Here is a 110944-nt window from a genome sequence, read left to right on the forward strand (position 1 = left end):
AAAAATACAATAAAAATACTGAATGTTCTTAAAGCATTTGTTACCTCCTGAGTGTTGCTGTAGTGCCTGTACTCACAGCCCTGCCGTTTCCTTGAAGTCTACATATATTTAACTTCGACTTTGGGTTTGTTGTTGTTTTTTTCATTTGTAATAGTACATTACAGTCAAATTAATTCAATAGCAAACCGTTTCAAATCATATTCTTAAGTAGCATCAGTTCTTTTATTCAGTTATTCTATAGTGAAGCAATAGTGTCAATAAAATAGACTTTGGTTTTCTTGCACTGAAGACAAAATCTAGTCACCTCTCAGCCATCTGCTCCTTCAGGATGTTCCTTGTGCATGCCCACCTTTTATTTCTGCAGAATAGTTAAATGGTACATAAAGAAGTTTCTCTGTTTGGTAACTTTCCCAGTTTTGATTTTGCATGGAAAAAGAAAGTTCTAGAGCAAGGCACTTTAGATTTTAAGCTGAGCCTTACATTTCACTCTAATCTGAATAGCAAGCAAATAAAAACATCATTAGTGGGTAATTGGCTTCTTGGGTCTTACTGTTTCCATAGCAAATCCCTCATTTGGAAAGTATAAAACTAAGTGCTTCATCAGTTTTCATGAAGGAAAATGCAGCCTTGATGAGAACTATCTTGCCAGCAAGCAGAACCAAGCTAGAGACGTGCTCCCTGGGACAGGGATAGTTTCTCCTGTGTTGTTAGTGGGAAGGGTTTGGGGTTTATTCCTTAGATAACTATCTGATTTTTTCTTTATTTGCTTCTGCTATTCTTTACTCTGAGTTGAGTACAATGTGGTTTCTTGGCAGTCTACAAAGCATCTACAGCTTATTGCCAAACTGTACAAGTTCAGCAGGCATTTTGACTTAGCACAAGCCTAGGTAATGCTTTTCTTCTCTTGCTATTTTATGATACGTGAAAGATTTAGTTCAAAGAAAAATAGGACAGTGCTAAGTGATCCATTACCATGCCTGGCACTGCTGCAGTAATTATGCTCGGGAAACAAAATGTCCTTGAAATCTCAGGTCATTATGGTTCTTTCACCATTAAGTCTTTTGCAGTTGGTACAAAGTACAAGTGGTACAGACAAAATTTACCTATATTAATCCCTTTTGTTCCAATGCTTATTCATGCTACATTTTCTTGCCAGTTAATAGACTATCCCACATAGATTAAAAAACTGACTTTCATTTAAGATAGCATCAATTAACAAATAAGCACTTGCTTACCTACTGTACAGAATTTGCAAATGCAGCTGCTTTGATTTGTCCAGAAAAACTGTATATTTATCAAATAAATAGTTCTGAATTGTTAGGAATTAAGAAGTAGCTTTGTGCAAGAAGGTTTGGTTTTGAAGGAGGTGGTTTCATCTTAAAGTACTTGTTCTCCAGCTCAAAATCTTCTCTTCTGAGATACAGTGGAACTAGAAATGACAGATACTTGAATCAAATACTGTTTAAATAATAAGCAGATAGGGAATCAACTCTTAAGCAGTCAGCTGCCAACTAAACAGAAATAAACTTACATAAAAATAGCATGCAAGTTTTAATACCTGGTTGGGTTATTTCAGTTTATTGCCAATATATTCCTTAAGAACTGATGACTGTAAGCACCCAGTTATAAATCTAGTAGCACATACATTCACATCCTCCTTCAAACAGCTGCCTTTACTTTGGCCACAACAGTTTTGCTAAGGTAAATGTCTCTCTCTCTAGGAATTTTATTGCTAATTTGCCATGAGTTGATGGTGCATGACACTGGTGAAACCCGACCTATGCCGTCATTCTTCCTTTTTGTATCCCAGATGTGTCAGTGATGGGTGGGACCTAGGGAAGAACCCACAAAGCCTATACTTCCTCTAGTCTGAGATTTTTCTGTATTTTATTGCCAATCACCACATACACGCAAATGTTTTAAATTAGGCTGTGAAGTGAAAGCGTTATAAGACTGCCTAGAGACTCCAACAAGATTTCTAGCCAACAGTGCTGAATAAAGCCCATTGCTGGAACCATTGCCAAGAAATTCTTTCACATAGGCCATGAAAAGACCACCCCAGTCTCTCAATTCAGCACTCTCTGGGGCACTAATCAGCTGGAGCTCGTTGTACTATTATGGATGCTTGACACGTGAATCATGTTGATCAGGCTTCTTTGTCTCCTGCCTAAACTGCAGCCAGTGAAATGTGGAGAGAAGGAGGTCAGATCCACTCTGACTCTATCAGCCTGCCTCATTCCATCCAGGAAGTCTAGTGCAGGGAAGGGTGGACACCACCTCTGCTTGGGTTTTGTTCTCTGGAGTGTTGTGTGGGCAGACATGAGGTGAATAGCAACAATCTACCATTCAGAGTTTTGAATCAAGGTTATGAATCCAGGGGATTCATACAGTGTGGAAGTTGCAGAGAGCTGTATGGCTACAGACTCCACAGAACAGAATTCCTCATGGAATGCTAATCCAGTGCAGCCCTGAGGTGAAATCAGCAAGGGCCAGGAACAAGGCACTCCCTGCTGTCCCAGTAAAGCAGAAATGCTAGGTCTGTTAATTCCGAACTCAGTACTAGGCCAGATCTACAGGTGCACTGCATTGCCTTCCCACTTTGAAAAAGATGGCAACTGAAGAAATCCCGGCTAGAGGGAAATTACCCGTGTGAGCTCCTGCCACCCCTGCCTGCTCCACCTGATCCACTGGTGCCTGGCAGCTCAGGGGAAAGGAGGGTGAGAGGAAAGCCGAACCAGAGAGAATAGCACTGGAGGAAATATCTGTCTGCCCTCTACTGATGCAAGTCTTAAGCAGTGCTACAAAATTACTGTAAATTGAAGCTGTACCCCTGCCTGAAGCTGTGTAAAGAAGAAAAAAGGACTTAACATTTTAATTTTTTGTTGTTTTGGGTAACATTTTCAACAGACCACACTAAACCTTTTGCAATAACATGCCACTAGCATCAGAGGTATTTTCCTTTACACAAGGCAAGAACTGGGGAGAAGTGAAATATCTTTTTTAGATCAGCTGGAATATGTCACCACTGGAACTAAAAACAGTGCCCCAGCTCTGGGAGCATGACCTTGAAAAGACTTCATGTGCCCAAAATCATCTTTATTTTTCCAGCCATATCAGCTGGTTAGTAAAAGGTATTGCATCTCCCAATAAATCTTGCTTTATTTATTGCCTTAGACTATTGTAACAACATTATCAAATTATCAGGTTAAACAAGCATAATCAGACTTTCCTGTACAGAAATAATCTTGGTTCTCAAAAGATTGTGAAAATGTACAGAGTAAACAGCATGAAGAAGTTTCTCTGTGTCTTACATTGCTGCACTTCCATTGCACTGCCCAGTGAGAGACCTGTGAAGCTGCTGGGGCAGCCTGAGTGCTGAGGCCCTGGTACGAGACAAGAATTTCAGTCATGGAGGGTAGCAGGGAGCTGATGTCACTGTCACTTTTTTCAGTCAACCAGAAACCAATTATCCCCGGCTGACAGGCCAAATTAAATCATTGGGTAGAAGGAGATGCTAGCTATCCTCCCCTAGATTAGGTAATTGGGGTTTTATTACACTCAGACCTGGTGCTGTTTGTTTGGCCACAGAATACACCTAAGAGCCATGCTGGTCTGTCTGTCTCTCTTTCCATCCTTTCCATAAGCATTCATATATTTTTAATCCCTGAGAAAATTGTCTGTGTTTTACATTAAAAATGCTAATCTTTTCATATATCTAATATTAATAGATCCTTCTATCTATCCAAGTTTATAGAGAACATGAATTTAGGAGTTCTGCCATGGAAGGCCTCAGGTGTCAGCTTTGTACTGATTTATACTTGAGATCTCAGGTTTTTATCTAGTATTCTTGCAAAGATATAGAAAGTTTTTAGCTTATACTTCTTTGGAACTTAAGATATGTTTGACATAGTATCAGGCTGAATTACTGGATTGTTTGGAGCAGAAGAAGTGAGGCACTAAGGTGTCAAAGTCCCCTCTAGTTCACATTAGCACCTGGTTGTGGCCCTCCAAGGTCTTCAGGAACACACTGCTTGCAGTGACACAAGGAAGTGGTACTGAACTAGCTCATTTAAATTACCAAGGTTAAATCTGCCCAGTAGAAAGCAGAATTTGGTACACAGGGTAAAATACAACTATACTGCATGTCAGAACCTGGATGTACAACGTGCTCAGTAGTTTTTATTGGAGAGGAAAAAAAAATACATTTGCTATTGAAGACTTTTCAGAAATAGAGTATAATGCATTGAAGCTTCTGAATGGGATAAAAAATTGGAAAGCTGATGGTGGTAATTCCTTGGAAGCTGACAAATTACCAGCAGCTATTAAGCCATTGTGCCTTCAGAAAGTATCTGGTGTGTAATTATAAGGACAGCTAGAAGCACTCAGGCCTATCAGCTCAGTGTTTATCAAGGCTTCCCAGAGCTCTTCTCCTTCCCTTTGTGATGAACCTTGACATGGTTACAGTTGTCAGGGAACCAAACTCCAGCTCTCTGCTAGAGAGGCAGGGTACTTCAAGGTGTAGCAGAGATTAAAATGCTGTTCTGCACCCTCCTGAATCACTAGCCATGTAATTTGTAGAAGCTACTTGTTTTGAATTATGAAGTCAGAAGTGTGTATAATCTACAACACATTTTCCCCAAGAGACACAATTGCAGAAACTCAAGGATTTTTCAGTGTTAAATGAGCTTTCCAACTGCCATTCTTAATTTGTCTGAATTTACATATTCCATGGTGTATTGCCCATTTACTCACAGTCAGGATAAAAGGCTGCAGTTATAAAGTCCTGTGTCACTCTGCCCACTGTTAGAAACAAACACTACATAATGAAAGCATTATATCTGTTTCTGGAGCAGCACTATAGTGTGAGAATTTCAGGACCCTATTTAATTTTAGGTGACATTCATTATCTGTTCTCTTAATTACATTTGAATAGTAATTACAATATTTTCCTAAGAAAGTATAATTAGATTCTGATATCAAGAGGCAGACTACAAGTACATTAATTAGGCTTTGAGACCACTATTAAAAACCTGGAGCAAGATAAAAGTGCTTCCAGTCAAAAAAGCAAGCACACAACACAGAGAAAAATGTTTTAACCAAAAAAATAAGGAAATACAGAATGAATTATGCATTGTTAGCAATCCAATGCACATCAACAGCCAGCTTGTACAACAAGCTTGTACAATAAATGGTTACAGGAAAGTTATTTTTAAGGAATGATACTAACCAATGTAAAAAAGCTAACAATTAAATGACAACTGAGCTAGTAAAGTGTCTGTATAAATAAATGCAGTGGCAAGAAAAGAACTTGTAGTCATTCCAAAGTAAGCATAACCCTATGAAATAATCCCATAACAATCCCCTTGTAACAGTGACCTTCCCAAATGAAAAAATGAGCCAAAGCCACTTGCTGCCTGGGGTGGCACTGGAGCCAAACCCCTTTCAGTGAATTTGGCACGTAATTGATTGTACATGACTCTTTGGTGTAGTTTGTTGCTATCCCAAAAGTAATGTTATTTGGAAAGAAGCATTAATTTCCAACAAAAACAGTGGAGGGGGAGACCCAGTTTGTAAATTAATTTCCTTTTATTAGGCAAACTTCATAGAGCACTGTAGCCTTCAAAAGGCCACTTGCTTTCCTTCTGGAGCAGTTATGGCTGCTCATTCTTTTCTGTGGCTGAATTTTATACCACCCATCCCTTTGCCAGCCTCAGCCACAACAACCATGGATGTTTTTAGTGCTGTTGGGTTCTGTGGCAAAAAGGCTGACAGGAACTTGGGTGCCTTTGCATGCTAAAGGTCTGATATTGCTTTTCTTCTGAGTGGTTTTTAAATTCTGTTTTCACTAGTGCATGTTACTTGAATCAAGAAATGGAGAAGAAACTTCAAAGTAAATCTGGGAGTGAGATTGCTTTCTTCTCCTTTGAAAATATTTTTATTTTTCTGAACTAAACCACAGATTGAAATCTTTGTTTATTACCTTGAAAATACGTGATATCAGAAGTGGCTTGGATTAGTTGAAAGGTTTGATTGGAGGAATCTTAATTTATGTTTCAAACTTTTCAAACAGTTTTATTTTACTTGTTCAAAGAAAAAAAAAATAAAGGCAAGAAGGTAATACCTTTTAAAATTGCCAAAAGTTCTTTTCCAGCAGTTTTAAAATAAAATATGCTTTAAAAACCTTACAACTACGCACACACACACACAACTCACAGAAAAATAAAGTACAGAAACCTCACCCACTTCCTTCTGAAAGGCTTCAAAAATTTCTGGCCAGCTTCACTTCAAAGACCTGGTGGTTTAGAGAGACCAGCATCTACCTTTGAATTTCTCCTCAGTGTTGTGAAAAGGGCTCTCACATGGCATACAATACAAAACAATTGTACTTAATTTTGCTCATGATAAATGTGAGTGGATAAATTCACCTATTATTGCTAGAGAATGTGTCAAATTGCATCAATTTGGCCAGACAGAAAATTTTTCTTTCCTGTCTTGAATTACAAATATGACACCTATTTTCAGAATCACTGTGGCTTGCGGCACAAAGAGGAATATGGTCCTAAAGAAATGCCAAACTGTTAGAGAGTCACACTAAGTGAGCACAAACCAAGCTGTCTGTTAGATTAATTATTTCCACAGCTTCTAATGGAGGGAAGAGCAAATACAGAACATCCTGTATGCGCAGCCTTCACAGAGTTCATTCCATTTCTGGAACACTCGTGATTGCCATGTCAGAATGGAATTTGGTATCATTCTTGTGGGCTATTGGTTTCCCAACTTATTTTAAGACTATTAGAGAAGGACATGTTACATTCATCTGCTTCACCAAATTAATATTGAAGTCTGACTTTGCTGCTGCAGGAGTCAAGGGGCTCAAGGTTAACATGGCTCACGTTTATCCATTCTTCAGTAGTCAGATGCTGCCAGAGACTGTTCCATTCACTCAATTAATCTTATTTTGGACAAGTGAGCTGTATGAGCTGTGTCTTTAGACCACAGTCTATTTAGCAACTTGCAGGGCTACATTTCTGAAAGAGCTCATCATTTGCCATTCTTCAGGCATGTGAGTGCCCATAGGTTTAGCTGGGGACTAGAAGTCTTCCAGAAGTGCTGTGGGGGTGTGGAGATTCTCATCACCCTGTCACACCAGTGGCAACATCCTCAATTCTGAGTGTAGTTGAAGCTAATAGGAAATCTTACCCTGCCAGCATGGGGAGCTCCTGCAGCACATATGGGCCATGCTACTGGGGGGATTTCTTGCTTGCTACTGTGAACACATCTTTTTTAAACAACTTGCTTATAGTCAAGCTACTGAGGATGAAGTTTGACAGCAAAATTATCAGTTTCCCTGATAATGGTAATTACATTGGAAGCACTGGCTTAGAAGTTCTTGTACCCCAGAAACTCAGAAATTCTCAGATTTAGAAGTCTCAGTCCCACAAAACTGCATTTGGTGAATGTTGGTGCTAAAGTCAAATCTGGGTGCTAAGACCAGAGGTCTCAGCACCTGCCCATGCACAACAAGCATATTCAGCCAGGCTTTTGGTGTATTGGAAGAACTTATTATTAAAATGCCACTAAAAAAAAAAAGGAGAAAAACCATGAAAAATATTTGATATAAGGAAAATGGAAAGCACTGCATGAAGTTCAACATATGCAAAGATCTCAGCTTGCCCACAGACAAAAATTAAGATGCAATTCAGCAACAAACCACCTGGTGATTTGAGGGGCTCTCTGGAAGAATGAAAGTCAACTACAGTAGGAATGTCTCCTCCTTCCCCCTCTCACATCCAACACGATGCTTAGAGGTCAAACTGTGCCCCCTCCATCCAGGGGTCTTTTCCTTTCACTGGCATTGGCACATGGTGACATCACATACATCACCATCACTGAGGGCAGCACCACCACCAGTGGCTGAAGTAGGTGTGAAATAATCAAAATCAGCACAAGTTTGGAAGCCAGAGTTATTTCATTTTACCTTGTGAACAATGTAATTCAAACTGACAAACTTTCAGGATTTAGTTCAGTACAAAACTGCAGCCTTTGAGAAAGGCATTGGCATTAAGATGAATGCTGTCTTACCCAATCTTAACAGAAACTTGAAATCCCTTTGGGGCACCTACTGCTGCTTATTGTTCCCATAATATTATCTAATACTTCAACACAGAGGCCAACATTTCCAAGAGGAATTTAGTGCTTGCCACGATCCACACCAAGACACTTCAGAGATGCCTACAGGGAAATTTTGCTTTGTGCTTTCTGGAAGTCACATCCTTTAGCTGAAAACCTGCAAATCCAGGAGATCCAGATCGTCAGATGCTTTTCAAAACCTTGTCACACTCAATACACAATGACTGAATACAGTAGAGGGGGGAAAAAAGGATATTAGAGATCATAAAAAATTAAGAATCTTCTGTATTTGCCTGTTACAAAAGTTACTTTTTGACTGTTAGGATGTTTTTGCATTGCATGTTTAACTACCTCAAAATAATTTATCACTGCTAGTACAGTGAAGAAAACCAGAGTAAGAATTAGTTTTGAGTCTCTCAGCCCAGTGCTTGGCCTGTGAAACTAACTCCCTTGTCACTTTACTCTATTTGCAAAGACCAAAATTCCTCCAAAGATCTCCTCCTTCCCCGCCTCTCCACTTGACTGTAGTCATCATCCTGCCCTGTCCCCAGGACAACTGCAGTGTTTACCAGAAGTAAAATGTTTATATGCAAAGTGTGTGTTAAAATCAAGCATACTTGGGTACTAATTCTGCCTTTCTGAGTCTTGCTCTTTCTCCTCCTCTACACTGTTGCCTGCTGGAATTGTTGGGTCTAAATTCCTTCTAAAACCACTTTGTATTGATCAGATGAAATCATGCTACAAACCTATGTAAATCTTTTCCAAATAGCTTTGAAACTGTGGCTGAACTATACAACTATATCCCCTGAAACAGATGGGATTTTTAATTTAATTCCAATGCTTTCATGTTTAGGTCTTTCTGGTTTGTAGTATGAGTTAACTCACTCTGAAGGAAATTAAAAAGGAGAATTAGAAGAGGATTTGTAAGACTGTTAACAAGTCTAGTCTGCTTAAGTGAAAAGCACAGAGGGAAAAATAAATGTACAACCCATTTGGAACTTAATATACCAGTGCTTTTGTAAAAACACAATTTGCCTCATTTTCTCAAGCACTCTATAACCTTGGCACTCACAGGAAGCTTATTGGTACAGACAGAAACTTCCTGATTAGATGTTTCATTAGCAGCAAGGTACAGAATACTAATTGCCAATTTTCATCTGCATTGACAAGGCCTGACCAAGCATTCATCTAATTGAAATTGCTTCCCTGGTGATGCCTCTTGCTTCCCTGCTTCCTGATCCTAGCTTCCCAGCCACACACAGTATGATAAAAACATTATTTCACAAAAATTCATCAAAGATAAGAATAAGTGAATCACACACTTTATTGACTGCAGGGGAACCCTGTCCTGCCTTGCACAGCCACTTTGTTTTGCCCGCCTATAGGTAAAATACTCAGGAGAGACTTCATATGAAAACCAAAACAGCTTTCCTTGCTCCCACTATTTCTATCACATCCACAATTAGATCTGTCTGAGCAAATCAGCTTGACACTGCTGTAATCTTTGGTTAAATTTGTATTTTAGGTTGGCACATAGAAATCCCTCATAACTCAGTAAGAAAGTGCCTACCATGGGAATCAAAAAAGAAGTCATAATTTCAAAAACTGTTTTACATTTAAGAAAGCAATATGCTTGGCAGGTCTTGCAAGACAATTTTCAGATAAAGCCCTTCAGTTTCATAAAAAACATGAGTAATCTGAAAATAGGCAGAACTGACAGGTCATGCTCTGGTGCTTTACTCTGGCTGGGAAAGACATAAAAGGAGCACAGCAGGAGTTCAGAACCCCAAATATTTGTACACCCTAATATAAAGGAAAAGAAAGGTCAAAAGAAGTATCATTTATAGACTAAGAAGTTAAATACAGTCATCAAATATTTGTTGCCTCTGGAAAAGTACAGACCAAAGAAAATTCCAGTTCCCTCTCGTCCAGTTCTTTTGTGGGTGGTTATCTTCACAAGCACTGCAGGAAATCAATGCAATCAGAGTTGTTCTTGTCGCAAAGAGGCTAATTAAAATGCAAATAGATCTACAGCGGTTTTTTTAATGAGGTAAACAACCTCCTCTTACAATACAACTCTATCTACAAGACCTTTCAGCCATCCCTTATTCACACTGGTTTATCCATTGTCTTGGTTTGTCCTCTCATAATTACCCAAAATGCAACAAGCTGAAGAAAAAAATTACCTATCAGTTGATCAATGAGGAGGTACATAAAGTAACATAAACAGGAGGATGATCTGGATGACTTGGTCAGGTCCACTGTTCTGGGAAACTCCATCATCCTCAGTTTTCAATAAATACTTCAGAATGTATTTTAATGCCCAAATCAGGATGTCACACCAGAGTGACCTCATGCTTGAATGCTCCATAGTTTTTTATAAAATAAGCTCTCCCATTGGTGAACTGGGAACACCAGTGAAATTTAGAATCCCAGTTTCATCCCTGATGAAATTCAGCAAGAACTGAAGAGAAGATGTACACAAGAAGCACCACTGAATATGAGTAAGAAAATGAAAGATCCTAGGGAAAATCAGGGACTATTTTAAAAATAGAGTCTTTCTGCATTAGCTATGCAGAACTGGGGACTGAGATAATACAGGCTGGAGCTTGTGCAGGCAATCTAATGCTATAAGAAATCTCTGTTTTAACAGAATCACAGGAATATATGGTGGGAAGGGATCACCTGCTCAAAGCACATCTCGTTTGAGCAGGTCACAGAGGGCACTATCCAGCTGAGTTCTGCATATCCAAAACCTCACCAGGGCAAATGTTATCTTCAGCTCAGTCACTCTTCCACCACCCCATGAAATCACCCACCTGTTCCTGACTGTTACCAGTGCCTTACTTGCCAGTGAACAAAGGGATTTTTAATAAAAGCTTCAGGTTAGTCAGCATTAGGCATTTTGTAAAATCACATCTTCCACTTGCAAGATAATTTTACACTTTACATGAATTACTTAACTCTTCTAGTTTCTGTTCATTTTGTAGTTTTCTTTAAAAGTACCAAAACATTGGAAAAGAAGTACCAATTACTTAGGAAAATCACCCATAAATATATTTGATCAAGAAGGCACAGGATGGCATCATAAAAATTGCACTTTAAATTGGAGCAACACTGAACAATCAGAAAACATGCCTAGCAGTGAGAAGCAGAAGATACACAATTAATTAGTACTGCTGTCATCTGAAAATTGAAAACACTGCAAGCAAAAGATGTTAGATAATGAAATTAGTTGGACAGAGTTGCATAAAATGTCTTGGAAGAGCTGACACTGACTAGTGTAGCCTGATGCCACATCACTCTGTCATTTTTGCATGGAAGCAATCAGAACAGAAAAGGCAGCAGTTAAGTGAAAGCAAATGACAACACAAGCCCCTTTTCCCTGAGAAAATGGCATAGCCTCTGACTTTTGTGACTGCAGAATCTCATCAAAGCTAAGCTGTACTGAGAAAGCATGGAAATTACATTTAGATGTTATGTTTCACTGTGTACAAATGATATGCATGCAGAAATTCAAGCCTCCTCCTGTAGGCAATTTCAAGAAATTAGGGCAGTGATAAGTTAATTTAGTCTATTCCCCATTAAATTCTGGGATATGAATAGCTCACGAAGAAGAAACATTTGAAAAAAGGCATTGGGAAATGCAGAGCTAAGTTTCAAACAGGTTTTAAAAAGCTCTTTTGGTCCTAAAAGTGACTACATTTTAATAACTTTAGAAAGACCTAGGAGGGGTTCATATACTTGCTGTATGTTTTGTAATTACCACAGAGCTACACAGTATTTAATTCCAATGTCAACATGTGTTAACACAATACATTTAAGTTCTCAGATTGGTGGCATATCCCCATGTCTGAGAGCTCCTAAGTTTCCTTGGAGTACAGATTTTCCAGGTACTTGTGTATTTTTCAGAAAAAAATATCCAGATTTAATAGATGTCACTTTTCTCTTATACTTATATATATATAAGTACTTAAGTACTTTTCTTATACTTTTATATATATAAATACTTAACATATATCCCTCAGAATTGAAAACTTTGTATTTGCTTAAATTTGGGGTCTTTCAGAATACTCACAAAATTTCTTTTTCAAATTGACAAGAATATGAATCCAGAAAATACTGTTGTTCTAAGTAAGTTATATGGTGACAAATTTAAATAATAATGCACTTAAAGCAGGCAATCAGCACTGAGCTAAACTGCATAATTTAACCTGACAAAAGAATTCCCTGATGACAGTGGTATTTTCATGCTCACGTTGTAATGGTTATATATCTTACTGCATAATTTCAAACAGAAACAAAGTAGACAGATGGCAAGGAGAAGAAAATATCCAAACAACTACAAATGTAAATATAAAAGAAAGGGGATTACAAAAAGTGAAAGAGCTGAGAACTACAATTAGCCATTTAATTATGTTTAACTTGATAGTTATCTAAGTACTTTGCACTAGGACCCCAATTCATCATAATGCTCATAGCCCATGACACTTGGCCAGGAAATCCAGCCTGGGCTGTCATCAGAGAGGTCAGGGCTGGAGAGTGGAGCAGGGGGGCTCAGGGGAGGGTGGAGGCTTCCTGGGGAGCAGATGATGGAGCTGCTTGGGCTGCTGGTGTCAGGACAAGGGAGAGAGGATCTGGAAAGGTTTGCCAGAGGGTCAGCAGTGGGTGAGTGCAGCTACACACAAATTAACGAGATGGGAAAGAAGGACGAGCTTTGCTGCAGGAGAAAATTTTAAATTAATCAGTTTACTGAGCTTAATGAGTGATGTGAAAGTACCTACCTATTAAAAACAGCTTTAGTGAATTCATGTTGGCATCACCAGTCTGCTCCATACACATCTAAGGCCTTCAGCATATACTTGACTTTCAGCTTGTATTTTGTTAAGTGTACCTGTAAATTTAAACTCAGTATCAAAGGCTTCCTGAACTGGGGATTACCATTCCACTGAAGTGGGGAGGACAAGCACAATACCAAATATATTGAGTGCTACCTGCTTGACAGTAACATAATGTAGCAATGAGCAAGCAGATTTTTCAGGCTTGGGAATGCGTGTATTTTCAGTGAGGCAAGGAGGGTAAGTGCCAAGAGCCAAAGGAGGATTGCTAGGGGAGAAGGTGGTGGAAAGAGGAGATTCACTGCCAAACAGGCAGCTCATCTCTGTCTTGGCCTCAGAGCCAGACTGGTGCTGTGGCACCCATTGCTGTGGACACCCAGACTGTGTGTGTGAGGTGCCAGAGTTTGTACTGGATCATGGTATGAGTACAGCCCCTGGGGCTGCTGCTGTGTGCCCTCACTTTCCCTTCTGCTAGAGCAGGACCAGGATTTCATCTGAGAACAAAGCCATGATCTATGGATGAGGCACTGCACAGGGAGTGCTGGGCACAAACAGACACTGCCTGTGCCATGAGGGGCAGCTTGGGAAGGCACTTAGTATCAGCTGTTTAATACCAGCCCTGGCTAAACCAAATGGAGCCCATGCCCTGCTGCCATCCCCTTCTCTTATCGATCCTGCGGTGACACCTCGTGGTTCTGTAAGTGACTGGTTCCTCCATGAGCAGTTCAAGATTGTAACACAAGCTGATGAAGCTCAGAGGTCCTGTGCCAGCTCCTAGGAGTGTGCTTTTTAGCCACTCCAGTGTAAACAATACCAACAAAACAAACAAAAAAAAATAATACTGAGGAAGAGAGCAGACTAACATCTCACTAAATGAAAAGACTGAGAATCTGGATGTTTCACCTTTTCACTTCACGTGCTAACGGTGTAACATAACAGAAAAAATGCAGAAAGCAGAAAGCGTTTGTGAGCTGACTGTGCAAGAAAACGTCAAGTGTTTGCACCGTGGATGAGGAGAGCCGTGTGGCGGGTTTGGTGCAGATAAGGAGCGCAGGGGTTCGGGCTCTCTGGACGGCGGTGCCGTGGCTGCGCTGCGGGGCAGGCAGAGCCCTGAAGAGCGGAGCGGGGCAGGCACAGCCCAGCACAGCGGAGCAGAGCGCACCATTCATTCCCCAGCACGGCCGGGGACAGACTCCAGTCCAGCTCCCACACAAATCTGCACCGGGTTTGAAAAACCACTCGGACCTGCCGAAGTAAGACCTTGACAAGCACAACACAAAACTGCCTTTTGAATCCGAGTGTGCAGGTTTGCAGGCTGAGGAGGGGCACGGGCGGGGATGGCTCGTTGGGGGCCGGGTGCCCCGGGTGTGCCCTTAGCTTCAGATACGAGGAGAAAGCAGTGAGCATCAGCACCAGCCCTTTGGACAACAGGCAACTCGGCAGAGGATGTCCTATCAAGATGAATATGGCTCATTCAAGAATTAACTCTCTACTCATCTTCTACCTCGGTTTTTTGCTGCTCATCCATTTAAAAAGTAAGATTTGCACTTTTTCTTATTGTTCTGACATGTCCTCTGGGGAGATGGTTAGACATGCACTTCTAGCAGAAATCTTGTGTTGTCAGAAGGCTTTAAAAAATTTGATGGAGATGCCAAAAAAATTTGGTCCATGAAACTAAGTTGTATGAACTCGTTGCTTGATAGCTTTCCTGATCTCCATGCTTTGACTTTTTTTATTTTTAATAAGGAATGAAAGCATTTTGTTGCTTCGCATATTCAAAGTACAGTAATAAGTTATTTTGTTAAAACTGTACCTATACTTTAAAGTTTGCCTTTTGATACCACTCATTCAGTAAATCTAAACCTTTCTGATTTAAATCTAAACTTATTTATCCTTTGCCTAAACTGTTCATGTTATGTTTTTCAGTAATATTGCTTTATTATATATACTTTCTAAACTACAGCATCTAGAGAAAGCAGTTATTAACTGTGTTGTATTTGGTGTTGTAAAATATGTCCATTATGAGGGAGCATGACAGTCCAACTACTTTTATAGAGAAAAAATGTTCCCGGCAAACTTCCACAAAGTGTGCAAAATAGAGGAAGTCACAATGGGTTTCCTTGATAATTGTGTCAGATGGCTGTGAGTAAATGCAAGCCAAGGAGGCTAAATGGCCTCAGCTGGTGAGGCTGCTGTGTGTGTGTGAAAAGCAGCAGCTCTTGAACATGTTTAAAATGAAGATCTGCAGGATGTGAGCCTGAGGAGGCTGTTTGATTTGTGTCTGTTGCATGTGAATAGCAATAACACAAAGCTTTGAGCAGCTGCCATTAAACAAGAAGACTTGGCATTAGCGTTCAGTGTTGTGTAATCTGGGTCACCTTCTGTTGCTGCATCACTCAAATTGTTACTTGGACAGTTTACAGCCCAACATAAATTAAAGACTAAAAAGCAAACAGATGCAGTTGAATTAACCAGCACTGAAAAAAAATCCCACACTTGAAAATATAAGAAAAATACAGAATGTCATAGAAACAACATTTTATGCTAGTAATTTTCTTTGAGGGGATGTACTGATGTGAATCAGGGAAACTAAAGTCCTTTTTTAAAATCAACTCACAACAGGACATATCCTAAAAAAAAACAAAAAAAAACAAAAACAAAAAAAAACCCAAAAAACCAAAACAACAAAAAACTAGACCTTTAACTTTCACAAAGTAATTTTCAAAGATCATCCTGTAGGATGAACAGCCAGAAAGTCTTTACGAAAGAGTCTGCTATCTAAGTAAAGGAACATAATAGTAGTTGTGTTAGTTAAGAAAATTCCTTTTTTCCACAAGGCAGGCAAATCAGAACAAAATATAAAAGCTTTGGGAAGGGGAACTAAAAATTAAGTTTTATAAATTAAGAAGATCACAATAAAAACATCATACACAAAGAAAACATTGTTAGAATGAAAACAAGAAACAAGCCCCCAGGAATCAGTTTAAAGAAAGAAGATAAATACCAGTTTTGGCTTTCACCTCGGGTGAGCTTTGCTCAGTGCAGGATGCCAAAGGCGAGGAAAGTAATTGTGTGTCATTTTATGCCTTTTCCTTAGCCCACTTAACTGGGATGACAGCTCGGATGTGCCATGGGTGTTCTCTGGGTTCTGGCCATATGGCCAGTCTCAAACAAGGGGCTTTTCAGTCTTGGAGAACTTTCTCAGGTAGAACTGTGGCTGTTGTCACACTGTGACACAAATTGATACTCCAGGATGGAGCAGTTGCATCAGGAACCAGAATCAGGCTCAGGACCATACCTCTACTTGTCAGTGCTGTATATTTAATGATCTTGGGAGGTGTTTTCTCTTTAGAAAGCTTGTATCCCCCTTGAAACTGCTAACAGTTTCTGTTAATAAAATCATAACTGTGAACAGATGAGACAAAAGTAGAAGAAGAACTGACTGCAATTACTTCCCTACTTAAAAATTAAAGCTGAGAAAGACCAAGACAGAAAAGCTGAGGATAAAATGGAACAGAGGTGATTGATGATATTATTTATAGAAGTTGTATCTGCCATTATGTTTTTAAAATCAGTTTACTGGATTTTTCTTCCCCCAGAGGATTGTAATTTTAAATCCTGCTTAAAGGCAGAATGTTCTTTATAACTACTTACTCTAAACAATTTGGAAAATAAATAGTGTTTAGGAGCCATGAACTCCGGATGCAAGCATTCAATACAAGTTGGGTTTATATGGCATTTTGCGAACATCATTTGTGTCTACAAATCATTCCAAATGAACCACTCACAGAAAATTAATCTGGGGGCATCCAGAGATGCCCACCTCTGTGTGAGGAGGGACCAAGAATCATACAGGGACAGGAAGTATGTCCCAAGTCCAGAACAACACTGATAACTCATTGCTGCTGTACTATTGTCTAACAGGAATCACAAGCATGAAACTGTGGGCAGGGAGTTGCTTATGAAATAGAGGAAGAGAAATTCTGATAAATACAGGTACATTTACACATCAGTTTTGGAAGTGATTCTATCTGAAGTCAAGTTCAAAATCTTTTCATTCAACATTTAAGTACTGATTTTTTAAACGAGTTTTACAATGGATTGTAAAAATTCAATCAATTCTAAAATTCAATCAAGTATTCTATCAATACTGCAGAATTGTCTTCATTTTGGGAAAAATATAGACAAAGAACATTTAGGGTCAAAATTATTGCCGATACATACTGTGGATGCCCTATCTCTGAAAGGGTTCAAGGCCTGGTCTAGTGGAAGTTGTTCCTGCCCACAGCAGGGGTGTTCAAACTAGATGATCTTTAAGGTCCTCTAACCCAAACCATTCTGTAATTCTGTTTTTCTCCATTTTAGTAACCTTCCAGCAGAGCTGAAAAAATGTATTATTTACTTAAAAATCAATGCTTCATAAATTGTTCAAATGTTCATAAATTAAGAATGGAAATTCATTTGGGATTGCTGTTAATGTGAGCAAAATATCTGAGCTTTACTTGCAGCCTTTTTCTACCCCTCTGAGATGCTGGCACTATGCAATTTTTCCCCATGGACAAGAACTCTTAATTTCACACAACTATTCCCATTACTCACAAAACTTCTAATTACTGCTTAATTACTGTGTTAGGAATAAAGCTCTGCTTATAAAGAGATTTGTGGTTTTGCTCACACTGCTCATCCCTCATGCACATCCAGCTGATGTAAGGAGCTTTCCAGCAAAGTCTTGTTAGTGTGGTTTGATGAGCTCACAGCCCATTCTGCAGCTCCTCATTAGCCCTCCGTGGAGCTGAGCCTGTCAGAGCTGCACTCAGCAGCCCTGCAGCCCTGCCTCCCTCCTGGCTGTCACACATGGCATCTGGAGCACAGCAAAAATGAAACATCCTTCAGATGTCTGCCATCATCTCCAGTAAGTTAAAAGCAACAGCTTCTAGACACAGTTGTGCTGGGTTGGGGTTTTTTTTCCTTTTCATGTATATATTTTATTATGGATAACATCTCCTTCTCTGGAATGAAACTAAATCTTAAGAGTGAAAACTAGTAGCCCTGTAACTTAAGAAAAAGGCAGTAACTACTGCAAGATAAATGTGTAAAAGTGACATTAAGAAAATCCCAGCCACAACTGTACTTGAGCCACTCAGTTCAAATTCTTACAAAGCATTCCAAGAGCAGAGAAGGATACCAGGTTACAGACCCCTCTCTGTCTGTGTGCTCTGTAACTTGGGAACTGTCATCACTGAGAACCTCTGGGGATTAAATATTTCTCCACATCCCATTTCGTCACTCAGAAATGACAGTGCAAGATATCAGCTTCTTCAAAAATTTACCTCTCAAATGACAGTGATTTTGGCAATACAGGACAAGGCACTGGATGACATATTCACAGTCAAAAAGGGAATTCTGCAGCAAGGACAGAGATCAGTCTCTGTAAGCAGGTTGTTTGTGACTAATGACCTATTAGGAAAGAGACTGAGGGGCAAGAAAGGAGGTTGTGTAAAAAGGTTTTTTATCATTCATGCTTAACCAGCAGCAGAGACCTCACACAGATCCTGAAACACTGGTGTATGTAACCCTGTATCCATGATAATGGACTGGAGAAGCTGAGGCTGGAAAGTTAATTTAATACAAGCAGAGGATATAAACCTAATGCTTTAGTATATACATAAACCTTTCAAAGGGGTCCCCACACAAAGTTTGTCTGTCTGTGTGTCTATCTATCTCCCTCTCTCTCTCCAGTTTTTTGTTCTCCCTGTTAGTTTGATAAACCTAAAGCACCTAGGGAATCTTTTCCTTGTGCAAATCTCTACACCTTTTCCTCTCTGTTAGAGGAAGCTCACAAAAAAACCCAGTGCTGTTTAGAGAGTGCTCAAATTTTGATGACCGAATTGGGCACTTCCCCTCTGAAAAGTTACAGGGAAAGGCAAATATTTTGCTGTTGTGTGTTGACAGAAAAATGACTTGTAAGACACAGGAGAGCAATCAAACCACTGTTCAGTACTGGCTGTATCCAGTTTTGAGTGCTGCTGTGAGCAAGAGAGAGGCAATTAGGAAAATGCTGGAAAGGGACAGCAAAAATAGACATTTAGAAAGATGTGCCCTCTGAGAAAGGGTCACAGGAAGGGAAGCCTGTGGGAAGACATGATCACAGTCTTACCTCCACAAAAGAGAATGGCAATCAAGGATGGTGATGAGATCAGTTGCTCCCTGTCACCTCTAGAAGGGCAGGCTCTGGAAAATAACAGATTCCATGCACATCAGGGAAGATTTGTGTGAACTTTCCCAACTGAAGGATAATTAAGACACTATACCAGAACTTTTTAATGAATGGGTTAGATAAATACCTGCCAGAGAGTGTCTAGGCTGCTGTCTCACAGCTGGTGTTACACAGACCCTGGGCAGTCAGCACCACCCTGGGGGATCTGTGAAGGTCTCAGGGGACAAAGCCCCAGAGAGGCCCGCCCAGGTGGGGACTTGGCCCAAGGGCTGTGGTGGCACTGAGGCTCCAGGGCAGCTCAGGAACAGCTCTGGAGCAGGCTGAGCAGATGGCTCTCTTCCCTTCTGCACAACTGGGGATTATGTGCTGTGCAAAACAAAGGCAGCCCTGAACTCAGCCCCCTGTGTTGCAGCAAAAACAGAATTGTTGTCTAAATTTCAATGTGAAAATAGTTTACTCTCATTCTTTGAGACATCAAGACCTCTTACTTTTTGGCTACTGAAGGCACTGATTACAATGAGAACAGAAAATACCCCCATGCTAGAGATTATGTAGTTTGATTTCTGGCTTTTGGAGTGAAATCACTTACATTTTTACTTGCATTTTGAGTACACTTGATATGTTGACAATATAATGCATAAAAATATAATTAATGCATGGATTATCAATATCAAAATTTTCATGGTCAGAAACCTGAAAAGGAATGGAAAACAGGGATTGCCTGCTGAACCTGCCAGCTTCTCACTTTTTAGAAAAAAGCAATGCAAGACTGGAACTTAATGCACAAAAACAAATAGCAGTAAATTCCTAGGAAACTGTTCCAACTGGCCATTCTGGATACAGTGCAACAAATTTACATTGGAGTAGGAGTTCTGCTTCATCTAAGAGAAGTTTAACGTTTTATTTTGATGGCAGCAAAAATTGCTCCTTTATTAAATATCAAGGTTAAAATATATATATATATATATAGCCAGCTACAAAGCAATAAATAAATATGTCTTAGTCCATGTCATTTAACTCTCTCTAATAAGTAAATCAGAGAAACAGCAGCCTAAGTGCCTTTGATCCTGCCTATAGGAGTTTGCAGCCAAAGACCTCCCAAGGATACTTCTACTTTTGGGTTTGTTTTTATAATTCACATTCCAACATTAAGAAAATCTTTTAGACAATGCCTCAATCTCTAGGTAAACTTGAGTATTCCCTTTACTCTTTGTGGTGGCCCAAAAATGGACAAAAGGCCCATTTTCTAAGGGAAGCCTTTAAATTGACTCATCTGGAGCAAGGAGATAAGTGATACATATATTGCTTTCCAGATTGATTTCACAGATTAATTTGTTGGTTTTAGGGACTGACATGTTTTGTCAGTTCTCACTGTACTTCTCTGTTTCCTCAGCCATTAACAGTGCTGTATTGTGTGGAAGCCCTCTCACACCAGCAAACAGCAAAAAAACCCAACAACCCAGATAAACCTTTTTTCAATGAGATACTTATCTTTACTTGATATTGATTATATCTTACTCACCCATAAAATGGGTCAGGAGGAAGCTGCTTCCATCTTTTGACAAAGACTGCAGCTGACAGGGCCTCTGGGCGGGCACCACGCAGCTGCCACTGCAGCTCTGCAGGGCTCCTCCAGGCCCAGCAAAACGTCCCTCTCCAGGCATCAACAAAGCAGGGCTGCTGCAACTTCAGGGTTAGGCAGCTTCTGCCTGCCTGGAATCTTATCAGCGGGGACAGAAATCAGAATATTTCAAGGGCTAAATATTTCTGTGGGTAGAAAAGGGACATGGGCTGCTAACCCGTCACTGTGTCCTCTCTCCAGCAGCCGAGGATCAGGGCACTTGCCTGGTGCATCCTTCTCTGCTGGGAAATGCTGTGCCTGAATAATTGTGGCCTGGGTGGATGCTGGCAGGCAGGGGGAGAAACTCCTTGCTTCTTTTTACTGCTCCTGCTTGCCTGCCCAAGGCTGAGCGTACTGGCAGCCTAGTGCCTTAAACTTTTCCTTGAATAATGAGACAGACAAAGCATCTTTATCTGCATTAGCCAGGGGCTTTGCAGACAGGACACATTCCTTCAAAGTGCACTCAATCACACTGATTGAGATCAAGCCTGTGAGTAAACAAACAAAACTTTGTACCCCTCCCTTAGAGCTCAGCCACGGACACAATGGCCTGACAGTTCCTTTGCTGGGCTTTCTGAGAGGTACAACTATGTTGTTGTATACTGTGGTGCTACCAAAGGCTGATTGTCCTCTGAAACAAAGGCCAAGGATGCTCTCATTCACATCCAGACTGCCAGGGAGGCTACAGGCAGCACGAGAGGCAGTGGACACTGGCCACACTCTTCACTTGACAGTTCCAGTCTCCCTTGCTGGTGTTTCCAACAGGATGATACAGAACACTTCATTAGCTCCTTCTTCCACAAGAAGGGCCCTAGCTCTGAATTTGACTGTGACACATTTCTTTCCTTCTTTGAACGTGAGCTAGAGGACTTTGAAAACAACACAATTTGACAGGAAGCCAAAGCAAGGACACAGAATGACAGACAGTCATCAGTCTGCAAGGATCCAAGCAACTGCAATTTAGGTAACCTGCACTGACAGATTACTCACAGCAGGGAACCCAAAACCCTCACTGTAATCATGCAGCCTTGAAAAGACATCTCTATACAGCAGTACTTCTGAGGTGTTTAGCCAAGCTTTGTGGCAATTTGTAGGTGCTTCCAAAGTAGCTGTGCTAGCACTCCTGCTATGGCAAACCATCCCTGAGTGTCCACACGGCTGGAAGAAGAGATCAGGCTCTGATATCTGCAGTGAACAGCCTGCAGTGTAACTCACCACCCTCCCAACAGCTGGAAAGAGAGCCCTGAGAGTGTGTCTGAACTAATACACATCACCTTGCTGCTCCTTGGGCATCAGATCCTTCCTGCTGCAGGAAGGGTGCAGCTGTGCTGGCTGTAAGGAAGGCAAAACACTACAGAAGTCTGACATGGTGTAAGGAAATAAAAACTCTGCCTGCTCTTCTCCAACAGCCCCTTAATTTCCTTTGATAACCCCATAAATAAAATACAGAGAGAGGAGGCACCAATCTTGTGAAATAAGCAATCAAAGGCTGCATAACAAAAGAAATGTGCAATGCCAGTGAGGAGAGGCCAAGGAATGACACTGATGTATCAGAGATTGCATCAGAGCTATTAAATGGGATGAAAATATGCAAGGCCCTTGTAAGCTCTTCTTTTCTCTGTTCAATCTTAAAAGAATTCTGAAAGCAAGCCTCCACTGATTCCTACCATAAAATGTGGGAAAATATGTGTTTGTGGAATGATAACCCAAGCCTTTTTGATCCCCATCTGTATATGTATTTGGAGCAAAATGCAAGTAGGTGCCTCTGCAATGCAGCTGCAAAAAGCAAATGTCTGCCCATCATTTCGTAGGACTCACCAACTCAGTTTTTCTAACTAAACCCATCCCTTCTCTCTTATTAAATACAGCTGACATTTGTAATTCAAGTTGTAATACTAATGGTACTGAGCATTTTGCAAGCCTCAACCCATGTAAAAATGCCCTCAGTTTGATATAACAAGAACTATCTGTTCTGTTTTCTCATGAGTATGTCTTAAATGTCTGATTCAATTTAAGTCTAACATCTTCCCATTTTGGAGCTCGTGAAAAAGTGCAAAAAGATTAAAGTTACTAAAATTAATTGCCATTTTCACATTCCAAAGGCTATTTACAAAGAATATTGTGTTTCCTAAAAAACAAGTGGGCAACTTGGGATTGCCACCATTTTCCAGAGTAGTGTAGTGACAAGACTGAGAGGTAATTGGAGCAAACCTCTAATGGAGCTAAACAGCAGAAGGCAGGATTGACACTGAACACCTTTGAAGGATCTGGATATAAAACACTTTCCAGCAAACAGTCTGACCTAACGATCTGACAAATCACAGAAAGGAATAAAAAAAGGGAGAAATGTAACTCTCTGCAGACAGCACAACAAAATCAGATCTATTTTTACAGTGCTTCTACTACAGCCTTAAAGCCATAAACACTCCATTCTTCATTTTGTTTGGGGAATTGCCTACAGAGTCATGCAGGCACTCTGTGTTCCCAGAGGTCTCTGTCAGTGTTCTCTCTGCCTAGGGACCAGGGAAAATACCCTAGAGTTGCCCTCTTGTATCCCCAGCCAGCACCTCTGAGCTGGCAATGGGTTGCTGCAGTCACACAGGCATCTGTTCCCTGGAATTCTGCTATTCCACAAGGAACCTTGAGCAGAGTTGATTTCAGGGTTTTTTTTTTTCTGGTTTAACTTCCTAAGTCCTTTCATTTTGTTATGTCCAGTGAGGACCAGCATGGCTTTGCTTATGAAACCAGAAGTCAGGCGTGGTAATCAAGAGTGGTTTCTTCTCAAGGAGATGGAGAATCATGTCTTTTGAGATGTTTGATTGACTGGCAATCAATTACTCTGCTAGTTATATTCCAGCTCTTAAACTAAACTTTGAGGGAACTGCATTCTTCAATACTATTAGAAGCAAATGGAGACTGTTATTGCACTTACTGAGATTTTTGTACAAGAGATAAACAGCATCACAAATGTGCTTGCATCTTTAATTGCACAATTTCTTCTTTGGACTAACATAAAAACATGTTCTAGAGGGCACTCAAACAACAACTGCCAATGCTATTTAATTGTGCTTCAGTTTCAGACAGATTGTGTCAACATTTCTACAGACACGGGAACCCTTTCCTTACTTTTATTAGCATAATTACAAACACCCAGAGAGCTGAGAGATGGATTTTCCTGTCTTTTAAACCTGCTCATCTTTTATGCAAGGGCTCTGAATCAGCCTGAAGAATTCTGGGTCTTCATGGGTGACTGCTTCTTTTCTCCAATCCCTGATGAGCACCAACACTTTCATTAACCACAGGCATGTGGTTACACATGCTTACAGTAAACCTGGCTTTTCAAAAATAAGAAATTTGTACTAAATCATTAGAGAAAGTTCCGAGAAGTAGTCACATCATAGGTAAAGGATGCTGAGCTTTCTGCTCTAGTTGATGCAATGCTTTGGACTAGATGATCACCATTAGTCCCTTCCAATGCTTTCTGTTCCATGTGAACCACTTGGGTTTTAGCTGAGCCCATTACTACAATGCTGGCAAAGCAATCACTTCAGGGAGTGTATCAGAAGTGCTGTCTCACCAATTCTGACACATTTTTTACCATTCAGTAATAAAAGGTCTTTAGAGTTTTCTGGATGCTGGTCAGTGACAGAAAAAAATTGCAAAGTGGAAAGTATGAGGGAAGAAACTACAACATATGTTTCACACTCCTTTGGGGGGAAAAAAACCCACAAACAAAAAATCTGTTTATAGAATCATTGGAAAAAAAATCAACAAAGAAGTCTCCACTGTGTTACCACTGTAGTGCAGACTCACCTACTAAGTGAGAACTTCGTCCTCACTTCAGGACTCCCTGCAAAGTAGTAGGAATGTGAATGTGGCCCTGAATAAGACCCCATGCTCAGAAATGTACCCAGATATTAAGGATGAAAACAGTCTTAACACAGAGGAAACTCCTATGTGCAGAGTTTGAATTCTATAATGAATGTTCAGCTACCACAGGGACATCTGTAAAACTTGCCACTTGCCTTTAAAAAAAGGTCTAGTGTTCTTAAAATCTTGACCTCAGTGAGAGGTCCAGTGATTCAGCCTTTCAAACTGCAGTCATGCCCTATTCCAGCTATTACATGCCTCATTTCTGTTAATCTTCTCTAATTAGTTCTGCTTCTCAAGTGAAGTCTTAGAATCTAACATTTTCCTGTGATAATACCAAGGGCTCTGCTTTCATGTTCAAGGTCAGTCCAGCATTTCACCTTGTAAAACTCATTTGTCCTCCCTGCACTTACACTTGTACTTTGAGTTTGAGTTTAGACATCAGTTTAGACTCTCTCAAAGACTTTAAAGTTGTCCTTAAAGCTGTGGTCATGCCCAGCAGTCATACAAGTGTAAAGGAACAGACTTCCTTCAGATTCTTTCTCTTCCCTGCAAATATGCAGAGAAAATTTCTCCCATTAAAATAATTTCAGCTTTTCCCTTGTGAGTTATTTTGCATGTTTTACAGCACATCAGCAGATTGGGCCTCAGAGCCTGCAAGGAGGGACCTGACAGTTGTGCAGGTGAGAATGCTGAGCTGAGAAGGGCAAGGTGAATACCTTGCTTGCAGTGAGAGTGCTGTGAACGTAATCCAAATGATCTCCCTGTTCAAATCACTAAATTTAGATCTTGTGTTTCTCCCTTCATATGCCATACACACACATTAATATAGATATGTATTAGCAGGAGGACACACATAGAGTTTTCCAGATTCTTCTTGTGCCTGAGAGATCTGTAATATGGCAAGCATTTCTTTTGTAATAATGGCATTATTGTTTACTCACTCTTATAAGAAATGGAGGCACTTTTCATATGTGCAATTTCCATTGCTGACTGTAAGAATTTACCTATCACTCCTCTCATTGATCACTCTTAGCTGCCCCTTTTGAAGGGCCCAGGTCACTCACCTGCCATCCCACAGCCCTTCCTGTGTGAGGGCTGCAGAGATCCAGCATTACTGGAGCCACGTGATGGCTGAGGTGTGAACACTAATGGGAGGAGGCATCTGAGCCCCAGGCAAGGATCACACTCTTCTCCAGCTGATGCTCAATCCAAAATGGCAGACTATTTTCAGGTTAAAAAACCTTAACTGGGCAAGGGGGAAAAGTCAGCCTTCAGTGATACATAACCTAGACTACAATCAGTTTAGGCAGCTTCCTTTGAGCATTGCTGCTGCAGCTGGGGAAAAAATTTGCCAGGTCACCCAGGCTTGATGCTTTTATACTTAATAAAAAAATGCTGTAATGAATTACAAATAAGCATAAACCAGCAATAGGATAACTGCAGAAAAGCAAGCATTTTTATGGTTCAGTTATTTCATATGCAACAAATAAAAAATTCTGTTAACTTTTCAATCTACCTCCTTAAAATAAATTATAATAAATACATAAATACAATATATGGAAAATACTTGGCCTTTTAAATTTTGAATAGTTAACAGTTCTTGTATCTGAAAATATAATCCCTGAAGTATTTGGTGGAGTTTATGGAACTGTTTATGATTTGACTTTTCTTAAACCTCTCGAGTGGGATTTATAATGTTATTAGAAATCATTGACAACAGGGTGTCTGTTTTTTCCAGAACTGCAATATATTGGCAAATATCCAACTAAACCCTCTTACATTCAATTATCCTGATGTCCAGGAAAAGGATAGAAATTGTAGAAAACCCTTTCATTCTCCCCATCTCTAAGGCAGAGGAGGAAGGAACAGCACACGCACAATGACCAAATTCACAGATTTTCTGCAAGACCAGCGCCTAATTTTAAAACCTGAAAACTGTTAAGCACTTCACACTTCACAAGCCTTCAGTAGAGATACACTGTAGTACAGGGCTTTGGTACCAGAATTCAGCCCCAGATGAGCTGCACTTCTGTACTTTGCCCATCCTTGTGACAATGCATCACATTTCCAAGGATATTTCAGAACAAAAATACACTGTGGAGGTAAATTGTGCTTAACCCTGAACTGATTTGGGAACAGGACACTCAGCACCTTTCAGTGCTGACTATCCACAAGCAGAGGTCTTGCCTCATGACACCTAGTAAAGTGTCTGGTAATCACATCAAGTGGGAAAACCCTTCACCTTCCCCTCAGTGGGCAAGGCCTACCTCCCCTCTTTCCTCCCTGAGGTACACAGCTTAGAAAAAGAAAAGAAGTGTTAGGGAGCATCATTGAGGAGGTGACATGGGACAAGAGTAATGGACAATAGACATCCTCACAAACTGCTCTCCTAAGTTGTTCTTTACCTCCAAGTTGTCATCCAGACATGTTCCTAGAGCAGTAACTTAATTACCTCCGCTTTATTCTCTCTTGCTCAGCGCATGGTGACAATGGTTTTATCGTGGAAATATTTTCTCTAGAGAGCACTCTGAGTACTGACAGCTCTTTCCTCTTTCCCTCCTTCACAATGTCACCCTGCTATATTTGCCTTGACACTGTCTTCACATTGTCTTGACATTGTTCTGACAGTTAAGAAAACTCAATCACTGCAGCAAACAGCCATGACAATGTGGAGAAGAAAGAGAAAAAGTGTTATGAAAATTGTTGAGGAACTGTGAAGGTTTACAGGGTAGTGAAAACAGGATTTTGCTTTTTCTAAACCCCATTCCTAGTGAGTTTTCAATAAAAAGCTGATTTAAGAAAGTTTTCAGCCAAGGCTGGCAAAAGTCATCTCAAAGGCAATTGGCAGTTATGGATTCTGTACCTGAAATTCAGATTTCCTAGATAACAATCCCTCTTACTGCCATCAGGTCAGGTAAATTGTGGGAGATACTTCAGCCCATCTCCTGGGGAGCAGGGATGCTGCATTACTGTGAAATGCTGCCTTGGGACCCTCCAGCTACACTTTCTCCCTAGTAGGCTGTTCAAACTGGGATCCCCTTTGGGGGCAACCAGAAAAGAAAGGGTGGCCACAGGAAAAAAAAAAAATCAGGGTAGCTGGAGCTTTAATTCCCTTTGCTAATAATAAAATCAAATTTTGTTCTCTTGGCTCACAAATTAGAAGAGGAGCCTAGAAAGGACTGCAATCAGTCTGACAAATGCCAAATGTTGTGGTAACAGGTAAAAAACCCAGCACAAGTAGCATAAGTTTAGTATCTATTTCTCTGCTTGAATTAAACTTCTGAGCAACTCCTTAACTGGGTATAGTATGGACATACTAAAGTGCTGTACTTGACAAGTTAAGCTTTGTGATTCAACAATTTGACAAAATCACTGTTGATTTGAATAGGAATTCTGATAATCAGGAACCATGTGGGGAAGGTTGATGGGTTTTATTTTGTGGTTTGTTCATTTGATTTAGAAAAGCATATATAGTTTTGATACTAGTTCAAATTCATAGTAGCTACAAGAACACCTAGGTAATAAAAAAATTACCTAAAAATTTACTTTATACTATCTTGGCATGCATACAATCCACGTCTTACCTGAAAAATGCAGTTAAAGCTCATCCCTTGCAAAGCAGAAGTTCATTAACACCGCTCTGTAGAGCACCTGCAGTGCTCCCTGCAGGTCACACAAGCTTCTCCAGGAGGAGCATTTTCTCCCCTCTCAGATTGCTGTCTTTTCCCTAAAGAAATTAGGGAGAGAAGTCATCTGAAGCTTATTCCCTTTTCCTCAGAGCCCTGGGGACAGCAGGGCTGGTGGCCAGGCACTGCCCCTCTCCTCACAGAGAGGCTCTTCTCCAACACCTCCCAAACTGCAGGGCCATCCTGGCATCCAAGAGCCAAATGAGGTGGCACAGGCTGTAGGGCTCCATGAGACCATGAGTCCCCCTCCAGGTCCCTGAGGAAGCAGCAGGGCCCTGAAGGTGCTGATTTGTAACCTGCTGACAGAGCTGCCCCTACCTCTGCACACCCACCCCAACAGGAATGGCACCCACATGGCTGGGGAGAGGAACCCTCTGCTTCCTGAGTGCAAGTCAGGAAATCCTGGATGTATCTCTGCCACACATTGCAGATTGCAGTGTGAGGCAAATGTTAGTGAAAGCTTCTTATGAGACCAGAATGTAGAGAAATAAACCTATCTCAGCCCATTAATACAACTTCTTGATTACAAGGATGAATCAACACATGCTAAGAGTAAAGTGAACAAGCACATATGCAGATTGATGCTCACCTGGTTAATTTTATGGCTAACTTCATATGTTTATTCATGATGACCAAAGCACAGGTAAGACAAAAGCAGAGCAGAGGCAAAATTAGCCTAAAGAGTCAAGGCAGAAACAATATGCTTCCATTTATCCAGAGAGAAAATTAAGCTCCAAATGCTTCTGCCTGAACTCACTTGATGAAGCATGGTCTTGATACAATTAAGAAAATAGCACAAAGGAAAGGTCTCCACATAAGTGCAGACACTTCTGAACCATATAAATAATATAATATTTATTCTCATATAGCATTTATTCTAAATCCTATATTGGGTGGTTATACTGCAACTGCTCTGGCAGGCTGAATGACAAACATTTTGGTGCTTCCTTCCTACACTTTTATGTCTACATGCTCCCTTTATTATTAATGGCATAATATTTGCTACAGTTGGTTATCATGGTCAAATCAATACCAAAGTGCCTTGAAAAAACACCAGAGCTAAGCCCCTAATTAAGTACAATATTTTGTTCCTTTTAAATGAGACACTGTTTGAGGAGTACAGTAAGAGTGCCTTGTTCTGTTCAAGGTATCTATAATTAATAACCCCAATGATCAAAGGAAGTGTGATCCTAAGAGGAAATGGCTTTTGAGGATCCCTAGGTATTAAGTACTGAGAACTACTTCCCAATCTGTTCTGCAGCCTCTCAGCACACTATGATGTGTGATGCCCTTTGGGATCATAAAACAAGCCCCATCATAGATCTCTCTGAAAAAAACTGCTCCCAGCAAGATAGTCACCAGATATTAATCACTTATTCATTATTGCCATGAAATCTTACTTAATTTTTTTCCTGCCCAGACCCTTACTGTCACACAGATCTCCTTTATTTATTTAGCATAATTTGATATAAAGCAAGGCAGGACACTGCCCTATAATGTACCCTGTAATGGCAGGTCTGGACTAGTATTGTGAGGAAGGCCTCTTCCCCCAAAATTGGGTATTCCTTTTGTTTTATCATTATTGTATGGCACCAAAGTTTATTGAGGTACAGTAAGCACCTGGATGTCAAGCTGTGGAGATTTTATTTCCCTTCTCCTGCTCGCTGATCTTATTTTCCACTCCCCAGCCACCACACCAACAGCCAGAGCTCTCCCTGCATCTTTAGAGCAGATTTGTGTGAATCAAAAAAAACCTGTCACTGCAGCAGGATGGCTGAATGTCATATCCAGGGGAATAGCAGGCCAGAGCAGCATCACTGTCCTCTGGATCATCCTGAGGAGTGTGAGCACTTCAGCAGAGCACAGAGGCATCAGTGCTGCCCTGTGGAGCCACTGCCGGCATCGTGTCTTGGGGCTACAATTACTGCAGGCTCACTCACCAGCCACACCAACTTACTGTAATCTCCCATCCCTGCCCTGGAAATACAAGTCTGCTTTGGATCAGGCCTCAGAGGAAGAATAGGAGAATGCATGGAAAAAAAAATATAAGACAGGAAGGGAGAACTGGGAAAGGAATGAGAGATGAGGAGTTAGATCTACCTCCTCCACACATTAAATAGACAGAGAAAACAAAGGAGACTATTAATGGGGAAATAGAAATTTAAAAAGCCTTCAAGAAATTACTCTACTGATTGCTAATGGTGAATAAACATTCATTCATTTATTCATAGTTTAAAATTTTTCATCATTTTCCTGGCAAAAATGGTAATGATCTAATTTTGATAAATACTTGCTGGACATCTCTTCACTTATAGCAGATATTTAATGCCCTGGTGGCAGGTGGTTTTATTCTAAAGCATGCCATCACATTAAGCTTTAGCAATTTGACTTTTAGTGATATTCTTCTAATATGGAAGGCTTATTTCTTAGCATATTCCCCAAGGAAGGCTCCTGGGAATACACTGATGCTGGTGAATATTTTGGTTTTGTTTTACTTCTACAGTGAAGCATCTTAAAAATGTTTAAGAGAAAGGTATCCCTAATTATACAGTGGGTTTTCAATACCTACTTTTCTTTTGGGTCAGTCACTCCTCCTCAGTGCTTCTGAGCCTGCTCTGGAACTAAAAAGTGGTAAAACCATGAAACAAATTAATTCTTGTTCTGTTGCAAGACAGTAGAGTTTTTAGGGTGCTACAATACAGTCTGCAGGCCAGGAAAGCTGCCACGGATTTTGTGTCAGAGCCATGACTGTATTCAGTTTCATGGGTCACTGGAACTAGTGTTCCAAAGGCCAGCCCTCTGCAGAAGTTCACATGATAATATCCTTCTGCTGGGCCTGGGACTGGTTTCTGTCTGTGTGAAGTTGGTGAGGGCAACTTGTGCAGCTCACAGTCACATCACAATGATGTGTATTGGCCTTGGCTCTGAGGGGTAGCTGCCCTCAGCAGAGGGGCTCAGCAGGAGAGCTGAGGAAATTCAGGCTGTGCCAGTTCCCCCTGACACTCCATCCTGTCCCAAAACACAGGAGCTGCAGCTTTCCCCAAGCAGTCTTGAAAACCCAGTTGGTAATTAGTTCATGCAGAGGTAATTGTAGGTGATTTCTATTGAAAATAATTTAGCACATAACAGAAAGGGCTGGAATGTGAACTCTTCTACAAAGTTCATGCTGGAAAAGCATGGCCTTGCTTTCTCTGTACTTACTGCCCATTGTAGCCACATTGAAGCTTTCTTTGGAGTCCTGTGACATTTAAAGCGCAGTGCACTGCATTTCCAGCCACATAATGCTGATCTGTCCCAGGGCTGATTATTTTTTTTAAGTCTGAGGAGACAGAAAAAGCAGCATCATGATTTTGATATGCTGCAGTTTGATGTCATCAGGAACATCTTGTCCTCATTTGCCTGCCTACTGCAGGCAATCTCAACATCTGCACACATCAGGACTTGGCTCTACACCCAGAGATTTAAAAAAAGTTGCCCTGTGTTACAGGCTGCTATGATACATTTCTAACAATCAGGGCTTTAAGCTTATCCAGTTATGACTCACAGAAAGGAATCATACCTGGGTCAGCATTACAGACATTTGAGGCTACATTTTAAAATCACAGCACCTTTATGTGCCACTGTACTAGCAGAATCACCGCTTCATGCTCTTTTCATATTAAAAAAAGGAAAGAGCAACGAATGGCAGAACCTCAACTAAAGAAGACTGAAGAGGATGTCTTATAACGCCTTTCAAATGCAAACAACACATAGACTCAGAATTTGGACATGAAATCAATTTTGTATTCAGTTTTCAGCCCCTCTACTGGAGGGACTCTTAGCAGCATTTGGCAGCATTTCTGAGTGCCTCTTCTCTGCTGTGTTAGTGGCTGAGCACAGAGGGAGCTCAGCTGCTAGCATGTTCCCACCTAAACCAAAGCTCAGCCCTGCAAGTCAGCAGTAGCTGGTCTGTTTGAGGGGCAGCATCCCCAGCTCAGCCAAGCCCTCAGCTCCTTCCCGAGGCTGAATTCAGGAGGAGCCAGAGGCTCAGTGGCAGCTGGAAGCCTCTGTCTTTAAAAAATGCCTTAAACTCTTTCCAGACTCCAGAGAAGCTGTGAGACCTTGTGTCTCTCAAGGTGAGATTTGGCCTTTTCAAGAGACAAACTGCTCCTTTGCTCTATTTTCCACTATTTGGAATTCATACAGAAGCAGGAGGAACTGGATTTCACCCAAACTCACAAACTAACAGTTTTATGCTGTGTTCCTGAAAATCCCCACCGTGATGCAGAGAAGGAGACCATGCTTTGGTCTTTCTGCAACCTTTTCTAGCTCTGGCACCATTTCCCTTGCTATTTTGCCAGGCATCCACTTCATCCTTCCTTCCTAGCACAGCTGCAAATACAGCTGGTGTCTTCCCAACTGCAAGCACTCTTTCATCATTCCTCTTCCCCAGCAGCACTTGCACCCTCCGTGTGTTCTGATACTGGGTTTACAAACAGCAGCTTGCACAAAGAGCAGAAGCATCTACATCGAGTTTTACAACACTTTGGCTTTAGGGACCAAGTCAGCAGCAACATGTTGCATAATGGCACCACAAATCCACCCATCCAAACAAGTTCATCTAGGCATGCCAAGAAACCTCAACACAGGCAATCCAGGATAAGATTTTAAAGTGTAAGGCATAATTCAATGCCTAACTAAACCACTAAGGTTTTCTCTCTTTATTTCTGGCAAGACCTTTCATCTCACAGGAGAGACCTTTACACCTGTGGCTCTGTATCCTGAGTTACATGCTGAGGATGTCCCCAGCTTTAATGAAGCCTTAAGAGAAGTTCAGGCAGGAAAGGTATTGATTGAATCCTTGGGACAAAGACATTTAATCCACAAAATCACCAATCTTTCCTATAAGAAATCAAGCTTATTACCTAAATAGAATTGCTTCAGATTTTGAGCAAAATTAATTTTCTATGTTCTTTACCTCTGAAGAGCTGAAAGAAAGGCAAGTTTGAAGCTGGGCCACTATCAAGTACTGCAGTTGCTGCTCACCTGTCTATTTATCTCCCACGTCACTGTGTGGATAAGTCCTCTTTGGTTCTATTAAGAATAAATTCTGCTGTGTGATCTCAACTTTAAAAAAAATAATTCAGCACTTCAAGAGGGACAAAGAATACCTCATTATACTCATGTTGCTTCTCTTCTGCAGACTTAGAAGATAAAAATGAGGACAAATATAATGAAACTCTTAAAGGGGAGAGTTACATTCAGAGAGAGTGTGTACAAGGATTGCACAGCAGAAATCAGTTCAGTTTCTACATCTGTGTTCACACCATTTACTGCAATGGATATCAGCTGCCTCCTGGCCTGATCAGCCACTGCTCTACACCTTACACAAACAAGAATATCTGTGCACAGTAAAAGCAGGATGATCACTGTACACTACCACCTTAAACTGCAGTGCTGTGTGCTAAACATAAAGGCAAAGAAGCAGAGCATCAAATCTTTCATTCTCATTAGAAACCAGTCTACTTGCACTGCTAGTAGCAATGTGCCTTGATGTCCAACTGAACCAAAAATCCTCCAAATTCAATGCATAGGAGCCCTGTTGAGCTCCTGGGCCTGATTCCCCTCCTGTTCCCAGCACAAACACTAGGTATGATCCCAAATGAAGTGAAAGCCAAAAATTATTTACACTTAGAAGTAAGGAAGGTATTTACCTCATTTTTGTTTGTTTATTTGGGACAGCTGGTGCCATTGCTGTGGTGCTCAGTGCAGGCATGGGGGCAGCTGTAAGGGCTGCTGCTGCTGCAGTGCTCATGGGGTAAGGGAGTCTGGGGTGGCACAAATGGTAAAAGGCAGTGAAGGACAATGACAGCCAGCAGTAACTGCCTTTATTCTCAGCGAGTCAGAGTGAACAGAAAAGTTTAGGGAAGAGTGAAATTAAGACATTGGTTTAATAACCAGTTCTGTAATTTCAATCACAAAGTGTTGCCTAAACAACATTTTAAAATTTTAATGCCATTCCACTGTTACTCTTACACTAATATGCCATACTTTTTATTCAGAAAATAAGTTAATTTACTTTCCTTGATTTTGCTGATACAAATGTACCTAAAACCAAATTTGGCTTTTTTGATAGCAATGGAATATTTGTGTAACCACCTTTTTTCTTTCCTGCCTGTGTGTGGTGTTGGTTACTATGGTAATAAACGTGACTCAAGATTTAAAGCCTGAAAGTGGTTTCTATAACAACATGCTAGGATGTTTTGGACACACAATTGAAATTAAAGATTCAGGATTAACTCTTTATGACCACAGTATTTGCAGACACAAGTGCTTGTTTGTTTGGCAAAAGTTTGGTCATCCCTTCCCAAAGCAGGATTTTCCATGGAGCAGATTGAGTAATAATGACTCCAGCTGTGGATAGAGCAGGTAGGGGCTGGTGATTTCCTCACAGGGGAAATATGCAAAGCACAAATGGCACCACAGTAACTACAAGCTGCCCATCATAGTGAATAATTAAGATGGTAATACAAATGTACTGGGAGATGGGAAGGGTTAAAATGGTATTAGTGCAATACTTAGAAAGTTTGAGACTGTGCAAAAAACAAAATTATTTGTTTATGTGGAAAAGCTATTTTGAGGGCTTAGATAGCCCCTTACCTGGCTCTGTTTTATCCAGAACATGGTTTCCTGTCATTTCCTTCCCCATCTGCCAAATACAGGCGTGACATCTCTGCCTTTCAGTCCATGGTAAAGGCACCTGCTTCCAATCTCTGTCCCTGCTGATTATGCAGCTGTGCTTATCTCTTCCCCAGTTCTTCATGATACATCAAGATTGAACATCTATCTGCACACCCACAACTTTCTAAGGCTGTCTTTGCAAGGAAGTTATTGTCAGAGTGATGAACTGTATTTTTTGTGTCATGGTGCACTGCAGATAAATGGAGAGAGGATTAGTTACACCAAAGCCACGGCTCCTCAATGCAGCAGAAAATGCCTTGGGCGATATTTTAATATTTCCAGTTAAATGATAATTATTTCAAGATCTCAGTACAGTAACAGAGCTTGATATTTCAGTGACACAGATTCACACTCTTGTTTTAAAATCCCAAGGACAGGTTTCAAACAAGTAATGAGCATGAGCATTGAAGGTTCGTGTTTCTGACTCCAGCCACTGGGCTATCTAAATCCTTGCTACCATCATGTTATCCTGTGACTTTTTCAGTGAGCTGGTTTGATCACAATGTAAGCCTTTAGCTGTGAACAAATGCTGTATGCTGGTTTTTATTCATCAGAACCCAGACTGAAGTAACAGCACTAAGAGAAGCAGTGGTTGCTTCATTTGTGATCTAATTTTCTTTCTAGTGACTGACCACCACCAACATGTCAATTATATATGCCATTCCAACAAATTTTAAAAAACAAAACCAAAACAAACAACCCTCCACCCCCCCCCCCCAAAAAAAAAAAACCAAACACAAAACCAAACTCACAGGTAACACATTTTCTGATGTTGAAGTTGGGGGTTTTTTCTAGAGCCAAACATGTCACTATTGCAATTCAATCCTTCTTTCCTAAAGAGTGTTTTTAAAATTTAATCTCTCAATCCATAGACCAGAGGTTTTTTGCTATCCATTTTTTTTCTCCAAAATGTATAGCTTAGTACATAGTCAGGTTTTGTTGTGAACTGCTTTATCTGCCCTGGCTGGTGTAGCTTCCTAGTTTTAATTTCAAATGTATAAAGTAATAAGTCTTTGTTTAAAAAAAGGAAAGGAAAAAAGTCCTCAAAGCACAGCAAAATCATCAGTGATGGTGAATATATGGGCATTAAGAAGTTCTCTATATTATAATGTATTTTTTCCCCTTAGAAAATAGACTGGCTCTGTTAAGAAGGTCAGAAAAATCTTGCAGCATATGTAAAAGATTCCGAAGCTGTTAGTGTTGAGAGCTTCTGTGAAGCTCAGAGTCCTCCTTCAGGGGCAGAAGGCACATCTGAAGAACAGCACTGCAAATTACAAGCAGCCTTCAGGCACGATGAGATGATTAGCAAAGTGCAGGCATGGCCACAGCCATGTGAACTCTGGTTCAGAACAGTGTGATTAGCACTGATTGAAATATGATTTTAAATGCTGCCACTGATTGTGATATTTCACCAGCTCGTACGAAGAGTTGGGTTCTGAAAGAACAAGTCTGTGCTGAAAGATATTTCTGACACAAAGAGCCCAAAACAGATTGCAAAAGATTTATCTGGGGGCTTTGAGTGGCTGAGATTGCTAATTGTGAGAACTTAGAAGAATATTTTGAAAAATGGACATGAACCCACTAAATCTCTGATTCAAACAGGATCTAGGAAAAAAACCCTCAAAATTGTCAGGGAAGATATGCAGATGAGCTTTTCAAAATTATCTGCTTTACTGAGGAACAATAATCAGATTATCTCTGCCAAAATGCTTTGGCCATTTCAAAATCCCTGCCCTGTTTATGACAGCTTTTCCCTAATTCAATTTTGGCCTTCTATCCTCATTTACATGCATTTCTAACATGATAAAAATTATTTTGTATCACTACAGTAGTTTCTGATAATTCAGAAGCCTTTACCAGCCAAAATCATGCATTTTTAGTGCTTATTAGCTCAATTATTCATACACTAACACGATCACTTCAATGAATTTAAATAATCTTGTCCAAGAGCAAAAAACCAAAGCTAAAACTGTCTTTTTCTTGGCATTTCTTATATTAAGTTAAGAGTGCCAGTTCCTGGAATAGCTGCAGGTATGGCCATGTTTCTGGTAGTATGGATGCTGTGCCAGTAGATGGCAAGCTTTACTGCAAAGAATTTCACTGCCAACCATCTCATCTGCATCTCAAGGATTTAACCATGGGGCAAAACGCTTGGCACTAAATCCTCTTGTAATTAAATTAAAGTACCACTGTTTATAAAGAGACTGATAATTACCTCAAGTGTCAGTCAATGTAAATCCAAAGCAATCAGCATTTTGTTTCCATTTTTCCTAAGTTACATACGAGTTTTAAGTCACTGCTGAAGTGACCTTAATTGCTTAGGAATGAAAAACAGCTCCTCTGCACATCTGAGGTAGAGCATGAGGCTTTTCCTGGTTATCCTTCTGCAACCTGGCCAAAACCCAAGTTCCACTGAAACATTTCTGTCCCTTTGCAGCTTTTTCTTTGAATGCAGAAGAGAATATTTTTAAAGCATCTGCTCAAACTGAGACAGTCTTCGCATCAATCATCACATTGCATCACAGGGCATGCAGGAGCTTCCACCTGCCATACTCTTCATCCTCCTTCCATGCAGCTCTGAGCTCAGGAGGTTCCCAAATCCCTCCTTCCACATCACTCCAGGGCAGCAGGGAAACTCAGTTTCCACAGGGCAGCAAGGGAGGTAGCGCAAATAACTTACCTGAAACAGGTGGGAAACGGTGTTAAAACTAGCAGTCCAGAATCCAAGGATTAGCTGAAGCACTCACATCCTTCAGGAACAGGACTTTTTAAAATAAAGACATCATGGATATGTCCAGGTGAACTGCCGACCACTTGATAACCCTCTGATGATCACCTTTCTGAGATGCAGTTTTGCTGCTGAGACAAACTGCTAAAGAGTATCCTTAAAATCTTGGTCTCTGCCTTTAAACTACAACCAAGCTAAAACTCAGCATGGTTACATGTCTGCTAAGAACTTCAGAATTCCTGAGTTCCTCAAAAACTACACAAATCATCAAAACCATGGCACAGTGCATTAGAATAAAGCCAGAACACCAAAAATGCTGCTCTTTCACTATCAACTTGTTGTACAAATAAGACAAGAGTATCCTCTAGGGAGTATTGGATTTAATGAATTGTCTGTTGGCAATTTCTGGCAATTCGAGATTAATTTTATAAATGCTACAAAATTTGAAATTAAAATACTGCTTAAAAAAATCCAGGAAAGGTTTTCTGTGTTTTTCCCATAGTGATGCCACCCTGCAGACAAACTGGCTGCCTTCACTCCATACAGACAGTGCTTTTAGGGCTGTCTTTCCCCTTCTCTCATTTTCCCTCCACTCTTACTGCCTCAGACAGTGATGAAGCTTTTTAACCAGTGCTCACTCTTGCCACCAAAACTGCAGACTGGCAAACACATCATGCACTCACACAGTCATTATAACAAACTCAGCCTCTTGCAGGCAAATTATCTCTGGAAAAGCAGTAATAATTAACTAAATTGCTTCTCATGTCACTGTGGTCCTGTGTAAGAAAGCACTCGAATGATTGACCTCACCTCTTGTAGCTTACACAGTACAACAGTCAGACAACATTATAACTTGATCATAATTAATTTATTCAAATTTGCTATGTTTCCCCAAACATACACTTTAATGAATTTTAAATAGGTACACAGACTGAAAAGAAAGCTCTCTAAAGTAGTGCAAAAAAAATGCAGGATGCAGAAGCTCCTAAGGACCACAGTTTTGCTCATTTTAACTGTAATTAATAGATTGCAGTAAGCTCTGTATAATCCAGGCTAAAGGAAAAAACCTAAATGCATGGGCAAAGCACAAAATTATGTAAACCAGGACATAAAAACGTACATGAGAGTATGCTGAGGAAGAGAAAGGTCTGAGTTACTGCTGACAGTGGTGCAGATCAGTACATGTGACCAATGTCTTGAATTTTTGCATTCAGTGAGAGCTCTGAGCTGGAGCAAGTGCAACCATCACTGCATAAGGATGAAATACCTGCTCCCAAAACTGATTATTAACAGGTTTGGGGAGGGTCATTTTAAAGGCAGGCTAATCCAAAAGTACTATTTTGTTCTATTTTCCTTCAGAGAACATGAGGTAACACTCCAGTTCTCCTGCTAATCAATGTTTCATTTGCTTTCTATGTAATCCTTAAGACCACTGTTGGTTTTAAATCACAGTGTCACTGCTGCTATCAATGTTACTACATAAACCTCTGTTCTCCTTGCTCAAACAAGTATTAATTACTTATCTGGCTCACTAAATGTACCTATTCATGAACATCAAGTTCATTCAGACTGGTGCTTCTATTCTCAGAGGCACTGCTGCTCCTGTGTACACCTCAAGTCAGAAAGCACAACAGTCATGTACAGATAATTTTTAAGCCTTTCCATTGATTATCTTAGTGTCAAACCTACACAAGCAGTCTTTCCTAAGTAGTTAAGCCTTCTGATACTTTCTTTCCCCACCTCCCCCTCCTAAGAGAAAAACAGAATAAATTGTATTATATACTAAAATGCACACTATGGAAACACACCATGACCAGTCAGTTTGTATTCTCTGACACTCCCCCATGGTTGGTTGGTATCCTCAGGGGACCAACCCTAGCCTCTCCCTTTTCCAGGGATCTGTCCCAGGCCTTTATTAGCAATGGTCTGACCCCAGTTATTGGAGTCCCCATCTCTGCTCACCTCTTCTCTTTCAATGCCCCATCTCCATCTCTACTGTGTCTGCTCTCCCGAATCTCAGTTCAGGAACTGGGAAGAAATTAGAGACTGATGGTAAAGGTGTCTGAATTCCTCTGAGAGGTTCAGCTCCTCCACAACACCCTGCTTGCAGAAACACACACTGTTCTGCTGCTGTAGAAGACACATACCCTTCATATATCCAAACTATACTCCAGAATAAAAGTATAAAACAAATAATAATAAAAAAGATGCTTAAAGTACTTACATTTAAATAATTTAATGCAACTTTTGTGCTCCAGCTCATGAGTCTTTCTCTCACAAATTGCCTTCTCTCCTAAAGAAACATTCAGCTTAATTTCAGAGTCTTGGCCCAGATACAGCTGCTTCAGTGTATCCCAGCGGTGGATTCTGAACAGTGCTGGTAACAGCTCACCCTCCTTGACTGGGAAGTGAGAAGTAGATCTTGCTATTGTTACTCCTTATAGCTGCAAGGCAACTCCAAGTGGCCTTTAATTACTGACAGAAGCTCAGTTCCCAGAGGGTAAGGAACATCTTTGCACCATGTTCATCACCGTGTCCTTCCAGCCTGGGAGGCTGGATGGCTCTCACAGGGCTGTTTTGCATCTCAGGTGTTTGGTAGATTCTTTGTGGTGGAGATGCTGTACACCTGTGAAATTACTACTTATAATCAGCAAATCAAAATCAAGGTGCCTGATGTTTTGAACTGTTTATTTGAGCTATAACTGCATCTGAGTAATATAGCTTGTGAAACCCAGTGCAAAAAATCATCCACTACAAAAGATTGGTACCACCACAGAAGTGATATTGAACTAAAAAAAGGTGGTTCATCTCCTTTCTCTAGTAACAAAAACAGAAACAAAAACCTTAAATATACCTGAATGTGTTCCATATTGTTGGATATCCATTGACAACAACTGGTATTGTCTCAACTATACTATTAATAAAGTGTTAAACAATCCTGACACTCCAGACCATGGCTGTTGAAAGAGGCAAGAACAGGAAATTACAACTTACTCAAGTTTTCATAATTGTTTTCATTTTACATTCATTAGTCTACTAAGGCATCACACAGTTGCCAGTCCCTTTTTCTTCTCAAGAGCCAGCAATTGGTGCTGTGGGTTTTGAAGCACAGTTGTATTAAGAACTACACTTCTTTCACTGTTGGTTAGTCCCAGTGCTGTGAATTCCTCAGGATTTTTTGTATTTCTTTCTTAGAATCACTCTGCATGAGGAATGATTCCAGGTGCCTGTCAAACTCTTGCCAAAAGAACTCTACATGTGTCGATGGTCATGAAGATGACCCTTGCCTTTGTGCAGACCCATCAGTGGACAGTGTGGAGGAACTCTGCAACAAAACGTCCAACCCTTGCTCCTCCAACCCTTGTCTCCAAAACTCTACCTGCCTGGGCGCTGCTGGGAACCTCAGCCTCCCCTGCAAGTGCCCCGCTGGGTCCGACGGCCCTGCCTGTCAGCAAGCTGCCAGTGAGTGTGACAGCAACCCGTGTGAGCACGGGGGCACGTGCCAGAGCAGCCTGGAGGGGCCCACGTGCCTGTGCAGCGCTGGCTACACGGGCAGGCTGTGCGAGAGGGACGTGGACGAGTGCAGCTCCGAGCCGTGCCGCAACGGGGCCCTGTGCCGGGACGGCGTGGGCCACTACTCCTGCTACTGCGTGCCGGGCTACCAGGGCAGGCACTGCGACCTGGAAGTGAACGAGTGTGCCTCGGAGCCCTGCCTCAACGGGGCCACCTGCCTCAACCAGATCGGGCACTACGACTGCATCTGTCCCCCCGGCTACACCGGTAAGTGAGCCCTTTTCATTACAGCAACTTCTCCTCTGGGTCCTGTGGAACCATCATAACTCATGTTCCAGGTTCAACTCCCTCGCCCACACGTGAATTTAGCTGCCACATTCACATTCTCTGAAAAATCCCTTTGCCCAGGATTTTTCTCCTGGGAAGCTAAGAAGCCTCAGAGAAAAAGGAAAACAATTTTTATCTCATTTGCTTCTCCTGTGTTGTGCTCACATGTGGAATGTGTTTGGAGACTGTTTACCCACAGGTGATTGCTTCATTGGATTCTGGTGTAAGTTATTTTGACTCAATGGCTTATTAGTGTCAAGCTGTGTCGAGACTCTGGAGAGAGTCATGAGTTTTCCTTATCTTTTTAACATTGAGTAAGTATCCTTTCTGTATTCTTTAGTACAGTTTAGTTTAGTATTCTTTAATATAATATAGTAGCATAAAATAATAAGTTAGCTTTCTGAGAACAAGGGAGTCAGATTCATCATCCCTTCCTTTGTCAGGGATCCCTGCAAATACAATATTTAGCCATATCTGCATTACCACCTTGCCTTCAGCTTCAGCACCAGTGGCTGTTGATACATTATGGATAACCACATCACTGTGAGCTACTGATACCAGAAAGAGAAGGGTTAAAGAAATCTCACATCCACCAAAATCTACACAGCAGTTTTGTGAACACCAAGCTATGTCAGGGGGCTAGGTGGACTTTGCTTTTAAAAGAAACATTCTCAAAATGCTCTCTTCAAAGTGCTATATCTAGTTTTTTTCTGAGGGTCAAAACCTGTGTTTGACAGATTTAAAAATTAGATCCAAGTAGACAAATGCTACTCTAAACTTAGACATTTCATATTAAATTTCTCTCATCTGCCCTTCTCAGAAACAAAGGACTCATTTGCAACTAGAACATTATGTAAGTTACATGGGCAAGTGTTATGTTCCCAAACTGCCCATTTATTGATAATCCCATTTTATATAGCTCCATTTTAAGGTACAGGTGTGATTTTTCTTCCATACTTCCTCTACTGAAAACCATATAATTCTTGTTGGAAGACAGGTCCCTTCAAATTTCAAAGCTGTATTCAGGGCTAGGACTGTGAAAGGTAGCACACTGAATCATTAAAAGGAGAAAAGGGGAGGCATTTTAGTGATAGACTGCCAGTCAGGTAAGCAAAGGAAAAGAAATAGTCATACAGCAGAAAGGGGAGAAAAAACAGCTATTGCTTCAAGTGATTCAAATGAATAAGAAATAAGAGATGTGGTTTACAGCTCCGTCCCCAAATCCCCATGCAGGAGGGGAAGTCAAAGGTAAAAAGCAGCTTTCCTGTGTCTAACACAGCGCTCGTTGGAAGGCAGCCCTTGGTTAATATCCCTTATGAGCACAGAGAATGTTATTTGAAGGAAGCTTGTTACCTTCCTGCCACCCCGCTGCTGCCAGGGGGTGTCGGAGCCCAGGCCAGCTGAGGAGAAAACTGCACAACTGAGGGAAAGCCAAAGAGCAGAAGGAAGGAAAAACCTATTAACAACCAGCATGGTTACTCTGCAATGATCACACTCAACCCAGACCTCCTGTTGTATTCAGGAAACTCTATTTGTTTAACTGGCGCTGTTAGTGGGGTCCAGGCCTGGATCCACAGCCCAGAAACTTGGGTTTGAAAGAGCTGGAATATACACCTTAGAGACAAAGGGAGAGAAAACATATTGAAATAGTAAAGCCCAAACAAAAAGAAACAAAAATTGTTGTTGGAGTTGCTCCACTTTCATCATGAAATTCTGCTGTTTCCCAAGCTGATGCTCTCTTCTCTCACCAAAAAAAGTCACCAAAGCTCCACACTTTGCACAAGCAGAGTTAAGAAATGAGGAGAGAACCAAGGAAGGAGAAGAGGTCTAAAATACACGGCAGAAGAGGCTGCAGTGTTTTGACATACAACTCCAACACTGCTTCCAGCAGCAAAAGAGACTAACCATAGGAATTCTATAGAGGAGTAGCAGACCATTCCTCCAGCAGTAAAACATCAGCTTTAAAAAGCTACTTAACAAAATGATTTTTCAGAAGCATTCTTTTTTGTTGGTTTTTTGCACCTTGATGTGAGTTGTGCTAAATGCACAAGCCAGAGGGATTACAGGATGAAAGCCTTGAGGTGTCCCCAGTGGTAATAAAATCCCTCATTTACCCCATCAGGGGATCTTGCCAACCATTATTATCCTGGCCTGACACCATGAATTACTGTGGGAAGTCATCCAGCCTCATCTCATTTCCTTAAGTTGTGAAAACAGGTTGTATCTCCTGATATGCAGGTAAAGAAGGTACAGTAAATCTATAGCTGCAATATTAACCAAATGCATGAGTTACTGGCTGCTGTTGCTACTTGTTTCATGGACTATGACTGCTATTTTGTGTGATTGGTATGCTGCAGGACTTCTTAAAATAGCTGAGAAATGTCACACATAATTCTTACACAAATGGAGGAGGTTAGAATGCACCAAGAGCCAAAGACTGGAAAATTCAGCATGAAATCTGCAGTTTCTATGATAATGTTCTGCATGTGTGAAATTATTTACAAGACATGTGTCACACAGCTGTTAAATAATGAAGTTCAATTGGTTTGTTGAAGTTTTGCTGGCTACCCTAATCAATTGCATTTTCTCCTCCATTGGACTAATTGCACTTGCTTTTAATTCAACCCAACAGAGCACGGTGTAAGAGCCTGTTATTACCCACAGCTATATGCATTAATTACCTTGCTGAAGCCAAGTCCTCTACTGCCAGTGAACATTCCAGTGAACTCTCAGGAGTGCATGGCAGTTCCAAAATCCATTCTCAGCCTAAGACAGCAAGAGAAAGCATTTCAGCTGCAGACAAAGTAGGTGCAGGGAGCTGGATTTGTTCTTTGTGCAATACCTTTCACGATGAGGTAACCATCGCTGCGATGACATCTTACAATATGAGGAAATTACTCCTGATAGATCTCCAAGCTTTCATTCAGGATTCTCATCAATAGTGTATGTGCTATGCAAATATTAAGAACAGATGCCTCATAAACAGATGCATCTTAGGCACTTAAAGGCAAGCAGAGGCACAGCAGCTCTACCATGGGATGGAAAACCTCAAGTAGAGATCTCACTTCCCAACAAGCTCATGTCCCTGTCATTGTGGATGTAATGGCAAACCATACAGTCCATCCAGCAGCAACTGCCAGCAGTGCAAAGCCCGTTTCCTTCCCCAGCTTCCCAGTTTCAAAGCAGCACTCCCCACCTAGTGTCCTAGCCAGCCCAGGTATTCAGCACTGCTCAGATGCCCAAGCTCAAAAGGGACAAGCCTTGATCAAAAAAACACAACCTCTCCCTGTCTAGTTTTGGCTGTAACTCTCTTCCTGTCGCTTCAAGCCTGGTGCCTATAAATTAGCCATGTGACACTCTCCATCCAAATAATGGCACACAAGATTACTTTTTACAGAATGAGGAATTTGGGGACAGCCCTCTGGACCTGCTGCACCTGAGTACAGTACCTTAGTACAGAAGAGCAGAAAGGGTGACCTGCTTACCAATTCCCAGCCATATTAAGAATGTGCAGGTCCTCATGGAAGTACAGTGAGCCTCCAAACCCCTAGTATCTTTGAGCAGAAAGTGATTTTACACTCTATCTGTTGGCATGCAAGTTTGCAAACATTGGCTGTGTGTCCTTCATCCTCACTTGTGTTTTATTCACTGGGGATGTAGAAAGAAGTGCACAGTAGGACTCGGTGGAGAAGCAAGCAGTATAAGAAACAAGCCTGATTCTTCAGAGAAACTGCAAATGTTACAAATGTGACTTTTCCCCACCTTCCCAGCATTTCAATTCAAACCATTTGTGTGGTCTGGTGCATGCAGGGATGCTCAACCTGCTCCAGGACACCCAGGGAGCCTCAGCTCATGGTGGTGCAGCCCTGTGCAATAACTGTGGCGGGGCTCCTTGGCGCTCTCCTTCCTGCCTGGCATATGATATTTGGCATACAGCATATTTGTGACAGAATGTTAGACTGAGGTGAAAATGCAGATCTAATCTTTTCATCTCTCTTCTACACATCTAAGAAAGCCTGACAGCAGACTCAGCGGAGGCTAGGAAGGGATTCCCCCTGTCTGCATGGCAGATCGCATTGGCTGGATGCATTATACAGGGAGAAGTTTTCTTCTGGGGCAACATTGCCGAAGGCAGGTTACTGGGCTTGATAGATTAAAGACATGAACCAAAACAACAACGCTATGTTCTCATGTTAATTGTCAGGCTGTTCTCAGGCCTGTAGTTTTAAATTTGGCTGAGCTGAGGATCAGTTGAACACGGCTTGTTTTGTCACATGATTTTTAGTGTTCGCAGTAAGCTGTTAACAAGCTCTGGCAGATTTACGGTCACTAGACACACTTCTGCAAACACATTGTTTATAATTGCAGTGAATTCACAGGGCAATGACCACAGAGGGACTGCTTGCTATATCTGGCTGCAATGTACATTACCATAAAGCCGTCAGAGAGCGTTCCTGGGCTGGGCTCTCCTGGCAGGCTCCCGCTGAAAGTAGTGGTTAGCTGAGCAGTGAACCTTGAACTGGGGGCACGCCACTGGCAGCTTCCCCGTCCACTCTGTGGTCTCAAGGAACTATTTCTTAACTGCTGAAAATAGGAACTTGCACTTTAATGTTTAAAGACAACAAAAAATAGTTATGAGTCAACATCTGCAATTTTTGGGTTGGCATTTTAAGATCTTGCCCAGTACTTATCCATAGTACAAATTTATTCTTTTAAAATAAAGATGCTCACAAGCACCAAAATTAATTATTCATGAAGTGGTAGTGCTAAATATTCTCAATCTCTGTGTTTTAAGAAAGATGCTCAAAGTTATAATGTATAAATTTCATAGCAGTAGAGAGCTGACAAAAGGAGCATAAAGAATTAGAGATGAGCTCCTAAATAAACTGCAAGAGTGATACCTATCAGCAAACATGCCTGTTCCCTCTGTTCAAAGAGTACTCTATCATCTTTTACTGAAAATTTCACTTTTACCAAAAAAGAAAAAAAAAAAGAACCCATTCTCAGAGCTGCAGTTTTTCTTTCAAGTAGGAAATTCCCCTGGGAACTTTTCAATACTGCAGCAATTTCGACAAGCCAAATAAAAAATAAGGAAATTCGCTTCAAAGCAGCTTCTTCATTATAATTTGCCACTTTGCATCTGTTTTGTGGCTGATACTGTAGCTGCTGTAAAAACCTGACTTGGCGGTTGAAAATTATTTGAAAATATTACTCTATTGCTCCAAACACTAAGTAAGTGCATAAGCATACAAAACCCTGAAATAATCAAAGCTGCAAGGCATTAATTATTAAATTTTCTTAGTGTCTCCTGGTCTGTGCTAGAGATAAGAAAAAGGAGTGTATATATAACCTGCCAACTATCACAAATAGCTGTGAAGTCACATTAGAACTGATTTATTTCTGGCAATTATCTCTGAAGAGCAGCTCCAAGATTCTGACCTGCTGCAAACACAGCACCACAGACCCATTTACCTGCACATTGATAAGCCTTAAAAAAATTAAGCACTGCTGAACAAGACACTTCCCAATGAATTAAAAAAACTGGGAACTGTCCATTTAAAGGCCAATTTTAAATGGACTCTTATGACATCAATAAACTGCTGGTCTCTTCTGTATAATGTAAATAGGATAGTAGCATTGTTGAATACACTGAAAATTAGTTTGTCCTGTCTCCATGTTCAAGCTAACAGAAAAAGTTATTTTACATGTTCTTGTGAAAACAATTGGCTTGTTCTTTTGTAAATTCTGCCAAGCCTTGAAAAAAACTAATTGTGCAAAGCACATTGAGGAGGAAATGTCTTTAAAAACCAGGCAACTGCATAAAGAAAAAAAAAAATTATGTGACTATTGTACTTCAGGCAGTCCTTGCTGAGATTTCCAAAGCTGTCTCCTAAGCTTGGGGTTTATTTTCTCTGCTTCTGAAGGTACGAACTGTGAGGTGGAAATCGACGAGTGCTTGTCCCAGCCTTGCCTGAACGGGGGGACCTGCCATGATTCCCTGGGGAGCTTCTCCTGCTCGTGCCCGCAGGGCTTCCTCGGGGACCTCTGCGGCACCGACATCGACGAGTGCGCCAGCCAGCCCTGCCTGCACGGGGGACACTGCACGGATGGCACCAATGGGTAGGTGTGCCAGCCCTGCCTGCATGGGGGACACTGCACGGATGGCACCAATGGGTAGGTGTGCCAGCCCTGCCTGCACGGGGGACACTGCACGGATGGCACCAATGGGTAGGTGTGCCAGCCCTGCCTGCATGGGGGACACTGCACGGATGGCACCAATGGGTAGGTGTGCCAGCCCTGCCTGCACGGGGGACACTGCACGGATGGCACCAATGGGTAGGTGTGCCAGCCCTGGCAGGGCTCAGGGACACTGCACGGATGGCACCAATGGGTAGGTGTGCCAGCCCTGCCTGCATGGGGGACACTGCACGGATGGCACCAATGGGTAAGGTGTGCCAGCCCCGGCAGGGCCCAGCCAGGTGCCCCTGGGATAGGAATGCTACAGGATCCTGCCAGGGCTGGTAGTTCATCTCCTTCCCCATTTCACTCCTTGGCCCTGCACTATTCTCAGTTTTGATTTGAAAACGATCAAGGAATGCCAGTCTGGTGTCAGAGCCAATAGGACAACAAAACATTTATGGCAAAGACTGACCGAGAAGTGTATTTTTCATATTTGTACTTTAAATATTTACAATGCACTGTTTTCCTGACTGTTAGTACTGTCATTTAGATATGAATTCTGTTTCCAATGCTTACCAAACTTTAGTTTCCAAGAAATACGTGAGACTGTATAAAACTGAATTTGCTGACAGCAGCTGCCCACACTGACAGACAGAAGGACTAGAAGAGAAAAACTGTAATAACTGTAACCATAGTAATAGATATCATTAGCAAATGTGTCAGAAACTTTACAGGTATAGAGTACAACAGCTACTTGTTCAAAACAACCTGCAGTCCATGGGCAAAAAAATAACAATAGTAATTAAAAAAAAAAGAATAAGAGAATACAAGGCAAAGGAAAAGTGAGATTCTCCCCCTACTGTTACTGGCCCCACACAGAGGTCCAAGCAGAGCTCTGGCATTCAATCACCAAAACTGGATTTCTGGCTCAGCATGAGCTTCCCAACCTGAACACACATATGTATATTAGCCCAGTCTGGAAGTTTCCCAGTGTATTCATGCAGGTGCTCCTCTTGCCAGTACAGGATTTTTCCTTTATTGTGTATTTTCCAGTTTTTATAAAGCAGATTTGAAGACTCTGGTGCCCCAAAAATCAGTCCAGAAGTCATGTCAGCAAAAGGCATGCTTGCCTTGAGTGAGGGGGTAAGAGATCCTATTCTGGGAATGAGTTTTTGTGCAGTGTGTTGACATGGCACCAGCCCTGTGGAGCTTCTTGTCAGCAGCACCGAACAATTCTGAGCAGGACAAAGCAATTTATTATTTCCCAGTGTAGCTAAAGCACCACAGCAGTGAAAGGGGGTCACCTTGGACCTGAATCACTCAGACCTGTGTGGTAACCTGGAAGCCTTTTGAGAATACACGTGTGAGGTGAGCAACTGGGATGCTCATTCAGGCCAGACTTAATCCTGCTCATTTTTCTCCTGGCTTTTAAATCTGAGGTACATGCAAGACCAATTTTAATTGGCTTGTAATACTGCGGGATATCTGGAGCACAATTGGAGCTCTTTCTGTATTTATGTGATCGAAAGGAATGGACAACAAAGCAACTCAAAACAGAAGGGTGTCCAGCAACTTCCTTTCTTTTATGTATTTTTGGGGATAAATGAAGAATTGGGGTATTTAAGCAGGAGTTTTTCTTTTCTGACTGAGCTACAGTACAGCTGAGGCTTCGGTGTCTGCCATCAGCTCTCACAGAAACGTGTACGAGGCAACGGATCTAGCACAAAAAGCTGTAAATACAAACATCAAACCAAATTCTCTCACAAATTTCAGACTGACCTTCCAGTGATGTTTCATGAATGCAACAAAGTACAAGCTGATCTCTAAAAAAGAAACAAACCATTTTCACATAAGTAAACATTTTTATTTAAACTCAACAGCTTACAGACTTAGCTGGACTACAAAACCTAGTGTGCCTAGGCACAGAGGATATCCTGCATTATCCATGTATTTTTTCCATAGGAAATATTCCCAGGAAATCCCATAGGAGATTCCATAGGAAAGAATGCCTACAGGTACTGCTTTTTGCATATTGTGAGAACATCAAACAAGAATTCAAAAAAAATGCTAGGTATCTAAATTATCACTCTTACTGTAAAAAGCCATCTGCCTGCTCAGCTGTAGCCTGCTCACAAGCAGGGCACCATCCAGAATCCTGGAAGGTCAACAGCAATCTCAAATGCCAAAAGATATCCAAGAAAAAGGCAGGTGGGGCTGCACATTAAGCAATGAGTTCTGGATATTCCTCCATGACTCTGAACCACAGGGAAAAGTAGCTGGGACATAGGCAGAAAAAAAAAGCTTTCACCAAAGCTGAACAGCACCAAACTGAAGGTGCATGGGAGAAATGTGTGAAAAACTCAGCAGAAGAAGACTTCAGATTTGAGAACATACCTCAGAATGAAAATTACTTTTCTGATTCACATCTTCCTCATTACTTTTTATATCTGAAATTCAAATGCCACCTGGTGCAAGTCATCTCTGGTTTTGATTTAGGAATAATCCATACACCAGTAATAAACTGGCCAGCCAGAAGTTTCTGCTTATGCACACACTTAAACAGTGTAGTAAAAAGTTTACACTTTTTGGTCTGTTAGACTGCAGGAGCCAGTTGTTCTCTGATGTTGCTTTATGTTCAACAATTTCACTTTCTCTTCATATGTTTACTCCAAGTCTAAGACTTAGATATTAAGCACAGAAATTATCAAATAAGTATACTTACATCTTGCTCAGCAAGATGCCCTAGGAATGCAATTGTACAATAATGGTGTATCACTTTAATGTAAAAGAAAATAGAAGAAATTTGTTTCCTGTCATTTTTTTAGGTCAAGATCATACAAGCCTGCACAGTTAACTTGTATCTTGCAAAAGCCTGTATTTTCATATGACGTACATGTTAACTTTACATTTGATGACCAAAGAACAGGAATGATGCTTTTTATAGCACTCAGCTCTCCAGAAGAAAAAAAGGCAAACAAAACTTCCCAGACATTACTGACATCTGCATGCTGCTAATTTCTATATGTACACTAGTTTGTTTACTTATGTTGTAGTCACACTGATGTCAAAAGGGAGCTGTATTACTGTTGTTACTAGAACTAAGCAAGCAATTGACATTTTTGTTCTAACCTAACAATAAAAGGCTGGTTTGCAGGGGGGAAAAAATTCATTTAGTTGAGGAAAAAAAAAAATTTCCTGCTTTTTCTGCCAATGCAATTTCAACTAGTCCAAGAGGAAGGGATACTAACACACTTACTTTCTCCTCCCTTTTCATTTTGTGAATAATGTTAATCATACAAAATAAATTTTTTCTAAAAGCATTGGAAATGCCACAGACTTTTTTTTCCCCCAAAAATTAAAAGAAGGAAAAAGAAGGATCAACAATTCTTAGGGTTGTGTCAAAACCAACTCACAAGCAGTTCTTTTTCCCCAGACAAAACCACATACTTCAGGGAACAGCTCATTGTTGGTTCCCAATTGCTGTGGTTTCTCCTAAAGCACCAGATGGTGGTCTCAAGCTGGACTCACCCTGTAAGCTACGAGCCAAGGCTACACAAGAAGCCTGTGCATGTTTGGGAACAAAGCCCAGATCTCTTGACTTCCAGCCTGAGTGAACATTGCATTCTGTGTTGCAGGTACAGCTGCAACTGCACCGGGACTGGATTTATGGGCTCGCACTGTGAGACCCTCCCTCCCTTGTGCTGGTCACAGCCATGCTACAACAATGCCACCTGTGAGGACCATGCTGACAATTACACGTGCCACTGTTGGCCAGGTAAGCTCCAAGTTCTCCTATGCATGTGCCTTGAAAAGTAGTAGAGACGCTTCCCCCCCACCACCCCTTCCCCCGATGTAATAAAAGGTTGAAGCTCCACAACCTCAAAAGTCCTCAATGGCCTTGTCTTTACATGGGCTTCACTCATCATAAGCAGAGCCCTCTGGGTAAGTTTCTTGCTTTTCCAGCTGAGAATTGATTCTCCTGTACAGCAGAAGTAGGCAAAACAAAAGGCACCAGCACTGTGGTGCCAAGACAGGAGATAAGTCAAAGCTGGGAGCTGTCTCCCAGTTACTTAATCCTTCAAACCGTGTGGCACATGCATCACTGCTGCAGCTGATGCTGGTTTTAGTCTTCATTAACCCAACCTTTAAACCAGTCTAAAGACTTCTGTCTGGCAGTGGGCAGTGGAACCCACAGGCTGTGTTCTCTACCAGCTGTTTGCAAACAGGCCCCACACCCCAGTGAAGGCACAGACCCTGTGCTCCTGAGAGACCACACAACTCTATGAGCACACAAACTACAAGAAGCCTCTCTAAGGAGTTTATATCTGAGGAAGTTTATGAACTTACTGAGGATGCAGGAGCACAGACACACTGTGAGCCCTAAATGCCTCAATGCTGTTGCACTACACAAGTCTTCGTGCAACAGATCAGGAAAAATTAGGCAGAACCCTTTGCATTTTCCAGAATTCAGGCATCATTGTAGCACTTAAATCTCCAGATGAACCACTTTAAAAACACCAAATTATTTATACTCTCTGCCCTCCTCCACCTTCCCACAACCTGAGAGCATACTACACCACAATGCAGTGCCTTATTACCCACACAAATCTCCACATTACTGCCTAAAAAACACCAAACAAACCCTTTATGGCACAGCTCAGCTCACTGATGTGGAGTGGCCACAGCAATGTCCTGCTGCCAAGGCCTGGCAGGGAGCTGCAGGAGATCACTCACAGCTTCAAGGAGCTGAGGCAAACTGCAGCCATGTGCAGCTGCTGTTCACAGGGTGTATGCTGGGTCTGGAAGAGAAGAACAGCACATAGAATGACAGAACTGTAGAACAGTGGAAGAGGAGAACAGCACATGGAATGACAGAACTGTAGAACAGTTTGGGTTGCAAGGGACCTTAAAGACCATCTAGCCTTCCTGCTCCTAAAAGGAACCTACAAGAAATATGAAGAGGGAAGGGGAAATGGCTTCAAACTGAGAGTAGGCTTAAATTAGATATTAGGAAAAAATTCTTTCCCTTGAGGTTGGTGAGGCCCTGGCACAGGGTGCCCAGAGAGGCTGTGGCCTCCCCATGCCTGGCAGTGTTTAAGGCCAGGCTGGAGGGAGCTCTGAGCCCGCTGCCCTATGATGAGGGATGGGGGGCTGGAGCCCCAGTGTCACACCCTGACCTTGTGGCCGTGTCTCCGCAGGCTACGCGGGCTCCCGCTGCGAGGAGGACATCGCCGAGTGCCGCAGCAGCCCCTGCCTCTCCGGCGGCGACTGCGTGGAGCGCTCCTGGGCCGGCCTCTACGGGCTCGTCCCGGGGCTGCCGCCGGCCTTCCGCTACGACCGAGCCGAGGGCTACATCTGCCGCTGCCCGCCGGGCTTCGCCGGTAAGGGCCGGGACCGGGACCGGGACCGGGACCGGGGCCGGGGCCGGGACTGGGGCCCGCCGGGCAGGGCCGAGCGCGGCCCAGCGGAGCGGCACCGCTCCATCGCCTGCGGGAAAACAACCAACACTCGGGAGCACAGCTCTGTCCTTACATGGCAAACAGTCAAATGTACAGCTAGCCGTGATGCTGACAGAGGCGCGTCCACACCTGCCTTTATTGCACCGCAGCCAGCGCTGTTTAGCACAGCCGCAAACCGCTCGGGTTTGGATTCTGTGCTGCTGGGGCTGCAGTACTCTTCTAACGCCACCCGCTTGTTCCCTCTGAAGGAAAAAATTAGTTAAAAGCTATATTAATTTATCCAGCCGTCAGTTTCTCATTCCATTCATCTCCCGAGAAACTTACAAACTTCATGTCACGTGAAATGTACGACTGCTGTCTCCAACATAACAAGCACAAAAGCTTACAGAGACCACAGCTTTCACTCTGAATCCTCTCCTTATTTTCTTCAAAGTGGCATCGCGATTTGTTTTTGTTCCAGCCCTTCCCCATAACTGTCCTTCCCTGTGCTGTCACTAAGTGTTGCTGTTGTTCTTCTGTTCTGCTGAGAGATCACAGTCTGAGGCCTCAGCCAGGCTTTCAGCGTCTCCCCGCTGTCCCAAGCACCCTCACCTCTGCTCATGCCGCTGCTTTCTCTTCACCTGCTGTCAGCGATGTCCAGAGCTCCAGCTTCTTTTCCTTCTCTCTTGTCCTAATGTGGAAACTTCTAAGCTCTGTGAGAGAGAAACAGCAAGGAGTGTTTTGTTGATTAACCATCCTTTGTAATTTCCTTAGCAATTGCCTTCACCTGGCTTGTTTGCCTCATTTGGGTCATGATTCTATGGGTCATGATTCTTTGTTCATATGGAGGACTTACTTCCAGTCTGAAACTCTTAACTGGTCTGAAAAAAAGTGTGTCAGAATGTATGTAAATACATTGATCTTGAATCAATTTCTGAATCTATAACCTCATCATTCACAATGCAGAACTCTCCAAAGAATGAGGGAGAGAAAGTTTTGGAGATCCTGAAATTTCTGCTGACTCGGTATGCAAATTAAATTACATTTTTAGAAACCATAAGTAAGTTTAGTTACATACATAACTGTTGGATGCTATCTAGATAGCTTTCATGAGAAAAAAACCCCAAAATAGTTATTCTTCCTAAACAGTTTGCCCACACATTGGCAGGAAGACCATAATCTTTAACAGGACACTTTTCAGCAGTAGCACTGCCCATTTCTCTCTGGTCTTTCTTCTTCTCCCATGTAGCCTGAAAATAAAAAGTGCTCAAAAAGAACATCAGCCTCCTTGGATGTCAGAGGCTTCAGCACAAAAAGCCTTTAGGCAGGACTGGAAGTGTTCACCTCCATTGCTGGACAAGCAATTTCTCCAATTTTAGCCAAATAATAAATAAGACCCTAGTTTTAAATTAGAATTAAAGAAGATTTAAGATTGGAATTGATAGCAGTAGTGTGATTCAAGGTAGCAGGTGAGTCCTTGATCAGGACCATTTTACTGTATGATGCCTATCTAATGGAGATGAACTAACAGCCCCCTGGAAAAATGGTCAGATCCTTGCATCTGGATATCAGCATATTTCACTGGCACCCCAAATCCTACATTTCTGCAGCTGTAACTCAGGAGTTTTTCCAGCCTTAACTCCTGAATTTTTGTATGTGCTTCAGATATAACCCCTCAGATTCATATTGCAACAGGACAGATATTTTATTTAATAAACCACATTCATTTTATTATGCCTCTACCCTCAGTAAAGTACTCATAATAGCATTATAATTATACTTCACCAAAGCAGGCTATATGCAGAAATAATAATCCACATACTTACATTGCAAGGGCCTGATCCAAAAGCCATTGAAATCAGTGGAAAGATCTAATCAAATTTAGGATTGATATCAATATGTAACAAGCATCTTTGAACTTACTGGATGAGATTACAAACAAATTAGTGTAATTGAACTGAAAAACTGAGAATATCTACCTTTTGGACTACAGTTTTAAATCTAAGGGCAGGAGATAGTGGAACTTAAACACAAGTCTATGTTAGGATAAAGTATTTCCCTCACAAACTGGGAGAAAGGAATAAATATTACCTGGCAGTATCTTGTTACAGATAGTGATTTTTCAGGTGACTTGAAAAATACTCAGTAGTCCTACTGAAAGTCTTAAAAGGATCAAATCTGCAACAAAAAATATTTAGACAATTTGATTCTTAAAAATAAATACATAAATCCCAGTCTGGAGACTTTATCCCTGCTAGAAACTCTTTGAGGACATTAGATATTCCTTATCCAGATATGAGATAGAAAATTTTAGCACAGGTTCTGCAAAGGGTTAAACTTCTCCCATTCCCTTTTAAATCAGTGTTTGTGGATACTCAGATTTCAAGAGGTCTCAGTACTTCTGCAGTAGCAAGCCCTAGTTTTTTTTATATTACCTTGGCATGCTGGCCCCCTAGCACAACAGTACTTTTAATAAATTGGGCTTTCATTTAAAGGTCTTGTGATTTGTTGCTGCGTGGTAAAGGCAATAGTTACCCTAGAATTGTGTCCTTTCATACTGTGGATATATTGTATTGCTCTAGCACTGCCCCTTTGTTAAAAAGGCTGTTATTTGAAAGGTTAAACTTTTCACTCTGCTCATGAAAACCTGTGAGAAAGGAGAAAGGCAGAGCTATGGATTTGGTAGTGACTCATTTCACCAGGTTGTAATAAACTTAACACCATGTCAAAATTAGAGAGCTCCTGAACTTGCAAGGTCTACCAAGTGACACATTCCAGAGTGGAGCAGAGCCCAAGGAGCAGGGGGTGTTCCAGGCAGGCAGGTCCTGCTCCTGTGCCTAAAAATCCGTGCTGCCCATGGTCCCCAGGCTGGGGTACAGTGCTGGGAGCAGGGATGAAGTCCATGCATTTTCCTTCAGCTCAGGGAGGATGAGAGCAGCAGAGCCCTCTCCCCTGGCTGCAGGCAGGGTGCCTGCTGTCACACACAGTGCTGGCTGCTCAGGGCCTGGCCACTGCTGCTGTCTTGTTCTCTGCTGGGTGCCAGCTGTGCCACCAGCACTGCTGCTTGCTTTGGCATCAGGAATTCCTAAATGGTTTTTGGCCTTTTCGTTTGTCTTGCTTTCTGTTTTTCCCTTTTAAATTTCCTTGGCCATTTTCCCAGCCTGTTGGACTACTGCAAGAGAAAATGATATGATCAGACTGGTGTCGTATGCATATTGAATTCCTGCCATATGCATGGGGGAAAGAAACTGTCTCCCAGAGCCAGAAGATGAGGCAGATAAATGGCCAGTATGGGAGAATGCTGAACCCTCAGCTGAGTAAAGAAAACCTCAGGCCAGACATGGAACTGGGAACATGATGGGACCAGTATTAGAAACTGAATTATGGATTATTTGGGCTCTCACTCTGCACTTAAGGCAGGGTGACAGACCCACAGAGCACACAGAGCTTCCATCTCCCTGCATGTCTGTAGGTGCTGCTGTGGGCAGAGCACCACCAGACAGCAGGGCAGGCTGAGCCAGCCATCCTCCTCTCCCCTGGCTTCTGACAGTGTGGGACAGACATAAATATTATTTATACCCATAAATAGTGGGTAGGACCCTAGACATATTACCACGAACTTGGGATGCTTAGAATACATACATATATTTTTATAACTATAAAAATAATCATGCATCATCTTTACTTTTTAAACCTTAACCATCAGCACAATGATCACACAGCTACATAAAGCAATATGACTTACAAAAATTAAATCAAGCAGATGAATAATAAAGATCTCATCTCCAAAATCCAAATTTTATATTTTCATTTATTTCCTTATCTGTCCTTCTGCTGTTCACACTATGGTAGTCAATCATTCCTCCATTATACCAAGTTAATTCACTTTATGTCATGGCCTGTCATCACAGTTTAAAAGGTTCTTTTCTCTTGATTCCGAGACTTTAGAATAAGACAAAGTTGATCAAGGAAAGAATGAGGATAAAAAAGGAGAAAATACAGAGAGAAAAAGCAATTTTCAAGTTAAGAACCTTTCAAAAGCACCACTCCTCTTTTCAGTGGGACTCAGGCTTCTCCCGCAGGGCAGACAGGCACTCAAAATTAACAGGTCCAGAGGTACTGTTGGCTAATGATTTTTCCCATGCAAGCAAGAAAGAAAATGTCTATACCTTGGAATATCCATTAAAATTAGCTGGTTTTAGGAAAAATTCCAAGTGCATTTGTGTGCACTACAGTCATGAATTGCTGAGAAAATAAAATTAGGGCTTGAGATCTCTCTGTCTGGACTTCTTACCACTGTGGGACCACAGAGAGGCATGTAGACACATTTCTTCACTGTCCAAACTGCATTGACAGTCAGTGTGGGACCCCCTTTTCACTGTTGGGCTGCTGTGAAATGTTCCCTTACAGAACCAGCTCGGTGGTGTGGGGCAGATGTGCAGCACAACATGGACAAAGTGGCTGTTCTCTGAGCGTGGCAGTCGCTGCTGTCCTGGAGAGATTGCTACAGCACTGCCCCACCTCTGTCCCGGCCCCTGTGATCTCCAAGTGTCCCTGGGTTCAGAAGCACAGGGGGAAGGAGGAGGAAGAACAGCTCCTATCCCTGCTCCCAGCCAGTCTCCAGCGGCTCCAGCGCTCCATGGGCATGGGCTGGACCAGCACGGGATACCCTCAGGGCCTGGCAGGCACCTACTGCCTGTAAAAACCCTACACCAAACAGACAATTAGCACTTTAAAGTGTTTTCCCCACTCTGCTAAAGTCTCTGATCTTGAAAGAGCATTTGGACAAGCTTTTAATGATTCTACTCACCAACGCTAATTAACATTTCTTCAGTTAGTAGCATCCTCATAAGGAGATGTTCACATTGTCTTTAGAATTGATTCCTTCTCAGTTGGTTCCTCCTCTATTTCTGCTACAGCGTTCTTCCTTCTCTCCTTTTTTCCTAATTTTTAGAAATGATCAGAATATTCTCTTAGAAAGACAAAGTGTGTCCTTCACCACTGGTCTGTGGTCTATTCCAGGGGGCAGAAAATGCTGTCAGGACCCAAGAAGGAGGCATGCTCCCTGGCTTCTTGCTTGTCTCTTCATTCACAATCTAACTGCTTTCTTTGCAATAAGCACTAATGATTTGTCACATGCTTAGCTCGCAGACCAAGCACTCTGTTAGTAATCACAGTGTGCTTACTCTTTCTGGATAGTTCTCCAGAAGGAAAGCCAAGGCTGAGCTCACAATTCACACACTCTGTAAGGTAATGGCTGTGCAAGGGCAGCAATACCTCAGAACACCGAGGGCAGCACTGAAATTGGGTTGTAGCTGGAAGAATTTATGAATCTGTCATTCCTTTATCAGTTACCATTACAGAGCTAGTGGGACATTTCAATTTCATTTCTACTGCAGGTAGTGTTCCTCTTGAACAATTTTAAGAAATACCATTTAGTAAAAGAAAGTGTAATTTTTACATTCTTTCACCATATAAATCACCACAGCAACTAAGACTGACTTGTGTTTTTCATGACAGCTCTTTCCTTAACAGCCCATATCTTGAGACACTTTATGAAAGCCTAATAGCTTTTTTTTTTGGCAAAAATTAATCTTCTTATGACTTAACTTGCCCCCTGCATGGCAGCCGACTGTGAGAGCGATTGCTTGAAGGCAATTGACTCTATCTGTAATGGTTACCTAGTGTTTACCACTGGTTAAAGAATCCTGATTTGGTGGAAGACACTTCAGAAAAGAGTAGCATGTGTCCCTAAGTGTTACCAATAACACCAGAAAACATTTCTGTGGTTAGAATATTCTGCAGCTTGGGTTTCACTCACTAGAATTGGAATGTTTGGATATTATCTGCACTTCAGAAAAATAGAATAAGGTGCAATAGGATCATAATGAATCACATTACTTCAATGAATAGTGGAATCTCAGAGCTCATGAAGGATGTGTTTGTACATAATTATCAGATCCACTTACCACAATTAATGTGCTCCAAGTAGAGACTGAAATAGTTTCAGATCCTAGAAAAAAAAAATTGCACCCAGTGTGGGCATTGACTATGCAGAGGACTCCTTGTAGTGAAATAAAATTTGGCTTCTTTGAGAATTTCAGCTTGCCCCTGTTATTTCTGTTATACAGGGGAAATTTTTGACAGAAAAGTATTTTTACTGGTAATGCTGCTCTATGTTAAAATTACTAAAAGCTGAACCATGATTATTAGGAAATGAGCTCTCGAGTTTTTCATGACAACTCTTTGCAGAATCAGCTCCCAAACCTGGTTTGTAGCACTGGGACTGATACTTAGAGCCCTGATATAACTATGTGTATTTTTATGAGAAATATGTATTACAGTCTCTCTTTGCAAGTTGCAACTAGGAATGCAAAGACATGTCAGCCATCACTTCTGCATTATTCAGCACCAAAGGAGTGCACAAAGGTCAGATGCTTTGGATTTGGTTTTTTTTAGGTAGAAATATATGCTATTCAAACATTAGGGAGCATCTAGCATTATTATTTTCAGAACATGTATAGAGTTTTATGCTTTAAAATTTGACAGCTGACCCATCATTACTATGATCTATTTTCTCTAGTTGCACTGATATGTTAAGTTGTATAATGTAGTCCAGTGTGATTGACAGAGCCTGGAAGCAGTGGATATTTTGAATCTGGCACATCTCTCTGTGTTAAACAGTGTTGCACACAAACACTTTTTAGCATGAAAAGCTTTTTCCTTGAAGGGAAGGAGGAGGGGATGAATGGCTTTTAATCCATAAGCTCCTAGATCTTGCAACACACAGACAGATAATGTCCTTAGATTTAATGAATTCATGTGTCCAGTACCTGGAAGAAAATGCTTAAAGAAAAAAAAAAAACAACTAAAAAATAAGGCAGTTGGATATTGTTTGGCATCAGGAATAATGCTTTTTAAGCACCTGTTATTTTCCAGACACTGATTCTTGGTGGGTCATTCCATCGTATGATTGACTACTTGTTAAATCAAGTCTATCCAGTAAGAATTTTCCTCCTGGGGCCCTCTTCAAGCACTGCCTACTTACCTTTTTGATTTCTTTCTTAAATCTCTGGATAAACTTTTCCTAGCCTTTTTAATTGGCATAACTCATGTATTTATAGCCTCTCTACAATCTAATTTTGCCACCTCTTGACTGAGCTTATGAACCTGCTTAGTTCTGTCTTTCTCTACTGAAGAATCTCTCTGGCCTTTTCATTTCTTTCTTGTTTTTTCCCCTGATGGCACAGACTACCACTAATGAGAGTTGAATTTAAAGTGTGGGTTAAGTGATAACCATGCACAAACCCATGTGAAATCAAAGGTACTGCACACACCAAACTGACAGCAGAACTTGGCTCGTCTCCTTCAGAATTGGGTTGTCCATCTCAGGAGTTACTTTACAGAATATGCTTTCTAACACTGCTTTGTGTAAGATTGCGTTGTTCTGGTTCAGTTACAGGCAAATTGCAAAGTTAAGCAGATGCACAATTTCTGCCCAAACAGAAAGGAACTTCCTTTAAATCTACACATCCACCTTTCACTGCTCTGGAGAAAGTGCTTGGCAAGTAGACAGTAAAAAGAAAACCTGTGCTATAGGATTAATATATTTTACTTTCCTAATACTTTTAAATTTATGGCATATTTAAGGTCAAATGTCAAGTGATAAACAAAATGACCTGATTTAATAGCTCAGTGTTTTGTTCAACAGATTATTTCAAAACAAGCCTTGAGAATGTCACCATTGTGAACCCTATTAAAATCCAGTTTATTGGAAATACACTAAATTATACAGCCAAACATTTAAGAGGCATTACTTCTCTTTCCCTACATAGCAGAGGAACTCATGACTGGCATGGGAGAAGTTGGTAGAGTTCAGTCAGGAAAAAAACATATGGGCTGGTAGTTCTGAACCATGTGCATGTAGAATAAATGTATCTTCAAACATATGTGCTAATACATAAAGAAATATACACATGTGTAAACACATCCATAACAGCTAATTCAGAGTACTTGCTCTGCTTATAGAAAGCCTTACTTGTTAAAAAGGTCCCCAACTTTCAATTTTTGCTATTTTGAAGGGTGCAGTTTTCTGGCTGGATTGTTTTGAAGTGACAAAATCAAGGATTTATCTTCATTCCTTTCTGCAAAGGAAGGAAGACAAATCCTTGAACATGCTGGCTAATAAGGAGAGTTGCTGTTGGTCTTCACTACTAAATAATTATTTTGCATGCCTGGCCTCTGACAGAGGGAGATGCATGATCTTTGCATATATATTTTTATGTAGACAATATTGACCTAGATTGAGATTAATTTTGCAGGCTGCTGTTAAACTGCTATAATATAAATATAAATGTTCTCATGCCATTCATCACTTTGTTTACAAACTAAAGTTTTTACAGAGCTTAGCATAACCTTGTATTACCTTGCTAAAACAGTATCAGCTGCTGGTAAAACATGCAGTTTGTTTGGTTTGGAATCAGGATTTTGGTTTCAGCAGAGCTCTGAGAACCAGAGCTCTGTACCCCTTCTGTACCTGTGAGCCAGCAGAGGGAGCGAGAAATGCTGTCCATGTCCAGTGTCCGTGAGACATTCCTGAGCCCTGGCTAGAGCTGCCTGTCCTTGCACTCTGATTTGGGAGCTGCTGCTTCCCAAGGACTTTGTGATGAGCCCTGTTTGCTGCTCCAGATTCTTAGTGGCAGTTTTCAGCTTTTGCACCTTGCAGTTTGGTTAGCTGGATCTTCCATGGGAAGCGCAGGGATATCGGTCTGCAGCCAGACATGCAGAGTCCACCCAGGGCCGTAAAAGCTATGGAGAAAACAAGCACCGTGGTTTTGAGTTAAAAAAGAGTATTTGATGATCCAAACAGGGCCATTCCTAGTTAAAATTTCATAGCACATTGTAGGCTTGGCTTTCATACAAGAACAACAAATTAAGAATTTTATTAATTATGCCAGTAGTCTTGCTCACAGACTATTGGGCTGAAGGGAGGTACCCACAAAAAATTTTGCACCCCTTCTTGACAAAATAAAAGTGTTTGACTCAGGAATTGTGCAAAATGTTCACGTTTTCCTCTTTGTACTTAAAATATCAGCAAAGGACTATTTCAGACCCTTACATAAGGTTCCCATAATGCCAGTGGCAGGAATGACATCAGTTTTTAAAGCATAAAAGGCACCTCATCTAGGCTCAGAAATGTCAGTAGTAATTACAAACTTTGTTTTCAAGTATAATCAATTCTTTATTTATGGTGTGAAATGTTTTTTACCCTTTTGAACTTTCACCATTCTAAGCCAAGCAATATTGTTGGCATGTTCCTTTAAAAATAATTGCTTCTGGACTGAGAAATTGAATGTCAAGTTCCAAGTTGATGTAAATTAAATGGGTTGCATTAATAGTCTGGCGTGTGGTAGGAGTGAGTGTTTGGATTCTGGGTTTGACTTCAGGACATGACCTCTTGATCACACAGGTCAGCACAGATGGGAAATATTGAAGAGGTACCCCAGGTTGACATGGGGAAGAAAGTGTCTAGAGCTGATGGATCACAAACTGTCTGATCCATTAAACAGAAGCAATGTCAGGGGCTTCTCAGAGAATGAAGCTTAGTTGTCATAGGTCATTATACTCTTCAAAAAAAGAGTTGGAAGGAAAATCACGATGATGGAAATCCTCAGGGCTGTCATGTACACATAATCTTCTAAACCTTCCTGGATTAACACTGCCAAGCCTGTGTACAGGGGAATGGAGTAAGGAACCCTGATATTAACTCTTAGCTTCTGCAGTACAATTATGTGACAGATTTCCCACCTGTGGCTTTTAAAAAGAATTATTTTACACGATGCAGCATTTTTAAATTGAAAGCAGGACATCTACACAGCCGAGAGTCACACTTCTGTGACCACGTCTTGAGAAGAATTCCATCCATGAGAGCAACCACATTCACAAGGTCAGGCAATACACATCTCTTCAAAGGGAAGGAACAGGTGAATTGGAGTGAAGTTTATATATTTTATTTAATTGAAGGCTATCTCCTGCCATTACAACTGGCTTTTCTTTCAACTTCTGAGCAACCCCAGCTCTCTCAGTCTCTCCTCCTGACATATTTTCCAATTCCTTAGCTCCTTCAGGGCCCTTGGCCAGCCCTGCCCCAGTATCACTGCTCCTTTTGTGCAGCTGGGGAGAGCAGAGCTGGGCTTGGCAGGGTCTCCCTGGTGCTGAGCAGAGGTGAAGAGTCACCTCCCTTCACCTGGTGGCAGCACAGTTCCCACCACAGAGCATGAATGTACTGGTCCTCTCTGCTGCCAGGCCCACGTCTGCCTCGTGCCCAGCTTGCTCAGAGCATGGCAGAGCTGCTTTCCTGACAGCTGGCCCCAGCTTCTCCTGCTGGATGGGCTTTTTGTTCCCAGGTGCAGGGCTTAGAGGGAGAATCCCTTTGCACAATTTCATGCGTTTCCTGAAGATTACCTATCTTCCCCGCACAAACTCTCAGGTGCATAAAAACGCTTTCTAATTTTGTATCCACAAATGTACATATGTATAAAATATATATATATTAAAAATATAAATATATATATATATATATATTCCCATTTTAATTGTTAATAAGTAAAAATATTGCTTTAATGCTTTTGTTGGATTGGACTCGGGAGTTTTGCAGTTTGCTGGCAATTAATTAGCACTGATGAGTCCCAGGTCTAAGGTCTTCTCAAGGACATAAAGAATATGTTGGGATTTTGAGTAATAAAAATAAGCTGATAAAGTGAGCACTGAAACTAATTTTATGTGATATACTACATAAAAGCTCTTACATTAATTGTTCCCTGTAGCATCTAGCTCTTAATTGTACAGTGTTGGCTAATAAGAGGAACAGGTGATAAAGCCCAGTATTTTTATGCCTTTTCATTGGCACTGTTTGAAATAAATTCAGAAGTGACTTTAGTAAGGCACAACCTGTTTCTGTTTAGGTGCCTGGCCCGATTTTTTCAGGTACAAGGCGAATTTCAAAGAAGTTAAGCTAGCCTTTTACTGATGACCTGGATGCTGATCCCTTTAAAAATATTTGAATTAACTTAGAAAAGGACTTCGGTTGATTGTGTAAGGAAAACACAATCCTTCCCTGGCTGACAGTGAACTTTGCAGTTTCAATAAACAGTCTTGGAGAGAGGAAGAAAAACCTAGTATAGACAGCTAATTTATGCTGATAATTAACTGCTAGCAGTAGATTGGGTGGATCTGATTCAGATTGCTCTCCCACTGCTGTAATTCTTCGCGTCTGGCTGTGCTAACCACATGACACTAATACAGAGAATTATAATGATCAATACAATTATGGCTTAGTCTCTGTCCTGTGGGCACTATTTTTTCTTAACAAAGAAGGTTCAGAATCTGTTATTTGACCTGTTTGTGAGGCCAGAGCATCATGGTAAATCACTGCCTGTAGTACCGAATCAAGAAAACTATTTAAATGCTGTACTGTGAAAAAGTCTGCACAGCTACAGAAGAGAACTGTAGAACATAATGACATAGAAAAACTAGATTTAATCTAGCTAAATCTCATACCTCTAATATGCTCCAGGAAATCCCCCAGCAGGCAGCCAGGATTCCATGGCCAGCACTCACACTGCTAGCTGAGGTCCATGCTGTCTCACTGCCATCGGGACTGAAATGTGACCAGGCTAAAATGAAGCCAGCTTGGGGCTCAATCTTCCAGCCTCAAGAGGAGTTAAGCATATGAAACCTAGGATGAACAAAGGCACCATTTAGATGAGTTTTCTCACTGACACTGCAGGGAATGAGGGGAATGAACACTGCTGCTGAAGTGAAAAGAGGTTCAATCCTCTGCCCTGCACTGACACGGAGCAGGACTGAAAGATCACAGCCCAAATTCTCAGGTCTTCTGCATCTACCTCTGCTCTAGAGCAGCTCACAGCTTACCCAGGAAAGAGTCACACAGAAAACACACATATAAATATTAAAAAGTGGATAATTCAACATAAAAAGCTGGATTTTTTTTCTATATTCAAAGTGATAGTAAATAATGTAAATGTATATACTCTAGGAATAAAGAAATGTGATTATACACACATAGCCATGCTCTTTATACTGTGATGCTGTGCACAGCTCAAAATACAGCATAAACATTATGTGCACTCACCCATTCATATTTTACATTTTTCTATTCTCATATCTCCATTATCAATTAAACTCTATAGGCCCTATTAAAATTATGATTTTCTGGCCTTCTGGCTGTTTCAGTTTGTTTCAATAAGGACTGACAATGAAGTTATGTAAACACAGTCACTTTTGCATTTTGTGGAAATTCACATTAGTTATAACAAAATGAGAAAATCCTGCAAATGACTCAAATTTTCCAGAGTGCCATTTCCAGGGCAGAAGTCGTTTCACACTAGACAGCACAGTGGCTGTGCTTGCCTAACTCAGTTAAAACAAATAGGAAACAGCCAGCAAGAGACAAGGTAGAAAATCCCTTTTAGGGGAGACAAGACGCTGAGTACATTTCTCAATGGGTCTGTACATTAACAGCCAGCACTCTTTTAAAGCCCTAAAGTGTTTGTAGGACAGAAAATTAATTTGTTTCCTAATTCCAAAGTGAATCATATGCTCCAAACAGATTTTCAAGTCAATGAAACATGACCTTGTATGATCTAATTAAACAACTCAAAGATATTGGTTGTTTTAAGATCCCTCTGGATATACTTCAGTTCAAATGCACACGCATCATCTCAATGTACAAGCTCATAAATCTACAGAAAATGCAAATCAGATCATTAATGCTTTGAATTTGACAGTCTTGCCACTGTTTTCTAAAGGGTAATACATGAAAAATTCCTGGATTACACATACTCATTTTTCCAATTTACAGAGCATAGTAGAAAAACGCCATACTGGAAAGCCGAACCCCAAATATCTTTGTTTGGCTTCTAAATATCTGGTCCAGAATCAGGTATAAAATAACAAGTTCTCTGAAACTTGCTATTACAATTTCTTCTCTGGATGTCCTGACCCTTTGAGTGGTGCACTGGAGCAGATGATGACCTTTGAATGTCCCTTTCAATGTAAATTTTTCTATAAGTCTGTCCTAATTCTCTTGATATTTTGTGAATTGACTTCTCTGCTCCAGTTCACATAACTGTTTGATTACAAAAAAAAAATTCTATGGCTGGTTTTTTCCTAAATTTTTAGTCTCTAGTATTGCTCCCACAGTCTCCTTTTCCCACTCTCAGTTTTGGCCCAGATCTCTGTGTAGACTTATCTATGATCTGCAGTCTACACATCCTATATAGATGGATGGCCTTACATAGATACTCTGTTCTCTTACTACTCCTGAATGTCCATATGTCTGACAAGAATTCTGTCTCAAATGCCAGCAACAACTATCTTCAGGGTTACCACTGATTCCCATATTTTAATTTCCTTTTCCACAGTCACATCTTTCACTACTTTTTCATCTCTTTAGTCTCCAAAATCTTACCTATTTTTTTTTTCCATCACTTTTCTCTACTCTAACCTGTCACACCTTGTAGCTGCCCTGTCCCTCCTCTCTTCTCCCCTTCCTACCTCTTACCATCAGCATGGCCATAGCTACAACACATTTGTGCAGCCGGAAAACCCACTCCAGAAGGATGCTGCCTGGGAAAACTGGGCTGCCACCATTTGATTTCCTTCCTTGCCTCCATCACTCAAAATGAATGCCACGCAGGGACGTATTTCTTCAACGCGTTTTTCTTTACTCCAGATTCAGCCCCTAATCCCACAATTGGATCCACATGGCTGGCTGTGCAAATTGAAAAGGGGGCTGGAAGGGTGGGCTGCAGGCAGCAGAGGCTGTGCTGCCCCTGCAGGACACGGGGCTGGCCCTTGCCAGGCAGTGTCCCCTGACTCGGCCGCGCTGCGCGCGTGGCCCTGCGGCTGCCCCGTCCGCCCCGGAGCTGCAGCCAGCGCCAGCCCAGACGGCTGCTTCCAATATTCCTGAAATAAAGTCAACACACCAGATCTCACTAAACAACTAATCACCTATGGCATGTACATGATTTTCTTCTTCTCTGGGTTTTTTTTTTTTTCCCCTTTTCAAATGAAAATTATTTTAGGTGTGACAAAACACGCGAAACAAGTGGAAAAACATTTCCAAGTACTTTTGCTCTCAGAAACCTTTACTGATTGAAGAGATTAAGGGATTGGGGGTTTTTACTGCTTAAAAAAAAATCAATTTTTACTGAAAATTCAAACTAGTCTATGAAGCTTCGGGCCAGCAACATTTAAAAAGATTGAATTACAGCATGCCATTCTGAATGTAGCACATTATGAATTCCATATCCCTCAGCTAGAGTGACATATTTAATGATTAAGCCAAGCCACTCAACTATATTTCTATTTTAATTTTTTTCCTAGTCAGTATTAACTTTATACATACATTTCAAATGGCATGGGGAAAAATAGCAGAATAGTGAATTTGTCTGCAATAAAGGAATAACTAGCAAGGTCTTACGACTTTAAGGAATTAGAGTTCAGTGTGAAAGGTATCATGTGCAAATTAGCCCAATGTTAACAAATGCTTATTATCCTACCATTTTAAAAAACCCTGTTTTCCATGTGCTCCAGCTCTGCTCTGTGTTCTGCCCTTCATTTTACACAAGCTTTTCTTTTCCTGCCAGGAGAGAAACAGAAATGGCCATGCAAGATCAGAGCACTGGTCACATGAAGTTCAGTATCAAACGTGAGCCAGTTCTTTACTGAAGAAAAATAGGTGAAAAAAAAATCCATTTAAATACCCTTCCCTTGCTCTCCACTGATGTACATAAGAGTAAAACTTCCTTCCTGACCTGCATGGTGACTGATTTATACCCACAAGCATGGTGTTTAATTACAATGACACAGAGATGGTCAATTTATTTCCTTGTGCTTACTCACTCATGAATGTGCACTTCCTCCTTCCAGCAAAAAGTAATTATCTCTTTGCAATTATCTGCACAGATGTGGCAAAGTTAGAATTTTCATGATTGTCTGCTAAAACCTGGGGCCTTGAAGAATATGTGCTCTGCCAGATCTTTCTGTAGGCCTCAGGATTAATGAGGCCCTTGAAGAGAGACTTGTTTGCACCTGGGGTAGGATTTTATAACAGGCATTTCCAAAACTCTAAAATACAGGTGGAGGAGGTGCTATTGCAAACTCCTTGTCTTTCATAAAGTATATTCTAAGGGGGATGCTAAATTCTTCTTTTTCTAGTTTCTCCAAGGTTTACTCCTGCTTGCATTTGATACCTGTATGTGTAGACACACCTCTATGTGCAGCTATAGTTTTACACACCTACAGCTCTATTGCTGGGAATTATTTCATTGTAGGGAGGAACAAAACCATGGAAAAATAGATGTGCAAGGGGCAGGCATGCAGGTATCATTTGGTCTCTGGGTCCAAGGTAGCATCTGCTGGCTCGTGTCTCACTGCTATTTTGTCTCTAACCAATATTTAAGGATCCACAATAGAGTGTATGGCTCCCAGAGGGCATCATATGCAAAGGCTTTGTCATCTTATTATCATTAGAAATATTTTCTTAGAGTGTGACCTGGATGTTCCTTGTGCAGGCCAACCTGTGACTTATTCACCTGTTTACTGTGGTCTCATGGCACAGAGTGCTCTCTTTTCTACACTGAAAACTCTTACCATGTCCCATATCCTCTGCTTGTGTTTTGACTGAACAGCCCCACTTTTTTAACCTTTTCTCATAAGCCATTTGTTGTTTACCTGTGGTCATTCTCGTTGCTTTCCTTGAATTCTTCCTAATTGATCCAAATCGTCATTGCAGTGCAGAACTAAAACTGGACTCAGTGAAACGGAAGCACTGTAGATAGAAACTATTGTTCCACCTGATTATTCCACCTACTAACTGTTATTCCACCTCTCCATAATTATTCTGGCCTGAGACGATGGAAACTGAGTGAGCGCCTCCAGAATTGAATATAACCCTTTTCAGACCATTTCTCTAATTTCTTATGTTCACCTATAAAGGTCATTTTATCTATAAAAAATCCAAAGTTTCACTTGACCCTGTTTCATCAGACAACTTACTAGGCAAGCTTTCTGAGCCAACATCCACATCTTTTATGAAAACACCAACCAGAGCAAAGCCAGGACAATCCCAAACCATAAGCAAATCCCAGTTTGACAGGGAACCTCTGACAATTACTTTCTGGGCAGGATTACACAAGTTTTATACCTGCTTTATGGTGGTTTCACATGGAATTTTCTCTTTGGTTTGTATATGAAAATGTTATTAAACACGATATCTGACTGTATTAGAGTTTCTGCTCCTGACAGGTTTGTTCAAACTCCCACCAGTGGTTCTGGCACAGCTTTGGGCCATTTGCTGCATACCCTGTCTCAGTGTGCACCAGCTCCATGGTGTCACTGAGCTGTAAGAGCAGAAATCTGTCCCCACCTGTTGTCCCCTCTGTGTCTGCTCATAACCTTCCCTCAGATTCCTGTTGTCACAGGACTGCAAAAGGAATGACAGCTACTGAGAGCCTTCAGCTTCTTCCTGCAATATTCAAAATAAAGTGCACATTAAATATCAAACTGCAGCATGAGATGTCTGATAAGCACCGCTAATTAGGTGCATTCACACTAACTTATCAAAATGAACTTTTTTTTTTGTTTATAAGTTGCCTTACTCACCTTTCCAAGAGCTTGGGTGAAATTTTTACCCTTTAGTATTTAAATGTATTATAGGAAAACTCACTTGATGCCTGTGTCAGAGGATGGAAGAAGCAGCAGCTTTCTGAGCATCTCCATAAAAGCAATTATGAACTGTAGATTAAGTTAATCCAAAATTGTGTTCTGTGTATGAGTCTTTTGGTGAACCTAAACCCAAATGTGACACAAGGTCAGGAATTTCCTAATTAGTGAATAAATCAGTTAGAAGAAAAATTGATAAACATAAGTGACAAAAATAATGTCTGCTGCTAAAATTATCACAGACATAAGTAGTTATATATCCTGAACTCGATTTTCCCCTCATTAAATTTAGTCTAAATCAAAATGTGCTGCTCAAGAGCTCAAGAAAAAAATGTTTTAGTAAATTATTTTTTACATGTCTTTAGCACACTCAAAAATTTAGAGACACAGACTTCCATTAAGTAGAGAGAGCAAGTGGAACAAAAGTACTTTATAAATAAAAAGACAGGATCAAATTTTAGATCCTTTCTATCTGCTTATTGAGATGTACAGTTTCTCTGAATGACAGTGACCATGACAGAGTTGATCTGGATTAACAAACCTGTTGAAAGGAAAAAAAAGGCTTAAAAAACAATACCAAAACAAGAACAAAAAAAGTGACCAATCAGTTTTGAATGGATAATAATATGCATTTCTGTGAAACACAGACAATGTTCAGTGCGAGCACAAAGTGATCACTTGGAGAAAAAAAGAATTTAAATAGGATACATATCTATTGTGTAAGCAGTTTAATGGGTCTTACTTTAAGCCTTGTTGATCTGGCTTGGGCAAAATACACCATCAGACTACATCAGCAGGTACAGAAGTGGAGCAAGCTAATCCTGGAAAGGAAGCCTTTATAGTAAGAACTGTTGTGAATTTTACAGAAATTTACTCTGTCAGCTGCTTAAGTGCTAAACAATCTTTTTCCTTCGGAAATTTTCCTGCGGAAAAAGATGGTTGCAACTAGGATACAAGTTTACATCATTGTAATGACAATGTTTACAGGTAAATATTTTCTTTTCATGAATTTCAGTGTGTCCTTAGACTGTATTGAATGTGTAGAATCCTATCCAGGTTGCTTGCATGTAGTTTCTTGATATTTATTTAGAGTCAGGGGACTGGAAAGGCAAAAGGTTGTGAGAGGATTTCTAAACAAAGGTGTGTATCAAAAGTGTCATTTGGATAATACTTTTATAGTTGTTTAATCCAAAGGAAAATCGGTGGCATTCAGAAGAATTGTGCTTGAATAGTTGCTTTTGTCATCCTGCTTCTGCAGGAAATCTTTGCAGCTAAATTTGAAAAAGAGAGTTTAATTAAGAGGTTAACAGTTAGAAAATAGCCACCATACAGTAATAATGTGTAAGTGAAAAAAGGAGACAGATGAGTGATGCTATCAAACTGAATCAAAGGAACTGTTTCATCTCTGTTTTGAAAAAGAAACTGCACAGGTGGGAAAAGTAATCATCTTTAAAAATATTCACATTATCTGAAATTTTATGTTAGGGTGTAATATATTTAGAAGAGAAAACGCTGTATGATTCTAATTTACTGTTTCCCTTAAAAACATGAATATGCTTAGCTGAGTTAATGCATGTACCCACTGAAAAAAAAATGGTTGCCTTTGCACTTGTTTTGGTATGCCTTACATCTTTTGAGAATACCTTTTTACATGTTAATGTCTCCAACCTGAGCTATTTGAACTGCTTATACAGTTCTATAAATATTGACTAATCCTTTTATCTAGAGTGCTTTTATCTTGACTGACAGTGGTCTTTGCTTGCATAGCAATTGGCAGATAACAAGCAGTATCAACACCACTTGCATGAACAGCTGATTTATTTATTCTTGATATGAAAAAAATGACTTAATATTTGTCTTTTGGTGTGACCTATATTTGTGCTTGTGTAATCTTGTTATGAAATATTAGGCCTATATATAACTGCATACACATGTGTATATGCACAACCTGATAAAATAATAATTTTGCAATGTATTTTTAGTATCATTACTTAAAAAATAAGCATTGTGTTGAGACACCGAAATGGCTATGAAATCTATATATTTAAGTTGCTCTATAAGAGTCACTTTGCATTTAGTAACTGATACTATTCATTTTCTCTAGACAAAGAAAATAATAATGATAATGATAATAATAACAACTCATAAAACTAATTTCTTTGTTGGACATTTATGATTTATTTTATCAAATTTCTTATCTAAATTTAAAGATAGAAATAGATGATTTAAAAAAAAACCTTCAGCATTCTCATTCAATAATTGTGTTAATTTTATGTCTTATCTGATGAAGTAGAGAACAACATAGACACTAAAGATTATTGTAAAGGTAAATGCATCTGTGTCATCCTTTCCAGACGCAAGTCACTATTGCAAAGTGTGACTTGGACCACAAGCTACAAGGCAAAGGGAATATCTGGCAGGTGCTGTGGGATAATAAAGTAACACATAGAGACTCACCACACATTACTGAAAATGCAACAACTAAGGATCTAGCCATTCACAATGCTGATTTTTTAATGAAATGTTTCACAGGGGCTCCCAGTCTAAATCCTTGAGCACAGTCTGTCCACTCTGAAGCCCTATGACAAGGCTAAGCACAACCTGATCCAACTGCTTGTGAGCTAGACTAATTTTTATTTTTGACACAAAAACTCTACAGAGACCTTCATTTCCACAGCCATCATATTAAAACTGAGTTGTGTAAAAGACCTGAGGACACATTGTTCTCAGTGTCAAAGCAGGGAAGGGAGCAGTATCAGGCAGGGGATGTACTAAAACATTGTCCAAAACAGGAAACAGCTCACAGTAACTTCACTTTTCATATACAGGAATAGCAAAAGCAGGAGAAGTTGCTAACACTGAAATTGTCACAAACTGGACAAAGCAGACATGGCTCTGGCCTCAGTCAGGAATGGTTTGGGAGCTGCACTTCACTTGCAGAAAGTCAGCCCCAATGAGTCGCAGTTCTGCCAGATGCCACTGCACATTAAGGTATACAGAGACACCTCTCACTGGAATAAAGATGAGCCTGGCTGGACAGCAGAGAGAGACTGCTGCAGCACAACCCCACTGCCAGGCCAGGGAGATGGCACTAGCTGTGCTCCACAACCTGAAGCTTCAAGGGGAAAGTCAGTGTATGCTTTAATTGAGGACTGATGAGTGACTTGGATCGCTGCAGAGAGTCTTTTGTGTACCTGCTATGATCACTTCACTCTGGCTAATCTTTTAAACAAATCTCTCCCAGTTCTCAGTTCCCTTCTGGCTCTCCTGTACTTACCACTCTCCCAGATGGGCCCAGTTACAGCTGTGACTGAATGAAGTGGGCAAGCAAAGAATTAGCCTGAGCAACTACACTTATCTGCTGCCATTTAAAGCATTTCATTGTGGCTGAATGCTGCTCTGTAATTATCCATGAGGAATGGAAATGTGCTTTGTTATAGCAACAAAGCCTGATGTGAATTTGTCCATAAAGCTAGGTGTGGTGCCTGGTGCACCCAGCTGCCACTCTATGAGCCTCAGCACATCTCACTATCTGATTTACAGGCAGCAGTGGGGGTGGATGAAAAGTTATCTATTTAATTTGTGCTGGTGATACTAGTTTGAAAACTATCTGCTAAGTGTTTCTCATTTTTCTCTAAGATAACTATGAAGGGAAGTGGATATATTAAGAGTTACACTTAGCATGAGTTATCAAAAAAGTATTTGGATATTTTGACTGCTTCCAAGGGAGATGAGAAACAGATTTTCCCTGGTCCACTGCATGCATATCAGTCACTTGATTGCTCAAGGGAGAGGTTACTGTGATTACTGCTTTATAGATGAACAGCAGTGCAGAGGGGTAAACAGATTAGTTTTACAAGAGGAACAGATTTGGTTTTGTTTGTGAAGTGTGATCCAGCAGACCCACTTAGGCCACATCAATCCAATTACAGTGGGGTTGAGATGAGGAGTTCTCCTTTTACCAGCTATATCACAAGCCAAGCATTGTATGGAAGAGAGACTGTACTGACAATCTCCTGCAGAAACTATCTCATCACCAATAAACTTCTGAGATGTTTGAGAGAATATCCCCTTCATCTTTTCTTGCTTTATATTTTGTAAGAGAAGAGGTTAAAAAGTTCCTCCGTGGTACATACTTTTTGCAGTACATACATTTTGCAGGCATGTTCACCCACTTGTCAGCCTGACCCACCATGTCAAATATCACTTGCAAGTCCTGTGACTGTCACTTGAAGAGTGTTGCTCCAAGATGTTTCCAATGGGACCAGGAATAATGGTCAGTAGTTCTTACACTGTTTGAATGAACACATAAAAGGAGAAATGACCAGCAGATCATCCTCCAGCTCATCCCCATACCATATTATGGATAGGAATTTAGCAGCACCTCTTGGGGTTTTGTATGTGATAATGCAGTTTCTTAGAAAGCGTTTTAAACTGCTACCATAGGATACATGGGAAACAATTTCTTGTTCCCATCTGATGACATTTATCTTAATTTCATCACATTATCCATATCAAAACTGTGAATTTGCTTGGTTCTTTTCTCCAAAATGTGGCTATCACTTAGGTGTTTGCATAATGCTTTGCACAAGGAAACCATGACAATTGAATGGCCTTTTATATCTAAAGTATATTTTTTTACTTGTCCATCATCTATTTATCTAATAAAAGATAATTTAATGAAACACATTATTAAAAATGTTATTTTGGGCTCCAGTTGTTCAAACCAGAATGCCTAATTCTTTGTTTATTCTTTAGGTACTCACTGTGATGAGGACATCAACGAATGTTACACAAACCCTTGCCAAAACGGTGGGATCTGTGAGAATTTTCCTGGAAATTACACTTGCCATTGCCCACCTGCAGACAAAGAAGGGATTTTTTATGGTGGCTGGAACTGTACAGAAGTTCTGCATGGCTGTACTAATCATCAATGCCAAAACAATGGAATATGTATCCCACATTTAAAAAACGGCCAACATGGATTCAGCTGCATATGTTCACCTGGGTATACTGGAATACACTGTGAAACCATAACCACATTTTCTTTTGAAGGAAACAGTTTCCTTTTGTTGAAGAATCCCCAGACCCATAAAAAGGATTTTTTCTATAATATAAACCTGAGGTTTCAAACTGTGCAACCCACAGCGTTTCTGTTTCACCGAGGGGAGAAAAACACCTTTGCAAAGTTGGAATTACTGAACGGCTACTTACACTTATCCGTGCAAGTCAATAATCAGCCACAGGCTCTTTTGCATATCCCACATAATGTCAGTGATGGAGAATGGCATTCAGTGGAGGTAACCTTAGCAAGAGCTGTTATTCTTAATTTGCTTGACAGCTCTTGTGTAGAATCCTGTCTCAATAAAACGTCTGCTAAGATAGATAACGAGCTGGTGATGTTTGCGTTTCAGAGCACCTTTTTGGGTGGCTTACCAGTGGGGAACAGCAACTCTCTACAGAACACCTTTAATACACATTCTGCACCTTCATTTGTAGGCTGTCTTCAGGACATTGAGATAGACTTGAATATTATTACTCCAGAGAATGTGTCATCTGGGTCATCTTTAAATGTCAGGACAGGATGTGCTAAAAGGGACTGGTGTGACCCCCCTCCGTGCCAGAACAGGGGACGCTGCATCAACCTGTGGCTGAGCTACCACTGCGACTGCTACCGGCCCTACACGGGGCCAGAGTGTGCAGCAGGTAAGGGAGCCCTGCTGGGGCCTGGGTGTGCTGTGCCTGCTGAAAGCATGGCCACCAACCATCCCGGTTAGCTGGCCGTGAAACAGCGTCACCCTCAGCATCTCTGGGGCTCAATGCCGAGTGGTGAGCCAGTGCAAGAGGTTAGTAGTGGCACACCTTTGTTATTTTCCAGTTACTTTCCCAGGAAGGCTGCTTTTCAGCCTGACCAAAAAGAAAAAAGTCAGGCTAAATTGGTGGATTCCACTCCTCTTGTTTTAAATTCTTCTCAGTGCTTTTGCACTCCATAAACTCTGAAAAACTGTAGTTCTCTGGATGCTGAGTAAAATTTAGAAAGCAAGCAAGTCACCTGGAGTTTGACTTATTTTCAAAGCATTCTTTGAAAATTTTATCCTCAAGCTCTCTAGGCTTTTATAAAGAGATTCATTTAAGGCAATGAAAGGCAAGCAAAAGTACTGTAAGCTAAAAAAGGACAGATTCCAATTTAAAAGAAATGAATGAGATTATACTCTTAGCTTAATCTGATTAGCCCAAGGAGCAGGCAGGGCTTCAGCAGCTGGAAGCGGGGCCCATTCATCCCTCAGCTGGTCCCAAGGTGGGGCTGGACAATCCCCAGTGCAGGCTGCTGTTCCCAGAGAGCTCCTTGGGGACCAGAGGGAAACATGGCCCTGTCTGGGTGAGCAGAGGAGCTCATCTCAGCAAGCAGCTTCCATGGCAGTGGTGAGCAGGAAAACAAAAGCTGCAGATGCCTGCAGCACCTTCCCTGCTACAAATGATCTTCACAGTGCAGGCAGGGGCCAAGTGGAAGGACAACAGGAGGTGCCTGTCCAGCTGCGTCTGCTGGGCGATCTCCTAGAGCTGTAAACACAGCAGCCCTTTGGAATGCTTTGGGGTGAGCTGTGTAATCCTTCCCCAGGCAAAGTTTTAGGGATTTCAAACAAGCAGTTTTGTTTAAGAAAATTGCACAGGACTAAGTCTTCACACCATGCCCTTCCCTCTGCCTCCCTCATCCACACACAGTCAGCAAAGCAATTTTTAGGGAGCAAGAAATACATCTATAAATATGTATGTATACATGTATACACACATAAGTATATTTATGTAGATATATTTACCAAGTGGACTGGAAAAAATTAAACACAACAGCAGAGCCATGCTGAGATTGGAATGGACAGATCCTAAACTGGTGCAAACTGGCGTGGCTGCAGTGCTGCCAGTGAAGCTACATTGATTCACATCAGCTGAACAACTGGCCTCAGGGCTTATTGAATGCATTGCTGCAGAAAGCTGGGCCTTCAAATACATTTCAAATGTTTGAATATAACTTCATTTTGCATGCTCTACCTCATACTTATCAATACCTTTCAATAGTTTTTCCTTTTGGTTTTATTGCAAAATGACAAAGTCTGAGAGGTAATTGTAACAGACTTCTTTGAAGTGTAGCTGTAATTTATCCAAAGATTTGGAAGGCAACTTTTGAATATAGGACAACATCTGGGAAATAAGTTTGCCTTCTTATATGAAGCAAAATTAAAACCATTCAGGGCCAGGAGCAGCTTATACTGGCATTAGAACTGTTGAGAATTATTAGAAAGCATGCTTCTTTTCTTTCCTGCTGACCACAATATTCCTTGCTAGTCGTGGCACCGTGCCATTTTGGTACATAGGTTCTAGATATATGTCACATGTAAAAGACTGTGGCAGGTTTCTAAAGAGGCAGAGTGGGGGAGGCTTGTGGTAAAGGATGACATAAGAAATGCTGGTGTCTTTCTGAAGAAAAGTTGCTGCCAAGTGTTTAATTGACAAGACGCAATATTTTCTCTACATATGCAAAATAACAAACAGATGTTGACTCATTTTTATCAACATCCAGATGTTGTGACCCAAGAGGTTAATATTGACCAAGGTGATGCTAGTCATCTCATCAAACAGATCAGGGTGATGATAAATGTGTGTGTTTATAAATAGAGAGAAATGTGACAAGGTAATTGTAAACATGAAATACCTTTCTGGAGATCAAGGCTTCTTTCTAATACTGCAGTTGTGGAACCCTCAGTTCAGCAGAATTCTTCTTTTTACTCTCATGAAAAAACTGTCTCAGTCTCCAGTTCCACCTTAAGAGAAGATATAACTTAAAATTCTTGTATGTAGAAATAATTATTTGTTCTGAAATACGTGTTCTGAGGCATTAAGTCTGTTTAATGAGTAGATGTAGATATATAGGCAATCTTATTCATAGAAATAAACTATTCCCAATTAAATTAAGAAATTGTCTGTTTAGGAACAAGTATGGGGTTTATTCCTGTTGCTAAACAATATGACCATACCCCATAGCAGTGCAGTGTGGTACTTTAATGGTCTGTTGGGGCTTCATGGTCAGTCCCTTATTTTCATCATTTCATCATTTTTTTAAATGCAGTCATAAAAAAAAAGTGGTTCTGCAAGCAGAAAGTTGGCCCATGACATTCTGCTCCAGGAGTTTTACTGCACAAAAGACAACTGAATCTTCAGCTGTGTGAGCATTTAAAAAAAGCTCAGTTTATTTTTTCTAGGAATTTGATATATGAAAAATAGCTCCTGAAACTGTTTAGGCAGGAAGTCTGTAATATTGAGGACAAGATCACAAAACTTAGTGTAAAAATAGAAACACTTTGTTGTTCTTTAAAGAGATGATTCATTAGAATTAAATACAGTTTTGGCTACATATTTTGTATCCTTAAAAGACTGAAAATCATTACTGAAAATAAGGGGTAAAGGACTGACAGATGGGTTTGGCTTAATCATTTTAATTGATAAGCACAAAGAAAGAAAACTTACTCAATCCTGGATCATGTTTCTCCCATGGCTCTGTGGGCACTTGGGGGCTGAGCAGGATTCATGGCTGGATACAAGTTGATGTAGGTGAGCATATGTTGAGCCCCAGCAACAAAAAGTCAGAGAACTGGGGAGCCTCTGCAGCACCACACAGGTGATCTATTCACACAAAAGGGCTTTGCCCAGCAGCTTTCTGTGATTGGAATCTGTGGAAAAAATATAATAAAATCCCAGAACTGCATTAACTTCCATGGTCATCAGAGGATCAAAGCAGGTAGGTTCTTTCCAAAATGATCTTTCTGAGGACCAGTTCAGGAAATTGTAGAAATCTATCCTTGTTTAATTACTTGAAAACACAGAATTACACAGAGCATGATAGAGAGGAAAAATGTGCCCAATTATATAACATATGGTTCTGCAATGGAGCTTAGTGCTACAGCCATGGAAGCCAACAGTAATTTTGACCAGAAGCTATTTACAGCTGGACCAAGTCTTTGTTCATCCATAAATAGAAGCATATCTTACTACTGTACATGAATATCACCAGAACTAGTTATTTAATCATTGCATTGGGTCCTTTATCATTTAACCCTAACTATTTTATTTTTCTTCCTTCTCTTCTTTTTTTTTTTTTTTTGTTTTTTTACCTTTTCCCCTATCTCTAACCTCAAGAGTACATCCCAGGCCGGTTTGGATCCGAGGACTCCTCAGGCTATGCTGCTTTTCCTGTTGGTTCCACTCAGAATGAGAACTTCATTATATCAATGTTTGTCCGAACACGCAAACCTTCTGGCTTGTTACTGGCTCTGAGAAACAGCACTCACCTCTACATAAGAGTCTATTTGGAAGGTGGGAAACTCACCATGCTGGCTCTAAGTTCCATGAAGTTGTTAGGGAAGCACTCAGTGAACGATGGAAACTTTTACTTAATAACCTTAAAAATAGAACCAAATAAGGTGGAGTTATTCCAGTCCTCTCACTACCTAGGCTTTATTTCTGCTCCAGCACTAACCATCCAAAGTAATGATATTATTTACATTGGAGGCCTACCAGATAACAGAGAAACTGACAGAAATGGCAGGTATTTCAAGGGCTGTATCCAAGATGTAAGAGTGAATAACCAGCTGCTGGAATTCTTCCCAATCAGCAATCCACCAAATTCTCTTATCAATCCAACTCTGATCAATGTCACCCAAGGCTGCGCTGGTGACAACCTCTGCAAGGTAAGAATGACATTTTTCAGAATATTTTCACATGCTTATAATGGGGAATTTTTAAAAGTGTTTTTAATACGTTCCCACACATTATTTGATTATAATGTCAGATTAGGAAAACATGCAAAAATGCTAGAAAGAGCAGGTTTTGTTAAGCTATGCTACATATGATGAATATCAGGAGCAAAATGTATTTGCATAGGGGAGAAGGAAACTATTTTGAGATTGGAATACTGTTTTTCACTAATTATTGAACATGCTGTACTGTCACAATACTGGTCTTTCTAATTTTCAATCTGAAATAGAAAGAAAACTTCTTTTTGCCAGACAGTCCCCCATGCCTAGAGTTGGGTGTCCAACAGCCTTGATTCATACTGAGGTTCTCTCTTCTCTTTCCCATAGTCCAACCCCTGCCACAACGGCGGTGTGTGCTATTCCATCTGGGATGACTTCACCTGCACCTGCCCCCCTAACACAGTGGGGAAGGCATGTGAGGAAGTTAAGTGGTGTGAGCTTGGGCCCTGTCCTCATGAAGCACAATGCCAGCTGGTGCACCAAGGATTTGAATGTAGGTACATTTCAGTTATTCCAATCATCTTTGGAGATCAGCAGCAATCGGTATTTTCAGCAGCATTTCCTTTGAACAAAGTATTCACGGCCTTTAAAGTTCATTAAAATTATACTTCTGTATTAAAATAATAGTCATGTCAATTTTAAGTAATGTTAATGGGAAGAGTCTGCCCTACCAAACCCAGAAAATGTCCCCCAGACCCCTGAGTCAGGCACTGATGTTCATAGGAACTTTGATTTTGACTTACTCAGCCCAGCTAGTCAAGGTTGTCCCGTAGATCAGTGCATTGCCTCACACTTCCACTGCAAAGAGATAAGAGGATATCCAGTCTTGGATTAACCCTAGAGTGTTCTCCATCTTCCTGAAAAGCTAAGCTACAAAACTTCCATTGCATCATTTGATTTTCTTAAATCTTGAATAGCTTTGGAGAAAGTCACCTCAGTACCTGCAGTACAGTTGCTCAAGCAATGCCTTCGTAAGAAGCACCTGCATGCCAAGCAATCCTCTTGAAAACTGATGACCATTAGCTGCCTTAGGATCATTAGCCACCCTGCACATCTCTTTCCTTCTCCTTCCCATCCTAGAGTTGAATTGAAAAGAGCAAGTAGGGATTTTAAAGAAATATTTCTTCATTTTGCTACCAAATAAAGCCCTAATAAAAAACTGTAAAAAAAAAAAAACTGTGAGGGAAGGTAAATACCCACTCAGTCTGATGGAAGCTGTCAGAATGGCTGACTCTTAGGAACAGGAAGGCTGGTCAACAAAAGATCTCTGTCATAGACAGACCAATATGATACTATTTTTATGCAGACTGTTAGGATCACCATTGCAGGATACCTTAAAATTGTAACCGAAATTAAAATAATTGCTCCTTCTCTCACAGATGTCTTTAATGATAACATCAAAATACATTCTCTCATAAAGTTTAGTATTGCATATTAGAGTAGAACAGAAACACTTAGTGACAGTGAAGTGAAAAGTACTGAACTGTTTCCTTCTGCTAAACTCAAGTTCATTTATACTTTCAATGATTCAAGGTCACCCCCTATAGATTTCTGTGATGGTTTATGTGGCAACAGTAGGGAGTTTCCCTAATAGATATTCAAAAATTCCTGCACTACAGAACTGCATTTTTAACTAGTTTTATTCTTAGCTACAGGATAAACTTCTCACTCAACACAGGATAACAAAATAAAAGCTTTACTGGGCAATGAGTTCTCTGCCTTGTGTCTTCTGCTAAAAAAACAAGCACCTCAGAAACCCATCTGATCTCAGATCTTTCAAAGCTATTTTTTTCTGAAGTACAGACAGAAGACATTCCTTCGTGTCCCTCCTCCCTGTCTAAAATCCTCAGAAACCTCAGAACATTTAAATTTACAGCCCAGTGAGTAAGCGCATTTTAGTAGAAACCATACAAATGAAAGGTGCCAAATACCTTTGTGAAGATGTCCATAAAGCTGTCACTCACAGCAGAGTGAGCTGAGTCCTGCTGCCCTCCCAGTCCCACGTGCACAGGGCTGTGGCAGTGCCTGCCCACCAGGAGAAGATGGATCTGAATGTGACAGGCACAACTGCTCACAGGGATTTTGAAGGGGCTTTCCATCAACTGACTTCCATTAAATTCATCCTTTTGCATCAGTGAGATGAAATTGGGATCCAATCAAATACTTCATAAAACATCTTAAGACTCACCCAAGAAAAACGGAATTGGGAGAGATGTTCACCCCATCCAGATCTGTCGTGGTGGATAACTAGGCTGCCTGTACTTAGGAAACAATCATAAAGAGACAAATGTATGTCTTTTTTTGAAATAGAGAGATAACAGTAATGCAGAATTGTGTGTTAGAGTGATAATCTGAGATGATGCAAAGCAGTACGCTTTGGATTCGATTATGGCTGATGCTGGCACTGCCCTGTAAATTCCACAGCCACGAGGGGCAGACCAGGATAACTGAAACACCGGTGGAATTTGACTGTGTCCCAGCAAACCTAAAAGCAGTTACATGGCATGTGCGCTGGAGACACATCTTTCCAGGTGTATTGGTGTAAAACTGGCCTGGTTTCTCACTTGCTGTCTTTGCACAGGTCTCGCTAACGCAGTGTTCAGCGGCCGGAGCAGTGCGATATTTTACAGAAGCAACGGGAAGATCAGCAGAGACCTCACCAATATCATCTTTGGCTTTCGGACCAGGGACACTGACGTGATCCTGCTGTATGCAGAGAGGGAGCCTGAGTTTGTCATCATCAGCATCCACAACTCCAAACTCCTGTTTCAGTTACAAAGTGGCAACAGCTTCTACAGGCTGACCCTGGCGAGTTCAGAGTCTGTGAGCGATGGCAAATGGCACCGAGTGATGGTCTCTATGGTGGAGCCCCTGTCCCAGTCCTCCAGATGGCACATGGATATAGACAACAAGAAAGACACGGCAACCAGCACAGCTGCTGCAGGAAACCTCAACTTTTTAAGAGAAGAGACAGACATCTACGTGGCTGACAAGGCTTTTGACAGCCTGGATGGCCTGCGAGGGTGCATGAGCACCATAGAAATCAGTGGCATTTATCTCTCCTACTTTGAAAATGCTGACATCCCTACTAAAAAACCTCAAGATGAGCAATTTCTCAAAATATCTGCAAACCCTGCTCTTACTGGCTGTTCACAGGCAGATTTCTGCAGCTCTGACCCCTGTATGCATGGGGGTATATGTGAAGACTTTTACACTTCCTATCGCTGTGTGTGTCCTGATGGATGGAGTGGCACCTACTGTGAAGTCAACATTGATGAGTGCTCTTCAAACCCCTGCGTCCATGGGAACTGCTCAGATGGGATTGCCTCCTATGAGTGCATCTGTGAGCCTGGTTACACTGGGGAGACCTGTGAGGAGGATGTAGATGACTGCCATGGCCACCAGTGCGTGAATGGGGCCACCTGTGTTGATGGGATTAATGGATACTCCTGCCTGTGTGCTGCTAACTTCACTGGGCGGTTTTGCAGGTACCATAAACAAGGCTGATCTGTAAGGTTTTGTCAAGGCTCTTCTGAAGGGCTTTTACATCCCTGATGTCTTTGTTTTAAACACAGATGTTTTGCATCTGTCTCTGTATTAATCATGGCTGCAGAGTCGAGGTATGAAGGGTACAGAAAATTGTACAGATCAATTAGATGTGGACTGAGACAGTGGAGAGCTGCCAGCTCAGGCAGAGACTGGCAGATAAGGACTGAAGGAACAAGGCACAGCTCTGCTGCCCTGTTCTGCTGTCAGCATTTGTCCTGTGAGCTCTCTGATGACAAGATTACAAGTCTTCCAGAGCTTGAAAATACATGTGCTACATCTTCTTTTCAGAAAAAAAAACTTAAGGTTTTTAAATCTCTAAAACTATATTTTATTACAGTAATACGGCTCTATAGCTATAAACACAGAAATTCAGAGCTGGTAGGAGAAAATACCAATAGGAAAATAATTTGCTTTTCTCCCCACTCACAGCATCTTTTCTGGGTTGGTCTTTTCCTCCCAGCTTATTCTCAGTCCTGGTGGCTGCAAACACCACACAACCCACTTTTGCCATTGCTTCTGACACTGCTTACATGCTATTTCCTATTTCTCCCCTCCAGACTCTCCTCTAGAAAGGCTGCAAGCTATTCCCTTTAATTGCCCTTCTCTGCATGCCCATAAAATTCTGCCCTCTAAGCGTGTCCAATTCCTCTCCAAGAAGGCAAAATCCTTCTCCTTCCTTCAGAAGACTCCAACAAATCCAGTCTGCTGCAGCCCAAAGGATGCAGACAATCTTCTTCACGCTATCCAATTACAGGATATAATTACTCTGTCTTTTAGGATATAATTACTAAAACTGACAGGTTTTGTTGACTTTTTCTGAGAAGTGAGGACATCCTCAGATTTGAAGATGCCTTATGGTGGCCCAATAATTTTTATCTTGTATGTTATGTCTGTCTCTTTTGAACTCTTACACTAAGCTATCCAGGTATCACAGAGAACCACATTAGTAATGTAAGTAGAGTGATGTCCTTTTTTTTTTATGATAAATGAATCATTATCTTGCCAGTAAATATTCGGAAAAGAAAAATTAAATCTGTCAAATTAAAAACGTTAGGCAAAACACGTTCTGGGAGTCTAGAATGTGAGTTCCAGCTGTCATTCCTTTGGGCAGTACCCTATTCCCCTGCTTCAGCTGAGAGTGCAGGAGACATCCAGAAACAAGGACAGTGCCAATAACTGCTGCTGCCTCCTTGTGTGCCCAGGTACAGAAGATTACCTTACACCGTGTGTGGGAACGAAGAGAGGAACCTCACATGCTTCAACTACGGCAACTGCAGCGACCTGGGCGGGGAGCTGAGCTGTGCATGCCTGCCAGGCTTCGTGGGAGAACGGTGAGAGCCTTTGTCCTGCCCATCCCTGGGGAGCACCTCTCCCAAAAGCTGCTCCAAAAGGGTCCAGAGGGTAACAGCCAACCCTCTGGCAGAAATACAGACAAAGCAGCTGATTTATAATGCAGGAGTTCCTTGCTAGAGTGACTCTGAGGGTCTGGAGTATTGTGGTTTTGGACAAAAATCACAAATGAATGCAGCCAGTAATCCAGCCCAAGATATTAATTCTTAAACAGCACTGCAGGCTTGCTTCTCTGTGCCTTTTTTTTTTTTTTTTGCTTCTGTGCCAAATTTTCATATGACAAGTTAGAATTTCCATAGGTGAGACACAAACACACATATCCTGCTCATATACCTAAACTAGCTGCATGCTCTGGCACATGAATATGCAAAGCTGTTCCATTTTCACATGTCTGTGCTGTGAAGATACAATCTATTCTATCCCAGGGATGGTAAGAGGTGGCACGGTATACCGCACTTTCTTACCGAATGCTGAAGTGTGAGAACAGAATGATTACTTTTAGAAGAGATTAAGGAACACTTTGTGCATGTTATTGTTTATCTTGGATCAGAGGGACCTTCTTCACAGCGAAATGTGTATCTTGTAGCCCAGTTGACACTTAATACTGGCCTTCAAAGAGCTCTGGAGCAGGGAGGGCTGAGAGCCTCAGGGCAGGCATCAGGTGCTGCAGAAACCTAGAGAGGCATTGTCCCAGTCATAGCCTGAACAGGTAAGGGCATTTTGGATAGAGAGACAGGAAAATCTGTACATACTTCTGGTGAAACTAGCATTATGTCAGAGTATAATATCCAAAAGTTCAACAGGACCAAGCTGTAATGCAGAGAAGTTTCCAACAAAAGGTTTTCATTCTCTCAAAAACTTATGAGCCCACTGATTTTGTGGAAAGAGTACAGTAGGCTGTAAAAGACATGAAATGAAGATTTCCACCCACTCAATGCACAGTGTGGTTGGCAGACACACATGAATTGCACTGTTAACAGCCAGGTCACCTGTGTACCACCTCACAATATTCAACAAGGGGGAAAGGATACAATAAAATAAAATTTTAAGACGTAAAAGCATATTCATAGCCACTTCTGCACTGCATGTATTCCTTGGGACTTTGAGGCAGCAGGAAAGCCCTTTTTCCTTCTCCCTCCCCTGCCAGCCTACCTGCTAACTGCAGCTTTGGGAGTGAGCCTTCCTTCCCTCCACCCCAGTGGCTGGCAGTAATCTCTCTTTTACAGCTCCCAAGGTTCTCGTGTGCAGCCTGTGCCCGGCGAGCTGCAGGGAGCTGCCTGTGGCAGCCAGGCTCTCTCCTGCAGCCTCTCAAATGGAGCATTTGGCCTCTGCTCCTCCAGGCTGCCAAGCCATAAACCAGCAGTGCTTCCGTGCTTGGGGGTCTCACTAGATCAAATGAGAACATTTCATCCGGGTTTTTTTTGCTTTTTTTCCAGAACAAATTCAAATATATCTGTTAATAAGAATATCAAAACCAAACCACTTTGTATATTTATGTATTAGGATGATAAAGCAGGCATTTTCCTTTAAGACAATATTCCAGCCCTCAGAAAGCCACTGGTGCACAGTGTAGAGAAATTCTATCAATTGACTTGGGATCACATTAAAAAAATCCCAATGGGCTTAATAGCAGGTGGAAAGGGAAATGTATAAAGATTAAGCTCCATTAAAGATGATAGGGCTCTCTCTCAAAAACAAATTTGTTATGTAATTCAGGCTGGAACTTTGAAAATTACATAAAGGGAGTCAGGTTTTTAGGTGTTCCTGAAAATCAGTTGGATTAAGGTACCTGATTCCCCAGAAGATTTGAGAGATTTTTGGCTTTTTTTAAAATTTGCATAGGTAATTTCATAGCTATACAATTTTTATACATTGGATAAATAACTTAGGTCTTTGAAGTATATTAATATAATTTAATATTTAAGGAAACTATCGAAAGAAGTTTAGATTAGAATAGAGTAAGTGTTTAATATAAAAATGCTCTTCTATGATGTATGAATAATATGTTTATTGCTTGGTTATGAATATGACTGAACAAAGCAAGTCCTTATAATTCAGAGAGAATTTATCACATTCTTCTCCGAGTACAAACCTGCAATTTTACCTGGAAAAAATAGGATTAACTTTTAGCATTATTTGATAAAAAGGAGCAGGGAATTAAAAGGGAACATTTTCAGAGCAAAAATCACCAAATCAGTAGTTTTCAAACAGTCTTACATATCCCTCATTATCCTTCCATTGTCTGCCTCGAGAAATTAGAACTCAGATTTCTTGTATCACCAGAATTAGCTCAAAACCACTTAATGATACATATTAAGGCTTATGAAACCTGCCATGCACTATTCTTACCTTTTAATTGGGGCCCAGCTCAGAGCAACTGGATAGGAAATTGTGCTGGGATCTATCGGCATACCAAATTGAGGAAAGAAATAAAAAGGTTAAAAAACCCACTCAAAAACCAGATTAATATTTCTAAGAGCACTCAGCTGGCAAAAGCACACATGTTTTTGATTTATATCCAGATTACTGAGAAGGAAGCTGTGCCCTCAGCTCCTGAAACAATGACAAGGACAAGCAAGCTGTCAGCAGGACTTGCACCAGAGCTGGCTCTGAGCTCACACAAGAACTTGCACTGCACCTTGCTGAGCATCAGTAACCATGAAGTGCTTTACAAGGATGAAATTACCTGCTCAACTGTCTGTGTTTGGAAACCATGCAGGAGGTTCAGGGTTTGAGTGGGGCTCATCACTAGTTGATAAAACCATAAACACGTGTGGAAACACGCCCCAGAGCATCTCCATCCCCCCCAAGCTGCTGAATTAAACACTTGCCTGTTGGAAGCACTGGATGCCTGGTTCCTGAGGCTGACTGTCTGCAGTCTCTCCTGCAGGTGTGAGAAGGACATTGATGAGTGCAGCTCTGACCCATGTCTGAACGGGGGCCTGTGCCAGAACCTGCTCAACAAGTTCCACTGCCTGTGCGACGTGAACTTCGCCGGGGACCGCTGTGAGATCGATGTAAGCGACCTCTCCTTCTTTGTCTCTTTGCTCTTGTGGCAGAACCTCTTTCAGCTCCTCTCCTATCTCATTCTGCGAATGGATGATGAGCCAGCAGTCGAGTGGGGTGATCAGGAAGACTATTGAGCTGTCTTTAAACTTTTGTGTTTTACTGCAGCAGAAGATGCCTTGACTAAGCAGCTTAGCAAAGCAATACAAATATCAAAGTTTTAAATAATTGTTTTATATGTCTTTGAATGGTTTTTCTATGAATCCTTTCAGATCTGGTTTAGTTAATCGATTTAGATTTAGAACAATGCTAGCAGATGTTAAAGAGTTCATCCCACCTTCACCAGAGCATTTCACCACATGAACACAGCCAGTGGGTGACAGTGGGACAACTAACAGTCACATTTACTGAGGGTGGCATTCAAACCCTACTGCAATGAGTGACAGACTCACTACCTTCAATAATTCTAATCTTAAACTAAATCTTGCAGGTGGTCACTATTTTTACATCACATCCCATGTTTATTGCTGTTCCTTTGGCAGTTAGGTCTCACACCTGTGAAATCAGGAGGGATATTTTTGGATAATTAGGTAATGGTTTGGATTAGCAATTGACAACCTGCTGAGGAGACTCCCACATCCATCTGAATTAGTGTCAATCCTGCACTGATATCACTAATCCTGATCCTCTGCTCCATTAGCCTCTACAGATACAATGTATTTTACTGAGATAAAATACAGCCATCTTAATCTTTACCAACATTTTCTCTTTCAAGAAAGGCCCAGTAAGTGTCTCAGACTTGAAATCACAGATTTGTTGTTTGTTTAAAGATTTCTATAACTTTAAGTAAATCTGTTTTACTTATTAGCAGATCAGTGTCATCAGTCAAAAAAAAGATGGGATTTTTCCTTCTTAAAAGCAAGCAAAGTAATTGGGTTGGTTGTCCATGGATTCTTAAAAGAATGGAAAAAAGGACCTGAAAATTATGAGTGCCAGGAGATGTAGCAAAAATATTGTAGCAAAATATCTTTGTAGTGTCCTTTGAGAGTGCAGACATAACTGAAATACATTGTTAAATACTAAACATTCGTAAAAAGTGAGGAGTTTTTTTCTTTTTTAACCGTTATTTAAGACAAAAACCTCATTTATGAAGGGTGAAATAATGTATTTGGACGTGCATTATTATATTGCAGAGATTCTCTGTCCCTTTTAGTCATTTGAATAGTGTCCTTGAGAGAGGATTCAAAAGAACAAGTGTGTACAGGGTGGTGTTTTGTTATTAGCTGTATGGCAGGTAGCAGAGTTTTAAAGACTAACACCATACTGGGAGGTTTTCTGACTCCAGAGGGGACAACTGATCTTTTGGAGAAGTCCTTGAAATCCCTGATATCAGTTTCCCGCACTCCAAACCTGCCCCCGTCCTCCCGAACTCGCTGCAGGTTGGACCTGGTGCATCCAGGAAAAGCAAATCCCCCCTTTAAATCTCCAGTGACATTAGGACACCCTGAAATGTTTCTGAGTGAGATTTTAGGGTTTCTGTTTTGCCACAGCAGGATATGGATCGGACAGTGGATCAAGAGTATTTTTTATTTTCCACCTTTCATAAATGCCCCAGGTCTGTTATTTCTTTGAGTACCACTCAGCACACAAATGCAGCAACATTTCTGCTGTTAAAAACCCTACTCCTATTTTAGGGGGAAGGAAAAAAACCAAACAAACTTTTGCACATCTGTGGAAAAAAAATTGTGATTCATCCCTGTCACATATTCCTAGCATCTGCCTTAGTATGAAAATAAAGTACAGTGTACTTACCTATAAGAATTGTACACAAGGATAATTTCTTTGCTGGCTTTATCATACCTGAAAAAGATTAGGGATTTTTTTTTTTGTTAAACTCTTATTAAAAATAATTATAAATAATTTTGTATTATATATAAAAATTTATTTTAAAAATCCTTTCCTCTTTGTAAGCAATCAATAAACACTAGATGGGAAGGGACTGGAGATGAAATTAATGTAGCAGTGTCAGAAAGAAAACTATACATACTATCAGATATAGGTTTAGTTATCTTACTGGCAATCACATGTAATACTAGGAATTACAGAACACAGGCAAAGAGAAAAAAACAAAACCAGACTGCATTTTGGATTTTTTTATTCCAGTGAAAAGATAGTTTTGGAAAATTGCTTTCATATGGGGAAATTTAAATTAATAGCATCTTATGTTGGGAATTTCATTCCAAACTGTAGCTTCCATTTAATTGTAGCTAAAACTGTTTCTCAGTTTAGTATTATTGAAAAGAAAAATGAAAAACTAATCAGAAATAACTTGAAATAAAAACTGTCCTATTTCAGAATACTAACTAAAGACAAAGAAAAAAGAAAATTTAAAAATTCAAATGAAAAAAGTGCTGCTACATATCAAAGCTGTTCAAACTTTTTTTTAATATCTATAATTAAGAAAATAATGAAGTTTCGTTTGATTTTATTTCCTCACTGGTTTTAGTTCAGTTCCCACATAACTAAATTGAACCATTATGTACTTTGTAGAATATGCACAACAGGACACACTACATTAAGCAAAAATTTCATCATGGTCTTAATGATGAAGAAAGGTAAAAAAAACTAAATGTAATAACAGTATGTCTGCATTAGACCTAAATGCAAAATGTGAAAACAATAAGAAAACATTTGTGTAGAGATTCCAGTACTCTTTCTATTCAATACTAGACACTTAAAATGAGTGTTTATGCAATATTAAACACAGGTTTCATATTAATTTACAGCAATATGCAAGTTATTATTTTAAACTCAATTAGCAGGACATCAGTTCTCTCTTTCTTTTACTGAAAACACTCACCTGTAATTGAATTCTTTCCTTCCTCTAATGCCTTGTCATCATGAAACATCCCCTGGCCTCAGAAATGCTGCTCTCTTCCTCTTTGTACTTCTGTATCCTCAACTGCATTGTGCACGTGTACATAAATTTCCTACCTTTATACAGCAAATAAACCTTCTGCCTTTGTCTCTTTATGTCTGCTCCTCATTTCCTGCTCATGGCTCTGTCCATTTGCTTTCAGTGTGCCATGTTTTCTGAACTCTTCACAGGAACACCACACGCCAGCCAAGGCTGCTTCATCCCGGGGTTTTCCAGGAGTTCTGGAAGGGCAGGGTCAGGCAGGTGCTTCCCACTGAAGCTCTTCAGCCACTCCAACCACCCCAGCTGCACTCCTGCAGACTTGGTATTTCTATTTTTAAGAGTCAAAAAATAAACAAGTGCCAGGTTAAGTGAAATAATTTTCTATATTTTTTTAAGGGATGCAGGTGTCAGACAAATAAAGGAAAACAGATATAAAAGCAAACATGAAAAACATAGCTGGATGAATAATGACACTGGATACTAACCTTTATGGAAAAACATCCAATTGCTAAGATTTTTTTAGAATTCAGGGAGCTGAAGAGGCCATTATTCAGATTTCATATTAAGATATAACAGCAACATCTTCATACATTTCCAGTGTTGCAATTGTACTTCAAATCTTTTGATAGTTGATTTTTTTTAAATTAAGAACACAAACTCCCTGCTGAGTTCATGCTTTTGTAGAAAATCAGTATTTATAAAAAAAAGAAATATCAAAACACACTCCTACTATTTTGGGCATTGAAAAGAAGTTGGGAAAACATAATCTCAATATATTCAGAATTAGAGGAGGGATACAAGACATGCAAATGAAAGAAAGCCCAAAAACAAGATCAAGATTTTTAGAGGCATGGCTGTTGATGTTCCATGTTGGTAATATCTGTAATGGATCCCTCTGTGGTACTGAGACTCAGACTGGTTTTCACATGCCAGTGACTGTCATTCATAAAGCTGGGTAATGAGAACTAACAGTGTTTGGGTTTGAGGCAGAATATAGATTTCTGAAAAGAGGGGGAAGGCAGCACTGATGGAGACACTGGAAGGGAGAGCAAAGAGATTTGCATCAGCTGTGGGATGAATGAAAGCATATTCCTCACTGTGCTTGGAAAATGCACAAGGGGTTTTCACTGAGTAGGTGTCTCCAGGGAGTGGCAGATTGTCTTTACTGACCATTGCTCTTACTTCTGGCTCTTAAAAATCCAGGCTCTGACTGAGCCCTCTCTGCCGCTGTATCTTATGACAGTTTTAATTACAAAGAGCCCATGTGTTTGTGAATTTGAAAATAGCCTTGATATATGCTTATTTAGATTTTCTTACTCCCAGATTACTGAGGAAGCTAGATCCAATAATCATTTACTCACTGCACATGACTACAGTACATTGGTGAACCTAAAAATAGGAAAAAATCTGCTTCAAACTAACAGTGATGAAATAAGATTTCATCCTTTCTTTGCAAATATTTTTTCTGCCCTGACAGCCAAAAGTTCAGCCAAGAGGGCATTTTACTTGTTTATATTAACTTTCAGCACTTGAACTTATATATTTATATCTTGAGTTAGTGATTCTCCTAAAATAATGAAACTCTTGTTTGCAATAAATTATTCAAAATTTCTACTTCAAAACCCACAAGGCCTGGTTCTGAGAACTATAACCCTAAAAAGGCAGTGAAATAAAAGCTGCAGCAAATCTTCTTTCTGTGGTACTGAGATTATCATTAGTTGAAATGGATCCCCAGGGAGTAAAGACAAAACCCAGGGTTGGGTTGTTCATTTTACTTTGTGTTTCAGGAGTGCCCTGAGCCCCGTTAGACTGGGAGCACATCCTGCCAGGGCTGGGTCCTGCTGGTGCTGGCAAACAGCTCCAGCTGAGCTTTGGAATTGTTCCTTGAACATTGTCACCAGCGGCACCTTTGGGACAGCACTCCCTCACAAAACACACCCCCTCTCCCATTGTACGTGTGAATATACATGAGACTTGAAAGTGGAGGTGGATTTCATGTCCCAGAATTGAAGTTGTCCTTGGTTCACAGAGCTGCTGCCGTGTGCTGCACCACTGCTCTTCCACGTTCTCTTCCAGCTGGTACCACTCCATCCTCCTGGGCACAAGGACAAGCATCATGCACTGGAGGTTATGATTCACACTTAATGTCATTAAAAATACACTGATAAGCATGTTGGAGATGTTCAATATTGAATCTAAATTCAATAAAACTCTCCCAGGCTTCCATAGCACAGACACAGGGAATTTTGATTGAATCTGCTCCACAGTGATTAGTTAATGTATTCATTAACTGGAAGGGTTAGTAATATGAATGTAGCAAATGATACTTAATTACAATAATTAATGCCTGGTGATTCATGAATAATGCATCCCATAGCTATTTACATATTCATACTTATGAGGCTATTAATGGATAATTACCATTTGACTAAAAGACATGGACATCAGGAATGCAACAACCAGACTGTCTTCCCCCAGTCTCACTGTGGCTTTACCTGCATGCCTTGCTCTTGTACACCCCTACCTTGTGCACAGAAACATCAGCAGTATTTTGGTTTTAAGGCCTACAGAGTGATCTAATGGCATTTATAGCCCATGCAGGTTAAATTTCCACTCTGCACCAGTTCTCAGCCAGTACTCCCATCAGTTTCTGTCTTGAGATTGCAAAACTCTGAAAGTACTTTGTTCTCTTCACCATCAGTACAGATTTGTTCTTGCTCTTTCCTACTGCAGATGATCAGGACACTTTCATACTTTAGAATTTTTTAATTTATGAAATTGGGTAGAAATATTGGACAAAATAGGAAAATTGGAAAATTAGGTTAGCTATATTGGAAGCACCTTCAAACTGAAAAATTCTGCCCTAGCTATCTGGTATTTCTGCTCCTATACACATATTTCAGTCTCCACATAAGCAAATACTTTGCTAGACCTCCCAAGAAGAGACCTTGAGAGCAATAGAGGAACAAAAATAAACCACAAAATTAAAAAAAAATTCTTATTAAAACATATTTTAAGGCAATAAGATAATTTTTATTATTACCCTGAGATTGAATGCCCAATGTTGACAACACCAAGACAGTGGTTTTCAGCAGCCAGCCTCAGGAGTGTGGTAAAATGAACAAGTAAAGCTGGGAAAGTCAACTGAAAAGTGCTGCCAGCCTGAGTTTCAGACAGGGCACTCGTGCTGCTCATCCCCAGCAGGAGCTGAGGAGCTGTGGGTGCCCAGGGCCCAGACAAGCTCCTTGCAGCTGTCACAGGCTGCAGGAGGGAGCAGAGGCTCTCCCCACGTGGGCTCAGCTCCAGGCTCTCCTGGACAGTCCCAGAGCAGCCCAGGGCTTGGGGAGCAAGGTCAGGCTGAGCTCCTGGGGAGCAGCAGGCTGGGCCCTAATGAGGAGCATGTTTGTACCTGCTGGGACTTCTGTCTTCTCCAGAGCTCTGGCAGCCTCTTGGAAAAGTCTGGTATGGATGGACAGTGTAACATTTCCAAAATGACACCATTCTCTGAAGGGCCCTCTCCTATTTCCACTGTGGGTGAGGTGATAGGTTCTAATGATAGAACCTCAGGAAATCAGAGGGGTTTAAAACCACTCACCAGCATGTTCTGACATCCCACTGAACCCAGCAGTGCCTGAGGAGCAGTGGAGAGAGGACTGAATCCCTGCTCAGAACTGATGCCCTCTGCCTGCAGCACCCACAGTGCCGTGACATAGCAGCACCCACAGTGCCATGACATTGCTGCTGGCACTGCTGCCCAAGCTGGGAGCAAGCCCTGGGTCAGCAGAGCTATCAATAGGCAGAAGCCAGCTCTCCTCAGCTTTCCTGAGGCTCCCAGGACCTGTGGGAGGGAAATAAACACTCTGGGCTATGTAACTTACATCCTGCAAGGCTGCTCCTGGAAGCATAAAGGGCATTTCCTGGTGCTTCTGATTTACTCTCTGTAGTACCTTACTAGGTTTGAGAACACCCTCATCAGGGCAACTGTACAGGTAAACTTTTACAGTCTGATGGTAGTCTATTGAAATAATATTATTTCAATGACTGAAATAAATTTGTACTTTTATTAGCCCAGCAGAATCAGCATAACTTAGCTGGGAAGCAGCTGGAGTTTATTTGTTCCACATCATTTGTGTGATTGCAGATCACCCATCATGGCAGAATCCTTACCATTGATGGTAGGAGCCAGGGAGGGCTCAGCTTTATTCCAGTGCCAGGTCAAATGTGGGGTAAGAAGAAACATTTCTACATTTATAAAATGAGCAGCTTTGCTCTGGAAGTCACTGAAAATGTCACAATGCCATTTTTGCAGTTGTTTTTCAGAGCAGAACAATGCCTTAATACCCTTTGCTATTTTGTATTAGTCTGCATTCAGAACAGAGGATTTAACTACAACTTCTAAAGGGATATTGGATGAAACACATTTAATGTGTGTCACAACATAAGGTACAAAGCATTAGGATGCAAAGACAATAAGGGTATCTAATGTGTCCTAGCTGGGAAAGACAAGAAAGCTCTTCACAGGGCCAGGATTACTGCATGCATCAGTGAAAAGCAGTTGAATATTTAATGTGCATGGGAAATATAAGCAGAAAAGGGAGCCCAGATGACACATGACAGCATAACACTCTGCAGTACAGAATCAGCTCCAGCACAGTGCTCACATAACAGTTTAGTATTCAGACTAACACATTTTGTCTGTACAGCATCCTTTCTGTTGCAATGGCATTGTCTTCCCTATTCTCACCTTCTGATGTTTTCCCTGTGGACCCTCATCCACATCACATGGGTATTTACTTCAGTCATTGCTCACTTTATAACACATTCATGCAGTCTGTGCCTGCATTGTTCAGATACTAAATTTTATGTCATTTTTTTTTTCTTATATACTTCATGAGACCTAATGTTCTCTTCTATTTTTCACTTCTTGATATGAAACTACATTCCTAATAACAACGGAAAAAAATTACACACTTTACTAGGCTTATGGAATATTACTCCACTGAAAAGCAATAAAAATAATTCCTGTTCTGAGAATCTGAAAAAAAAATTTTGGTTTCAAATGATCAAGAACATTTATCTATTTTGATACAGAGAACTTTTTAAATAAGAGGCAGAGCTTGTTAGACAAATATCTGAATATTCTACCAATCTAAACGTGCAGCAAACACAACAGTCCTTGAATTTATTCAAATCATATTTGGTAGAAGAAATTATTTGGTTTTCCAAAAAAATAAGTGCACTGAATTAAAAAATGTGGTATTGCTGTAATTCAAAGGACAAGAAAATCAGCAGCTTTACAAATCTTTGTAATTATTTAGAATGAACAGATTTGGCACCAGTGGAGACAGCTTTGATTGTTGGTGGTCCCTGTGAAATGGTAGGGTAGGGATCCTGGGGATTCTCAAACACATTAATACTTTGGGGTCTAATTTATCCATTACAGAGATAAATGGAAATACTTCTCTTTCTGTCTGGGGAAGCACTGGTAACATCACAAGCTGTCCTCTTCTTCTCTCCAAAGGGACAGGACCCTCTGTTCCCTCTTCTCCAAGCAGTCACCATTTGTGGGGGAATAAAGGTGCAGTTGTTTCCCAGATCAGCCTGTAACAAGACCCTTTCTCCCCTTTGGCTTTGTATCAGTTATGCACGAACAGGAACATGCAGTGAGCACAGCCTGCCTGACACCTGGGAGCTGATAATCTTAGAACACCACCGACAAAAAAAACACAACAAAAAACCACAACCAACCAAAAAACCCCCAACAACATAAAACAAATGTGCACACACACAAAAAACTGCACACCCAAAAATACCCCAAGCCAAAATAGACTCCAAAGAAAAGCCCAAACCTGCTCCCAATTAAAATCAATGACAAACTAGAGACAGCTCTGGGAGGGCCTGGCAACACCACCTCTTCTGCAAGGCTAATTTCACTTGGTATTCACCAATGCTAATGCACATGTCTGGTTTTATCTAGGCTCACTCTGAGCCCACAGTGAAATGGCAGCACAGGCACAGATTTTTCACAGGGATTTCACTGTTGCCTTTTTCATCCCAAATGCTACCATTTTGTGAACTAACCAGAATATTGCACATGGGAATCAGGCAGGACACTGCTGTGTCTCATGGAAAATTGCACTTGGTCCTTTCTTATTTTGTTTCCTTTAATCAAACACAATCCTCATTCAGTCTGAAAGAAAATGCTTTGGTTTCTGTACATATGAGAATGTAACCCATCCTTCAAGATAGACCTAATGCCAGTAGTAGAGTCTTTGTCACTTTCTGCAGGTTTGGAAGTCACTATCCCACCCAAATTTTCACCTGTCCTTTCAGTAGGTGTAAAAGTCAAACAGCACTGAACACCAGGGCTGCATCTGAACACAGGAAAATTATTCATTATTTCAAGTGAATGCTTGGGGCACCTCTGTAAGGTGCCCACGTGTTATTATCTTGTTCTTCACTAGGAAGTGGACAGAGAGAGAGAGAGACAGACACAGAGAGAGCACAGTCTTCCCCAGGATGCTTTAAACACTTTAAATCTACTAAAGCATTATTGGTAGAACCTGCTGCTAAGCAATAATCTCCAAAGCAGTGAGGTTCTCTAGATGGAGTAGGCAGGAAAGGTAAATTTCCCTTCAGTATCAGCTACCCACTCTGCCTTGGAGGAGCACTTAGGCTGCTCAGACTGTAACTGGCCTGGACTCAGAGACCTGAAACAACTTAATTCACTTCCAGAAAATTTGGAGTCAAAGATTCTTAGCTTCTGATCATTTCTTTCCATCCTCTCCAAAAACTACTGACGAAGGAGGAAGCAGAAGTATTCTTCCAGGAGAAAACACTAATGTATGAAACTTGTGCCAAAACAGAGATAACTTGCCTGATTTTTTGATTACTTTGCTAATGCATATGAGCTTGGGAATATTTTGAGGAAGGATGCAAGTATCAATCAGAAGAGAGTTACTCAGAGCCATACAAAAAAGCATTTTGGAAATCACTGATCACACTTTCACTTGAACTAAATGGCCTATTTTGTGGTATGAAAAATACAGATTTCCAGCAAGCAAAGTGTCAGGTCTGTGAGACTTCAGAGTGGAACTTTGACAGAGGATGAACAATCTTGAACACTGCAACGTGACCAGAGCCAAGTACTTTAACAAAAAGGGTCATCACTGGCTTGAGGCTGTTAGCACTAGTCAGGCTGGTGGAACCACATCCTTCCAATACCTGAAAATAGATAAAACCAGAGCAGGCTTGAATCTGTAATAGTGCCATGGGGCAGGGAGGTGAGCCTCAGAAAGAGAGGAGTGAGGACTGCACTCCAGGGTGTTTGCCTCAGAGGAATCCTGCCTGGCCATCCTGGCAAAGAGCATCTGTCCTGGTGTGGAAGTGTGAGTTTAGTCCAAGTGCAGACTGTAAACTTGTAGTAGGCACATATGAGGGATTTATTACCAGTGTAAATGCAGTATTGCAGTTTGAACAACAGAGAATACCAAACTTCTCTCTAAAAAAATGTCACACATCAAAAATGTCTGATGGCAACAGCTCCATGAAAAATCGCCTGCCAGTCCCAGGTTCTTTGCTCAGGGCTTCCTGCATTCCTGCCCCAGCAACTGCTCAGACACCAGCAAGGCAGAGCCTGGAGGGCACCTCCTGGGCCAGACCTCAGCAGTGCCACTAGCAGGGGCAGTGACAGGAGGAGCTTGGGCAGAGGGAAGGGATTAAATTCAACCACTGTTTCCACCATGGGCTGCCTGACTGGTCGTGGACTAATTGTGTTTCTATTTCATGCCTCAGTTGCCCTCTCTGACCAAAGGCTGTTTTGAAGGCAGGCATTCTCCAAACTGAAAACTGCTGAATGAGAAACAAGGCACCAGGGTGGTGCATAGGAGGAGGAGCCACTCAGGCTGCCTGTTCCACAGCAGCCACTCACATCTGAGACAGGAGGAATCAGAGGGGCTCAGCCAGAAATGCCTTACACCTGCATGCAGAGGTGACCTGACCCCATGCACTGCAGAAATGCTACTTTCAGCCTGTACTGAGGAGATCTGAGTTAATCATCTGAGTTCAACAGACCTGGCCAGGAACAGGGTGAGGTGGCCTCACAGTCAGCACACCTTGCCATGGGGGACCAGAGGTAAACTCAGTGAGCTGAGTCAGCAGATTTCCTTCCTATTCCCAAGAAGTATGATCTTCAAGAAAATCTGAAAATGTAGAAATTCTTCTTAAAAGAAAGACATTGATAGGGTTACCATTCCTTCCCAGCATATCAGGATAAAACTATCTCATCTGTATTCTTATCTCAGTACAATGTATTTTCTGTTAGTTATCTTTAGGTGGCAGTAAGGTAAAAGCGTGGAGTAGAAAGTTAAAAGAAATTTCTACTGCATTTTCAGAGACCTTTCTCTCATGTGCTCTGCTGGCTATAACACAGAAAGACACTTTCTAAAACATTTGCATCTTCAGCAGATCTCCAAAAAGCAATTATCAGAGTTGGCTTCATCCAGTTCACATTCAGATGCAAACCTGTTGAATGCCACAATACCAATACAATGATATCAATACATTGATACAATGATAGGTCCCATATTAGGTATGCAGTCCTTGATCCAAGAATCCCTGAGGACAGTGGTGAGATTCAGAGGTAGACACACAGTCACACAATTCTGTCAACAAGACAACACTTAAAAAAAAAGATCAAAATTAACTCTGCTAACAAATGAAAGGTCTAAATCAAGTCTGAATAATTATTAACATAGCAGTTTTTAGATTTTTTTCGTTTACACTTTACCTACATGCACCTCTTCCAAAGTCTCTCCTGAAGCTAAACCATAAATTATTTTTGTTGTCTCAAATCAGCTTTCTACTAGAAAAAAAAAAAAAAAAACAGCCAGTGGGATAAAAACACACTGAAAGTCTTTATCAAGGAATATAATTAGCAAAGTAACGTGACAGTGTCACGTAGCATGCTAAGGCAATATTCTGTAGCCAGTGAAGGTCTATCTTATACTATTAATATTTACAGTTGGAAGCAGGAGATGGCTGCAATCAAAGTGCTGCTCCCAGCAAAGGCTCGCTGCTGACTCGATACCTTGCTGTCTGACAGTGTGAAACAGTCACAGGCTCCTTACTGCAGCACCACTTGACAGCATCCTATTAATGCTAGGTAGCAACACATGGCTGGTTTGCAGGAGCTCAGCACCAGGAATGGACAAGAATTTCATGGAACAGTTTTGAGATCGTTGCCTTCACTTATTAGCTGAGAAGCAGGGGTGGAAAGGGTCTGGCAGTTACAAAATTGGGCAGGAATTGTAACAGCCTGTGCTGTGCCATACACAGCTGACCCACCTGTTTATTGTGCAGCATTGGACAGAGCAGTTTCTCACTCCCACAGAAAACAGGGAGATGCAGGGCTCTCAATTTCAGCACCGAGTTTCAGCAAGAGAACCAGGACCTGGGGAAAGAGAACCAGAGCCTGCTAGCCATGGTCACAGGCAGGGAGCCCAGCCCTCTCAGCTCAGGAGATGGATGCTCCCTTTGTGAGGCTGGGCTTTGATGGGTCCTTGGGGCTGTTCTCTTCTCTGAACACCTACCACTAACATCACTGATTAACAAACAGATCTTTAACCTCAACTGCTGTGTGCTGAAAAGCGGAGTTTTGAGCAACTCCACATTGTGCACAAGTCAGGTTGTGCAAATCCATTCCAGTTAATTGAGACTGATAATTCCTAATACAGGCAAATCCTGTCTGGTGAAAACAATGTGCAAGGAAACACATTAGTGAGGAGAAACAACAAGCAGGTATTCACTCAGACAGAACTTCCACATTGCAAATACCTCAGCAAAATCTCTCTTACTTTTTTTTTTTCGCCCTGTACAGAAGAGATTGGAATCTAGAATGACAGATAAAACACACATAGAAAAAAATCAGAAAAGCAAAGGTTTGCAGTAGGACTGGTTTAGGTGCTTCCTTGACTTATTTGTTGATGGCCTACGTTACCCTTCCCTGCCCCATTCTCTTCTCCAAATGCTGTCATTACCATCAGCCCCATCTTGGGTGTCACAACATCACCATGCACATGCTGCTCTGACCAACACCTGTGCAATCAGTGAAGAAAACAGTTTTGAAATCCATTCTTCTTTCTCATAATTTTAACTATTTCATTCTGTCTACTGAACCTCTTTCCATCTCTTTTCCTTGGAAACTGTCCTGCCCTCATCTTCAGCACTGTGGCATCTTTTCTTAGTCTTTTCCTGTTTGGGGGTTTAACCTCCTGATCCCTGCACACCAATTCACTCTCCCATGACAGCAGGCTTCCTCAAAAGGGCCTGTGTATTTTTCCAAATCCCTCTTCATGTGCCACTTCTACTGTGGCAGCTCCAGGGACGCAGTAAACTCAACCTGGCCACGTGCAGGGAAATCAGAAAGCCAGCCTTTTCAGTGATAGTCTTGAGTTCAAATATCTCCCATTTCTTCCTGCAAGATGCTTGCCTGATCAGGCTTTTATCCACCACCAGGATGTACTCACACAGAATCTGCTGTCTCAAAGCTGCAAAGCAGTTATGCCCTGTGAAGAAACACCACCTGATACACTGTGCTGGCAGTCACGCACAAAAATAATTCTGTATGATGCCCCAAAGCATTTCCCAAACTGGAAAAGGATGTTGCACCCCAGAGACTGACACCTTTACTAAAACATTTGTCTAGTCTGTGATATAGCAGCTATGGGACAAACCCCCTCAGCATGGTTTGCCTGGATTTGCACCAGCTATAGATTTTTCCCTCTTATCCTTTCAGATTGCAGCAGATGGTGAAGTTCCTACACCAGAGGCTGTCGATAGAATTTTAAAAGGCATCTCATAACAACACATTGGAGCTGCACATTTAATCTGTGCTGCACCACTCAGATGATCTTAAAAAGAGCTGGAACACTGACAAAATTAGCACTGGCAGTTGCTGCAGGAGCACTATCAAGGAGCCGTCTCAAAGCCCCCAGCTCAATGAGAGCTGCCCTCCCAAACTGGCACCCAAATCACTGCTCCCTGTGCAACCAACACTCTGCTGCCTAAAAGGCATTCAGCAGTCTGGGAGATACTGATCCAGCAAAACAGCTGATGCAGATTTTAAGGGGCTGCTTGTGTACTTCTGGCTCTTTTGGGCGCATGGCTGAGCTCATGCACAGTGTGGTGGCCAAAGCCAGGACTATTGTTGCTTCTTCCTGAGACAGACCATACCAGACATACTGAACTCCTCTGTTTCTATGTCTGGACTGCTTGCATTAAACAGTTAATACAAATCAGATATCAATACTACAAGTAGTTAAAGGAATTATAGTTACTGTAGGTAGCCTGTTCTTTAAAGGTTAATTCCTCAAAGTGAGCCTTCCAAGCTGGGAAAGCTTTGTGGCCAAAAGGCTGATACTGCCAATAGAAAGCCACCTAAGCCATGTGTTGCTGCATGTATCAGCACTGAGGAGGGGGCAAACTGCTCTGATTTAAACACAGCCCTGGTTTAGGTGATCTGGGAATGGTCCTGCAGCCCAGTGTGGGGAGGAGGAGGTCTGGGTGAGCTGGTCTGACTGGGAGATCAGGACTAATATGAACAACACCCTTGTTCCACTGAAGTCTGCTTTACAATTCAGTTGCAACGCTTCAGAGAGCTCCGTCTCCAGTCTCCAATTTCTTGCTCCACTATAATTAGAACAAACCTCCTCATTAACTTCTGTAGTGTCACAACAGTGCAACTTCACGTGCCAGGAGGGAGGCTGTCAGAATTTCTTAATGAGGTGCTTTCTCTGCAAGCCCAGCTAAATCCTAGACTTCAATCATCTCCATCTTCTTCATTTTCTCACAGACTGCCACAGACATAATTCTTCCTCCATAGTAAAGATTGCATTTTTCTGATCTATAGCTGGTCAAGCCAGATGATCAATTTATCATTATAGCAACTAACATGAATTCTCTCTATGCTTTTTCCTTGATTTCAAGAACTGTCAGAAAACTGAAAGTTGACATTTTTCAGGAAGGAATCAATTAAAACTGTCAGGTGTCAGCTAAGACAAACTATTCAAACTACCTTATATAAAAACATATACTATAAAGAGGTTGTAGTGAACATAATTTCTTCAGAGATGTTTCAAGAAAATATTCAGACAATAACACCCACAAGAAAACAAAAAAGAAATCTAAAAGTTTACTTTAAATCTTTCTCTTTCAACATTAACTGCCTAAGTATTGTGGATATTCTGCACACATCAGAATTAGTCACCTAAGTTTTTTCTTCAGCAATGTCCACAGGGGCAGGTACAGGAGTCAGAGTCTCATTCAGGCCCTCCAGGCAGTGGGATTGTATTTCCCTGCACCTATCAGGAAAAAAAATCGGGGGCTGATGGCAGAAACAGCAACAGCAATGCTGGAAATTCAAGATGATCTACAGCTCTTGAGATATTGAGGTTCAGAGATATTTTCAGAGGGCTACAGAAGGAGGTGAGGGACAACAGGATAGCATCTTCCCAGTGAACACTGGGCCAGCAGGAGAGGTTCCTAAGATGCAGAGGAAAAAGCAGTGATGGGGTGTTTCCCTGCATACAGAAGGCACCAGAGCCAGTTTGTGGCACCTGCAGACCACCCTGAACTGGAGCTCTGGGCTGGCTGCCTGCAAGGGGAAGCAGCCACACCTCAGGCACTGAAATCTTCAGGTGTTCAAAGCTCCACAGCTGAATCTGGTCCTACAGACTGTCCTTTTCTTACTCATAAAGAATGCTCAACTAGAGAAAAGCCCTGCAATAGTCTTCCTAGGTCTGTTTTAGACTCTTGCTTTCTGCTTCTCAATCTGAGAGAATTCAAACACTTCTCTTACCATGTAATCCTGAAACTTGTTAGGCACCAGGTTCACAGTACAGCAAATACTGCACCTTTCAGGAATCCCTTCAGGGGACAAGAGGAATGTCTGTACAATGCAATTGCCACTTTTGAAGCCCACAAGATGAACTGAAGAGTTCTGAGGTGTGCAGAAGGAAAAGGAGTGTGGTCTCACTGATGATAAACAGTGGAAAATCAGCTAAAGCGCACAAAGTGCTGCTTCCTTTGTTGTCACAGGTACCAAAGCAGCAAGTAATAAACTATTCAAGGATGTCAAAAATAACTGTTTATAGCTACATTCAAAGATCAGTGCCCACATGGACAACAGCATGAAGCAGGAAACCAGGATAAACCTTTAAAGGATACAGCAGTTAAAGAAAATAGGTGATGTTTATAACATCTTAAAAATAGTTTGCCTTTTTCAGTAGCCTGTGCAGTGTTTGGCTTCACATGAATCTGTGCTCCTTAAATGAGTCCCAAACAGATGATGATGATCATTATTACTACTACTGCTTGAACTCAACAGCCCAACAGCTCTTGGAGCATGGTGACTGGTGTTTAGCACAAACAGAGCAGCTAAATTTTGCAGGTGATGTGAGGAAGAGCAATAGGCCACAGTTTGCCAAGGTGAGAAAAGAAAATCACAGAAAAAGGGACTTCTTGTGCCTTCATTTAATGTACTTTTATTAGAACAAAGTCAATCTATAGATTTATGGCCACTTCATTGCTGTTGAAAATAAACTGTAGCCTCACAGGCTGGGGTTATCAATGCACCTCATGATAACAGATTGGTGTGTGCTTGACTGGATTTCTCCTTGAACTACACAAATTCTTATTTGAATTCAGCCTGTAAGAGAAAAAAGTTCCAATAGGATGGCTGTAAATCCTCTGTGAAATGAACTCAGCATATCTGTGGGCCTTTTAATCAAGTAAATGGCTTTTCTCTGGCTGCTCACTAATATCCCTGTATGCCCCCAACCCTTTTAAAGCACCTCTGCCATGGATTAGGACCACTCAGGCCAGTTGCTACCACAGCAAATGGCTGTGATTTGGGGGCAGTAAATCTGGGCAGCAGGGATCAGATGTTCTTACCAGGAATGAGCTGATAACCTTGTGAGTGGTGTCAGGACTCAGGATCTGAGACTTGCCCAGCAAAAGCTCCAATGCACATGAGCAGCTGCAGAAATCCCCAAAAGCCCCACACCTGGCAGGGAAGGGAAGTCTCTGGGGTTTGTCAGTCCCTGTGTTTTAGAGCCTGCCTTGATGTCTCTGTCTGGGGATGCATCCAGAACCAGGCACGTTCTGAGGGATCCTGAAATGAAGGTGGGTTAATCCTTCATGCCCAGGCACAGAGGCAGGCAGGTGCTGCCTCCAGAGCAGGTCACGCACCCCACAGACACCTCCAGGGAGCACCCACCCATGCAGCAGCACCCCAAGGAAGCTCTCACTGCCCCTTTCACAGCTGCTGCCTTCTCTGTCGGCGCCACAGCTGCATCCTCCTGCTCTCTCCTGCTCTGCCTCAGCCCCGAGTGGACACAAGGCAGGATTAGCTCAGCTCAGCTGTGCTGATGTGACACTCACAGGAGGAGCAGCCCTGTGCCCTTGGCTGGGCTCCCTCGTGCTGTTCCACCTGCCTTTGACACTTGGCACACGTGGAAATGTTCACTACAGCAAAACCCTGGTGTTCCTTCTTATAAAATAACCATTTGGGAGATGGTTTCCTTAAAGGTAAGCAAACATGCACTGGGTTGAAAAATGCCTCTAAACTGTGACTTCTGAACTCGGCCCTTCTTATTCAAAAAGTGGATCAAGGAACTAGAGCAGAACAATAAATCTATTTCCATAACCAAATGAAAAGCAAAATCCAGAGCTATAATGAAATGTCACTCTAATAAATAATTTATTTTATGCAATCTAAATATTAAAAAAAATAAATTTAATAATTAAAATAACCCTAGGGAAAAAAATCAATTTTTATGTGAAACTACTAGTGAAAATCCAAAAGACTTGATTTTAGAAAAAGATTAAGATTTTTTACCTGCATATTCTCCTGGCTTTGCAGATGAAGCCATCCACTAGATGAAAACTAAATTCCACCATGTTTTTTCTTTCCTTTTTTTAAAAATTTTGCCAAAATAAACTAGTCAGCTGACATCCAAAGATATATAAATAGAACATCCTAAAAAAACCAAAAACAACTTAGTGAGAAGCAGATAGGCTTTCCAATGGTAGCAAACCTCATTTTGTTGGTATCATCAACATCAAGATCCATTTCCACCAAGGATGCAGCTTTTACTGGCAGCTCCACTATATTAGGGGCTCTTAAAACCGTTCTGTCACCAAATACCTTCTGAACAGGCTCATAAGATAATTCAGGTTGGAAGAGCCCTCAGAAGGTCTTTCAGTCCAGCCTCAAACTGTAATGAGAATCTCTGAGGTATTGCCCAGCCAATTAATTAACCCTCCTTCATTTACCTTGCATATATTTCGTTATTCAGTGCTGAAGTTACATTCAGAAATAGCTGTGATCACAAAAAATGTGTTATTTATTAGCAAGGATTCTTTCTGACAGACAATCACAATGTATGGGTGGGGCTGTTGCATAGGCTTCCCTAATAACAAAGGCTACAGCAAAAAAATTCAGGAACTTGTTTCTCTTCACAAGCTCCCAGGTGTCCTGTGGTGGGGGTTTTTTTGTGCCAAGAGAAAATTAAGTTTTTCTTGCGCTGTCCATTCCTTTCCAGAGCTTTCCTTTTCTGCCTTTGAAGCTCTGGGCAAAAGAGCACATCTTGCTGGGTACTCTGTAACAGCCTTGTGACAAACACACCAAAATCTGTCCATTGCCATCTCAGCACTCAGCTCAGCAGCCAGGGCTTCAGCAGCTAACGTGGGGAAGGGAATGGTGATATGAAGCTGAATTGTGATATATCAGAGTGTGTCCTAGTCCCTTAGGATGCCCCAGACCCACAGCCAGGGGATTTGGGACATGGATGGAGCACTGAAGTGAGCAGCTACACACAAGAGCAGCCCCAGGGCACTGTGAGACATCCCAGATGTTCACAGCTCAGACCCATCCATGGTGAAGCACCAGCAAGGACTGGCCAGAAAAGCCTGAAGCACTGATATGGGACCTTTCCTTTCAAACTGCATTTTTAGTGACCACTCCCTTCTATTATGCAAAGTACAAGTATGGTCAGTGATAGAAAACCTCGTTTCCACTCTTTCAGCAGCACTAATGTTACTAAAAATGCTGCTCAACCCTTTTATTTTTGGAATCACTAGTTACAATTATTTCAGTCTATCATCATCACCGAACACGCAGTGAACAGACTCTGAGATGACAGGGGACAGAGCTTTTCAGATATTTTTTTCCAGATCAGCCAGCTGATTTTCCAAATTAATTTAACAATTCAGGCATTAATTACTAAAGAAGCAGTTGATTTTGATGGGACCAGACTGCACAGCCTTCTGGCAGCTCTTGTTACCAGTTCAGTGCAACTGCTAAGGGGGTATCTCCTATGGGAAACTTCAGCAGGGAGCTGTGGGGTGATAAACCAGGGCACAGCACTGGAACATCACGGGGGTTTGATCAATAGAATCCACCTTAAAAGATGAAGGCCTTTTTTTCACATTTAGAAATTAGAAGCAATATAGACATAGAAATAAAGTTAGCTTATGCATTTTACCATGGTAAACCCTCGGCTCTCCAGATACTGATCAGTGGGGTCACTTCTTTTACATATTGGCTCAGGATGGGTAAGATTCTCTAATAAGTAACTATTGCAAAATTCTAAAAATGCCTGTTGTGATGATTTTAATTTGAGAATGGCATTTAGATGTGTGACTCCATTGTAGCAAGTCACAAGCTTTTTCTTTGCCCCAATTCTTTGCAAAAAGTTCTTCTTTAAGAAATCAAATTAATTTTAAGGTTGTCATAAATGAAAAGATACAGAGAGACAGGCTTGTAACAGGAATGGAAAGAGTATGGACTGGAAAAGTGGAGACTGAATTCAGAAATTTCACATATCAGAGGTGAGGCCATACCATCCATTTGCCTGTGGTAGTGAATTTCTCTTGCAAATGCCCTGTTCAACCCCAGAATCAAAGTTAACCTGGACTATCTTAGTCCTTATTTTCCCAGAACAGGCAATGAAAATAAAAGAGAGCTTCTGAGAACAAAAATTCCATTAAAAATTTGCTGCCTCTCCGAGACAAGAGGAACAAGGGTCATATAGTCCAACAGAGTACAGAGCCAAACTAGGATCTCAAATATGTCTGCAACACCATCCAAAGATGAAATAACCTTCCCAATTCAATACAATTTAATAGACCAACATGCTTCATGCCACCTTGTTTTAGAGTAGCAATCATTTGGTCTGACACCTGCATTATATTATTCCTATTGGGAAAAATGTATTTAAAATCCCAGGGACCATATATTTAACCATCAAGGACAGAGGAAAATATCCTAGTCGATCATTTATCCCCTGGAGAGAACCCCTGAGCCAAACTTGCTTTTACTATTATAGCAGGACCTTTTCCATCAGTGTGGAATTGGAGAGGGGAAGAAAAGAGGCAGGATTGGTTTAATGTTTTCCCTCTGGCATTGGTGCTCTCTGGCAAAGGCACAAGTCAGGGGATGCACACACAGAGCACTGCATCCATTGCACTTCATCCATTGCTGAGTGCAAAATCATCCTCATGCTCTGCACTGGGATTACCCTTCCTTAGAAATGACAAGTGAGCAGGTCACTAAAACATCCTGAACATGGAGCAGCTAACTGGGAAACAAGCTCTGACCTGCTGTTTTCTGTTTCTAAATAGTTGGGGATTTGAAAGTTCAGCCTCAAGCGCGCATCCATCTCGGGCAGTTCAGCTGTCACTTGTAATACAAATCAGAAGATGATGGATGGCACAATCCGCCCAGAAGTTCAATTCCTGCTAGGGTCATTCTGTCCATAGTGACCACTTTTCCACACTAACCACATCACTTCATTGCTCTCCTCACCATGAGCATTTCTTACACATGAAAGTGCATACAGAGATGTTTACAAAACGTTCATCTACCAACTATAAAATTTCCCTGGTCTGAAACTTTCCAGCTGACAGATTGGTTTATGTGCACTCTGCCTTCTGACATTATTACATTTCCCACTGCCACATGAAAACAGAAAAAAAAAAACACCAAAAAATCAGAGTTCATCCTGTATTGTACTGCTCATGTTTTTGTAGAGGAACCTATGAAGTCTGTATGTGGAAGAGCTGCATGAATATTTTAAAACTTACTTGTGAAAACATACTGATTATGCACTATTGTGCAGCCTCTAAATGCTTATTTCATGCAAAAATGCTGGTAGAAAAGTTTACTGGTAGGAGTGTCTGTAGAAATACTACATTTCACAATATTTAATGTAAGTGAAATTTCTATATATGTAAGTGTATATATATATATGTAAAAATATTCATATAAATTTCACTCCTCCAGCAAGAAATGTAACTCAATATATGTTCAAATAAGCTCATAGGAATAATAGGAATAGTGAATTTTTAGGAAATATGGAGGAAATTTAGGAATTTAGGAAATACAATAATATGGGAAATTTCTAGGAATAATGAATATTTATTGAAGTGGTTAAATAATTGCTGAATTACTACTGCAGCCCACAGACATATTAACTTGCAGGTTATTTTCAAGGTAAGGAAGCTGTCAAGAGAAATGGGTCCTTACAGGAAATTCATCTGCCTTGAGCACTAAACATGGAGTCACGCTCTAGGAGTCCAAAGGGTGAGATGGAGGGGTTGGTGTAGTTAATGTGTAAATTCCCTACAGTGAATGGTGCCCCAGCAGTAACTCACCCACGTGAAGCCCCATCCATAGAATGGTTTCTCTTCTCCCTCTGGGGCAGCCGTATGTGTCTCAGTGTCCCTTGTGGCAGTGACCTGGCAGTGGTTTCCATCCTTGCAGCTGGCAGGGGACGTGCTGTCGAGCGTGTTCGCGGCCGTGGGCTCGGTGACGCTGGCGCTGCTGGTGCTGCTGTCCCTGGCCATGGCGGTGTCGGCCGTGACCACCACCAAACGCGCCACGCAGGGCACCTACAGCCCCAGCCGCCAGGAGAAGGACGGCTCCCGCCTGGAGATGTGGGACATGCTGCAGCCACCACCCATGGAGAGGCTCATCTAGGAGAGGGCAGAGCTGCTGCTCCATCCTCAGACCTGGCTGAAAGGGGACACTGTACATATGTTAGATACGTTCATCTTCCTTCTGATAAACATGACAATGATTTTTTCACTGCTTTCCTTTTAAGTTCAATAGTGAACCAAGGACATTTATCATTGCTTTGGACCATCCAAGGACAATTTTTATTTGCACTGGAAACTCCAGCCTTGATAATCAGTAGGCATTATGGACAGTAATGGCTCCTGGGATAAATGGAACTGCCTGTCCTGAACACCACACAGAAAACAGCTTCTCCTCTGCACTCTCCTTTGGCTGCCTGGCAGTCACTGCTGCAGAAGATGATGCAGACAAATCAACTAAGCCTGTACAATAAAGACATTGTAATTCTCTTATCAAAGGGTTTAGTACTAGAGCTGTGTCTCAGTGTATCTTCTTTCATCTGTTAATCAGGGATTAAAAGGAAGCTGTGTGAAAACTGTCCAAAATAAATGCTTCAAATTTGTTTTTCTTCCTTCTGGTTCTTTCATTTTACTTGCTGCCCCTTCACCTTCTACTAAAACAAAGGTGAAATGAATTTCAGTTTCCACAAAAGCACATATTTCTCTTAGGATAAAAGATTGCATCTTAAAATACCCAGTGGGCACAACCTGACCCGTTAGGAAACATGAAATCTAAATATCCTAAACAAATTTTGTGTGCATCCACACTACTGTCTTTATCCTATTAAAATATTACCCAGTGATCCCTTTTAGAAAATTATTGCTTCTCACATTGCAAATGTACATTGGCTGCCCAAAAGCATGCTCAGAAATGTTTCCTAAAGCTCATGGAAAATACCAGGGAAGAGGCAGAAGTGGCCTACAGATAGAACATTGGCTTGAAAATAACTAGGACAAACTTGGTCCTTTTTATTCCTCAATTTTCCTCTTTTAAAACAGGAATAATCCTATTTAACTACCTCATAAACCTCAGCAGAAAAAGGGTTGCTTTGTGGAAAAAGAAACAAATGTATGAAATGTAATGGAGAAGCTTGGAAGAAATCTTGTAATGAAACAGACAAATACATAGATGTAATAAAAATCACATCGACACGTAATGCAATGAAACAAACATTTGATACAAAGACATCTTGTAATGAATTTACAAATAGACATTTGAAAATGTAAATTAACAGTTGGACTCAATGATTTAAAGGTATTTTCCAGCCTTAACAAATGTATGATTCTATGTGCCAAAAATGCTCCCAGGTCAAATGGG

At 41.1% G+C, this 110944-nt stretch overlaps 1 protein-coding gene across 1 annotated transcript; it reads left to right on the forward strand.

Annotated features, from left to right (window-relative positions):
* The first annotated feature begins 13179 nt into the window (after positions 1 to 13179).
* On the forward strand, positions 13180 to 109690 carry CRB1 (crumbs cell polarity complex component 1). Its single transcript, XM_058808075.1, has 15 exons — positions 13180 to 13208; positions 14346 to 14503; positions 41009 to 41593; positions 47578 to 47773; positions 51469 to 51608; positions 53032 to 53214; positions 74779 to 75726; positions 79210 to 79760; positions 80154 to 80319; positions 82408 to 83314; positions 84578 to 84706; positions 87604 to 87742; positions 91975 to 92092; positions 94798 to 94877; positions 109475 to 109690. The coding sequence occupies exons 1-15, from the start codon at positions 13180 to 13182 to the stop codon at positions 109688 to 109690; spliced, it is 4545 nt and encodes a 1514-aa protein (XP_058664058.1).
* Positions 109691 to 110944: the final 1254 nt, after the last annotated feature.

This window comes from Ammospiza caudacuta, chromosome 7 (genome assembly GCF_027887145.1).
Source record: "Ammospiza caudacuta isolate bAmmCau1 chromosome 7, bAmmCau1.pri, whole genome shotgun sequence".
NCBI lineage: Eukaryota > Metazoa > Chordata > Aves > Passeriformes > Passerellidae > Ammospiza > Ammospiza caudacuta.

What these genes read in the sequence shown, in the direction of transcription:
- CRB1 (XM_058808075.1), top strand. Translation starts at nt 13,180, where the DNA reads ATGCGTGTATTTTCAGTGAGGCAAGGAGG. An exon ending in TTTTCAGTGAGGCAAGGAGG is followed by an intron (nt 13,209 to 14,345) that starts GTAAGTGCCAAG and finishes GTGTGCCCTTAG; the next exon opens with CTTCAGATACGAGGAGAAAG. An exon ending in CACGTGCCACTGTTGGCCAG is followed by an intron (nt 51,609 to 53,031) that starts GTAAGCTCCAAG and finishes GTGTCTCCGCAG; the next exon opens with GCTACGCGGGCTCCCGCTGC.